This window comes from Mytilus trossulus, chromosome 2 (assembly GCF_036588685.1).
Source record: "Mytilus trossulus isolate FHL-02 chromosome 2, PNRI_Mtr1.1.1.hap1, whole genome shotgun sequence".
In the NCBI taxonomy this organism is placed as follows: domain Eukaryota; kingdom Metazoa; phylum Mollusca; class Bivalvia; order Mytilida; family Mytilidae; genus Mytilus; species Mytilus trossulus.
This window is the reverse complement of record NC_086374.1, coordinates 41,040,300-41,184,478: the sequence shown is the minus strand read 5'-3', so window position 1 is coordinate 41,184,478 and position 144,179 is coordinate 41,040,300. Positions and strand designations below refer to the sequence as shown.

The window sequence follows — 144,179 nt, the reverse complement described above, 5'->3', positions numbered from 1 at the left end:
GCGCATTTGTGGTAAAAGCATTCAGTATCTAACAACTTTCAATCGATTTATGCACAAATTAATATAGGTAGAGTGCCTCTCTTGTCGGCAATAAGAACATACCTCCACTTATTTTTAGTCAACTAATGAAGAAACATTCAAAACTATAAAATTTTATTTAAGACTTATCAGTGTATATTTGCCATCGCCACTGAATCAATGATATATATGCACATCTATACATGTGTACTGGCCGGACCAGTGAGTGTAACCAAGATGACTGGGTTAATTTAAGGATAAAACAATCAGGAGCTGACTTTTATTTTACTACCAATCCAAAAGATGAAAAACTGAAAATAAAATATAAATACAATTTTACAATGTGTTCAATGATAATTTAAGTCCATAAAATATACGGATAAACAGTTCGTAGATATATAAAGCCGTTAAAGTTCTTTATAATAATAAATAGATAAATATTCTTGCACACGTCGGGTTCTGTCTGGAATTAAGTTGTAACATCTCAGATACGAACAGTTTGAACGGTAAAATGTTCATAATTTCTTTATAACATAAGAAAAGATATTAAAACAGTTCATGGCTGATGTAAATACAAAATTTGTAATGTTTTAAATGTAACTCACGCTGTGGTTAGCCATGAATTGTTCCTTTGGACAACCAGTTGACGGTGGCCGCTTACCGGAAGAAGAAGAAGAACGTGTCCGCTGAATGTTCCTTGTAGTTGTGCACATGACCCGCTGAGCAGTTTTCGTTATTCAGAGAAAGGGGAAAGTAACATGGATTCCTACACTGTCCTGTATAAAACTCCTAAAACTGGCGCACATTAAGCGATGTACGCAATGAAACGTTAACAATATAAAATGATGATCACTTGACGAATAAATGAGGAATGAGTTCCAGAACAACATGTAAGACTAACATTAAAGTATATCCGACTAAAACTGACGTTCGGTCTTAACTACATCTTCATCCCAAAAAAGCTCGCTATATTTTTCCTTTTTTGTCTTTTGTTCGAGCCTGTATATTGACCTCTAGATATCTTTCAATTACATCCAGTTTGGTGTGTGTTGATGTTTGATAGTTGTAAATATAAGGAAATAGTAACCGAATAAGGAAATGATAATTTAAAAAGGAAAAAGAAATCAAATAAGGAAACAGAAACCGAATAAGGAAAAAGAAACCGAATAAGGAAATAGAAACCGAATAAGGAAATAGAAACCGAATAAGGAAACAGAAATCAAATAAGGAAATGGAAATCCAATAAGGAAATGAAAATCCAATAAGGAAATAGAAACCGAATAAGGAAATAGAAACCGAAAAAGGAAATGAATATTGAAAAAGGAAAAAGAAACCGAATAAGGAAATGGAAATTGAATAAGGAAATGGAAATCGAATAAGGAAATGAAAATCCAATAAGGAAATAGAAATCGAATAAGGAAATAGAAACCGAAAAAGGAAATAAACATTGAAAAAGGAAAAAGAAACCGAATAAGGAAATGAAAATCGAATAAGGAAATGGAAATCGAATAAGGAAATAGGAACTGTATAAGGAAATGAAAATCGAATAAGGAAAAAGAAACCGAATAAGGAAACGGAAAAAAAAAATTGAAAAACTTTTTGAGGAAAAAAAATTTGAGGAAAAAAATTTTGAAGGAAAATTAAAAAATCAGTTTGGACTTGTAATATTTTTCAAAATTTGAATATAGAAAAAGGAAATGGAAACGTAATATTTTTCAATATTTGAATATCGAAAAAGGAAATGGAAACCGAATAAGGAAATGAAAATCCAATAAGGAAATGAAAATCCAATAAGGAAATGGAAACTGAATAAGGAAATAGAAACCGAATAAGGAAAAAGAAACCGAATAAGGAAATGAAAATCCAATAAGGAAATGAAAATCCAATAAGGAAATGGAAACTGAATAAGGAAATAGAAACCGAATAAGGAAATCGAAACCGAAAAAGGAAATGAAGATTGAAAAAGGAAAAAGAAACCGAATTAGGAAATGGAAATCGAATAAGGAAATGGAAATCGAATAAGGAAACGAAAATCCAATAAGGAAATAGAAACCCAATAAGGAAAAAGAAACCCAATAAGGAAATAGAAACCGAATAAGGAAATGGAAATCGAATAAGGAAATGGAAATCGAATAAGGAAATAGAAATCGAATAAGGAAATGAAAATCCAATTAGGAAATAGAAACCGAATAAGGAAATGAAAATCGAATAAGGAAATGGAAATCGAATAAGGAAATAGAAACTGTATAAGGAAATGAAAACCGAATAAGGAAACGAAAAAAAAATTTGAAAAACTTTTTGAGGAAAAAAAAATTTGAGGAAAAAAAAATTTGAGGAAAAAAAATTTGAGAAAAAAACAATTTTGAGGAAAAAAAAAATTTGAGGAAAAAAAAAAATTTGAGGAAAAAAAAATTTGAGGAAAAAAAAATTCTGAGGAAAAAAAATTTTGAAGGAAAATTTTTTTTTAGTTTGGACTTGTAATATTTTTCAAAATTTGAATATCAAAAAAGGAAAAAGGAAAAAGGAACCAACTTGTGTCTGGTCAATGATACTACCATCAAAGGTTTAGAAACAAACAATACAAAGCCATTCTGGAGGTACATCAAATTCAAGAAAACAGACAACATTGGTGTATCACCTTTTAAAAACAAGGGGAAAATAGTCAGCGTCAGCAAAGGAAAGGCAGAAATTTCAATCCAACAATTTAGATCTGTATTCACAATTGACAAATCAACATCAATTCCTAAAACAACAAAATACATACTGGAAACAATACCCGAACTATTTATAACCACAAAGGGCCTGGAAAAACTACTCAAAGATGTTAACCCGTAGAAAGCATCTGGACCAGTAGGTATCTCAAACAAAATGCTAAAAGAATGTGCATAAATAGTGCCAGGACTAATAGCCATCTTCCAAACATCGATAGACACTGGCATTCTACAAGAAGACTGGCTTAACGCAAATATCCCGTGTGTATTCAAAAAGGGATAAAAACACGCTGCAGAAAACTATAGATCATTCTCATTAACATCAGTACCTTACAAACTACTAGAACTTATCATATGCACGTCCTAAAAAATCTTGAAAAACACATTCTTAACATCGCTCAACCATGGATTTAGATCCGGCTACTCATATGCAACACAGTTACTAGTCTCCTTACAAGAAAGCATATGACGCCGGGCTACAAACAGACATCGCCATCCTGGACTTTTCAAAAGCCTTTGATACAGTACCATACAACAAATTATTATCAACAATGGGAGAATACGGAACTCGAGGACACCTAAACAACTGGCTGAATATGTTTCTGACACAGAGAAAGATGAAAGTAGTAGTAGTAGAGGGAGAACAGTCGGGAAAAGTTAAAGTGGACTCAGGAGTTCCATAGGGAACAGTTCTATGACCATTACTTTTCTTATATCATATAAATGACATCCCAGACAAATCATCAGAACGGCTTTTCGCCGATGACTGCTTATTAAACAGAACCATCAAAACAGAGAACGATCACAAACTGCTGCAAAAAGACCTAGTTAGCCTAGAAGATCGGGCAAACAAATGGGGTATATATAAACTCATCATAGATATCAGGACTAAATTTTATATATACGCCAGACGCGCGTTTCGTCTACAAAAGACTCATCAGTGACGCCCGAATCCAAAACAGTTTAAAATGCCAAATAAAGTACGAAGTTGAAGAGCATTTAGAATCAAAATTCCTAGTTTTGCCAAATACAGCTAAGTTAATCTATGCCTGAGGCAGAAACGCCTTAGTATTTCAAAAAATTCAAAAAATTTGTAAACAGTAAATTTATAAATATAACCATATATTCATTTTAGTAAAAAAAGTGCTGACAATTGGGCTATGCAATTTAACGCAAAAAGATGCTACATACTAAGACACATATAAACAAACGTTGCTAAAAAGGCAAATTCAACCCTAGGCTTCCTCCTAAACAAAATACGATACTGTCCACAGGAATGTAAAAAAAACTGTTTACATTTCTCTAGTTAGATCAACAATGGAATACGCAGCAACAGCATGGAAACCATATAGTATAGCAGACTCAAACAAGCTGAAACGAATACAAAGACAAGCAGCACGCTTTATAACAGGCGACTACAGAACTAGAGAAGATGACTGCATAACAAACATGCTTACAAAATTAGAGCTACAGGAATTACAATTGAGACGCATGAGCCAAAAACATTTATTTTTGTACAAGGTGGTTGAGGTGCTGGTACCTGCTATTGGTCCAGACCAGGTGTTTTGACATTCATACCAGTAAAACACCGCAACATTCAAATCTATTCTTTGTTTCCACAATAGTAAATTGGAACCATCTAGAAGACACTATTTTTCGCGCAACAAGTGTAGAGAGCTTTAAATCTGCTCTCGCGAAACGTCAGTAAAGCGATGGTGCCTTCACTCCCGTACCACTAGTGGAGCTTTCGCGATAAATCTTATGAAGAAACATTGCCCCCAGCGGAGGTATCACAACAAATCTGTTTTACACGCAATGACCTTAGTGGAGGTTTCAGAGTAAATCTGATGTGCACGCATTACCCCTAGTGGAGGTTTCAGAGTAAATCTGATGTATACGCCGCTGCGTTTCAACAGACACGGGCTTGTCTCAGAAACCAAATTTTCTCTATACATGGTAAAACTGAGTCACAATAAACCTGAAGTACACTACCAAGTTTGGATTACTGATTAAATTCATTGTATGCTAGTATGTGCGTTTTTGTCTTTATGCTGTCTGTGTGTTTTTTTTAAGTTTTTATTTTTCAAAGATTTCAAGTTTTATCATTTTTTTTTTTAATATTCTAACTTACTTATTCTCGTCTTTATACATGTAATAATTGGCCTTCATCTTTATATCAATCAAAGGTTACATAATGATATGCCCTTCTACTCTTGTTGGAAAAACAAATAAAAATCAGGAAAAATAAATTGAAATGTATAAATATATTCAAAAGTAAATAATCCTACAGTAATTCTAAAACATATATTCTAAGATCTTTTAAATTACCTAAACCAAATTCTATTTTTACCAAATAAGATATAAATAAGAAGGGATCTGAGGAAAGTATATATACAGACTAATTTGTTCCAAGTACTAGTGGTAGCACTTCAGGCGAATTTGTCCCCTCACATATATCTTTCTTTTGAAAAAAATGTAAATTATGCAATATATGTTCGCGTCCTGAATATGCATGAGATATTTGCCACCTGACGTTAAACAAGCATCATCCAATCACTCGCCAGTTGTCCAATGTCATGTGACAATACAATGTTGTTGTCATGTGATATCGGCGTTATAAATAGTTTACAGTTTAAAGAAGTAAGATCACGTATAAAAGGTAAACAAAAGATTGATTTTATGTTTTATTATCACACATCTGAACATGCAAATATAACCTATTTTTATATAAATGTCGCATATTGGTTTAATAGAGGATTCTATTATTCGATCATTCGTTTACATGTTACTTTTTATTGTGCAGTTATAATAAACTTGATCTCTTTTATACAATACATGTCATTACATTTATTTAAAATAAATATAGAAATGAACGTTGATGTCCTTGTCCGCACCATTGATTGTCAGTTTATCATTAAATAAACAGTCCGTGAAATCGAAGTTAGATTAATTGTTACATAATCTTGAGAGTTAAATATGTGTACGTTAAAAATGGAATTGAAATAAAATATCGGACACTGAATTATTAATCTATTGATTTGTTCTGTAGCGCCTTTTGAATTTTGTTTAATCAATCTTTTGTGTTTTTACCAGCGCAATTACCTGAAATTGGTTAATATACATAAACACAGTTTACAATCAAATTTCCATAGTATCTTCTTCGACCGACTGATATTTTACTGAATTTGATATGCCAGTATAGTATTTGGAAAGTATTTCTTTTTCATAGTACTTAATAAGTGTGCATAAATTCCATCAATTGAGATTTGTATTCACAATTGACAAATCAACATCAATTCCTAAAACAACAAAATACATACTGGAAACAATACCCGAACTATTTATAACCACAAAAGGCCTGGAAAAACTACTCAAAGATGTAAACCCATAGAAAGCATCTGGACCAGATGGTATCCCAAACAAAATACTAAACGAATGTGCTACATATATAGCGCCAGGACTAAATGTCATCTTCCAAACATCAATAGACACTGGCATATTACAAGAAGACTGGCTAATCGCAAATATCTCGTCTGTATTCAAAAAGGGAGAAAAAACACGCTGCAGAAAACTATAGACCAGTCTCATTAACATCAGTACCTTGCAAACTACTAGAACTTATCATATAAACATCCTCAAAAATCTTGAAAAACACAGAGTCTTAACATTGCTCAACCATGGATTTATATCTGGCTACTCATGTGAAACACAACTACTAGTCACCTTATATATATGACTTCATGAAAGCATTTGACGCCGGGCTACAAACTGACATCGCAATCCTGGACTTTTCAAAAGTCTTTGATACAGGACCACACAACAAATTATTATCAACAATGAGAGAATACGGAATTCGAGGACACCTACACAACTGGCTACATATGTTTTAACACAGAGAAAGATGAAAGTAGTAGTAGAGGGAGAAAAGTCGGAAGAAGTTAAAGTGGACGCAGGAGTTCCATAGGGAACAGTTCTGGGACCCTTACTTTTCTTTTATCATATAAATGACCTTCCAGACACTGTCAAATCATCAGAACGGCTGTTCGCCGATGACTGCTTACTATACAGAACCATCAAACCAGAGATAGATCACAATCTGCTGCAAAACGACTTAGCTAGCCTAGAAGATTGGGCAAACAAATGGGGTGTGCGATTTAACGCAAAAAGGTGCTACATACTAAGCATAAAGAACAAAAGCCAGAGATTATATACAATCAACGGCCACATACTCCAATAAGTTCAGAGCAACCCATACCTAGGACTGCAGATATCAGAAAAACTGAAGTGAAGCACGCACATAACAAACGTTGCTAAAAAGGCAAATTCAATCCTAGGCTTTCTCAGAAGAAATTTACGATACTGTCCACAGAAATGTTAGAAAACTGCTTACATTTCTCTTGTTAGATCAACAATGCAATACGCAGCAACAGTATGGAAACCCTATAGTATAGCAGACTCAAACAAGCTAGAACGAATACAAAGACAAGCAGCACGCTTTATAACAGGCAACTACAGAGCTAGAGAAGATGACGGCATAACAAACATGCTTACAAATTAGAGCTACAGGAATTACAATTGAGACGCATGAGTCAAAAAGTTTTCTTTTTGTACAAGGTGGTTGAGGTGCTGGTACATGCTATTGATCCAGACCAGGTGTTTTGACATTCCTACCAGCAAAATTCAAATTCATTCTTTGTGTCCACAATAGTAAATTGGAACCATCTAGAAGACACTTTTGTTCACACAACAAGTGTAGCGAGCTTTAAATCTGCTCTCGCGAAACGTCAGTAAATCGATGGCGTCTTCACTCCCGTACCACTTGTGGAAGTTTCGCAATAAATCTGATGAAGAAGCATTGCCCCCAGCGGAGGTATCACAACAAATCTGATTCCCATGCAATACCCTAGGTGGAGGTTTCAGAGTAAATCAGATGTGCACACATTAACCCTAGTGGAGGTTTCAGAGTAAATCTGATGTATACGCATTATCCCTACTGGAGGATTGACAGTAAATCTGATGTTCACGTATTACCCCTAGTGGAGGTTTTGCGGTAATTCTAATGTTCAGTATACCGGAACTAGTCAGTGGTGGTTTCAAACAGGCACTGGCTTGTCTCAGAAACTAAATTTCCTGGTATACTTGAATCACAATAAACCTGAAGTACACTACCAAATTTGGATTACTGATTAAATTCATTGTATATGTAGAATTTGTGTTTTTGATTTTGTGTTTTTGTTTGTTTGTGAAACCTCCACTAGTGATATTATAATGTAACCTTCGATTGATATAAAGTTGAAGGCCACTTTTAAGGGCGTTTTTCAATAAAAGCGTACTTTTCAGAACTAAAAAAAGTGGAAAATCAACTTGTCTAAAATTTAATTTCAAGAGTTAATTTGAATACCTCTATTATAGACCTGTTTGTAAACCAAAATTGCAATCTTGAATATTCTTTAAAATGATATAATTTTCATAATTTGTGTACTGTTTCGTAAGGGACTTGTGTCCCCTACGAAACTTCTTCTTAACACACATATTTTTTGCAATTTTAAATGTTTCCTATAGACATTCCAGTTTGTTTACTTTAAAAACATTTTTTTTTTAATTGGAAAACCGTTTTTATCGATAAAGAGTAAACAGTACTTCACATATGAAGGTACAATTCATGTTACGTAGTGGACATTTTGATGCGTTTCGTAGTGGACAAAACCGTTTCGTACTGGACAAAAAGTTTCCGACGGTAGTTGACATCAACCTTATGATATGTTAATAAAAACATAATAAAAATTACATGAAACTAACCCTTGTTATTTGTTTTGCACTAATATAATTGAAAAAAGATTAAAAAAAGACTGCATGGTAGTGGTAGTGTCCACTACGAAACGTTTTTCTCCCATACTTGTTTCGTAGGGGACGTATTCGTATGTTTTATTTTTTCACCACAATCCCTTTATTGCAATAGTATAAAGATTGACTGTATTCATCAAAGCATGTATTAAGCTGTACACTGATATTTTTTTCATAATTTTAAAACCAGATACTGAAGGAGATTTGACCCGTTTCGTAGTGGACATTTACAAAAATACGGTATCACTCTGGTGCATTTAATGTGCTCAATTTTTCTTACCAACAATTCAATTGCCGTTATAAAAGCATCACTTCTTTTGTAAGACCCTAATGTTTATATCTCTTGCAAACAAAAATTACACTGATTTTATAAAACTGTCTATTAGCAAATTTTAAGACTTCGTTTCGTAGTGGACATTTGGTTAGGGACAAACCTTCTGAAATTAAAAATCCAATGTTAAAAGCTGTTTATTAAAATATGTTGGCTCTAAACATACTTTTGAATTATTAAAGAACTTATATTAAGTAAAAATAATATTTATTTCTACACTTGTTTACGATATTTTTGAGTATGAATGTTGAACAGGCGGTCTAGGGACATGCCATTTTGGTTGTTTTGGACCATTCAGGATCAATATCTATCAATCCCTCTAGAAATAAACTGTCTTTTTGCTTTAAAATTTTCAAACTAATTCTATGAACTGACTGCACAAAAAATTACTTGCAAAGATCAAACACATGTTTTTTAAAGTGGCAAGAAAGAACGTTTTTATTGAAAAACGCCCATAACATGTATAAAGACAAGAATAAGTAGGTTAGAATATTAATGAAAATTTGATAAAACTTGAAATCTTTGAAAAATTGAAAAAAAGTTTAATATTCTAACTTAGTACTTATTCTTGTCTTTATACATGTAATAATTGGCCTTCAACTTTTTATTGTGCAGTTATAATAAACTTGATCTCTTTTATACAATACATGTCATTACATTTATTTAAAATAAATATAGAAATGAACGTTGATGTCCTTGTCCGCACCATTGATTGTCAGTTTATCATTGAATAAACAGTCCGTGAAATCGAAGTTAGTTTAATTGTTACATAATCTTGAGAGTTAAATATGTGTACGTTAAAAATGGAATTGAAATAAAATATCGGACACTGAATTATTAATTTATTGATTTGTTCTTTAGCGCCTTTTGAATTTTGTTTAATCAATCTTTTGTGTTTTTACCAGCGCAATTACCTGAAATTGGTTAATAGACATAAACACAGTTTACAGTCAAATTTCCATAGTATCTTCTTCGACCGACTGATATTTTACTGAATTTGATATGCCAGTATAGTATTTGAAAAGTATTTCTTTTTCATAGTACTTAATAAGTGTGCATAAATTTATTAGGGTATACTGAGTAATGCGCAATTTTTGTATTTTTTTTCAGGTCAAAATGAGCTACATTGCAGGTTAGTTATAATGCATTATAAAAAGACGTTGTTTCGCAATCCAAGATTCTATCTTCAGTTTAAAGATGTATACAGAAACTAGATCTCAGACGCTCCGGAAGGGTAACCAAATCCTGCTTCATTAGTAATGACAAAATCGTGTAACTCGATTCTTTAATTTTATGTTAAGGTATAACTAGGGAATTGGTAGTTGCCAGGGTCGTTTTCAATATCATAGCAGCTTCGTAGCTGCTATCAATATATATGTAGAAACTAGGCTAGCTACACGTTCAATAGTCATAAATCTACGAAGCACTATGTAGCCGCTACAATTTTACGATATTGAACGCAACCCTGTTATCTAACCCGTGAGTTCAACATCGTAGCAGCTAGTTTGGCCGCTATGTCTTAGATATGTATCTATTTTGAACGGTATGCTACGTATCTAGCCTAATCATTAGCAATAAATTTTCAGGCGCCGTTTTGAAAACTCTAAATAGCATGAACTTTTTGGGTTATCAAGATATATTTAGTGGCTATGCCAGCTATACGGTCAATAGCCAAAAATCTAGGAAGCGCTACGTAGCAGCTACGATATTGAAAGCAACCCCATACAATTCTCTAAATTCTTAAACTGAATCTGACGGAACATGAACATTCCATTTTTACGCTTAAGGATAGACAAAACCGGTAGAAGCTACATCGCAATTTTGAAACTGAAAAGCACAAAGTACAGCACTGAAAACGTAGGCAACAGCTACATGTACATCCTTTAAAGATTCTATGGGTGATGCCTGAATATAAAGTTGTTTTTAGACTAGCAAAATTGATTCAGTGACAACGACATGACGCAATGAAAGTTGACGGGGGAAAATACTTAATTCTTGTAAAATTATATAAAACCTATTTCCTTTATGACACCTGCAATTTCTTCTCACGTGAAACTCATCTCAAACGAGCTTATAAGTGAAAGATGTTGAAATTTCACATGAATGAGATTCACATGAATATCACATGACATTATGCACATGAGTTAAATATTGCATCTAATTATTCCTTAAAACTATTCTTTTCCATCAACGTAACACTGGATTATTTATAGTAAATAATTGATAGCAGATATAGCAGATGTCACTTAAAATATAAGATACTAAGGAGACAACATACAATCATAGTTTGAGAATGGAAGGCAACATTTTCATAAATACAAAAACAAGAGAAGAGAAATACAAAGTCCACTCAACACTTCACAGTAAACCTGAAAATTGAGAAACCGCAAGTATTCTGTTGTGAACTCTGGAAGTTACTGCCTCACTAGTGACACCCATTAAGATTCAACGAGACAGCAAGTGCACAAAACAGTCAGTGTTCAATTAATCGGATTCAGAAAGAAGATACAATATCAATTTAGACTTAACCATGCCGCATTTATATGCTCCATGTTCAAAGCCAGAAACCTTGGGCATTTTATGCTCTCTGACTGGGAAGTTGTCTCTTTGCCATATTCCCAGTTGCTATTCTCATTTCTATTAATGAGACAACACAATCAACGTTGACAAATACTGACGACGGAAGCTGACAAAACTGTTTATTATGCACCACGACTTTTTAATGACACTGAAAGTTCCACCATAATAAGATAACATACTATACGCGTAACATAATTAGTTTGTTTTTACAGAATATCAGTTTACAGATGAATTCGAAACAACTCCAAAAATGGTACAAGACTTTAAGGATTACGGCTATATATTAGTCAGGTATATTTGTTTATAATAGACCGAAATATTTCAAACATGAATTGTTCTTATAATAACTCTTTTAAACAGTTATAAAATAATTGTGATAAACATATTTGTATATCAAAGTTTGAGTAAGAAACCCATTAGATTTGCTGAAAGGAATTATTTCTCAAAACCTTAATAGGCAATAACATATATAGCCCAAATAAGGGATTGACAGACCATTTGGAAAATCAGAGAAAATGGACATATTTCTGATTGTATTTAATTTATGTCAAATAAAAATGCACGTTGATATACTGTAAAACTCTTTTCAAATATATCAAAATAAACTCATGATAGATACCATCATACTGTGCTAAAAATTGTGTAGACCAGACGAGTGTTTCGTCTACAAAGTGTCAGTGGTCGTGTGAACTTTGTGTCACAATGATGACAGTACAAAAAACAAAGTCATAAGGATGATATAGATATCAAATATATACTGACTACTCAAATAAATATTGATTTTTTTTTCAATTTGTTTGATTTTCAGAAACTTATATGACAAAGAAGAAGTAGAAATGCTTATAAAAGCAGTTAGTGAAACTGATGCCTTCCTTAAGAATTCTTATCAGGTAAATATAGCAAATGTAACCTTAAATTTTGTCCCCCTGTTTGTATATAATACAGTATTCCTTTCAATAGACAATTAATTTTCGATTACACATAATTATATAATATATATAACATATTATATAATCTGTGAAATGTATGCTTTATTTGAGTTTTGGTATGAATATGTCGTCATTTATCAAAATAAGCTTAGCTGTCGTTATTGTTGTTTCCGTTTGAATGCCGTTTCTATGATAATTGGTTTCTCCTCAAAGAACATTCAGGAATTTTTAAAAACAGCCTCATTGTTCTTGAAACTCATTGTATATATAGTTACTAGAACACACCCGCGAAATCGCGGGGAAATATAGCGTATGTAAACTTTAAAAATAAAAAAATTGCCTTTCCCCTTTTTTTCCCAAATACCGATTTTTATTCCTTCTGTTCTTCTGTACTCTATGAACATACATATATACTTTAATTACTATACACGGCACTGAAATCATATATATCAGTGAACGCCATGAATAGTAAAGAGCCCCCCCCCCCCCCCCCCCCAGTAAACCATTGGAATTAATAATAAATTATAACAAATACAATGTATTCATAGTAAATATATGTAAGTATACAGAAATATATACGCAGCGCCGTGGATAGTAAACTATTTGAATTGATAGTAAATAGCATATATAAAGCAAATATTATTTATTTTCGTTTTCCTCCCAAAATAACCCAAGCTGAAACGATTTAGGCAAGTATGATAAAAGCTAGAACTCAAATTGATAGCAGAGAGCAAATTTATACACTTTATTCGTTGTCCTTGTATGTTCAAAGTACACAAAAAAAACACAAACCGGAAGTCTAATCTGACTTAAAGTTTTGTCCAATATCGGGGAAATATCCGGACCCATTTTTTTAAAAAAAATTCCCAAAATAACCCAAACTGAATGATCATAAGAATGGATGACAAATGCGACTATACACGTTACCTATAGCATATAGAGGCATGATGATTTATTTATTGTGGAAGGAGGAGAAGCGACACAAAAAATGAGGTCTTCTCGTTTAATAGTATGGAAGATATAATTGAACTAGAAAATTCCATAGACGAAGGCCCGTTTGTTTGCATAGTAAAACTAAATTTGTAAATATTTTGCACTGTATAAATTAGATTTATATAAAATAAGATTCAAGGTCACGGAAATCGTTTGAGTTTCAACTGAACTGCTGAGAAACTACAAATTTTGCAACTTGAACTTCGTGAAAGATCAGACACCAACATAAGTCTGATCGATCAATTTTAAATATTTCTTTTACAACCAATATTGAACGTGTGTTTTCATCAAAAGAAAAGACAAAGTCAACGAGACAGTAATTCGGCTACATAAATGAACAAATCACATCAATACGCTTTATTGAGACGACAAAGTAAGATATTAGTTTGTGTACAGTTTTGAGTTGTAATGAGATACCGATTTCAGATTTGCTAGTTGTCAATTCTTGATGATTTTGCCTCGAATTATTATCATACCCACTGAACAATTTTTCGTTCATGAATACTATCAAGTCGGTAAATTTAACAGCGTGTGTGACAACTTGTTTTAAGTACCTAAATGAGTGTCTGTATTTGTTAGCAAGATCTACTAGTAGTAAAGTTTCCAGTAACATTGTAGATTATCGTTGTTTCTTCTTCTATCAAGGCATAATGATTATTTGTTTTCATTTCAAGGTTTTCTGGATAATTGTTATACATACCATTTTCATACATTTCTGTATTCTTTATCAGTCGCATTTATCTTTTCTTACTTTGTAGGTTGAGAAGGGGGCAAAAAAGGCACCAAGGATAATATGGAGTCACCCAGGAACTGACGTCACAGGTATGGCAGCTAGATGTGAAAAAGTTGTTAACACTTGTGAAAAGGTAGGAACAACATAATTTTAGTTTTATCATGTGTAAAAATGCTGAAAATTATTTCATTTTATTGTTATTATTTACCAACTGAAAAACAGAACGACATTATTTACCCATAACACTCTGTCTAAAATGCCAGTTGAAGCCAAATATTTTGAAAGATAACCTAAACATAATTGAAGTCTTTGCTTGACTTTATGTATATACATCAATCATATATATTGTCGATCTTTAATTTGATTTTGTACTTTGGAATGGAATTCTAAATGTTTTGTAATAATAGTTCTGTCGCATGTAAAATTAAGATAAGCAACAGAAATACTAGTTTTAGCGAGAAAATAAGGAGTTCGGAAATATAGTTAGTCTTGAATAGGACATTTCTGTGTCATTTGATAGTGACTAAAAGATGTAGTAATATTTTCATTTGTGGTATTCAAACCAGTCACATTTAAATTTCCGTATCACAACAATTATAAAAGAAAGCTTCCATTAAATCTATAATGTCTATAACATTTCATTGTCATCTGAGACATAATTGATGTAATAGGTCATACCTTTGTTTTGCACATGGAAAACATTTATGCTTAGACCAACCGATCACATGTTAAACAGATGAACTTTTGAAGATTTTAATTGTTACTGCTTCAAGTTAACTGAGGTCATCACACAGTTTAATAGACGTGGCTATTTGAAACACTGACTGGTCGCTTACTAACACCTGACCTAGCTCAAAATATTTGCGCGGCGCCCTGATATAACTTTCTACATAGTTGACATTGTCTGTAATATGAAGATAAATTGTGTTTATTCTATGTCTATAGATAGTTTGTTAAACATGTTCTAGATACAATTGGTTCTTTCATCATGTATAATTATTCCAAATTGAATTACAATTTTTCTTCAGTTACTTGGAGGTGAAGTCTATCATTATCATTCTAAGTATATGCTCAAAGATCCTAATATGGCGGCTCCTCATTACTGGCACCAAGATTATGGGTATGTTCTATTTTAAGAACACTTAGAAGGACAAGCTCTTTTCAATATCAGCTTAGCATCAATATTAACTGCAATTTCAAACAGGTCATCCAAGTGTTGGTTTGTAGCTGGTATTTGATTCGCCTGTTATACAATACTAGTGCACTCAATCATATGGTCATTGAACCTCAAAAGTTAGTTAGACAGCTGTAAAGATATATTTGATCCATAGACTTCTCCCAAACGGATTGTACCTCACACGCTTCATATAGATAAGCTGACGTAAGATTCAAACATTCAAAACTTACTTGGTGTTTTAGTTGAATTAATTATTTGCAATCTTATCGAGAGAAACACATATGGTCCGACTATGAGCTAGACTATGTACTACTATTGTGAAATAAATGACTCTTACTAATCATTGTGATGTTATGTAGATATAGGAAGATGTGGTGTGAGTGCCAATGAGACAACTCTCCATCCAAATAACAATTAAAAAAGTAAACCATTATAGGTTAAAGTACGGCCTTCAACACGGACCCTTGGCTCACACAGAACAACGAGCTATACAGGGCCCCAAAATTACTAGTGTAAAACCATTATGTACCCACTTACGTATGTCATTATTAATTTCTTCAGTTACTGGTACAAATGTGGCAATCTGTTTCCAGACATGATGACAGTATGGGTAGCACTGGATAAAGCAGTCAAACAGAATGGTTGCATGGAGGTACTAGCATGTTTGGATTTATTCATAGCGTGTTGTAGTCATCGTATTGATTAACGATTGATGAATGAATAAATAACAATTCCTTAAGATATGTGCATAACAAGTTTTCGTGTGATACACGCTTTCATGAAAATTCGACATAGAAAAATGAATTTGAAAGAATACCCGCTTTAAATAAACGGCTGATAAATATCCAGGTAGGGAAAATGTACCTCAAAATTGATAATACAAAGTAGAAAATTCCAATTCCAAATAAAAATCATAAGTCGAAAAAAGAAAAACAACATCATGAACTAAAAACAACATATCACTATAACTGAAACTAAACAACGAGCTACACGATTTACTACTGTTTCCACCAATTTGTGTCATTTTAAACCTATAACTGATATAATGGAACTTATCTGACACTACAAACAGATATTTTCAATTAAGTACATCGAGGTTTTTTTTCATGAAATGGACTTTGAAAACATCAAGCATACTATGAGAATCCACAAATCAAAAATAACATAAAATTCAATTCTCACCTATAAATGTTATAAAATTGAGAATGGAAATGGGGAATGTGTCAAAGAAAAAACAACCCGACCATACAACAGACAACAGCAGAAGGTCACCAACAGGTCTTCAATGTCAATAATAGCATGTCCAGCAACTGTACAACCGAACATTATAAGTCCCAAGTCGTAAGACCCTATCGAGACCTCATAGAACATATACTATCATTATAGATTCTAAGTGGATCTCATAAATGTGGAAGAATTGAACACCATCCATTTGATGGACAATACGTCGGTCTGAAATCACGTGTGGACCTGATAAGAGAGAGATGCCCACACCATTACATGGAAATGAATCCAGGTTAGTGAAATGTGTTTGTGTGGGGGGGGGGGGAGCGATCATCGAAACAGATACTAGCTAGTGCATGAATTCTATAATTCTTTTTTTTTTATAAATTAAAAAAAAGAAACAATCTTAAACATCTAGAATTAAATAGATTGTGTGGGTAGTTTACTATCAAATACTTTTTAATGTAATGCTGAACAAATAGAATTAAGAAAATGCATTTAAAGAAGTATTGTAACTGATAATTTTAACATGAGCAACGAAAACCTACATAAACGCTGGTTATCAGGCTCATAAGTAGAGTAAAAAAAAAACTGAGATTATGTGCACAAATCAAAGGTAAGACGACACGTTTAATTTGAAATGAAGTAACCCGTTTTGAAGTTAATTCTTCTTTCTGTAACGTTTTTGAAGGAGATGCTCTGTTCTTCCACTGCAATACAATTCACCACAGTAGTGCCAACAAAAGTGATTTGAGACGATGGGCCTACATAATGACCTACAACCGAGCTTCCAACAACCCAACAATGGTACATCATCATCCACAGTATACTCCTTTAGAAAAGGTATTTTACATTATTGAAATTGTTTTGGTAGTAATATTTTAGAATTAATAACAGACTGAAGCATGTCATATATGAACAATTTCCCATCAGTTTGTTGAGAACGAATTACTTTTCATTTTAGTGTGTCCGAAATATAAGGAGCTTAGAGTAAAATTTATTAAGACATATTACTGGTCTAGACTAGGTGTGTTTAAATATATTGAACTTTTAAGTTTAAAGAACATCAAACAGTTAACCAATTTAGGAAAATACATTTTTACTGCATTTAAAGTCATGGACAATATCATAACATTAACATTTTTTGTCTGTTTACTTGTTTACTTTGAAATTTTGTATTGACACAGATGAACTGTTAAGTTCAAGGTAATTAAGAATTTGAATTTGACTTTCGATTAGGCCGAAATGTTCTCGAAAACGTCATCATAAAATTGACTTATTGTTCATCTGCAGTTTGATTGTCCCTCTAGTATCTTTCGTCCCTCTTTTTTCACTAATTATCATATATGTTTCAAATTTAGGTTGCTAATTCTGCTATCAAAGAATGTACCAATTATACAGATTTGTCAGGAAAAGATTTTATTCACCCTCTAAAGAACACGACGTTAACAGAGTTATACCAGAGATAACCTACTCCCACAGACTGAAATCTAAACAAAATATCAGTTATAACAGAGATAATAATCTAATAATCAGTAATATTTAGTGTGAGATATGAGAAACAACTATATATAATTATTTAATGAGTTTATTTCCTTGTATATATAGAGGCATAGGTTCAAGATCCCGCCATGCGAAGAACACACATTTTATACTGCTAACTAGAAGTTCTAATATTTATATAACACAGTTGGGCTTGATTTGTATATTTATATGGTAGATAATTTATTAAATTTAAATATAAAATGTAAATGTGTTTGAAACGCATTAAACTCTATACTTATACTTTTTATGGTATGCGAATCAGGTATTTCATAACGCAATAGCATCAACAAAATGCATACTGATGTGATATTAAAATTGTGAACACTATCGTCCTGACTATCCTTCTTTATAATTTACAGTTGAGTGGAATGATGCACTTCACAATGAAGGTATTACCAATTCTAATAATTTTGAGTCCCAAATGTTTGATCTGGATTGAACTTTATAAACCTTTCGTAGTTACTGCTGCTGGTCAATATCCCATGCGGCGCTTTTGTATATTTGATGTTTTAATAACCAGTTCATAAATGATAAGTCAATCCTGTGTGCCACAACTTATTTGCGCATATGATAATTTAAATTCTGGAAATTGTGTTTTCTTTTTGATCCTAAGTATATATTATGTTCCAATAGAGAAACAATGATTTTTCATTCATATGGTTTCAAAATAATTTTATGACACTGTTGAGAGCGTTTAACTCTTTTAGAAAAATAAAATTGTGTACCTTTTTCGTTCTAGACGTTTTTTCGGCAGACACGCTTAATGTTTTTGTTTGGTTTTTTTCACACAAAGATTTCCATTATACCGATTCACGAACTGTGGCCGAACGCTTTTAAAAATTTTGAAATATTAGAAGTTGCGCCTCATTCGCATCATGTTTTAACAAATTGCCGCTTAAGTTTTGTCATATGACCTCATGACGATTAAGTTGCTTTAACATATGAACGAATGTTAAAAGCTAGAAATATTACCAGGTTTTCAATGACAAAAGAAAGACAAGACTGTTAGCGGTAAAATCTACACAAACATTGTAAAATTATAAAGCCTGAAAAATACCATTCTCAAAACTAAAACTAGAAAAAAAGTCAAGTCAGGTATGCCGGAATAAAGCAGTTCCTGATCGACTGATGGAACATGTCATTTTGCTCATGTCAAGCAAAAATGGATGGTAAGTATTTTTCGATGATGTCTGAATCGGAAAAAAAATTGACGGGATTGTGGGAAAGACACATGTAACATGTCCATGGTATGCGATTCATGTATTTCATAACGCAAAACAAAATAATGAAGGCCTCCTAAAAACTCTACCATACCTTGTTTCAATAGCTCCTTAGTAAGCAGCAACTCTCTGTGAACGAAACCGATGATAGGAAATATAATCCTTAGGATATTATATCAAATTATGTATATATACTGCATACGCGAAAAAAAGTAAAATCACAAAAATACTGAACTCAGAGTAAAATCTAATCGGAAAGTTCATAATCACATGGCAAATTCAAATGACAAAAAAAAAACATCAATAACGAAGTGCTACTGGAATACAATTAAAGATACTAGTAAATGGAAAGTGTACAATGTACAATATTTACTCCTCTCCCGTTAAGTTAGTCTTCTCCATCAAGTTCCCTCATTGTAAATTTCTAAACGTAATATGAAACTTACTTACCGTATCCGCTTGATAAAGTTTTGGTTGGGTTTGATGCTATGCCCATAACCTACAATCGTTTTAACTTTTCAATGAGAAGATATCATCTATTTACGTGAGGTTGACAGATAGTTGTATCTTCCTAATCAGAGGTTTTCCTTTGCAAAGTAGGATTTGTCCTTTAAAACAAGATATCTAATATCTACGTTATCCATACTTCTTAATGAAACAAAACCAAATTAATTTGTCAACATGCTCAATCAGTAAAAGTTGAGAAAGCCAAATGTCAACGCGTTTTCAAGAGGGGAGGACCCAGATTTTGTGATGAATTCACGAGGTTAACGTTTTTGGTACACGTAGGTTAAAGTTTTGGTTTTACGGAAGTTTTAAATTTTGGTTTAAGACAGTTCGAAATGTAAGTGGATTACCTGATATTCTTAAAGCTGTTTATGAAAACTTGTTCAAAACGGAAGCTACAACACAAATAATGCATTATAGAGGAGTTATAATAAGGAAAAGGTGAAATAACCGAACTCTAAGAAAAATTCAAAACAGAAAGTCATGTAGGCCAAACCAAACGCTCAAACACAGCGCCAGATTTGGTACAGGCATTTCTTAATGTAGGAAATGGTGGATTAAACCAGATTTTAATGCTTACTTAGCCTGTCACTTGTGTGATAACCGCATATAATTCTATTATATGGAAACTATTTTCGAGCAAACCAACCATACATAATAGGTAAACTTTTCAAAAGTTAGGGTGCATCAGACAACACTATAATACTGTCTTAATCACTACGAAACAAACAACTATGTAATCAATGAAAAACAAAATGATATAAGACATGCTATAGACAAAGGACATAATCAAAATGATAGACAAGTTTACCAAAAGCTGCCATTTCACAATAACACAATGGCGGGATGTTTAAAAGATATTTTCAAACACGGACTCGACAGTAAATGTTAAAAAGACGGACAAAAGGAACATTTTATCTATTGTGTTCTCCTATTTATTTATATAATATTGTAATCCTGTAATGTCATTTTAATGTTATATTTCACATGGCCATAAAATAGGGAGGTTTGGCATGCCACAAAACCAGTTTCAACCCACCATTTTTTCCTTTGAAAATGTCCTGTACCAAGTCAGGAATATGGCCATTGTTACTAGTATATTATAGTTCGTTTCTGTGTGTGTTACATTTTAACGTTGTGTTTCCGTTTGTGTTTCTTATTTTTTTAGTGAATTCACATTATTATAAGACGTGTCACGGTACTTATCTATTCCAAATTAATGTATTTGGTTTTGATGTTATATTTGTTATTCTCATAGGATTTTGTCTAATACTTAGTCCGTTTCTGTGTGTGTTACATTTTAATGTTGTGTCGTTCTCCTCTTATATTTAATGCGTTTCCCACAGTTTTAGTTTGTTACCCCGATTTTGGTTTTTGTCCACGGATTTATGAGTTTTGAACAGCGGTATACTACTGTTGCCTTTACTTAACACGTATTGAGTTAATAAACAACATCAGTATATAGATTCTATACTCACGACAAATTGTATTATATGCGAAAATAATACGGAATATCGATAAGAAGTCAAATAAGAATAAGACTCCGGGGAAAATTCAAAACGGAAAGACTCTGACAAACAACGTCTTGGTTTCTTCCAAAAGACACATTTTTTTTAGAAAAAGCACAAGACGATGCTTGATCTACCCCTAAAAGTATGTGGAACATTTCATTTTCTGCTAAGACACTGGTGACGTTTTCCTGAGTCTGAGTAGCAGCTGCAAACCAAATAAGTCGGGGAAACGTATATCCCATTTCCAGGTGAATAATGTGGATTGCTGCTAATGTGGGGAAAATTTATAATTTCAAAATTGAAATCGTTTCGTATGGCCTATATGGGGTTACTGAGATTACCACTTATTTCAAATTCTAGGTATATATCTAAAAATGAGGCAGAAGAAGCCGTATCTCTGATTTATTTTAACTCTACAAGAAAAGGCGCACAGTTTGTTCCCATAGGAATGTCGACAATTTAATTGCAGTTTATAATAAGATCTGCTAAACAGAGGATATTTGTATACATAGTTATATTTTCACATCTATTTCTAGGTGAAATTTGATATTTTTTGGTCTGATAATAAAATATTAAAATTTTAGGGTCAATGTTAACACATATTGAACCTTATCCATTGCCCTCATTAAAGCAGACGTAACATACTGAAAATACAACCATGAAAAAAGCAGTTAACTTGTCTCGGAGCTGGGGTATTATCTGTATTCATCTGGCGACCAATTCGTCATCAATTTACTTAATATCTATGTTTAATCACACTTACTGTCGAGTTATAGTTTATAAGTAAACAATTGGAGATAAATTCATGGTAAGTAGTATGAAGTCCAGATTTGAATTTAATGTTTATGTTGAGTTTTTGAATATTTATTATCTGATTTAAAATAAAATATCCGTAATTGCTTTACTTCATTAGTATTTGGGTTAAGATCGGAGCAGTGAAGTAATGAGTTTACCATATCTTGAAGTTCGAGCCTCCAAATAGCTTGATATATACATGTCGATTTTTTTGTTATAAATCACATGTTTTGTAAGGGATGTAAGCTAACTGATTGGTTTGTCTGTTCATTTATCATTCATTTGCACTTTATATCTAAATCAGTGTACACATATTTGCGTATGAAATAAATACAGCGAACTTGAAGACATTTAATTACAAAACAGTATTTGAAAAAAGTTTAAAGATATTTTTAACATCGTTTACAAAGCTAAACATTTATATGTATCAACGTATTCTTTACTACTGACTTGGTCTCTAGTTTATGATAAGCAAGACAGGAATAAAAATGAAAACATTCATATAATATTTTTGCAGACGTAACTAGAAAAGTAATATGAGTCTTTTAGGAGGTATGTAGTACGTTTGAAGTGAAACATTTTTGTTCTATTTAATGATAATAGTGTAAAAGAGGTACAAAATATACCAGAGGGACAGTCAAATCATAAACGATGATAAAAAGTGAGAGCAAAGTATGGGCTGTTCAAAATAAAATAAGTTTCTGGTAGTTATTGTACTTATTTATTATTAGAAAAGTAAAATAACAAAAATACCGAACTCTGAGGAAAACGTAAAGTCCATATAAGCAAATGTCAACATCAAAAGCTCACACACATCAAACGAATGGAAAACAAATGTCATATTCCTGACTTGGTACAGACATTTATCTATGTACAAGTTGTAACAATTGTTTAAAAATGTAACTGAGAAGCGAAAGATATCTTAAAGGTCGAAAACAAACTGACAATGAAATCACCAAAAAGACAAACTGTACACAAAACACAACATAGAAAGCTAAAGATTGAACAACACAAACCCTGCATAAAACTAGGATGTTACTGTTATTTTTCTTATGCGTTTTGGCCTAAGTTAAAAGAATATGTTTTTCAAGTCAATATGAATTTCAGAGTACACATTCGAAGATGATCTCAACGTGACAAACGATATGATTGCGGACTTTCAGCAGCATGGATTAGTTATTATCAGGTATGTTAGTCAAATATTTTTTTCTTCACATATATGTGCATGGTTACTTATTTCAAAAGCAAACGAAGTTAATAAGAAATAAAGAAACAGCAGTAACCTATACAAAAACCTATCCACATTTTGCCCGTTTTACTAGCAATATGTCCAAAGTTATGATTGTTTTTAATTTTTTAAGAGAGCTTAACTTGCGAGTAATTATTATCATGTTTTACCATATAGATATTTGCACTCACACCACATCTTCCTATATCTATATAAATATGTGGTATGCGTGCCAATAAGACAACTCTCCATCCAAGTCACAATTCATAAAAGTAAACCATAAAAGGTCTAAGTACGGTCTTCAACCGAGTCTTCAACACGTCATGTCGGGCTTTTTATAGCTACCTATCCACTTGAATTTTTGTCTATCTGATGAGTTAAGCCTTTTTCAACTGATGTTTATAGTTCGTTCTTATGTTGTACTGTTATACCACTGTCCCAGGTTAGGGGGAGGGTTCGGATCCCGCTAACATGTTTAACCCCGCCACATTATTTATGTATGTGCCTGTCCCAAGTCAGGAGCCTGTAATTCAGTGGTTGTCGTTTGTTTAGGTGTTACATATTTGTTTTTCGTTCATTTTTTTTTAATGAATAAGGCCGTTAGTTTTCTCGTTTGAATTGTTTTACATTGTCTTATCGGGGTCTTTTATAGCTGACTGTGCGGTATGGACTTTTCTCATTGTTGAAGGCTGTACAGTGACCTATAGTTGTAAATGTTTGTGTCATTTTGGTCTTTTGCGGATAGTTGTCTCATTGGCAATCATACCACATCTTTTTATATATACTAATTGATTCTTTTCTCATCGTTGAAAGCCCGAAAAATTTAAAAATTTGAAAATTACCTTATATGCTTTCATTCTCGACATTTAAACTCTGGTGGATATAGTTGATTTATTGATAGTTATATCACATCTTATTTTCCTATAACCGGAGTGAATAGTTTTTAAAATATGAAGAAACAAAAAAATGCTAAATCATCACACATGATAGCGGCAGTCTGAAATATCGACAAACAAAGAAAAAAAGAAATAGTAGGATACAATCTATTTTTGAAAATGCAACTGTATGTTCAAAAGTCTTTTTTAATTGGTATCTATAAGAGTAACTTACTACTCCCTCCAATATCTCAGCTGAAACATGTTTTGAATGTTACTGTGTTGTATTGCTTTATTTGTACAGATCTTTATTGGACCAAGAGGAAGTTAATATGATACTGAAGTGCATTACTGGAAATGACGGTTTTACTAAAGAATTGTTCACGGTAAGTATTAAGTAAATCATTCATATTTTAAACTTATTATTCTGTTTTAAATTTTAAAACAAAATGAGAAAAGTAAAAAAGGAATACATATTATATGCTTGCCTTGATGGCTGAGGATGAGATCTATTCAGGTTAGGGTCAAAATTGAAGAAGTACACGTTACTCTAGCTGCTTCATGAGCTTACGTTATTCTTAAACTCCACGTTCCACTATTTAGTTGATGTCCTTTCACTAAATGATTAAATGTTTGATGACTTAATTGAACGAATATAACCCATAAGACTTTGAATAAAGTCGGATACAGTTGAATCTGCTTATATCTTTACTTCAGTCAAGAAATTGACGATGAGAGTCGATTGGGATCAATACTTTACGACAAAAGGGATGATTTCACCTACAGAATAGTGAACTTTCTATTTCTATGTTAAATAGAGAATGGAAATGGAGAATTTGTCAAAGAGACAACAACCCGGCCAAAGATTGGAAATCACACTTTAAGTCCACCAATGGGTCTTAAGCACAGCGTAGAGCAAACGAATTATATACAATCGGAATCGTAAACAAACGAGATGATTTCTTTTTTGAAATTATAATTTTTCCTCACCTTAGAAGCAATATATCAACTTCTTCTGCATATGGAGAAAACATTTATCAACTCAAATGAAATGAAAGAGCTTTCGTTTCGTACGCATGCAATTTGTACAGTGTGTTTTGTTTGTTACAAGATATTAAACATTTTCATACTTTTTAATCGTGTGTCTGTTGATTTTACACAACGTTTCATTTCATAAATGCTTCTCTCCTTTATGAACTAAAGATTATTTTTATTAATTTACTTATAAGCATCATCAAATTTTTGCGAAACAGTTGAATCATAGTTAACTCTTTTTTTCAATAAATCCTTTCGTCAAATGCTGACATAATGTGTTGGTTGAAAATTTGAGTTTAAAAGATTTTTTTTCTTCGATTGTTAAAAGTACCACACAAAAAACTAATACCATATTACCATACGTAAAGAGATTAATAACATAATTACAGATCAGTATTGACTAAATATTGTGAAGAAGAGACGTGAAGTATACCCGAATAAGACAATGAGACCAGACAAATATCTAAGGAAAATAGACTACAATGAATTATATCAGATTTCAAGCTAAAACATTAAACAGAAACAACAAAAGATATGTCATCAAATCCGAATTCTTTATAAGAAAAAGTTGAAAACAAAGTCAGCCACCACTTTTTGAGGCTTTGAATGGTCAGACACACTGATGACATGCTGCGGATTGTCAAATTCTTTCCTTATTATGTATTTAATAAATATGAATAAATGACATGCGGGATACAAACTAATAACATAGCAACATAACAGAAACAATACGATTAAAAATTAAAAGTCAAAGTACAGTATTCATTTAAGAATTGAATGCTTCTTTTTGTAAATTTTTTGGGGTGTAAAAGCGTTGACCGAAGTACATTTTGTATGAAGCGCGGAAGCGCTTCATACTAAAAATGTGCGCACGGTCAACGCTTTTACAACCCTATAAAGTTACAAAAAGAAGCATTCAATACTTATAATTACATTTTTTAGCTATCGATCATGAAAACACGAATTTTATAAATTTTGTATATTATTCACCTGTGCACTTTATTGTGGGACCACGTGCTATCATGAATGAAAAGTTTTATTGAGTGATGCAATTGCTTACGGAATAACGAGTGATGTGACGTTAGCCAATCAAAATAAAGTATTATAATGAAACATACATCTAATGTAATTATTTAGATATGTAGAGAAATCATCAGATTTCAAAATAGATTTACTCCAAAACACAATCATTCTGTTTCATATATTAGTTAGAGAAAGGAGATATGAAAACCTTCCGCACTATATGGAACCAGCCAGGCACTGATGTCACTGGTATGGTTGCTAGGTCAGATAAGGTTGTTAATACTTGTGAAGCGGTAAGTTCTACTTTAATAACAAACTAACAAAACAAATTGACTATCATTTTAAGCTGTAATGATGTGAAAAACGTTTTAAAATCTTTAGATAACTATGTATAATCCTTGATCATATTTTAGATTTTATAACACATTATCGTCACAATTTTGAACAAGTCGGAATCAAATATCCTACAATATCGAAAAATACAATCTCCCATTTATGTGGAATCTTTCATTAATACAGGAACATTTCATAGTTGTTTCAATGAATAACCATCATATTAAAAGAATATCGAATATTGCCAAAGATGGTGTAGCTTATTTCCTTGCGAGCTTACCTAGGGTTATTTTTAGTTGAGTAATATTTATTCATTGATAGAAATAGAGATTGACGTTCCTGCACCAATAAAGTTAAGTCCCTTTGTAACTTCGAAAATTCGAAATGTTTTCGTTTCCGAATTGTATTCATGTACCTTTGATACCCATTTGAAATATGAATCATTTACCGTTTTACAGGTATATCCCTCCAAACTTGGAAAATTACAAAGTTTCAGCGGGGACAATCGTGTCCTCATATACATTTTTCTTTTATTCATTTTTAATTCAGCTATTAGGTGGTGATGTTTACCATTACCATTCTAAGTTTATGCTGAAAGATGCTAAAATTGCTGCTCCCCACTACTGGCATCAAGACTATGGGTAAGCCTTTTGTTACAAAAAAATGTCATATTTTGATTCAGAAATACGACTTCAGTTTGAGATATACCATGGAAAAACAACAATCGACAATACATTATGTGACACCAATCAATTTGAAATCAATTTAACATTATTTTCGAGCTAACAATAGTTGTACAATTATCTTTCTATGTTCATGAATTGATACACATATATGAATTTTTCGAGAAACTAAGGATTTTCTTATCCTAAGCACAGATAACCTTAGCCGTCTTTGACTCAACTGTTTGGAATTTTGGGTCCTCATTGTTCCTCAATTTTGTAATGCTTTGCCTTTATAGCTATTTTAAACTGAGCTTCACTAATGAATCTTATGTAGACGATACGCGCTTTTTGCGTTATAAATTATAGGCCTAGTACTTTTGTTAACTATTGATAGCATTTTCTTTTTTCTACCCCTAATCTATGAGATTCCTTAGTATTGACTTAACTTAAAAATACAAGTATATTCTAAATGGAATTACGAGATTTGAACATGTTTAAACTACTGTTGCCTCTTATTGAAACTCGAACACTTATTCTCAAACAGATATTGGTATCATAATGGATGTCTTTATCCAGATATGATGACGGTGTTTGTTGCTTTAGACCCATGTACGAAAGAAAACGGCTGTTTAGAGGTATATTTTGTGTTCACCTGTACTGAGTGTTGCTGGAAAGCAATAACGTCTTTTAATAAGTTCATATCATGTTGCATTGGTTTCATTTTTACAAAATATGAACTCATAGAATGAAATTCAATACAGTGTAGCTGTGGCCATTTATTGACACATTGAATTCATCCATTGGCTGGGACAATTTACGTGAACGTTTGTCTGTAACGACCATTGTTCACGACGTAGCTACGGTAGACATTTAAACTGTGGGGTCACCAAAGGTTTTTTAACGCCTTTAATTATAAAATATTTCGAAAAATTAATCAGGAATAACTTTTATGTTTTGATTTATATAATTTAATATAATTAATATAATTCAAAACATCGTGTTATTTCTGATTAATTTTTCGAATTTCTTTATTCAGGTGTTGAGGACCTTCGGTGACCCCATAGTTTAAGTGTCTTTAAAAAAGTACATAGTGAGCAGTAGTCGTTACATACAAACGTTCACCTAAATTGTCCCAGTCAATGGATGTATTTAACGTGTCAATCAATGGCCACAGCTACACTGTTTTGAAGTTCTTTCTATATCAATGTCTGTGATATTTCTTAATTCCTGCATAAAGAGGGTTACAATGAGACCACCATAACTAATAAAAATGAAAAAAAATGAAACTGTTCTGAAAACAAAGGAGTTATTTGACATTAAGAGACCAACTTAATTATTTCAAAGCAACAATAAACAAGGAAAGCATGATGTTAACAACATGATCGTCATGTGATGAACTGCTTTTATGTCTTTTCTTCCGTTAAAAACGTCAAAAGCCAAATATTTGAATGCAAAGGATATTTAAGAACCGAAACAGTTGAAGTGTAATAAAACAAAAAGGACATAAAAAATAGCCAATAAGTTAAATGAAATTTCTTTATATTGATAGTACATAGTTTAAAGTTTAATGATTGTCTGACCTCTCCCCTTTGGCAGTTATTTGAATTGAATACTAGAATACAGTACGTTTTGTAATGTTTCCCTGGAACAATTAGTAAAGATTGCTTTTCTCAATCTTTTATACTATCTTAATTATAAAAACTGTACGTTATATACATTCTATATCATTATGATTGTCAACGTTATTTGGAAATAAATCCTGTATTCATGAAAATAACATGGCTCATGACGCAGTTATTTAGAAACATGTCTTTAAAAGGTTTTTTAATGTAAATATACGATGCATTTAAAGTCATAACTATAATTTATTATGTAAGAAAACATAAATAAGATTGGAAACGTTTTTTTAAGATTCTTCCTGGTTCTCACAAATGCGGAAGAATAGAGCACAATCCAATATAATGGTCAATTTGGTGCAGATAAAACACGTGTTGACGCAATTAAGGAAAAATGTCCATTAATGTATGCTGAGCTCAAACCGGGTTAGTAGTAATGTTTTAATGGTAAACCCTTAGTTTACAATTTTCTATGACTCAATATATATAATAAAAAAAGATAAAAAGGAATTGTATTCGACGATCGCATTCAGCGGGTTATTAACAAGAATTGAAATTATTGGCAAATCTGAATTAGTATTTAGAAATTCATTATGGAAAATGCATAATTTAATGTAAAGAAAGAAACTAATGATAGTTCAGAATACAAATTCGGGATATCCGTCAAATAAAAGTGAGACAACTGGTTTTCATTGTAAACTTTGCAGACGGAAGACAACGATTGTTTTACACTATCAAAACCCGCAGCACTTTTGCTTTATATTAACAAAGATGTTAGGCTTTTCTGTTTTTTCTTATAATATTTTTACAGTTTACTTATCTGAACATTGTGTACCTTCAGTTTGATTTTCTTCTCGTTCAAATTTTATAACAGTTTTCTTCTCTATCGAATCCGTGCTATTAAAATTGTACAATCAGTTTTGTATAAGAGTTATATAAGAGTCATTTAATCAAGTGAGATGATAGTGATATTTCCGGACATAATCATATGCACCGTCCTGTAAATGTGTGTATATTACAGGAGACGCCATATTTTTTCACTCGAATGTTCTACACCACAGTAGTGCTAATCGAAGTAACAAGAGACGATGGGCATATTTAATGGCGTATAACAAAATATCAAATAATCCAGTCATTGAACATCATCATCCAAGATACACTCCTCTACAGAAGGTACTAGTATATATAAACTTTGACAGTTAAATTATAATTTACAAATAAATGCTGCGACAAAGTGATTGCTAGAATTGAATACAAAAGTAAAGAAATGGTTGAACGCACAATCTTTCAAAAAGGTTCAACCTTGATTTTTTTTTATAAAACATGCCGTTAGTTTTCTCGTTTGAATCGTTTCTTAGTTTCATGTCGGGTCTTTTTAAAGCCGGTATGGTTGTTTCTTATTGCTGAAACCCGTACGTTAGCTAACATATCCAATTTTTCAATCTCTGGTGGATAGTTTTAGCATTGGCAATCATAGCACATATCCTTGTTTTATAAGAGTACTGTTGTTTTCCATATTCACTACTTGAGAAATTCATTTGTCATCGAAAAAGGCTTTGGCCGCCAAATTCTTCAACATTGAATTCACTCAAACTATTAAATCAAATTTATAATTTACTAACACATTTTCAAAATTGTAAACGTCATGTTGAAAGAAAAGACATAAGATGAGACTATTATTACGTATGTATTTGTTACAGGTGCCGAATTCAGCCATTAAAGAATGCACTAATTTCACAGATATGTCCGGTAAAGACTTTATCAACCCATGTAAAAATGAGAGTCTCGTGGATGGATACAAGGAAAAATAGAAACCTGAAAAACTGTAACAACTAAGAAACTATGACGATAAATGTTTGTTTTTTTAAAGCCTTTCATATGTTTTGGTATACTGTTGTATCTGACAATTATGTTTCACCACTACTATATTTAACCTCTGTGTAACTTATCAGATATTGGACTACAAAATCAAAATATATCGATGCTAATGTTTGTTTTCAATGGTATTTAATGGATAGTGTTCTCCTTTGATATCGACTGGAAGGTTGTTTCAACGAATGCTTACATAAACGTATAACACTATAATGGCAGATTAATTTTCTTATAAAGAAAAATCCTGTACCAAGTCAGGAATATGACAGTTGTTATCCATTCGTGTTTGAGCATTTGATTTTGTCATTTGTTAAGAAATTTCGGATTTCAGTACTTTTTGCTTCGCATCACGGTGCGGAGCTATTAGTTTCAGTCGAAATACATGCCATCTTGAATAAATAGTTAACAAAGGTATCAGGATCACAATTCAGTACGCCAGACGCGCGTTTCGTCTACATAAGACTCATTAGTGACGCTCATATCAAAATATTCATAAAGCCAAACAAGTACAAAATTGAAGAGCATTGAGAATTCAAAATTCCAAAAAGTTGTGCCAAATACGGCTAAGGTAATCTATGCCTTGGATGAGAAAATCCTTAGTTTTACGAAAAATTCAAAATTTTGTTAACTGGAAATATATATAAATAAAAAAAATTACCACATTATTAATATTGACCTCAAGAGTCGTGTCTATCTATAATTGTTTTATTTTCAGGGAGAAATTTAGATTTGAAAAGTATGGGTGTAAAAGAGGGACAAAAGATACCAGAGGGTCAGTCAAACTCATAAATCGAAAATAAACTGACAATGCCATGGCTAAAAATGAAAAGGACAATCAGACATACAATATAAAATTGAGAATGGAAATGGGGAATGTTTCAAAGAGACAACAACCCGACCAAATAAAAAACAACAGCAGAAGGTCACCAACAGAAATTCCCGCACCCGGAGGCGTCCTTCAGCTGACCCCTAAACAAATATATACTAGTTCAGTGATAATGAACGCCATACTAATTTCCAAATTGTACACAAGAAACTAAAATTAAAATAATACAAGACTAACAATGGCCAGAGGCTCCTGACTTGGGACAGGCGCAAAAATGCGGCGGGTTAAACATGTTTGTGAGATCTCAACCCTCTCCCTATACCTCTAACCAATGTAGAAAAGTAAACGCATAACAATACGCACATTAAAATTCAGTTCAAGAGAAGTCCGAGTCTGATGTCAGAAGATGTAACCAAAGAAAATAAACAAAATGACAATAATACATAAATAACAACAGACTACTAGCAGTTAACTGACATGCCAGCTCCAGACTTCAATTAAACTGACTGAAAGATTATGATTTCATCATATGAACATCAGGCACAATCCTTCCCGTTAGGGGTTTAGTATCATACCATCATAACATATATGAGAAGAACATAACCCGTGTCATGCCAACAACTGTTTTTAGAATAAATGTGTTTAGTTCCGACGCAAAGACCTTATCAGTGACTCAATAGTAACGCCAACATATGCAATCTTTAATTACTTGACAACAGTATCGTAATTATATCCCTTCTTAATAAGTCTATTCAAAGGTTTTGTAAGTTTCTGAGGTGAATACTGACACCTTTGTGCTTTATACAGAATATTTCCATAAAAAATTGGATGTGAAATACCTGAACGTATAAGAAGTCTGCATGTTGAGCTTTATTTACGAATGATGTCTTTATACCGATGATAAAATTTAGTAAATGTTTTGACTAGTTTGTGATATCGAAAACACTGGTGTAATAATTTATCAGTAATACATAAATTTCTCTCGTTAAAATCTAAAACATTATTACATACACGACCGAATCGTACAAGTTGAGATATATAAACACCGTAAGATGGTGACAAGGGAACGTCATAATCTAAAAACGGATAATTAACAATAGGAAATGAAAAATCATCCCTTTTATCATAAATTTTAGTATTCAGCTTTCCGTTAGTGATATAGAAACTTTTGTCAAACATTTGTGGTTCAACGTATATAGAACACATGACACATCATAGTAAACTAAAAAATAAACAACACGAACCCCACCAAAAACTAGGGGGATCTCAGGTGCTCCGGAAAGGTAAGCATATCCTGCTCCACATGTGGCATCCGTCGTGTATAAAGTAAAATCACAAAAATACTGAACTCAGAGGAAAATCAATTTGGAAAGTCCATAATCACATGGCAAAATCAAAAAACAAAACGCATCAAAAACGAATGGACAAGAACTGTCATATTCCTGACTTGGTACAGGCATTTTCAAATGTAGAAAATGGTGGATTAAACCTGGTTCTATAGCGCTAACCCTCTCACTTTAATAACAGTCTCGTCAAATTCCGCTACATTTACATGATGCGTTAAATAAACAGTCACAATTAATAAAATAGTCAAAATATGGGTACATCAGTCATCATCGTATAACAATTTTAAAAGGAACAATTTAACAGGACACAAAAACATCTACTATCTACAAACACATGGATTGATATGAGTGTCTGACGTCAGAAAAATTATATACGTCACATAAATTTGTCGTTCAATATGCATACAAACAATTTTAAAATTTACATAGGCAATGTACGCATACAGGGTTAAAAAATCAAAAGTATTTCAGAATAAATTACAGAAATAGACCGAGATTCAAACTAGTCCAAAAGTTATACATAGAATTTATGAGAATCCAAAAACTTTTAAAAGGGAACAATTTAACAGGACACAAAAACATCTACTATCTACGAACACATGGATTGATTTGAGTGTCTGACGTCAGAAAAATTACATACGTCACATAAATTTGTCGTTCAATGTGCATACAAACAATTTTAAAATTTACATAGGCAATGAACGCATACAGGGTTAAAAAATCAAAAGTATTTCAGAATAAATTACAGAAATAGACCGAGATTCAAACTAGTCCAAAAGTTATACATAGATTTTATGAGAATCCAAAAATTGTTAATTCCACTACGCCATTGATTGATTTTGACGTTTGTGGTTCAACGTATATAGTAATTCATAATAGAAATATATCATAATGACATATTATAGACAAATATCATACTGACGGGATCTTTTAAAGTACATAGTCACGTTATAAGCACAAAAGAAATACAAAGAGTCACATATACAAAACAAATCACCAAAAAATGAAAGCCAATACAAACACAAAGAACGAGATGTATAAGTACCGAGCCACGTCAAACGGATATCACATAAAACCATTCAACAGTAAAAGTAGTCTTAATAATAGAACAAAAACAAATAAAAGAACAATAAAACATGTTGTTAAGATGATACACAACACCAGTACGCAGAATCTATACATCAAGACCATCGTGTATTATTTGAGAAGTTGATACGGAATATTTATCAACAAGGTCTTGGTACCTTCCGATGAACTTTTTTAGAAAAAGGACGAGACGTTCTTTGACATACCCCTGGTTCATCAACTTTCTACTCAGACACTGATGACGTTTTACAAAGTCTAAGTAGGAGCTGCAAGCTCTTGAATATCGAATAAGTTGGGAAATATATATCCCATATGCAGGTGAAGTTGGTAAATTGCTACTAAGGTGGGGGAAATTTATAATTTCGAAATTAAAATCGTCTCGTTTGTCATAGATTCTGGTACTGAGATGACTGTGTAAGTCAAATTCGAGATATAAGTCTAAAAATGAGGCGGAGGAAGCCGTGTCTGTTGTTTCTTTGATCTCGAGTTCTGGGGGATATATTAATGGAACCCAATCAGAAAAGTTCGGATTGTTTAACGAAAGAACATCATCAATATATCTGAAAGTGAAATTAAATAATCTGGCTTCTTTGATCCTCTTGTTTATGACAAGTGTCTGGAGGAACTCCGATTCATATGAAAATAAGAAGAGGTCGGCAAGAAGAGGCGCACAGTTTGTTCCCATAAGAATGCCGACAATTTGTTGGAAAAGTCTACCTCCAAACTCAACAAATATGTTGTCGATAAGAAACTCCAGCATACTGACTACTTGTTCTTCTGTGTAGCATGATTTACCTTTTTGTTTGTCACTATTAACGAAATATGCTTGATGAAATCCCAAAGTAATAAATTTATAGCGTATGCTACCATTTTTATGTTGAAAGGCATTGTGGATAATTTCTTTTAGGCGATTTTTCAATTTTACATGGAGAATGGTGGTATACAGGGTTGAAAAAATATGATTTACATACAAAGACAATATTATTTGAAGCTTTGTCCGCAGGAACAACAACATACTTATCATGAAGAGTTGATAGACATTTCATGACCTCTTTGTCTCTGAAAACGGACTTTGGTCGATCGTTCACACAGTTTTTTAACTTGTGAATGCGACGTTTTATCAGAGACCTGATAGTTTTAACCCATTCTGATAAAGTGTCCAGTTCAACTTCTTCTCGCTTAGCCCATGCTCTGGCGTAGTTCTCAATAGAATCCATAATTATTTTGAAGTTATGGTTCCAATTGATGTGTTGGGGTTCTCTAAACTTAGGACCATGAGAAATAACCTTTCGTAGATTTTCATGTTGAATAATATTTAGATCCCTAGTTATAACATGACCAGATGGGCTGTAACTATAAGGCGAGTGGGAACAGTCACATGTCGGAGGGTTTTTAAGGTATTGTTCTAATCACCAGATAATATTATCACCAGCCCAGTAGTCAGCATTTCGGTGTTGACATGAATATCAATCATATGGTCATTTTTATAAATTTTCTGTTTACAAAACTTTGAATTTTTCGAAAAACTAAGGATTTTCTTACCCCAGGAGTAGATTACCTTAGCCGTATTTGGCACAACTTTTTGGAATTTTGGATCCTCAATGCTCTTCAACTTTGTATTTATTTGGCTTTTTAACTACATTTTTTGTATTTCGATATGAGCGTCACTGATGAGTCTTATGTAGACGAAACGCGCGTCTGGCGTATAAAATTATAATCCTGGTACTTTTGATAACTATTTACACCACTGGGTCGATGCCACTGCTGGTGGACGTTTCGTCCCCGAGGGTATCACCAGCCCAGTAGTCAGCATTTCGGTGTTGACATGAATATCAATCATATGGTCATTTTTATAAATTTTCTGTTTACAAAACTTTGAATTTTTCGAAATACTAAGGATGTTCTTACCCCAGGAGTAGATTACCTTAGCCGTATTTGGCACAACTTTTTGGAATTTTGGATCCTCAATGCTCTTCAACTTTGTATTTATTTGGCTTTTTAACTATTTCGATCTGAGCGTCACTGATGAGTCTTATGTAGACGAAACGCGCGTCTGGCGTATAAAATTATAATCCTGGTACTTTTGATAACTATCTAAGTCAAGGTCCTGCAATGCCTGTTTGTAGTTAGATATTTTAGGTGCAATGGTTTTGGTGTAACTGTAGGATACAATAGGAACAGACTGATTTTGAAAATAAATAGGGATTTTAGATGTTACCTCCTTGTGATGTAGAAAGTTGCAGATATTGATTGCATCGATTACTCTATTGGCAAAATCAACAGGAAGGAATCTCCTCTTTTCTTCATGTAAAGGTTCAGATCTTACTGGTTTGAAAAGACGGAAAAGAGCTACATCACAAATAATACTGACTAGTCTGTTTATTGCAGAAAATGTATTGGTGCCTCCTTTGTCAAGTGCATAATCTCTCAAACGTTTAAGAAAATTAACTGGCAGTGAAAAGAGAATAGTTCTTATGTAATGTAACCCTAGTTGATGATGAAGATGTGAAAGAAGTTCATCAAAGCTTCCAGATGGTGATATAGATTTGGAAGACTTTTTTACATTAGGCCGATGGTAATGTTATTGCCCATGACTACGTTGTTGTCGTAAGGTAGTATTAAATAAACCCATTACATTAACATCACTGCAGGCAGGACTTGACAAATTTCCTACTCCTTTAATATTGTCATTGCAACCATATGGCATTGCAGATCCTTACTCCCTTATCCAGAAATTTTCTCTATCTTTGCGGAAGGGAGTACTTAGTACAGGGCTATTGAGATAACAAATCCGGTAAATAGTCTAATTCGGTAGGTCACATTCATGAAAGGGAAGGGGATTATAGTTACGACGTAAAGAACATATCCGATATCATTTAAGAAACGGTTATTCCATAACGGTCAACCAACTCGTGATGGCGTCCGTAAAGTAAAACCCACACTCTTAAAGTACATCCATTTTTTATCAATCGATATTTAAAAATACCACATTTCCAATACTAATTAACAACCACATGCACACATATTACCTTAAATTAGGGCAGAGCGAAGCTGAAACTTGTGTGATATTACTTTTTCCTATTTGTTCGTGGGTTTGTTTACCGAAATAGATCAGTCAAAGATTTTCATGAAGACATTCGATCCGAGCTGAAAAGTTTCTTTGGTATTTAAATGCAACAACTGGCAGTCACTTAGAATAACACGCTGTAATTTAGTTGTGCATTTGATTTTAGAATTAAATTTTCAAAAGACCATTTAATAAGTATTACGATTATGATAATTTGAAATTTTCAATTAGAAGCACATGTTGCAGGATATTGATTTTGATGACAGCAAGTCTCGACCTGCTAATCGTACATGCATTATTTCCCCATTCTTTTTTTTCCTATTTGCCATGTTGAAGTGATAAGTGTTTATAACGCGAAATGTGTTATACAAGGACCCGAAATACAGTGAGCCTATATTCATTCATCGGAGGAAAAAAAATAACACAAATAGCAAACTCCAAGGAAATTCAAAACAGAAGTCCCTTAACAATGAACAATAAAAAACACAAACACATCAAACGATGTTATATAACATTTTGTTACAGTCAGGATTCTAATTCGTCAAAATTATCTCCCCATTACGCCAGTCACTTTTTACAATCGTAACAATGGAAGCCATTTAACGAATGACGAGTTTCCAATTTAGCTCTTGAAAACCGATAAATTTATCCACATAACATCATTTCGATCCTTATTGGTGGTTGTATTTTAAAAGACGAATGTATATACTAGCTACTATAGGCATCATTTTATGCAATTTCTTTCTATGTAACATCAGAAATAATGTCCTGTTTACTCTGTATGTCATTGGTTATTGGATTAATTAATACGTGAAAATAACTCTTTTAGATGTTCAAAAATTGAAGATAGCGGGACATCTAGATTATTAGTGTGGTTCTTTTTAAAAATTCTATAAACATTTAAGGGTTCCTTTTACGTAAATGCTCAAGCTTGCCGCCTTTTTGACGTGTAAACTGTCATTTTAAATTGTTTTTAAGCATCACAGATTTTTTGTTATGGCTTAGTAACATACTTTTCAAAATTAAGGACTCGTAACACTGCTCATTTAAGTCGTAATTTCGCCGGAAACTGTCAAATATACCAAAAGATACATCAATTTATTTTTCCATGCGCTTTGAGTTGTAGACGTAATGTAAAGCAACACGATCACTGTACGCAGTAAAGCTGTTACACAATGTGAAAAGTATGCCAGGCCAAGGGATGAACGCAAAAAGAAAGGCTTAGATGCTCCGAATCGACTACGACTTCAAGGTTGTTGTTGATACAAATTGGAATACAAATTATGCATATAAATGATACATGAATCTTTAAAGCCCCTTATGTTGCCAAACAACTAACCTATCTCCATGATAAATATGTTGTTGCCCTCGCAGATGAATGCCCAAACAACATAGTTTTTGTATATAAATCACATTGACTGGTAAAGTAAAATAAAACAAATGCCGTTATCTCTGCATAATTTATTTGTTCTCTATAGTCCATTATATTTTTCATACATGTAAATACCTTGTTTTTTTCATTCTAAAGCAATGTTGCCGATTTAAGGATCATTCATTCATTAAATTACACATTTTGTTTTTCGAACGGACATTATTTTGTTCAAAACACAGAGGAGATTATCCAAATTGTTATAACTATCTAATTCGTATAAAGTTTTTTAGTTTTTATCTTAATTTAGTAATGCAAAAACTAGTAAAAGTACAATATTAACTGGACGATTTCCATTATCAAATTTTAACAAAATTGGTATTTTATAATACATTGTAATATTAACAATAGATGTATGTAAATTACAAAAATATTGTATGTGTCTTTACTTTAGTTTTGTAGTTGTTTCCAACCGTCAATTATTAAATGATAAGATTTATAGCCTTGGCTTGATAATTTATCTTTCATATCAAAACCGGAAGTATAAAACTGCATGAATTCACTGTTATGTAAAACATTAATCTTAAGTAATTTGGCAAGTATTCCAATGAAACAGTCTTCCATTCTGATAATTTTTGTAAAAGGTAAAAGGTATGGCATAAGCAAGCTTTTTTACTACTTTCATATTCGTTAGTAAGGTTCCTCCATGTATATATGGCGGCCAAAAATCAAAAGGATATTCTTCTAAGGTCGTAAAATATTTCGAAGATTTTGTTCGATGCGGTTGTTTAAATCTTAATCTGTGGCCAACGATTTTATTTTCTGTAACACTAAGACTATCAACAGCAAATTGATGTAAACGTCTGGTATTAACTAAACGATCATCATCTAAAAAATGTACAAATTTTGTATTTATATTACGTTTCACTAACCAATCAATAGAAATAATCGTTTTATACACTAGATTATTATATATGTCAGCGAAACCAAACTGGAGAATATCGCCATATTCTTTATTTTCAAAATCAACCAGCGGTTGTAACCGATCTACATATCCTAAAACGAACATCGTTTTTATACTCAGATGTGTCTGTGCTCCCCAAGTGTTTCGAATAGCGATCCTCTGGTCAAAATTTCCAACAAATGACTTTACAATAAAAACCATATCAAAACTCTCACATACTCCCTCGCTACAAAACTTGATGGACGGATCTTTCTTTATGACATAATGTTGAGTGAAATTGTTCAAAGGCTTTTCTGTAGTCTGGCCAGTTGTCTCAATTTCGTGAACTACGTCGATAACATTGTTTAATGGGAACGAAAACTGGAAAACGTAAAATTTTTCTCCAGTCCAACATCTTCTCAACATCAAAATTGCAAGAAGTATGGCAAATATGCACAGCCATGTTTTACAACTGAAAAAAAAAACATGGCATTTCATTATATTTTATTCTTGCATGTAAAACAAATTTCGTAGTAGATGGCGCAAAATGCAGCACAAACAACATTTTCTATAAAAGTTGAAAAGAGTGAAAAGGTACATTTCAACAAAACGCTTTTGACTAACAGGTCAGACAACTGTTAAAAAAGGATACCGTTTTAAAGGGATAAAATACAGCACAAACAACATTTTCCAAAAGACCAAAAAAGTATATTTTAACATTTAGCAGGTCGAACAACTGATATTCTTAAGCTCTGTTGACTGTCACCTCAAAATTTTCTATGAGTACAGACATATATGTGCATCTGGAAAAGTTTAAGGCATATCATGCACTAGATAAATAAATTTCATATATATTTTATGTTTTAGAAAAATAAAAACTTAAAAGGATTTTGCAGTGCACTTTTTTCATTCCTTCAGAAGGTGCTAAAAGAAACTAAGTTCTGTAAAAGGTTTGAGAACTGCCCCACAGGTAATGATTGAAGTGATCAGAATTGATTGACATGAATAATAGATGGACATTAGATAACTGACAATAAATGGTGTTTTAAACTGTGTACCTGAGTGGACCATATCTAGCTTAACTCTAAAATTTTACCATCTTCTGCAGAAACGAAAAAACGTGCACTACAAATATACAAAAAGAAGATGTGGTATGATTGTCAATGAGACAACTATCCACAAAAGACCAAAATGACACAGACATTAAAAACTATAGGTCACCGTATAGCCTTTAACAATGAGCAAAGCCCATACCGAATAGTCAGCTATAAAAGGCCCCGATAAGACAATGTAAAACAATTCAAACAAGAAAACTAACGGCCTTATTTATGTAAAAAATATGAAAGAAAAAACAAATATGTAACACATAAACAAACGACAACCACTGAATTACAGGCTCCTGACTTGGGACAGGCACATACATAAATAATATGGCGGGGATAAACATGTTAGCGGGATCCAACTCTCCCCCTAACCTGGGACAGTGGTATAACAGTACAACAAAAGAACGAACTATAAAAAACAGTTGAAAAAGGCTTAACTCATCAGATTGACAAACATACAAGTGGACGTGGCCGGGTACTTATACATCCCGACACAAAACGACACAATGAACAGATCTGAGCAAAATCCATTTAAGCCATTAATTTTCTAAATCATACAATGTAATTGAAATCTATTTATCGAGGGCATATGCCATGAAAAAAAATCTAGATGCACAGTTTTGTCTGTACTCAGAGGTGATTTTGAGGTCAAAACGCAGCCATTTTAGCCAAAGGGTCTACATGACTTGCGGCAAAAAAAGTATACCACTAACATGAGGTGCAAAATGTGTACATCATATCCGGATTTCGACAATAATTAATGTCTCTTCAGTGCTGTTTGGGATTGAAATGGTATTTGAAAGGTCATATAATTAACCTAAATTTAGGAAAGACTCTTGAATTTTAAAGAGAGTCGAGATAGGATGAACGGATTATATAAACCGGAGGGAAAATATAATACAAGCCAAAACGAAAAAATAAATAAGCAAGCCTAAATTGAAAACATCGTTCAAGCCTATGAATGCGTTGGATAAAAGCCGCAGTTTTTATACGTGCGCGTTTAAAACCATTTCGTCATAGAGGGGTCTTTTAAAATACGGCAAAAACAACAATTTCAAAAAGACAAAAAAAAAGTGAAAAGTATATTTTAACAAAACGCATTTGACAAACAGGTCGAACAACTGATGTTCTTAAACCCTACTAACTGCCATTAACGATTGAAAAATAAATTGACCACAAAGATGTAAAATAAATGGATCTTTATATTAATTTATTACCAAACAGAAAACAGTATACTTGCAGCAAAAATATTACATTATACATCATTGTAATACCTTTTTCGTAAAAGTATTATACTCACCGCAGATTGTGTTTCTTTATAAGTGCACATACATTTATTTTACACATTATCCTTCTTCAAAATGTTTATAGTGTTAACTACAGTACTTGTCCTTTCTATGTCAATATTTCATTCATAATATATGATGACACCATCATCAACTTTGATAGCCGATTTAGCACTTACGATAAGGGCCTTTTCCTTCCTCAGAAAATAAAAGATTCAAGTGTGTGTTCATCCACTTTTGTACATGGGGTGAGGTGAAGAATGTTAAGCAGATTCTTAATAAGCTTTGATGTCCAATGAATATTCTGTGGCTTGGTGTCTGTGTCTTGCACATCAAGACTTTATTTGTTTTAAAGGAATTTCTTCAATATCATGAAATATTGATAAATAAAGAAGGCAAATATGAAAAGTTCCATAATCAGGTTGCAGCAAAAATTAAATTAATTTCATGAATTATAATTTATAATATAACATGTTATCTTATTTCTATTCAGTTGAAAATATGTCATTGTTTATATATATATATCCCGGCGAGGGAAGAACCAAAAATTTGCGAAAGCAAATTTACAGATCTAACATTGTTGGTTTGATGTTTAGACGAGTTGTATATACATTATGTACACAGCCATGTATCACCATCATTGATGGCGATCCAATGGATACATCTGTTGTAGAGTTGTCACTGACTCAGACGTACTTATAAATATAATAATTTTCTGTGACTGTATATTACATTAATTTGTAGGATCCTTTACTATAGATAATTTAGCTGATCTGTTACAATAACATCTTCATGCCTTATATATCATGTACTGTAGTACGCCGCTAGATTAAAACTGACGTGGAAAGGTAACATACGGCCAGCGAAAGCTCTTATTTAGAGAGCCCAGCTGGTCGTGTGGTCTAGCGGGACGGCTGCAGTGCAGGCAATTTGGTGTCACGATATCACAGTAGCATGGGTTCGAATCCCGGCGAGGGAAGAACCAAAAATTTGCGAAAGCAAATTTACAGATCTAACATTGTTGGGTTGATGTTTAGACGAGTTGTATATATGTCACGATATCACAGTAGCATGGGTTCGAATCCCGGAGAGGGAAGAACCAAAAATTTGCGAAAGCAAATTTACAGATCTAACATTGTTGGATCTGTAAATTTGCTTTCGCAAATTTTTAGATGTTTAGACGAGTTGTATATATATATATACAACTCGTCTAAACATCAACCCAACAATGTTAGATCTGTAAATTTGCTTTCGCAAATTTTTGGTTCTTCCCTCGCATTAGACGAGTTGTATATATATATATACAACTCGTCTAAACATCAACCCAACAATGTTAGATCTGTAAATTTGCTTTCGCAAATTTTTGGTTCTTCCCTCGCCGGGATTCGAACCCATGCTACTGTGATATCGTGACACCAAATCGCCTGCACTGCAGCCGTCCCGCTAGACCACACGACCACCTGGGCTATATATATATATAATGTCTAAAAATAGCAACAATCAACATTCAATCTAATTAAGCGTGGATCAGTTTGTGAAAATAAACTGATACAGTTACTGAATTAAAATTATATAAATGTCTAAGAATATAACTAAAACACACTAATTGATACATTAAAAAGTTCTATTAGATGTTAAATAGAAATACGCAATATTTCGCTAAACAAATTAGCTTCATTAGGCGTGTGCATCTCTCAAGGTGAAATCGGATGCATGACAGAAAAATATTTTTGTAGCTTAATCTATACAAGATTTGAGGGATGGGTGTAACATATTAATTCGGTCATAAAATATGTTTGTAGCTACAACTACATGAAGTTGGAATAAAAGTTTAACACATTTATAGATGTTCGATTAATTGTATGAATTTTTATAAATTAATTTGTATGATTTCAAGATAACTATGGTTTTGATTTGCTTTGAAAACTTTTTTCGTCTCTCTCATTGAGTCCATCAGGTTCAAGAGTTCGTAACTGGTGCATCCAAAATCTCTCTCTTTTTTGTCTTCCTTGTGTATCCCAATTTTGATTTTTCTCAATGATTTGAAATGTGATGTTTTCAAAATCATGTCCTGCTCTTAAAAGGTGTCTTGTAATTGGGCAGTTCCTTTCTTTTGTATAAAATGACCGATGGTTATTTAGTCGGATGTTAAATGGGGTTTCTGTTTCACCAACATATTGTAATTTGCAAGTTCCACACGTTAGAACATAAATGCAATTTTGCGTTTTGCAATTTGATGTTATAAATATGTTTTAATTTTTCTTTGTGACTGTGCTGATGAACTGGGTTTCTATATTGGCGACTTTGCAGCACTTACAATTGCCCCTTCCGCATTGTTTATAACCTCCGATTGTTGATATCTCCCGTTTAGATACTTTGGATGATACTAGAATATCTTTGAGGTTTTTTGGTCTGCGGTAAGCCATAACGGGAAGTGATGGAAAAATCTCGCTTAAGGAAGGATCATTTTCAATAAGACGCCAGTGTTTGTGGACAATTGATGAAATATTTGTCAGATGAGGATGAAAGCTAACAACAAACGGGATTTTATTTGTCTGGGCCGTCTTTTCTTTGTATTCAAGTAGGTTTGTTCGTTCTTTTTCGTTTGCTTTTCCGAAAGCTTCTGAAATACTTTTGTTCTTATAACCTCTTGATTTGAGTTGCTGTCTCGTTTGTTGCTGTCCCGTTTGTTGTTAGCTTTCATCCTCATCTGACAAATATTTCATCAATTGTCCACAAACACTGGCGTCTTATTGAAAATGATCCTTCCTTAAGCGAGATTTTTCCATCACCTCCCGTTATGGCTTACCGCAGACCAAAAAACCTCAAAGATATTCTAGTATCATCCAAAGTATCTAAACGGGAGATATCAACAATCGGAGGTTATAAACAATGCGGAAGGGGCAATTGTAAGTGCTGCAAAGTCGCCAATATAGAAACCCAGTTCATCAGCACAGTCACAAAGAAAAATTACAACATATTTATAACATCAAATTGCAAAACGCAAAATTGCATTTATGTTCTAACGTGTGGAACTTGCAAATTACAATATGTTGGTGAAACAGAAACCCCATTTAACATCCGACTAAATAACCATCGGTCATTTTATACAAAAGAAAGGAACTGCCCAATTACAAGACACCTTTTAAGAGCAGGACATGATTTTGAAAACATCACATTTCAAATCATTGAGAAAAATCAAAATTGGGATACACAAGGAAGACAAAAAAGAGAGAGATTTTGGATGCACCAGTTACGAACTCTTGAACCTGATGGACTCAATGAGAGAGACGAAAAAAGATTTCAAAGCAAATCAAAACCATAGTTATCTTGAAATCATACAAATTAATTTATAAAAATTCATACAATTAATCGAACATCTATAAATGTGTTAAACTTTTATTCCAACTTCATGTAGTTGTAGCTACAAACATATTTTATGACCGAATTAATATGTTACACCCATCCCTCAAATCTTGTATAGATTAAGCTACAAAAATATTTTCTGTCATGCATCCGATTTCACCTTGAGAGATGCACACGCCTGATGAAGCTAATTTGTTTAGCGAAATATTGCGTATTTCTATTTAACATCTAATAGAACTTTTTAATGTATCAATTAGTGTGTTTTAGTTATATTCTTAGACATTTATATATATATATATATATATATATAAGTGCCTATAAATAGCAGCACATGACATACAAATCTATGGGAGTGTGGATTAATCAGTACAGAGATTAATTCAATTACACAAATAAAATTGAGCTGCAAAATTTTCTTATTTTCAAGGCAGCTAAGTTCAACATATACATTGAGCTGCAAAAGTTTCTTATCATCTACATCCGATTTCACCTGGATAGATGCACGCTTGATAAAGCTAGTTGGTCTAGCGAAATATTGCGTTTATTTTCATCATTTTGTAAATATTTTAAACATTCTTATTCTTATATTTACATACTAAATAGTGTGTTAAAATTACATTGTTAGGCAATCTATATATATATATATACATATATCACTATAGCTAACAATTGTTTTTAAAATAAAGAGATCAACACAGATGAAGAATTTGACATCCAACAACGAACGATGATATCAAAAATCTTGTGTAAAAAGTTTGACATAAAAGCACAAAAAAAACCAGAGAAAGCATCAACAAATTAGTGCTTAAGGAGACAACCCAAAGCATGAAAGACTGGTTGTAATTCTAAAGCAATTCTAAGAGAATCAAGGTGTTCAACAAAAATCTTGATCCAAAGTGATGATGCATTTATACACTGAGAGCGAGATGTGGCCGTGCAATATGTGTTCTTGGTCGAGTTGCCTAAATAATGGCTTGACAACAGATGCAGCAGTGTCGTTTTAATTGAAAAACGCTCTCAGGTAAAATTTGTTTCTAATGTTCTTTGTGAAGTTTTATGTTTGCGTCAGTTTCTCAAAAACACAAGGAAATACTTCAAAGATAGTTTAGATATTTTAGATTTTCTAAAACATAGCTATCTATAGTTAATTGGGAAAAAAGAAATACAACTTATATTAATCCCTATCCACCTTGCTGGTGCGAGTGCTACCTTGTAGCGGCATTAGTCTGGTCTTTTCGAAAACTACATGAATGTCATTTACGTGCTAGAGATATTTCTCTTTCTTTACACGGGTCAGCCATTTATTGTCTCCTTCAGAAGGACTATCATCGTTTCTCAAGAACAAACTCGTAAATGGTGTCAATGGAGAGACGAAAATTTCTAACCACTACACCTCGGCTTTCCATAATATTTTAGATACTTTTCAATATTTGTCTGACGAAACACAATGCTTTGTTCACAATGACCTGCATATCATGGTGTTTGATTTTTTTATTTTCACGTGTGCGTCTATTTCAATTTCGCAGACAAAAATAGAAATAAATCTAAGATTTTACCTGATCACTTCGAAAATTCGTGTGCCTTATTTGCATCAGATCTTGTAAGACAAATGCTTATGAAGTGAAACCATTCTTAATCTTCGCAAGCAATAGTGTCTTGTCTGGCTGTTTTCAAGCAGATGAGACATACATACTCCACGGTAGTTCTGTTTTATCATTTAATTAATTACCCCGTATATGTTGTTTGGCTTAATAAATATTTTGATATGAGCGTCACTGGTGAGTCTAAAGTAGACGAAACGCGCGTCTGGCATACTTAATTATAATCCTGGTACCTTTGATAACTATTTACAACACTGGGTCGATGCTACTGCTGGTTGACGTTTCGTCCCCGATGGCATTACTAGCCCAGTATTCCACACTACGGTGTTGACATGAATATCAATAATGTGGTCATTTTACAAATTTACTGTTAACAAAACTTTGATTTTTTCGAAAAACTAAGGATTTTCTTATCCCAGGCATAGATTACCTTAGCCGTATTTGGCACAACTTTTTGGAATTTTGGATCATCAATGCTCTTCAACTTTTTGCTTGTTTGGCTTAATAAATATTTTGATATGAGCGTCACTGATGAGTCTTATGTAGACGAAACGCGCGTCTGGCGTCCTAAATTATAATCCTGGTACCTTTGAAATATTATACATTGCAGATTATTGAAAATCATATTTGGCTTCATCGGGTGTTTTAAAAGTTTTATGTTTGCATGATCTTGTTGATTGTTTATATATGATGTTTGTTGTTTTTTGTAGTTGAGCTTCAAGACTGTCATGATGGTTTTGTACCTCCTCTGAAATTTTTGAAAGTGAGTAATCATTAAAGGGATTCAGTTTTGTTCCATTCACTAATATTGACAGATGTACGTGAATGTGAAATTAAGGTAACAGTAGCAGACCGCTATTCAGTAGTCATAAATCGATTATGCGAAAAAAACAAATGTAAGAAAAGCTAAGAAAATCATTGTACACGATGGATAAAAACATATATTTAGATTAGTTTACAAACTATACAATAATTTCATTTTTTTACTGGATAAAACATTCCCTTACAACACTGTCTGAACTTTGGATTAAAAATGCTATAAATGATAGCGTTTGATGCGTTATTGATGCAGTAACTCTTAGCTGCCACCTCTATCATTTGATGTAACAGTATACTCTCGCTTTCCTCTTTAAGTTGGTTGGATTTAAGTAAGATTTGTAAGGTTAGGTAAGGTACGTAGCTCAAGATAAACGTAACTGTTACTGTTACACATATAAGAGTTGTTTTCACCATTCGAGTGTTCTTCCGATTTCTTGAAACTATCTTCATATTGACGGTCTGAGTCCGATTTACAGAAGTATTACACTTTTCTAAAAAACTGAAACGTAAGTAAGATCTTGTTGTGTTTTCACATTGTCTATTGTTATCATTATTCAACTGTAAATGTATATGATACTCTACTTTCCGACTGTATAATGCCGACAAAGTGTATGAGCTTAAACTTGAACTAGACGAATTACGATTAAGTCCAATTTCTGGTCTTGCATATTTCATCTTCAAAATATCCCGTTCTTTTTTCCACTTTAGTATTGAATAGAATATTCGCCCATAGAGTATTAATATTAAACTGAAACATACAATAAAAATAAGAAGAAGGTTGCAGAAAAACAAGGTAGGATATAATGTGGTTTTAAGGTTATCGTCTACCATACAGGATTTACCATAAATCTCAGGAAACGTCGTCTCTGTGGAATGTTCACCAAATACAAATACTGCCGGCCAACCAAATATCAGTCCTAGACAGACGATTATACTGAGATGAGAAGTTGATTTTGACATGTAGCTTACTTTTAATGGTCTGCAAACTTTGTAATATCTGTCAAAAGCGATGAATACAAGCATGAATCCTTCTGCAATATAAACAGCCATTCCAACTCCTCGAAAAAATTTGCAGGCTACAGTATTAAAATTTACATAATGGAAGCGTAACGTAAATATCTCGAAAGGAATGCTTAAAACACAACATGTTAGATCTATTACTCCTAACGAACATATGAAAAAGTTAGCTGAAGATTTCTTGAACTTCATTCCGTAGGCATATACAACTAGTGTGTTACCTATGATACCGACCAGCATTAGAAATCCAGACAAAATCATAGCTGGAAGACGTCTTTGAAGATGAGTTTCGTTGTAAATCCAAAGAACGATATCTTTATTTAAAAATGATGTGTTAAAGACGTTCATATCATCATTGTTCGCGTAACTTTTATTATTGCTCATGCTGTTCATGGCTGAAAACAAAATCAGACACTATGGTAATTAGACAAACAAATGTGTTATATTGATAGATTGTTATATTCAAAATCCCTTCAAAATTATTACGACCATCTTCACAAGTTGTTTGACCGTATTTGAATATTTGTATCATAGATGCCCATGAAAATGATTCAAATATCGTTACCCCAATCCCTTTCTCTCTGTACCTCAATTGTGACAGCACGGGTGAAATTTAACGTCCGAATGTGAAGTTACCAGGAGTAACTAGTGAGGTAGGATATGCTTAATTTTCATGAATTGACATGGCATTATCAGCTTCTCTTCGACTCGTAAGTTTTGAAGGTCTCCCTTGGACCCATTGCCTCTTTTCTACATTTATATTTTTGCGATAGTCTAAAACATGCTAGCATCTTATTTTGTCCATCACCAAAAGACTGTGAAGTCTTTTTATGTATCATATGCAAAACGGAGTAAATCAGGTAAACAGGAATGTTTACTTATACACAAATGATAATTAACTTAAATAAGTATATTCGACATTTAACCAATTCTACATATACTACTTTACCTCATGAAGATATTGAATTTAGATACGTATGGGTATATCCGATATTTAATCTATTCGTTCTACACATACTACCTTACCTCACGAAGATCATTAATTCAAATAAGTATAAAATTATCAGAAATTTAAACAATTATACACCATGATTGGAGAGAACTAGATAAGTATGTCCGACATTTAACAAATTCAACACATACTACCGGTCCTCATGATAAACACCACAGTTTTAACTCGAACACATTTTTTGAAAGCATCATTAACAGAACAAGGATATTGGCTGATAAACTAATTCTTAAAAAAAATCATTGTAAATGTCGTCATTGCTTCCTTTTACTCCAGATAAATGCTTAGAAAAATAGAGCAAAGTGGCTCATTGACCATTCATAACAGATAGTATGAATGAACGGAAAGCTATTTTAACACAATTACGCACAGGAAATTTGTTCTCCGGTTAATCTTTTATTCCAATAGTTTTATCTTAAGATGGCTACTTCATTTACATATTGTGCATTTGATAATACGTCTGGTTAAAATCTTGATTTTAGTTCTCACGTCTAATGGCATCATTGGAAACGTTACAATAGAGAGGATTGATAATGATTCAATGATTGGATGCCAATTCAAGCAAATATTCCTTCAAATGGAAGGCACAATCATTAAAACCAACACAACCAAAATTCGTTTTTACATCAACTACCGTTGCAATTAACTCTTCAAAATGAAATAGAATACAGAAACAGAAAAAAAACACAAAATTATTTCGTTCTATTTCCTTTCAAAGAAGAAAGTAATAGATTCGATTGAGTATAACAACTGTGGCATGATCGTATCGATTGAATACGATCGTGCATCTAGTAAATTGAAGCAATAGAATCGAATGAGTTGATCAATTGTGGCACGATCGTATTGATTCAAAATACGATCGCGCCCCTAGTTAATTGCAGTAATAGAATTGATAAAATCGATCCACTGAGACACTACTGTTTCGATTGAATACAATTGTTACCTTATAGAAATAATAGAATACATTGAGTGGAGTAACTGTGACACGATGGCCTCATTAGCATAGTTTCAATGCATTGAAATTGTTTTTCTTCTTAATAACTTGTTGTATAGTATTCTTTTATTTGTCTTTGTATATTATTACTTTTACTGTTTAGCCTGTTTTTGATGATATCCATTTGACTTGGCTCATTTCTTGTACATCCCTTAATTATGCTATGGTAAATTTTGTTTTTTTGTCTTTTGGTTTTGCTACGGTGCTTTGTCTATATATATGCCTTTTCTGTTTATCATTTACTTGTTTTATAATGGTTAAGATTACTGTATCCTTATTTTTATAATAGATGACTATAATATATGTGTTTGTTTTGGTCACACATCATTGTCAATAAATCAGATTTTATGAAACTGTCAAACATGTGATAGGTCTAGATAACTAAAAATAAGATTTAATCAAACATCTTTTACATAAGAAATTGCCTGTAGTAAATTGAAGAAGTGATAGAATTTATTGAGTTTTACACGATTTAACTATCAGCAAAGATTTGATTAGGTAGAAACATAGCGTTTAATGGAAGCAAATACCCAAACAATTGATGAATCCTACAACGTTGTTGTTGTTGTTGTTGTTGTTGTTGTTGTTGAACCTAGTTGTTGTTATTGCTTTTGTTCTTGTTCTTGTTGTTCTTGTTGTTCTTGTTGTTCTTGATTTTGTTCTTTTACTACTTCCAAGAACTGCCCATATTCACTATGATTTATATTCTGGTAAGTTACACATGATTAAAAACAGATTAATACAGGATAAATCAAATTGTTCTGTTGATTTAGTTTGTGATTTTGGTCACTTGAAACTTGAATATCTCAAGAGACTTTGTTGAGGTGGCATCTGGTGGTAGTTTGTTCCAATCCTGTGTTTAAGAAGGACAATGTCTTACATTCTCTGGCGGCTGGCTGTAATAAGCAAGTATATTGTCCTCTGCGGTTTGAACTTCTTGTTGGTTTTTGTAGATATCTGTTTTTGTCTATGGCTGCAAGATCGTTTGTTATTTTGTAACACATGATATGATGAGTCGAGCTAATTTTCGTCTTATTGTAAGCTTGTACATCGTAATGCAGTTATTATGTTGCTGCCTCTTGATTTATTTCTATGTCTGCTGGTTACATATCGTGCAGCTCGTATATGTAACTTTTACATTTTATATGTGTGGTTTTACTGGTATGGGTCCCATACTGTCATGACGTATTCCATTTGCGGTCTAACTTTTCTTATCCCAGGCATAGATTACCTTAGCCGTATTTGGCACAACTTTTTGAAATTTTGGATCCTCAATGATCTTCAACTTTGTACTTTTTTGACATTATAAATATCTTGATATGAGCGTCACTGATGAGTCTTGTGTAGACGAAACGCGTGTCTGGCGTACTAAATTATAATCCTGGTACCTTTGATAACTATTTACACCACTTGGTCGATGCCACTACTGGTTGACGTTTCATCCCCGATTGTATCGCCAGCCGAGTCGTGAACATTTCGGTGTTGACATGAATATCAAGGACGTGGTCATTTTTTATAAATTTCCTGTATACAAAACCTTGAAATTTTCGAAAAACTAAGGATTTTCTTATCCCTGGCATAGATGACATTAGCCGTAGTTGGCACACCTTTTTGAAATTTTGGATCCTCAATGCTCTTCAACTTTGCACTTGTTTGGCATTATAAATATTTTGATATGAGCGTCACTGGTGAGTCTAAAGTAGACGAAACGCGCGTCTGGCATACTTAATTATAATCCTGGTACCTTTGATAACTATTTACAACACTGGGTCGATGCTACTGCTGGTTGACGTTTCGTCCCCGATGGCATTACTAGCCCAGTATTCAACACTACGGTGTTGACATGAATATCAATAATGTGGTCATTTTACAAATTTACTGTTAACAAAACTTTGATTTTTTCGAAAAACTAAGGATTTTCTTATCCCAGGCATAGATTACCTTAGCCGTATTTGGCACAACTTTTTGAAATTTTGGATCCTCAATGATCTTCAACTTTGTACTTTTTTGACATTATAAATATCTTGATATGAGCGTCACTGATGAGTCTTGTGTAGACGAAACGCGTGTCTGGCGTACTAAATTATAGTCCTGGTACCTTTGATAACTATTTACACCACTTGGTCGATGCCACTACTGGTTGACGTTTCATCCCCGATTGTATCGCCAGCCGAGTCGTGAACATTTCGGTGTTGACATGAATATCAAGGACGTGGTCATTTTTTATAAATTTCCTGTATACAAAACCTTGAAATTTTCGAAAAACTAAGAATTTTCTTATCCCAGGCATAGATGACATTAGCCGTAGTTGGCACAACTTTTTGAAATTTTGGATCCTAAATGCTCTTCAACTTTGCACTTGTTTGGCATTATAAATATTTTGATATGAGCGTCACTGATGAGTCTTTTGTAGACGTACTAAATTATAATCCTGGTACCTTTGATAACTACTAATATCTTATAGGCATTCCCTTTAATGGAGTTGGGTTCTGTTCGTGGGAAGTTCCTTTATCCATTTGCTTGTCTTAATTCGGATGCCATTGTGGTGTAGTTTATGGAGGAGTAAGCTGTGTGACACCTCATTCCATCGTTTCTATAACAGTTCCAATTAACGAACATATATGTTACAGCACTATTAACCATCATCATCTTGCAACGCCTTTCCGTAGTCAAAAAGAAGACTACTGGATTAGACAATTGGGAACTGTGACACCATATGGTTGCAATGATAAAACTGATGGTATAGGTATTCTATCTAGTCCTTCGTGTAGCTCGGTGAATTTGATGAATATTTTCAACTCTACTCCTCGACGTAGATGCAGTCATGGTCATCGTCATTATAGATCACCTACTCTGCATAATGTATATATTGATGACTTGCTGCCAATTACTTAGTATACAAAAGCCGTTATGTATTCATCATATTCGCACGAAACTTAATTATTACGCATTCAAAACTTCGTTCTCTTTTCAATTTATGTTTGGAAAACACTGTTACAAACCCTCATGAAAACCAATACAAACTTACAGCTATCATTTCGGATATTGCAAGTCACAGACTTTTCAAACCAGTTCGCATTGGAAAATATAAAAGGAAAATATATTTTCTAAATCTTTCCTTTACCAACAAAGGTCTCGATGACGTCAACTCAGGCAATATCCTTCATCATAAATTAGTTCCGTCGAAAATACCTCCTTATTTCAAAGATTAGACAGCACCAATCATTTCTCATACCTATAACAAACCTATTGCAACTGAAATTTTCAATTACAAACACGTTTTGCAGGATCTCAATATTGACTACTTTAAGTCTAGACCTCCTGATTGCACTTGTGCTAGTTTCCAATTCACATAGAATCCGACTGGCCACGTTATTACCGGTGACCTCAATATTGTCAATAACACTTCCCTGCGAAATGGGTTATCGAATGGTCCGAAATATCGTGAGCCTTAATCCATCAATTGGAAATACAACTTTAAAATTTTGATGGATTCAGTCGAGGATTATGCCAGACAATGGGCTAGGCGCGAGAAGGAAGACGTGGAGACTCTTTCCGAATGGATTAAGACAGTGAGGTCGTTGATACAAATCAGAATTAAGAAACTGAATGGGTCTATCAATACCCATGCTACGTCAATCTTTAAAGACCAAAATGTTGCAAAACACTTATCCTACCTCGATGACAAATATGTTGTTTACTCCGCAGATAAAGCTCCAAACAACAACGTTTTTGTGTGTAAAACTCATTACATTAGCTGCTTGATAAACGAATTATAGGTATTGACAATTTTCTTGGAAGTTCAACATATACCCTCACGACACTTACCAAAGAGGAAATCCTGGATAATCATAGGTCTGTTCTACGTTCCTTATGGAATTTCATCCAAAGATGAAGAACCGGATCTTCCATTACTGTATTGGATACCTAATTAAACTACAAGTGTCCGTTACAAAAGGTATATTGCTGGGTCTTTCAAGTGCTCCACGAAACCTCTTTCTAAATTCTTATTATCTATTTTATCGTCAATCAAAGCCGGGCTTCAAAGTTATTGTGAAACTGCCTATTCTAGAGGTGGTGTGTATCAGATGCGAATACTAAAAAAATCCAAAGATCTTTTAGAGTACATACTATCTAACTCTCTTTCATCTTGCAATAGTATTAAAACATTTGACTTTTCTACACGTTACACAAGTATTCCACATTCCAAACTAATAGAAAATTTGAAATACTAGTAGTTGGTATATTGCTTTGTTTCATAAAAAAGAATGGCCAACGTAGATACAAGTATCTTGTCTTAGAGGGGTGGATAAATCCTACTCTGTAAAAGATCACTCTGATTCAAACAAAACATTCTCTGAATCAGACATTATCAAAATGCTGGATTCCTTGATTGACAACATATTTATTACTTTCGGAGGACGTGTTTTTCAACAGACTTTTCGGTTTTCCAATGGGAACCAATTGTGCTACTCTTCTTGTCGGCTTGTTTCTTTATTATTATGAGGCTGACTTCATACAGTAACTACTTATGAAGAAAGATAAGAAGTTAGCAATATCATTCCACTATAAGATGATGTTCTCTCACTAAATAATTCAAAATGTTGTGACTATGTTGAATGCATCTTCTAGTATTCTATCTAACTAGAGATACAGGATACAACAGGTACAGTTGAGTCGGCCTTATATCTTGACTTACACCTAGAAATTTACAACGAGGGTCGGTTGAAAACAAAACTTTACGACAGAAGAGATGATTTCAGCTTTCTATTTGTGAACTTTCCCTTCATTAGTAGCAACATTCCAGCAGCACCTGCATATGCGGTATATATCTCCCAATGGATACGATATTCTTGTGCTTGTATTTCCTATCATGATTGTATACAATTTATGTTTTCTGGTCTGTACGTCCGTTCGTCCGTCCGTCCGTTCTTCCGTTCGTCCCACTTCAGGTTAAAGTTTTTGGTCAAGGATGTTTTTGATGAAGTTGAAGTCCAATCAACTTGAAACTGAGTACACATGTCCCTAATATGACATGATCTTCAGTTCTAATTTCAATGCCAAATAATAGTTTTCCCCCCAATTTCACGGTCCACTGAACAAAGGGAATGATAGTGCGAGTGGGGCATCCGTGTACTGGGGACGCATTCTCGTTAAAATCTTTATTTGCAATATTACAGTTTCTACAAATCAAATATGCTGTTTTAGGAGCATGTTTATGTACAACGAATCTTGGTGAAATCAAGCAGCCATCACAAATGAATGATGTAGCAATATGCACGTCTGTTTTTCATACTGTATAATTTCGTTCTATACTTTTCCTTTTTTAAGTTAAAGCTGAATTAAATGTCCATCATACTTCAGCTGATTTTTTTTTTTTTTACACTTGCGATCAAGGATTTGTATATATAAAAATCCTTGTTGCGATGTTTATATCTTCGTCCAATTTTTTTGTTGGAAGCATATGTGAGGTTGTAATATGATTTCATTACTGTCCAATACTGCTAGTATATTCACCTCTATGGCAAGCCAAAGTGGACAAAAAGAGCATTTTTTAATATTAAAAAATGATTTTCTAATATCAAGAAATGATTTTTTAATATTAGAAAATAGCTCTTTTTGTCCACTTTGGCTTGCCATACACCTCTGATTTCCATATCCAACTTAGCATAGCTTAAAAAATAAACATAAAAATATTTGGACTAATAATTATATGATGACGTCTTGAAAGTAAGGCGTCAAAGAAAAAAATATAATAGCCTTTCAAGACGTCATAATTATTTTGACTAATGTAACCGTAGCCATTGCCATCAAAATAACCTAATATAATGAAACATAGATACATGCAATGTAATTATTACCAATCAGCTATATCAAAGTAGTGGACGGTTCTCCAAGATAGCGGAGGAATAATACCGTACAACAGAACAGAAAACACTATATTTGACTTCGTTTCTTTCCCCACATCATTTCATCCCAGTTTGAAACGTCAGAGAAAAAGAGTAATTTGTATTTTAATATTATAAGTCCGTGGTAAATCTTAGTTTAATTTTATACTTATAAATTAATTCATACAAGAGTTATAACTTCCAGAGTCACAATGTGTGTAGGTTTTGTATTTTCAAGTAGTTGGCCCCGTCTGAGACTACAGCTAGACCATGACATGAATGATAACATATGTGATATATGTTAAAGGGACGACATTAAATGTTCAATGAAGGATAAAAAACTTTATTCACATAGTTTTTTCACTGACCCCCACACCGTCCATTTGGGAACAATTGATTGACAAATAGGGATATATGTAAAATCGATTTTGGATTAACAAAACTTGTCCCAGTTGACTTCAAATCAGGAATCTTGACGCCAGTCCTAAAAAAGTAAAAAAATCCATCTCTGGTTAACATGGCATCACTGTGACTCCAGTACTCTCAAAACTACACGAATTCTGCATTCTTGGCAAACTCTTTATCAACTCGGGTACTGACTTACAATTTGGATTTACTGCAGGTCTTTGGCCACTCTTCGCAAGTCTAATAATCTCTGAGTGTAAATGTGAAATAAGCAGTGCATTATCCTTATATCTAGCAACTGTCGACGTCCAATCGGCTTTTGATGTCGTTCAACATACCATTCTTCTTGACAAGCTTCTCGACCGTGGAACACACCCTGATATATGGTTACTAATTAAAGACTTCTACAGCGGTCTCACCTCCAAAGTTAAATGGCAGGGAGAATTCAGTGATAGCTTTAACATCCAACAAGGAGTTAGACAAGGGGGTATTCTATCAACCCACTTATATAAAATATTTGTGGAAGATCTTCTTAAAGAACTGGAAGAAAACTCACTAGGCTTTTTATTAGGCACAATATACTGTGGCGCACCAACTTGTGCTGATGATGTAGCGCTACTGAGCTCAAATCCAGAAGAACTTCAGGTGATGCTTAATATTCTACAGAGATATGCGAACCAACACCAGTATACTATTCACCCGACTAAATCCAAAATTATCCACTATAATAAATCATCAAAAAATCCCGAGCCTTACTCCTGGAACATGTCGGGAAAGGAAATTTCTGCTTCTGAAGAAACGGTACATCTGGGTATAAAACGAACAACGAGAAAGGAATGTGATATCAACATAGAGGATCGCATCAAATCTGCAAGAAGAACCAAGTATGCTCTAATGAACTCAGGTCTGCACGGAACCAACGGCTTAAATCCCAAAATCTCCGTTACAATATACAAAAGCTATGTATTACCTAGACTCTTGTATGGCTTGGAAGTCCTCACTCTTACCAAAGCTCAAATGGAACTACTGGAAAAGTTTCACAAAGAAACTCTCAGATCAATCCAATCATTCTCTAAAAGAACGGCTATTCCTGCCATTTATTTACTACTGGGTGTCCTACCGGTAGAAGGAGAAATCCATAGAAAGAAACTGACACTCTTACATGCAATTCTGTCCTGTGACAACTCTAAATTAAAGGAAATTCTTAAAAGACAAATATCCGTCAACTCCGATAATCCTAAAAGCTTCTTTCATCAATCAATTTTACTACTACAACAATACAACCTGCCAAACATTCTTGACTCCAGTATAAAACTGCCTTCAAAAGTTGTATGGAAAAAAATCTTGAGATCCACAATCAACAAATACTGGACCTATGAACTACAAGAAAAGGCGAAGTCAAAATCATCACTGAGTTCACTTAACACAACCATCTTAGAGATAGGTACTGTCCACCCAGTCTGGGAATCTGCATCACAGAGCTTATTAGATGTACGGAAAAGCATGATCAAAGCTCGTATGCTCACTGGTACATACTTGGTACAGGCCGACAAATACAAATTTAGTCAATACAAGATAAATGCAACATGCCTTCTGTGTCCTTCTGGGAGGACGAAGATTTAACGCATGTCTTAACATTCTGTTCAGCTTTAAGGGAAACTCGTATGAAGTATTTCCTTCCTCTCAAAATCCTGGTCACAAATATCATAGGTTGCAAAGGATGGGAACAACTTTTTAACAATAACCAAAACATTGTAGCACTTTTGCTAGATTTCTCAGTTTTCCACAATCTGCAAAACCTCAGTAAAACCCAGAAGATGAATGTCGAGTCACTGACTAGAGACTTCTGTCACAAAATACATATCTGCCGCTTAAAGCTTCTAAAGAACTTAGAAAACCAGTGAAATTCAAATGGAAGTATGTGAATTCTAGGAATGATCAGTATAGACAATGTACTCTAGTAACTTTTGTACCTAATCAATTTTATTTTTTTTACTTATGATGGACAAGTTGAGTTTTAGATTTTATGCCTCCAAACATGTACATTTTTTTCTAATCCTGTGAATATTTTTCCATCCCCATTTTATTGTATTTTTATTTCTTAACTACATTAAACTCTCCACCATATGTACAGAGCACGTCTACTGGCCCTTTTTTACATTATTTATTTTATCGATTATTTTTACCTTTGTCTTTGGTCCTTTTTAACCCTATTGTAATTAACTTTTAAAAATATAAAATAAATCTTGATTTACCCACTACTGTAAATACTCCTCATTACCCATTGCGGGGTGTTCCTTAGATAGGAAGCTTATACAAAAGAAAGAACTTGCAGCAATGTTGAACCCCCACCCCCAGACTATTTGATTTAAGTTTTTTATCCTACATCGATCTTTTGATGTGGTCTCTTATACATTAGTTACAGCTATAGTTGTATCAGTGCATCACTTAAGAAACATGTATTGTCAAATCTGTATTAGGGCGACACTGAATTGACAGTTAAATTAGTAAACAAGAGGGGCCATTTGCCCTTATATCATCATGATCATGACTATATGATATTAGTACTGCCATTGACTGTCAGGCGTCAAACAGTAATTTTCGGCTACTTTTAGGGTAAAATTGGTTAAAATATTACTGTGATTTGCCAAAATATCCTATGGTGATTCAACAGATTTCTCAAATAACTATTGTTGCCGTTATTTTTGGAAAAAATGAACATGATTTTATTTACTTTGATAAAAGTATGCGGTATGATTGCCAATGAGGCAACTCTCCAAAAGAGACCAAATGATTTATATATTAACAATAATATGTCACCTTACAGCCTTCGGCAATGAGCAAAAACTATACCCCATGGTCAGAGCTCTTTAAAAGGCCCCGAAATGACATATGAAAAACAACTCTAATGAGAACACCATTAGCCTGATTTGTGTACAAAACAATGAACGAAAAACACAAATATATATATACACAACAATCACTAAATTACAGGCTCCTGACTTAAGACAGGAAAATACAGAATAGGGCGGGGTTGAACTGTAAACTAAGACAGTCAGTGGTATAACAGCAGGAACAGTACAACAATGAACATAAGTTCATTGAAACTGTAAACATGATAAAAATCAGATAAAGAGCTCAACTCATCAGATCAATATGAAGCACAAATACATCTTACATGTACAAAAACACACACCATAAGTGGCAGGGTACTTATAAATACTTATACATCCTGGTGCAGTATCAAAACATTTAATTCATAGATCCATGTATTTTACATATTTTAGGTTTACTGATTGACTGCTTAAATTAAGGTTATGAAATAGGAAGAAATAAAAGTAATTTTGTCTTTGCCATTACGTTCCTTGGATTTTTGTCATCATGGTCAGGATGTCTGATTATATCTTATTAAGTCAGATTTTATATTAAAAATTTAAATAAACAATCCCTAAAGCACACCTATTTTCCTACAACATTTGGAAAACAATTATGAGAAACCTCAGACACTGTATATCTTTATTAAAACAATTATTTATTCTATCACAGGTATATTAATGAAAGGAGTATGAAGACAATATCAATGGTATCCAGTGAAGTCTGGAAGAAAGTATTTATAGATGTTAACAAGGCTGTTGTATTTATAGACAATGCATGTGCAGAAGTCCTTCATTGGAATGGTGGGTTGTCTGCCCTTACTGAAGCAGGAGCTGTTGATGTTAAAGAATTTTCATCTTTTGAGGTAAACATGATTGAATATTTGATTATAATCATTAATGATTATACATTAATCAGCCATAAAACAAGGGCCAACATAAGTCCAACCTTCTAAAAGGGTCACCTCTATTAAACAAAAATCATGTCTTGTTGCAAGCTATACTTTATTGTACTGTGAAAATACTTTAATTTGTGGGTACCAATTTTTCGTGGTTTGAGCAAAAGTTACATGTTTGTGGGTTTTTAAATTCGTGGATTTAAATTTTTTTTTTTTTAATAGAGTCAAGAATTCAAGCCATTAGAAAACAAAAATTACAAATTTTCTTGAAGGGAGGAAATTGCAAATTGCATTTAAATTGTTGAACCTGTGTAAATCGTTGTGATGACACTATTTAAACCGAGTTTGAGTGATCAACAGATTAATGACCATCAAAGGTGTTAATAAGGCCATAAACATGTCACAGAAAACAGTAACATAAACACATGCTATAAATGTACTTTGTAAAAATAATTCTTATCAAAAGAAAGCCCAGCAATAATTCATTATTTCCTGTACAAGAATTATAAAGATATAAAATGAACACTTCATCATAGCAGATATTCATCAGAAATCTGACTTTTCATCGATCAAAAATATGTTTTTATGAGAATTTAACAATAAAAAATTGTACGGTTTAGGTTGTTATAGATTAAAAGGGTATACTATTGCCTGCAGTTGTAGTTCATAGCACATTTGAAATGAGACTACTATAATAATAGTAATAATAATAATAATACTATAATAGTAGTCTCATATTTGCCAATATTCAATAATTTTTAAAATATCACATCAGTAGTCAAACCTACATTCCATGTCTTGATTTGGACAAAAATTGTTATATTTCGTTGGACACTTAAATTCGTTGATAAAGTCATCCAAGAAAACCACAGAAATTAGTTCCACACGAATAAAGTACTTTCACAGTAGTTTTAACATGGTTAGGCATTATATTCATGATTATTTTTGCCTGAGGGATAGTGAGGGCTAAAATAACACAAAACAATGCCTATCCATGTTAAAACTACAATAAAGTATAGCTTGCATCAATTATTTGTATTTTGATGAGGGAACAATTAAGGTAATTTCTATGTCAGATGTGTATAAGTGTAGAGCATTTGTGTTGGCTCTTCCATGAACCTCCAATTTGTGTTTGTAAACAAGCAAACAACTGTCCATGTGATTTTTCAGAGGGAGGACTTTTGAGCAGCCAGCATGAACTGTTGTCGTATTTAGGTCAAATATGTCAATTTTGAATTGCAACACATTAATACATTCATAATAAATGAATTAGTAACAACATGTGCATCATTTAAGAGTTATGAAGTGTTTTCAGTTTATGAAATATATTTTATGCATGCCAATTTGATCAAATTCATTCTTCTGCAGTAGTCAATGGGCCATTCCAGTTAATTTCTGACAGGTGGGGATGGATGAGGAGATTTTTTTTTAAATACGTATCAGAAAAAAACATCATGAAAAACTACCTATCAGATCTTAAAATTAAGACCTATCAGATGTAGAGTTTCTGTTTATATTGGGTGGATGGGCTTTCATTGGGAAAAATTACCTATCAGAATTTTTTACTGCAAGGATTAGACCCATCTGAATTTTAAAAACCATACCAGATAATGCATGATACCAAACTGTAAACATTTCAAAGCACCAATAAGATCTGATTTGGCATTTTTGTTACCCCTCAGATGTAATTATTTTTAAGTATTTGCTGCTGCAATATCATCAGGAGTTTTTTGCATATAAGTGTATGTATCACCCCTAAGATATATAAACTTTACACCCCTCATAAAGGACCATCCATCCCCCTTTAGCAGATATTAACTGGAATGGCCCAATATACACATTAGCAAACAAATTTATTGGATTTAGAGCACAGGTTTATTCACAAAGCGAAAGGAGCACGTCATATTAGAATAAGTCATCTTATTCTAATGTAGTTATATGTTGTACCTATGCATTTTGAACCTTAATTCACAGGTTTTACTTATTCCATCTTCCATTTGTCTTCATGTGAAGATTATATATACACATGTACATTGTATAATTTTAAAATTCAATAATTTGTATTTTTAAAACAATACATATAAATTTATTCAGCATGTTAAACTAGGCTTCATTTATTATTTCACAGAGTGCCCAGAGTCATCAAAAGAAAGCTGTATTTATTACAAGTAGCTGCTTAGAAGAAGTGATAACAAGGGAAATAATCCAAGATATAATTCAGGCTAGTCATTTTCAGTATGTCATCATAATAACAGCAGTGACTCCTAGAATGCATCTCTTCAAAAAATCAGGAAGCTATGATGGTGATACACATTCCATTTTTGATGCACTGGAAGAAGATCTCTTAGAATGGATGGAAAATATGGTAAACAATTAATATAGATATTATTTCAAAAGCTGATAACTTTGTTTGATAGTTGGGAGAGTTGTAGAGTTAACTTACCCATTGGAAAGGATAAAGCACCAGCTATTGTCTATTGAAGGCCAAAAGTCATTGGGTTTCTTTTATACTGAAAAATAGAAACAGTCATTTGCCAAGTTTTTGTCTCAATATCAATCAAATAAATCTTTTACTCAAGTCATAGAGATAATAATCATATGGCAGTGATAGCAGCATAAAATTTTTATGTATAAAACTTTATATTTCAGAGCATAAAAGACATGGAAGTTTCATTTTTCTGTCTGTCATATTTCCTTTGTCCTAGACCTTATTTACATTAGTTTTTTTTTTTCTCGTGTGAAGTTCTCACTCAGTATCAGTATATGATAACTATATCAATCGACAATGTTTATATTTAGTTTAAAGATTCCTTGCAAGGTTACAATTTCCATTAGACAGGTTTTAATTGATCTCAACCTCATTTCATGGATCAGTAAACAAGGTTAAAGTTACATGATAAGGTCCATTTCTCAGATACTGTACATCAGCTATATTTGGTGAATGGAATGATTATAAGGTGTACATGTCTTTCTGATAGGTTTCATCTGACTGACCTTGACCCTATTTTCATGGCTCATTGATGATGTAAGTTTATGTGATCCTTGTAAAACTTAATATTGTGAGGAGTATCAAGCAGGAGAAATATGTTTTTCATATATTTCAAATATTGAATAACTTACAGGAGTAGTAACTAGTTTAATGGTATTTTGTTATTTTTTAGGACTTGTTGTTATTACATCAAATGTCATAAGTATGTTCCATTGTTAGCAAACGTGCAACTATACTGTTGTTTTTTACATTAAAATGTGCTTATTTTTTCAGAATTACACAGCTGAGATCAAGCATATACCTATTCTTATGTCTTGTATAAGCAATAACGTATTTATAACACCAGCATTTACAGAGTTATTCCCCTTGATAGAAACAGATGTCAAACAGCTCAGAATACAACATTCAAGTAAAAAGGTATTCTCATGATTAGCTATGAACTAAATTTCTGAGAATGTTTAGAAGCATTTTATAACAGTGTTTAGTATTTACATGTATGTATGGATTGAAAGCTTTTATTCCTAATTGTGGTACAACAATGTACTTGTTTGTAATTAATATGCTTGAAATGGGTACAGTTATTTGTTTTACCAGGATTAAGCAAATACATGCATAGTGCAGAAATAAGTTATATGTCTGATAAGTTAAAATATAAAATCAGTGCTTACAATAGAGTATGTGTTCTGCTTACTTGTTGAAGACCAAACAGTAACCTTAAATGAAGGGTACTTCTACAATGAATGTTTTTAGAATTTGATTTATTCAACATTATTCCTTATTTTAAAAAAATGTTTTACATTGTGCGTATTAGGAAATTTTATTGGAATTTTACTTATAAAGACCATAACTTATTACGTAACTCTGATATATTTTCAAGTTCATGTTTTACTTTAATATTCCGAATCTTGTGTTTTTAACTGTTACAATTACATTGGTTAAGCTTATGTATTTTTTTCTCTTGTACGTTCTTAAAGTATTTTTTAAATCTTATCTTATCTTTGAAATGGACATATGTGAAAACCCCTTTGGTGTTTGATAGCTCATCAAAATACCAGTATGTAATGTTTGATATGTATATGATGCTATTTTGGAATATCATTTCACTTTTACAGGTTGAGAAGAAACAATTTGAATGTTTAAATGACCTTGACATGACCTGTCTACCAGCTAATCTACAGATTTGGTTCAAAGTAAGTTAGTTTAAAGCTGTTGATTTCATTTCTATGATTATAAATTTCATGTTTTAGTTTCTTTTAGGTAAACATTGACCGTTATGTGCTTTTTGAATCACATGATTATGTTAACTAATGGATAAAATATATATAAATACAATTTATTTTGCCACTGATGTGAAGCTGTTTTGATTGCCATTGATTTGCATGTTTTGATTTCAGACATTTGTTTCTAGTATTGACAGTTTATTGTCAGAATTAGCTGTCAGTGAAGACTGCTACTCTATAGGACCAACTAGTAGGATCTTGGCTACTGAATTGGCTAACTATCCTCCAGCAAAGACGAGACGAAAGGTTTGTTACTTCACAATTACAATAACTGTTTTAGTTTTGATAATTTAACTCGTCTTACTTTTTTCATGGAAAATTTTAAGGTTAGCCAAATTAAGAATTATCATTATTCCTGGATTATCAAGCTAAAACGGTCTTGTGTGCATTTTTCTTACATTTAGAATAAAGTTATATAGAGAAAATTTAAGAAGGCTAGAATTTTTGGAAGCTGCACAATTGAAAATTTTCCCTGATGATTGGAAAATGCTGTCTAGTGTAACTTGAAATAATTGAATGCAGACAGATGCACCTATTTGTTTTATCTTCTCTTTTCTTTCAACACAACAAATTGTTTTTCAGATTTAAAAATAAAAACACGGACAAAGAATTGCTTAACTATTTACATTCAATCTGCAACATTGCTTTATTGGTTTTATATACATACATGTACTTCTTCTTACATTCTTCATGTTTATTGTTTGGCAGCATGCAAGACATTGGGATTCTAAATTGCAAAGAGTGCATTAATCTCTTCTATAAAGCTCCACCTTTTAGAAGGTTGAAGATGCCTTTTGGGCTTAGGTTTTTGTATGCATATGTCTTGTATCCTTGGCCCTCAACTCATGGTAAAATACCACTTTAACAGTGAAAGTGTTAATCTGAACTTGATCTCTTTTTCATGGTTCATTGTTCAATGTGATGCTTTCTGATTAGGTTAGTTTCTCAATCACTCTAGCTAAACTTCATATATAGAATGATTATAAGGTTTAAATGATAGTCTGAAATTTTTATCTTACCTTAAGTTTATTCTTCAATTAACTGGATCTTATTTACACTGTGTATTTATTTTTTTGCAGTCAACACAGAATAAGGCCTCCATTGTATTTGTTGATAGAACCTTAGACATAGGATCATCATGTACACACCAGACAGAAACTTTGTTTGATAGAATTGCTAGTGTATTTCCTAGATTACCAGGCCATAACAATGATGTGCTAATTGATATGTCATCACTATGTCATGTACACAAGTAAGTAACATGATAAATAAACACAGTCATGTACACAAGTAAGTTACATGATAAATAAACACAGGCATGTACACAAGTAATATGTTATTTTAGCCATGCAAACAAGTTGGTAAAGTGATATATATGTCATGTACATAAATAAGTTAAGTGATGGATAATAACTATGTCATGTACACAAATAAGTTAAGTGATGGATAATAACTATGTCATGTACATAAATAAGTTAAGTGATGGATAATTATGTCATGTACATAAATAAGTTAAGTGATGGATAATAACTATGTCATGTACATAAATAAGTTAAGTGATGGATAATAACTATGTCATGTACATAAATAAGTTAAGTGATATATCATCACTATCTCATGTACATAAATAAGTTAAGTGATGGATAACAAACATGTCATGTACATAAATAAGTTAAATGGTAGATCATCACTATATAATTTTCATACATAAGTTAAGTGATAGGTCATTATTATGTCATGTAAATAAATAAGTTAAGTAGTAGATAGAAGGATATTTGAATATTTCAGAGATGCCTCCTCAACTGTCTTGCCTGGGTGTTTAGCTTCATTTAATGGACACAGCCAACAACATTTACAACCACTTCTAACAAATAAAGTAAAGGTAAGTTTCCTCAGTGTACACTGTACAGACCTGTTTGTAGTCTGTCTGGCTAGATAAACATATTTTAAAAAAATGAGAGAAGTAACAGCTAGCATTCCTATTTTTAGATCTATAAAAACATCAACAACTAATTTTTTTGTTTTCCCCCTAGAAACATGCAGAAGAAACTCCTACAAAGTAAATCAAATTAATAGTATAAAAGACTTCCATGTTAGAAAATGATTAATTTATAATTAATGATAAATCAATTTGAACAGTCGTTGGTAGTTAACAGATCAGTACAATAGTCACAAAACTGCTCCCACAGATGTATTTTCAAAAGTTTATTCAAAAATTTATTTTATATAAAATAGAATTTTACTATTTGCAATTTTATGTATTTTATAAAGATATAGAGAAGGCTTTCTGAAATGACCATATGATTTAACTGTTAGTTACTGTAACCTTGACTAAATAGAAGTTCAAAAGGTTGAAACATGCCAGATAGCTAGCAAGTAGTCTGGATTGGCATGCACGCATTCCAGTCATAAATTGCAGCATGATACAAATCACTGGCATTTATTTTGTTGATGATTGAAAAGTAAACAGTCTTCATTTACCTCAAGTTGTGTATCTTTCAGTAGACTTATGTTCGTCCATAAACAGCATGATCATTTTCCATTTTTTATATACATTTATTTTCTGCTATTTGTGGATGACAGTTATTGGCACAAATAAAAAAACACTTGTAGACTTGGAATGCACTATTATATTCTTCGACAAGTGTATCCAAATAGATTATGAAAATACAAATATATACATTATTTTTTACAAAGGAAGGTTTGATGGAAGTAAACAGACAGTTGGTAGACACAGCTTCAAAAGAAAATTTACCATTAAAGCTTACAGGCAAACCTGGGCGAGTTACTGCAGATCAGTTGGAAAATACTCTTTCACTTTTCAAGTGAGTTTATAGCCATGTTAAATAACGTTGAATAATATAGTGTAATATTAAAATATTATGTTTAATTAACTTTTGTTTTTTTCTTAGTTCAAATCATTTTATCTGCCACTTACTATATCATTACGCGTTTTTTGATTGGCTAACACATGGAGCCAAAAAATGAATAGATGCATCACTTAGCTACCACGTTGATGAACAAATTTGATTTATTTGAGTTTCTCGTCTTATATTTGATTATTGCCTTAGGTAGAACTGTAAAAACCGTTAAATATTACAAATTTCCAAATTTCAGTAGACCTATTTTGACAGATTTAAAAAAAAACCAGCTTCTACGTTTAATACACTTTTTTGTCCCAAATTTTCTAAAATCGCCAGATTCAGACTTAGTGTAGATATGGGTATTTTAACACCCTAGAGTACCCTGTACACCATTTGCTTTTAGTTTACGTCTTGGGAAATAATCAAATCAATGAAAAAATTAATATAAATAAAAATTGATACAGATTTAATTCAGTTTTATACTAAATTTTGCATATTTCAGCAACACTGGTTCTACAGAACACAATTAAAATGGTTTAATTCTAAGAGCTGATTGATTTTATACTTTTAGGGGGAAATATGACATGATTCTTAAACACATCAATACGTTACAAGTTTCTATGGCAGTCTTCCAGCTGTTAAAAAGTCAGAGACAACAACAATTAGATAGTCTATCAGGGATTGAGAAACTGTTAATACAGGGTTACAGTGATGAGTCAGATCCTTTAGAGGAGATATACAGACTTATTATCACAGAGACAGAGAAGTCAACAACTGAAAGGTTATTTATTAACATTTGATTAATTTTGACAAGGACTGCCAGAGAAAACCAAAGCCAAAAGTTTCCCTTTGATATTTATAGATTATTGTTTGTTATCTCAACAAGATTGATATCCTCCCTTGAGACGGTTCAGCAAAAGTGAGAATAGTAACCAAGTTGAAATGAGCAATGATAATCTGTTTATCGCTATTTTACCAATGACAACGTTGTTAGTTCTTTGGCATGTGCACCCCTAGTTTCACGCAATAATTTTGTATATCACTTTACTGTGCTTAGAAAGAATATTATAAGTATGTAAGACCAAAGTAAAATTTCGTAAAATAGCGATAAATCAAATTATCAGATGCTTGTTTACTCAGAATGGTGGAAACAATATTGGTATATGTGTTCTTTTTAGTATACACAAATCCTGTGCCCAAGCTTTAATCTAACAACGGTCTGTTTTACTTCCTGTTCTGATAAGTATGTCAATCAATAAAATTTCTGCCTCCAAATTTTTGAAGGTGTTTAATTATCAAAAGAAGTCTAGGAGATCCTAAGGTCTTAATAGCAGAAAGTTAAACAGATTGGTGTTAGAATCTTATGAGTGAAATGTGGACAACAGATCAGGGGCCCTTTTCACTAAAAAATGTTACCAAAACTTAATGAAAATTTAGACCTTCTGTTGATTTATATGTACACAGGAAAAGTAGAGACTAATCATGTAATGTTCAAGAAAAATCTGAATTTTGTTAATTTACACGACATTAATTTTCAGAGAAAAAATGTGACTAAATATATATAAGTCCATTAAGGGCCTATTAGAACTACAAAATATATTAATATAATTTGAATGGTTTATTTACAGGTCCTGCACATTAGATGATATATTCTGTCTAATTATGTTTGTTTATTCTGTATATGGGACCAGGATTGGGGATGATAAAGAAGAACAAGTTAAGGTGAGAACTAACAGTTGTAGCAAAGGAAACGAACCTAAAGTCTTATGATATGATCAATTTCTATGGTGATAAGTATAGGCTATGAGTGATATAAATAACTACAGTTAAAGGTTTTACATTTTCAACATGTAGATATTATAAAATGTTATCATTGAATCATATTGACCAGGGTTAGTTTTTTTCAGTTACAATAATATGATATTTGTATAAAACAAGAATTACTAATAGTTGTATTCCTGTTTTAGGCTGTTTTGGTGAAGTTTGTTTTGAAAGAGAAGAATACATTGCCACCATTAACCCAGCAGATTGGTTTGTTAATTTAATGCTTTATGTCTTATATTTAATGTTGTGAACAAATTTCTAATAGTAAAATGAATGGATTTGAGAAATTATTGTACTCCCACTTAGCATGCACTCTATTACAGTTCCTTGTCTATTCTTTCATCCAGCACATTTTTAGCTCACCTGGCCCGAAGGGCCAAGTGAGCTTTTCCCATCACTTGGCGTCCGGCGTCCGTCGTCGGCGTCCGGCGTCGTCCGTCGTCGTTAACTTTTACAAAAATCTTCTCCTCTGAAACTACTGGGCCAAATCAAACCAAACTTGGCCACAATCATCATTGGGGTATCTAGTTTAAAAAATGTGTGGCGTGACCCGCCAAACCAAACAAGATGGCCGCCATGGCTAAAAATAGAACATAGGGGTAAAATGCAGTTTTTGGCTTATAACTCAAAAACCAAAGCATTTAGAGCAAATCTGACATGGGATAAAAATGTTTATCAGGTCGAGATCTATCTGCCCTGAAATTTTCAGATGAATCGGTCAATCGGTTGTTGGGTTGCTGCCCCTGAATTGGTAATTTTGAGGAAATTTTGCTGTTTTTGGTTATTATCTTGAATATTATTATAGATAGAGATAAACTGTAAACAGCAATAATGTTCAGCAAAGTAAGATCTACAAATAAGTCAACATGACCGAAATGGTCAGTTGACCCGTTTAGGAGTTATTGCCCTTTATAGTCAATTTTTAACCATTTTTAGTAAATTAAAGAAATCTTTTACAAAAATCTTCTCCTCTGAAACTACTGGGCCAAATTAAACCAAACTTGGCCACAATCATCTTTGGGGTATCTTGTTTAAAAAATGTGTGGCGTGACCTGGTGAACCAACCAAGATGGCTGCCATGGCTAAAAATAGAACATAGGGGTAAAATGCTGTTTTTGGCTTATAACTCAAAAACCAAAGCATTTTGAGGAAATCTGACATGGGATAAAAATGTTTATCAGGTCAAGATCTATCTGCTCTGAAATTTTCAGATGAATCAGTCAACCTGTTGTTGGGTTGCTGCCCCTGAATTGGTAATTTTGAGGAAATTTTGCTGTTTTTGGTTATTATCTTGAATATTATTATAGATAGAGATAAACTGTAAACATCAATAATGTTCAGCAAAGTTAGATTTACAAATAAGTCAACATGACCGAAATGGTCAGTTGACCCCTTTAGGAGTTATTCCCCTTTATAGTCAATTTTTAACCATTTTTTCATAAATCTAAGTAATCTTTTATAAAATCTCCACTGAAACTACTAGGCCACAATCATCTTAGGGGTATCTAGTTTGAAAAATGTGTCTGATGACCTGGCCATTTAACCAAGATGGCCGCCACGGCTAAAAATAGAACATAGGGGTAAAATGCAGTTTTTGGCTTATAACTATGAAACCAAAGCATTTAGAGCAAATCTGACAAGAAGTTAAATTGTTAATATTTTTCAGATGAATTGGACAACTGGTTGTTGGGTTGCTGCCCTCCAATTGGTAATTTTTAAAGAAATTTTGCCGTTTTTAGTTATCTTGAATACTATTATAGATAGCGATAAACTGTAAACAGCAAAAATGTTCAGCAAAGTAAGATCTACAAATAAGTCAAAATGACCTAAATGGTCAATTGACCCCTTAAGGAGTTGTTGCCCTTTATAGTCATTTTTTATCAATTTTCATTAATTTGGTAAATTTATGTAAATTTTTACCAAATATAGTTCTCTGTTACTAATGGGCAAAGTTCCTTATAAATATAATTGTAAGAAGCAGAATCGTTCAGTAAAGTAAGAACTTCAAACACATCACCATCACCAAAATACAATTTTGTCATGAATCCATTTGTGTCCTTTGTTTAATATGCACATAGACCAAGGACGTGAGCGACACAGGCTCTTTAGAGCCTCTAGTTTTTCTTCTCAAACATGTCTTAGAAACAACTCACCTAACACATGTTTTATCACTTGTGTCTTGAAAGAAACTTATTAGAATAACTACATATTTTGTCACTCAGCATTAACATTTATTTGTTTTGACTTTTGATTTTGTGTTTTACAGTTGGTGATACAATAAATGAAGAAGTTGTAACAGCCATTCTGGATGATGCTTGGCAGAAGTTTAAAGCTATATCATCTGCAAGAAACAACCTTAAACAATTCAGGTAAATGATTTGTTTAAGAATTGAATGCTTCTTTTTGTAAATTTATTGGGGTGTAAAAGCGTTGACCGAAGTACATTTTGTATGAAGCGCGGAAGCGCTTCATACTCAAAATGTGCGTACGGTCAACGCTTTTACAACCCTATAAAGTTACAAAAAGAAGCATATAATACTTATAATTACATTTTTAGCTCACCTGGCCCAAAGGGCCATTAAAGTGAGCTTTTCTCATCACTTGGCGTCCGTCGTCGTCGTTAACTTTTACAAAATCTTCTCCTCTGAAACTACTGGGCCAAATTAAACCAAACTTGGCCACAATCATCATTGGGGTATCTAGTTTAAAAATGTGTGGCGTGCGCTCCAAACCAACCAAGATGGCCGTCATGGCTAAAAATAGAACATAGGGGTAAAATGCAGTTTTTGGTTTATAACTCGAAAACCAAAGCATTTAAAGCAAATCTGACATGGGGGTAAAATTGTTTATCAGGTCAAGATCTATTTGCCCTGAAATTTTCAGATGAATTGGTCAACCCGTTGTTAGGTTGCTGCCCCTGAATTGGTAATTTTAGGGAAATTTTGCTGTTTTTGGTTATTATCTTGAATATTATTATAGATAGAGATAAACTGTAAACAGCAATAATGTTCAGCAAAGTAAGATTTACAAATAAGTCAACATGACCGAATGGTCAGTTGACCCCTTTAGGAGTTATTGCCCTTTAAAGTCAATTTTTAACCATTTTTCATGAATTTTATATATCTTTTACAAAAATCTTCTCCTCTAAAACTGCTGGGCCAAATTAATCCAAACTTGGCCACAATCATCTTTGGGGTATTTAGTTTAAAAATTGTGTGGCGTGACCTGCCAAACTAACCAAGATGGCCGCCATGGCTAAAAATAGAACATAGGGGTAAAATGCAGTTTTTGGTTTATAACTCAAAAACCAAAGCATTTAAAGCAAATCTGACATGGGGGTAAAATTGTTTATCAGGTCAAGATCTATCTGCCCTGAAATTTTCAGATGAATCAGAGAACCCGTTGTTGGGTTGCTGCCCCTGAATTGGTAATTTTAAGGAAATTTTGCTGTTTTTGGTTATTATCTTGAATACTATTATAGATAGAGATAAACTGTAAACAGCAATAATGTTCAACAAAGTAAGATTTACAAATAAGTCAACATGATCAAAATGGTCAGATGACCCCCTAAGGAGTTATTGTACTTTATAGTCAATTTTAAACAATTTTCATAAAATTTGTAAATTTTTACCACAGAAACTACTGGGCCAAGTTCATTTATATAATTAGTGATAATTGTAAGCAGCAAGAATGTTCAATAAAGTAAGATGTACAAATATATCACCATCACCAAAACACAATTTTGTCATGAAACCATTTGCTTCCTTTTTTTTAATATTCACATAGACCAAGGTGAGCGACACAGGCTCCTCTAGTTTAGCTATGATCATGAAAACACGAATTTTACAATTTTTGTATTTTATTCACCTGTGCACTTTATTGTGGGACCACATGTTATCATGAATGAAAAGTTTTATTGAGTGATGCAATTGCTTACGGAATAACATGTGATGTGCAGTTAGCCAATCAAAATAAAGTACTATAATGAAGCATACATTTAATGTAATTATTTGATGATAACAATGAAAACTATAAATCACTTTGCTCATTATTATACTATACATCAGCAATATTTTTAAATAAATTTCTTCAAATTAAATGATTAAATCATAGGAATCATTACTACCTTTTTATATAATCAGTGTGGAGTTATTCCATGTATGAACATTCCCAAATAATCAGCAATCCCGCTGCAAATGTTTGCATACACATGTGATACATGTTTCTCGTTTTTATATAGATTAGAATGTTGGTTTCCAATTTGAATGGTTTTACACTAGTCATTTTTGGTGCTCTTTATAGCTTGCTGTTAGGTGTGAGCCAAGACTCTGAGTTGAAGATCGTACCTTGTCTTATAATGGTTTACTTTTATAAATTGTTACTTGGATATAGAGCTGTCTTATTGGTACTCATAGCACATCGTCCTATATCTATAGAATTATATTTTGAACTTGGTTCCATCTTAGCAAGACAGTCCATCAGACTTGCTCATCATGGATTTTAACAAAATATTATTGCATGAGCCCTTAACAGTGCCCACAGGTTACCTCAAAATTTCTTTCAGCTCTAACATTGATGGTGTCACAATATAACTTTATGTCAACCTTTTCAACCACAACTTACCTACATGACTGCACAATAATGTATGGTTTACTTCAACTATTTCTTCATTTTAAGTTTTTAACCATAGCCATATAATGATTCTGCATAAAAATCTAGAAATTGAATGAAGGTTGGTCAGCAAATTGCTTTATAAATCATTGGTGATTTGTTTATGACTAAACACAAAATTTGTTATTTCCTTTCAATACTAAACGAAAGAAACAAGCAATATTGTGTGAGAAATTTACCATTTTAAGTCATTAAAATCATCTCAATTTTATACTTTTGACTTCCATAAACTGTTCCAAAAAATTTTAAGACAAAAGGTAAGGAAATTCATGAGGTAAATGAGATAAAATCACTAGCACAAGTTTGTTGATGCTATAAATCTAGTGTGATTTCGATAATTAGAAAAAAGGCTCTAACTTTGAAGTCATTTCAAAATGACAGAAATGTGTGAAAAATTTAAATCCTAGGTCTGTGGTCAGTTGTACTGTGTGGTATTTGGATGATTCCTGTAATATCTTGTATTAAGTAACTTTCTATAATACTGTAAATTAGCTGTGTATATTTTCATTTTAGTTCTGTATGTGAAGAAAGTGCTTTAGGACCTTCACAGCTGATGCCAATACTTAAACAGCTGATCAATGTAATGTTTGATCCCAGCAAACCAGAACTTCCTGATGTGGAGCTGAAATCATTAGGATTTGGGGATCTTTTGAAGTCTGGCTTTGGGTGAGGATTACTTTACATGCCATTATACCATACTATTTGAAACATGTAAGACTATTTCATTAAAAAGACAAAATGAAGTAAAATTAATCAGTTTCTATTGCAACACAAATATCAAAAGTTATTATGTTTACGGATTCTTTTAGATTTTGTTCTTTTTTCTTGTTTTATTAGAAAATTTGAACCTCCTCATGTGTTGTTCATTGTTGCTTGTCTTTGTTTGTATGTCAGTTTCTTGTCACAGTGTGTAAAGCCATTAATGTGACAGATTTTAATATTGTTTTTATTTCTTATGATAGGTTATTTAGGACAGTGAGTAAACCACGCCCTAGTGACCATCCATTACTGATTATGTTTGTTGTTGGAGGTGTATAGCCATTAATGATAGACTGATTTTAATATTGTTTTTATTTCTTATGATAGGTTATTTAGGACAGTGAGTAAACCACGCCCTAGTGACCATCCATTACTGATTATGTTTGTTGTTGACTGATTTTAATATTGTTTTTTATTTCTTATGATAGGTTATTTAGGACAGTGAGTAAACCACGCCCTAGTGACCATCCATTACTGATTATGTTTGTTGTTGGAGGTGTATAGCCATTAATGATAGACTGATTTTAATATTGTTTTTTATTTCTTATGATAGGTTATTTAGGACAGTGAGTAAACCACGCCCTAGTGACCATCCATTACTGATTATATTTGTTGTTGGAGGTGTAACTTCTACAGAACTCAAACAAATAAAGGACTTATGTGCATCACTTAAACTTTCATCACAGGTAATACTTTTGTGTGCCTCATCACTTGTATAGTAAGAACTGCTTATTATTAAGGAGTATCGATCTGAGTTCAACCTTTTTTTCGTGGGATTCTTGTTTGGTATGAAGCGGTGTGATATTGTTCTTTGTTTATTTGTTGAAATCTTTATGCCCATAGTGGACTTATCCATCTAAAATAGATTGGAAAGAGTGTCGTCAAGTCACCAAAGATGCTCTTTCCTCATTTTGTAAAAAATGGTGTAAACGGGAAAAATCTGATAAAAAATCTCTTGATTCTTATTTAAATAAATGTATGAATGTGGCAGATAAGAGAATATCACATTTGAAAATAATTTAGAAGTAAATAATAGAGTACATAATACACCTATTTCCAGAATAAGAAATAAACTTCAAATACTTTCAAAGCGGTTAGTGTTTGTACTGGCCGACAAAGCAGCCAACAATGTGGTTGTGGTATGCCGTAAATACTACACAGACGTTCTTAAGAATGAAATTTTAAATTCATCTACATTCAAGTCCATCTGCTTCACAGAGAGTTATATAGTAAACAAGCATATCACAACCACATCAAAGCTTAAGGCTTCTTCTGAACATTTGAAGGTTCCTACTATGTATTGGCTACCTAAACTACACAAAAAACATATCGTTTCATCTCGGCCTCTAGTAAGTGTTCTACAACTAAACTGTCAGTGCTCTTAACTAGTTCATTAACTACTATTAAAGAGCTTATCATAAACTATTGTAATAAAATATATGAACATAGTGGTATAAACCATTTTTGGAGTGCAAAATTTCTTTGGATATTTTAGATAAATTACGGGCTTTTGATGGTCCTTTTGATTATGTTAATAGCTTTGATTTTTCTACTCTTTACACTACACTTCCACATTTCTTATTAAACAAAAGTTTTCCTTTTAATTAAATGGTCGTTTGGTAAAGCTGAATGTAGATATATTTGCTGCAACTCATTTAAAGCCTTCTTCTCTAATGAGAAAGGTAAATATGCTAGATATACTTACTGGAGGTGTGATGAGATGATTGAAGCTGTTAATTTTCTCCTTGATAATATTTACGTACGTTTCGGCAACAAAGTTTATCGACAGGTTGTAGGTATCCCCATGGGCACTAATTGTGCCCCTTTAATAGCAGACTTGTTTTGTACTGTTACGAATCAGTTTATGACTAAACTCAGTAAAGACCTGTTGAAATTACATTTAATTGATAAATTCAACAACACTTACCGTTATCTTGATGATATTTTTTCGTTAAATAATCAAGAATTTTCCCAATATACTGCTGAAATTTACCCCAAGGAACTTACTTTAAATAAATCAAATGTATTCTGTAATAACTGTCCTTTCCTGGATTTAGATATATATCGGTTTTAAATGGGAAACTACACACCAAAATTTATGACAAAAGAGACGATTTTTTGTTCCCTATTGTTAATTTTCCCATTTTAGATGGAGATGTTCCTTTGGCACCATCTTATGGTGTTTATATTTCACAACTTGTTCGCTATGCCCGTGTCTGTTGTGACGTTTTTGATTTTAAAGAACGCAACCTATGTATTACTGGTAAATTATTAAACTAGAGATATCGTTACCATAAATTACTTAAAACCTTTACCAAGAGTGCACACAATGAAATGTCTTGCCTTCTTTACTAATCATTGATATTATGTTGAAAGTCTTAAATATAAAGCTTTATGACAACTGTCACATAAACCAAGACAACTAAACATTGACCTTTGAACCATGAAATTGAGGTCAAGGTCAGATGAACCATGCCATGCAGATATGTACAGCTAACAATTCTTCCAAATAACAAATACAGTTGACCTATTGCTTATAGTTTAAGAAAAACCTTTGAACCGTAAAATTGAGGTCAAGGTCAGATGAACCATGCCAGGCAGATATGTACAGCTAACAATTTTTCAAAACAACAAATACAGTTGACCTATTGCTTATAGTTTAAAAAAAAACAGACTAAAACACAAAAATTTAACACAGAGCAATGAACCGTGAAAGTGAGGTCAAAGTCAAATAAAACCTGCGTGACTGACATATAGATTATAAAATATTTCCATACACAAAATAAGGTTGACATATTGCATATAGTATTAGAAAAAAAAAATAACTCAAAAACTTAACTTTGACCATTCAACCATGAAAATGAGGTCAAGGTCAGATGACATCTGCCAGCTAGACATGTACACCTTACAATCATTTCATACACCAAATATAGTAGACCTATTGCATACAAAATAAGAAAAACAGACCAAAACACAAAAAATTAACTATAACCACTGAACCATGAAATGAGGTCAAGGTCAGATGACACCTGCCAGTTGGACATGTACACCTTACAATGCTTCCATACACCGAATATACTAGACCTACTGCTTATAGTATCTGAGATACGGACTTGACCACCAAAACTTATGTAACACTAACACTAGATAATTTGACAAACTTTATTACATTATTTTACAATGTATGTGAGAGACACCGTGCGTATAGTGGCATCGGAGAAGTCGCTCCCTGGTTAGAAAACAACACAGTTTATATATCTAAACATTCGGCTGACATCAGCAACATGTGTTGCGTTCTATTGTTTCTTAACACGATGTATTGGTCATTTGTAAGATCACGAGGTAAGTAGATAAATCATTGTTCCATTGTTCGACTGACATCCTCGATGTAAGTATAAGTCTATATGAATATATATTAATCACGGGACAGATTATAAATTTGCTGACGCATATATTGATGATCCAAGTAACTTTGTTACACTTAACCTTGTTCACTGATCCATGAAATGAGGTTGAGGTCAAGTGAAAACTGTCTGACGGGTATGAGGACCTTGCAAGGTAAGCACATATCAAATATAGTTATCCAGTTACTTAGAATTTAACATTACAAAAAATCTTAACTTTTTTTTTAAGTAGTCACTGAACCATGACAATGAGGTCAAGGACATTGGACATGTGACTGACGGAAACTTCGTAACATACAAAGTATGAAGCATCCAGGTCTTCCACCTTCTAAAATATAAAGCTTTTAAGAAGTGAGCTAACACCGCCGTAGCCGCCACTGCCGGATCACTATCCCTATGTCGAGCTTTCTGTGACAAAAGTCGCAGGGTTGACAAATCTAAATTTTTCCAGAGATATAAAGATTTGGTTTTGAAGTTTGGTTGTACCTGTAGAAAACTTATTTCAAACGGGATAGCACATCCTCATTTTTACGGAAACGTTGTTAACCGTGCCCGGGAATTTAGAAATTATCCATGTAAACTTGTTGTTCCTTTAAATAAACTTATTCTCAAAGGTTACCTATTCAACACTGTAATAAGATCATTGAATATTGTTTTTATTGGTATAAATATTGATTTTGTTCTCAGTAGATTAAAAGTTAACTAAATATTACTAGTATGTTATATACATATACATTTTCATGGATCTACAATCTGTCGATACCTGTAACTTGGCATTGCACAAGGTCATGTCTTTCTCTGGCTGTTTATGACGTCTTTACACTAAATCCATTGTATGTTGGATGTGTACGGATTGATTGTTTAGCCTTAGAGGCATGATTTTTTTATTAGTTCTTAGTGGCTTTCAACTAGCTGTCAGATAACTGTGAGTACTCTCAGATCTGTTAATTGTGTCTTTTTGTCGGGATGTATAAGTACCCAGCCACGTCCACTTGTATTTTTTGTCTATCTGATGAGTTAAGCCTTTTTCAACTGATTTTTATAGTTCATTCTTATGTTGTACTGTTATACCACTGTCCCAGGTAAGGGGAGGGTTGGGATCCAGCTAACATGTTTAACCCCGCCACATTATTTATGTATGTGCCTGTCCCAAGTCAGGAGCCTGTAATTCAGTGGTTGTCGTTTGTTTATGTGTTACGATATTTGTTTTTCCTTCATTTTTTTACATAAATAAGGCTGTTAGTTTTCTCATTTGAATTGCTTTACATTGTCTTATCGGGGCCTTTTATAGCTGACTATGCGGTATGGGCTTTGCTCATTGTTGAAGTCGGTACGGTGACCTATAGTTGTTAATGTTTGTGTCATTTTGGTCTTTTGTGGATAGTTGTCTCATTGGCAATCATACCACATCTTCTTTTTTATATTATGATTTTTAATTCGCCGTTTCAGAATCGAATGCATTCTGGTTAATATTTTCAAAAGCAAACACCAAAACGTTGTGATTGGTTGAAAACGTTCTAAAAGATTGAAATTCAGCCAATGATGTGATGTTATTTTCATTTTGGTTTAGAACAATGAGATCATGCACCCATAGTCGTTTAGATTTTGAAAAAGCAAATTGCCCGCTTTCTTTCCTTTTCTTTTTAAGCTTCTGGCCCTTGTTGATCTGTATGTCCCAAAATCAGTTTCTGTTCTCTAACTTTAGATTGCCTAAACTTTATGTTTTATACTTTATACTTGACACAAAACACAGATTAAGTTCGAATTTGGGTTGCATCACTTTTACTGTTCTTGAATTATGCATTCTACTTTTATTTAGTAGTGTGTCTGGTAGATATTTTCTGTAATTTAAAATTAAGTAAGGATGCTGAAGTATTGTGCTTAATGATATAATACAAATTCCTTTTTTATTTTCAGGTAATTGTTGGGAGTACAAGACTAGTTAAACCAGAAGACATTGTGACCTCAATATTATGTCAAGATAGAATCAACAGGGTCTGATTATTGTGCAATAAATGGTTAATTTAACTCTATAAATGTTTTATTTGAATTACCTCATTCTGATTGATGGATGGATTAGTATTTGACATCTAATACCACAAACATTATATGCACATCAGGACGTGAACATATTGATGTATTGTGAATCCTGCTTTGTACTAGACAGACATGCTTAGCCATTCTTGTTCACAAGGTTATGCTATTTCACCCTTTCCTGACATATTTTGAATTTGAATCAACCAATCTTTGTTCTTATTATATTCTGTGTGATTAGCAGAGAAGCATCAAGTATACTTTTTCAAGTCTTTGATTGGTTACAGCCTTATAAAAAAGAAGATGTGGTATGATTGCCTATGAGACAACTATCCACAAAAGACCAAAATGACACAGACATTAACAATTATAGGTCACCGTACGGCCTTCAACAATGAGCAAAGCCCATACCACATAGTCAGCTATAAAAGGCCCCGATAAGACAATGTAAAACATTTCAAACGAGAAAACTAACACTTAATAAGAGCATTCCGCGGCATTTCTGCCACCAGACCACTAAAGCTTCTTATTTGAGTCAACAGATATAAAGAAGTGTTGTCTATTAGAATTAGAATGAAAAAACACATAAACATCAGAAAGTCAAGTATTGTTTATGAAATATAAATAGAGGCTCCAAGGTACCTGTATTACTCTTTTGGAAAATTTACCCCTTTTATTGGCCAAGAGAAGACAACTTTTGATAAGTTAAATTAAATCCCTGAGATGTATATCCTGAGAGTTTTTGTCTCTTTGAACTGAAACTATGGCCCAGGAGTAAACCCACCTTGTCTGGGCAACTCCTTAAGTCGGATGAGGCTACTGTAAAAGTAGGACATTTGCATTCACCAAACTCTTAAGGTATATTCAATAAATGTCTGTATGTATTGGCTGCTCAAAGGAAAATCTTTTTTTTTAATATTAAAGAGAAATACTGTCATTAGTTTTTATTTGCAGCAGACACACTGCAAATGAAAGTGGTGGGTTGAACCATGTTTAACAGAGCACCAAATCACAATATCGATTTTCTAAGGGTTAAAATTTTAAATTAATACTGCTATTAAATCCTTACAACATACCAAAAGAAAATTCAAAATGTGGATGTTTTTACACACACACAAATCTTGTTAATCTGCTTACAAATGCCTTTGGAGACAACATGACTAAAACATATCTAGCTGTAACTCGTGAATTCAATTGTACAAATTTATTAATATTTTTAAATACAACAATAATTTCAAATTACATCATGTGCTTAGTAAACTATATTGTTCAACAATTATTATTTTTCTGTCTGTACTTCAGACTAATATAGTAAATATTTTATCAATTATACACACCTCAAGTCTTGGTATTTGTCATGTTAACAGACTTTTGATTTAAAATTATATAGAGAATACAAATATCACAATTACACTTTGTCCTTCATAATGAGACTAGACATGATTAACTTCTGACAGCATTGGTAATCCTGATACAGTGAGACTCTATACAAGCAGATCAATTTCAGATTAATATACAGATAAATTAACATGATCCTTTACATTATTACGACTGACACTACAAAAAATAGCTCTCTTTCAATTATCAGTGTACTTTGACAGTCTAAAAGAGTCTCGTAATGAATCTCTTTTTCGTAAATGTTTTGCTGCTCTCGTAGCCACATAGTCTTTCCTTACAGGACTTAGTCTTAATTCCAGAATGTTGTTAATTTTTGACACAATTTCATTACCCACTTCTGAATCGGCCTCAAAATCACTGTGTTTATAATCATGGCTTGTAAGATAAGTTATTCTGAACACAGATTTACCTGAAAGTATATTATAAATAGTGTTAGCAACTAAAGGCAACATTAGTATACTGCTGCAGTCATAAATCTATAAAATGAAAACAAATCTTGGTAACAAAAACTAAAGCAACAGGAAACACCAACTCTAAGAGGAAAAGAACAGAACAACAGAAAAACTGAACTGCAACAAAAAACAATGCCATTATACATAAGAAACTGCCATATTTCTGACTAGGTACAGGACATTTAAAGAAAAGAATATGGGTTGAATTTGTCTACAAAGCTATTTATATTTTATACATTTTCAAAATAGAGACTTTATCAATCTAGTTTTCAAAAAAAAAAAAAAATCTGAACACAATGGTTTTAATGTACAGTTTAATCCAAGCTTTAAGTGCGCAATTACTAAGAAATTGTAATTATTTTCAAATGAGCCATAAAACTAAAATAAAATGAATATTATCTTCTCAAAATGCCATTTAAAAGGAAAATAGTAATTTCAATAATACATTGTATAAGCATTGATTTAATTGTCAATATTTATGTCATATGCATTACGATTTTTTTGAAAAGTCTTTATCAAGTTATGTCCTTTTGTACAATGACTTTTCATAAGATTTTTAAACTGCTTCTTAACACTATTATTCTGTAATGTCAACATTGCATTTTAGACTTATTTTGTCTGATTATTTTCTGTGTAAGATGTAGATTTGATTACTTGAGCTGTTTATAACAGTTTCCCCAATAGACAGCTTACCTGTTGATTTCTCTTCTAAGATTTCACAAGATGCAATATTATCAGCATCATAAGTCATGGCCCTTTGTTTGAAAAATTTAGTCCCTTTTGAACCAACTGGATCTACTTCTACCTTCTCTCCACTAACACCTGAAAAATGTTATGATATACTGTGAATTCAGATATTATTTGGAGGTTTTAATTAATGCAAATAATGCCAATTGGTGAGTAATACAATAATAAGAACTTGCATTTTAATATCTGATACATATATATATTTATACAAATTTTCTAGAAATCCCAATAATTAATCACACATTTTTGTCCATTCATCCAAAATTACAATAATAAATACATGCTATTTGTGAATTTACAGCATATTGTTTCTACTTGACATAAATTAATTAGAATATTTTGATTTAGGATATCAATGAGGATTAACATCTTAGTATAATTTGCTATTCCAAATTGATTCTCTGTGTCAGAAATTGTTGATTGCACATTAAAAAATGCCACCATAATACATACTGCTTGAATTTTAAGAAAACTTTATATTTATCAGGAACACATCATGAATTGATTCCTAATAATTTACCCAGCTGAACATCTGTATTAGCTCTAAGTCGATGAACCATGCTGACAATATAACTTTTGTACTGATGACTTGTAAGAGAATCAGCCATTGTAGATACCTCATCTTCTGATCCCTCATTATTACGCCTTCTAGTACCTATAATAGAAACAAAACAGTTTGTAGTACAGCAGAGTATTTACCTGCACATCTTAAGATAATCTTTTGTGTGTTGAATAACTGGTCAATAAATAACATCTAAGAGCACCAAAAGCACAAAAGTATACAGAGATTGTTGTAAAGGTTAAATTTGCTTGACACCACTGCAAATTCAGTTTAGGCTAAAATAAAATAATTTTAGATTTTTATCAATGCTTGCCACTCTGAAATCATCCTGTGGATGGTAATCACTTCACATATTGGCTAGTAAGGCCTGTGGTGTTCCTAAAGCAATGCTTGATCATATAGGCATTAGCACAGAAAGCAAACAAGAATGTGTCCAAAGTACACGGATGCCCAACTTGCACTATCCTTTTCCATGTTCCATGGACCAGGAAATTGGGTAATAATCTAATTTGGCATTAAAATTAGAAAGATCATACTATAGGGAACATATGTACTAAGTTTCAAGTTGATTGGACTTCAGCTTCATCAAAAACTACCTTGACCAAAAACTTTAACCGGAAACTCCCACTTTCATTTTCTATGTTTAGTGGACCATGAAATTGGAGTCAAAAGTCTAATATGGCTTTAAAATTAGAAAGATCATATCATAAGCAACAAGTGAACTAAGTTTCAAGTTGATTGGACTTCAGCTTCATCAAAAACTACCTTGACCAAAAACTTTAACCTGAACGGACGCACAGACGGATGCACAGATGGACGAACGAACGGAGGCCCAGACCAGAAAACATAATGCCCCTCTACCATTGTAGGTGGGGCATAAAAACAAATAGAGAATGTACCTATGGGACACAGATTTTGCCCCCAGCTTGCATATCATATAAAGGGACATAACTGAAGAGCAGTAAAAGTGACGCTACCCAATTTGTACTTGATCTGTTTTGTTGTAATAAGCATTGTGTATAAGTTTAAATTAGAGATAGGAAAAATTCACCATTTTTTCCATTTGTAAAAGGGCATAGCTTTAGAACAGTTAAAATGACACCATCAAAATTCAATCTTGGGTCTATACATTGTGGTTATAAGCATTGTGTATAAGTTTCATAGCTTTTGGTTGAGGCAAACTGACTTAAGAGAAAGTAAACCAACTATTGGACGTAAGAAGGGACAAGGGTAAAACTTAATGCCCCCTCAGCTAGGGAGTGGGCAAAACATTTGATACAGTTAGTCTTCTAAGAGAAGATTTTCCAAATAATTCACATTTACTGAAATTAAGAACAGTTGATGCCAATCATAAATTTTATTTTCTAATTTGGAAATTATATAAAAGTACCATTGATGCATTATAATAACAAAAATCAACTTACTATTTTCTCTGACTAGACTGAACTCCATTGTATCCATACTGGCTAAGGTAGCATCTAAATCAATGGACACTCCAGGTTCTTCCTGTTTTTCTAAATTGTAATTTAAGCCTGAAATGATAATTAATATTTTCTGTTTATATTATTATATAATTTTACTAATAGTGCAACCTGATATAACATTTTTTTTAAATACATTACTGTCATTATCCCATCACCTTTGAGGTATTTAAATATCTATTGCCTGACCAGAATAAAAAATTGTCAACACAATTTGTCCATTTAAATTGTACAATAGGTATTGTGAGAGCTCATCAACAGGTGGTCATTTAACTACCCAGTAAAAAAATCTTCACTATTTCTAAAAGGTAAAATTTATATGACCGATAGCTAGCTTGCTTTCCTCATGCATCATGACCAATGTCCTGAATAGACTATTCTATTTAGATATGGGACATTTTAAGCCATTTCTTTTTGTGTCTAAATAGTCAAGATGGAAATTTCAATCAGTGGATTTAGTTTATAAAAAAGGAGATATATATAATGTTTACTTCATGGTGTTTTTAATGTGGGATGTATTTTAAGTTTTTGATTCCTGAATGGAATTAAAGTGTTTGTGAAATGGATTTTTTTGGATATAAGCCCATCTATTTGTGAATAATTCTACAAGATGAATTATGTGTGGCGAAGTGTTTTCTAATGGGATATATTTTCATGTTATATTAAGATTCCTGAAATAGAATAGTAGTGATGCTGAGTTTCATTTAATATTCAGGATCTACTTCAATTGGAATTACTGTTAAAAATTTATTTTCAATATATCAAAAAAAGTACAAATGGCTTAGTGAATAGAAATTTCAGTGCTTTATTCTTCATTATGAAAGTGGGATATACCAGCAATGATTTATTTGTGATTGTAAGCAAAATAAATAAATTTACAATAAATATCTTTATTAAAAAGAACAAATATTGTATTAAATGTAAAATGTCCCATACCTAAATAGAATAGTTCATTCAGGATATTAAACATGAGGAAAGCAAGCTAGCTACATGTATCATTCATTGAAATTAGCTCTGTCATAAACAAACCAGTTAAATAAATATACAGGTAGTTAAATGACCACCTGTTGATAATAGCTCTAACAATACCTATTGTACAATTTAAATGGAAAAATTGTATTGACAATTTTTTAAACTGGTCAGGCAATAGGTAATTCACTACCACAAAAGGTAATTCACTACCACAAAGCTTATTGGATAGGCACAGTAATACAAGTTCAAATCAGCCGTTCTTCAAAAGTTCATGAATCACTGTCAATTAATATCTATAATTAGTGCTAATATTGGTTATATTGTCTTACAGATTTATGAATGATGATTTTTTTTTAATATAATTTCTATATTGATATTTTGATGTGTTCACACTCCATACTCTCTGCAAAACTATTGTATAGTTGCCAATTTGTAGCAACAGTGATTGCATTTTGATAGTGCGCTTACCGAAAGTGAGGGAGGAGGTGGATTAGATTCCAATTAGGTGAATGAATGAATGATCTAGGTCAAACTATAGACTGCTGAAATTCAGAATTATGAGCCTGTGTATGGTGACATGGCATCATGAAGTCTGTTACCTTGTGAATTAACAATTAAGTTATTCTGTAAAATTTAAATTGTTTTTTTGAAGTCTTTAATTCAACTGATTATGAGCTTTAAGGATTTCTTCTCTGACACCCATTAGTAATTCTTATAGAGTTTTCTTATTTCAAGAACTTTATTTTACAGTTCTCAATATATATGCTTTTCCATTTTCATCTTTAGTGTTTACAAACATGTTTTTACCTGGCCTTGGCCTTATCTTTCTTCTCTTGAGAATTCTCTGTAGTATATCTCTCATTGGGATATTCATACTTTCCATCTGAAATTTGTTGAATCCTCTGTTTGGTACAAATCTAGAAAAAGAATTGCATACCATGGAATAATTATCACATATCTTTATTATATCATCTAATGATAAAAAACAATAAGATAAAGTAAATCTCAGTACTGTGAATCTTTCAGTGTTGGTAAGAATCCTTGTATCTAATCTTGTTAATTTTACTGAACAAATCGCAATCTATTGAATGGGGGGAAATTTACAATTATATCTGTATTGGTGATTTTTCCATATAACATTTAACCTAGTAAATATCTATGTTAAGTATTAAGTAAATCAACTTTATTTTCTCAACTATGTTGCATTTAAATTAACATATTCATGTTATTATTTGAAATATTCAATTTGTTTATAGTCCACATATACTATGGACATTGAATAAAGATAACACAACATCACAATTTTTTTAACATAAAAAAAATATTCAAGTTTGCTAAACTTACATTGTGACCACAAAGGAAGATTTTGGTGATTTTGCAGTCGGTAAGTCTTTTTCAACAAGAGCTAGTTTAGAGAATCCAAATTTAGAGACTGGTTCTTTAGGATCCAGACTGGGAAAATCCATATCAACTTCTCCATCATCCTCTGCTATATGTAGACAGTATCTTTCTATATTGTCACTAGAAATAAAGTATAAACATATCTCCTAAATACAGTTTTGCTTTCTCAATTACTGCATAGCTTAAAATTCAAATCTTCTTTGAAATATGAAAGCTTGAATTGCTCAAACAACTTTGTTTTTCTTTTAAATCCATCAATGCTTTTTGATCTCTGACAGTACAATAAATTAGTTTACTTTATCTCAGATTTTCCAAAGTATAAAGCTTTGTATTCATAAAGTACAGGCAATATACTTATAGGTTTGATTTCTGTGTATGCTGGTCAGTAATATTTAGTTAGTTGCAGCAATACACTTGATTCAAATTGTTATCTTTCCATCAGAGTATTTGGTTGTAGACAATAATACATTACATCATGGGCATAAAATCTCTGTCAGTATGTTGAGCAAAGGAATACTGCTTAGATAATGTGGTAAATGATATAATAAATATATTTCTGTGGGATACTGCTCAGATAATGTAGTAAATGATATAATAATTATATTTCTGTAGTTAGAGTTGAATAATGTACATAAGAAGACAAACAAATGAAAAATGTAAAGAAGGTGGTAAAGGGGGGTGCTTGCACAAAAAAAACGTGAAATAAGACATAATTTCACGTTGAACATGAAATAATTTCTGTAATGAAAGTTGCAAGAAAAATAAATATTTTTATGTGAACCTTTTGTGACTGAGTCACTGTCTTCTTGTATAAATTTAACTCTTTGTTTTACTTGATATTCCCGATTTAGTATACACATTTATGATATAATTGGTTTACCGTTTTTAAAAAAGTATTTCTTGACGATCCCTGCCAAGTGTTTGAATTTTATTTGAAATATACAGAGCATATATCTTATAAATAAGACTTTGAAAATCACGATGTGCGTAAAATTAAATAAGGGCTATTCCAGAAAAAAATGTAAGGGGGGGTTGGAAGGCAGTTTTTGTCAGCAACCGCCACCCAGACAATTGTAATTGAGAATTATAGTGCATTTTAGTGTGGAAAGTCGTCTGATACCCATCACCCATGTATTATTAATACAATGTGCCTTCCAACCCCCCCATACATTTTTTCTGGAATAGCCCTAAGCAGAACACGTTGAACAAGGCACCTGTCTTGCACTACTGAACATCAAATAAAAAAGTTAAATCATGTTGAACGTGAAATAAAAAACGGTGATCACTTTGCACGAAAAAAACCTTTACCACCCTCTGTAAAGAGGCACAATGACCTTCTCCATTGAAGGATGCAGGGATCCAGTTTGCAAAAAAACATTTAAATGTCATTAGAAATCAGCAAATAGTGAAAGATATATCTGATAATGGACCTACGTGAATCAGATATATTGCCAAAACATTTTGGTAAATGTTTTTTGTGTACTTCAAAGTTCTATGTCATTTCAGCTCTATATTCTCTTTTACATTTTTTGGTTTTGTAGATCAAAGTTTAATTTAATGTCAATGATCTTGTCATCTGCTTAAGACTATTATATACATGTATTTATTCTTTGACCTGGACAGAACTTACTGAAGCATAGGTTCTCTCCCTTCATTAGTATACTGCCAGCACACAAGTCCGATCAACTCCTGAATTTTTGCTGTTGCTATGACAACAACTGATATTGGATAACTTCTGTCTGCAGGTAAAGCCATTGTTAAAAATATATCCATCTTTTTTGTTGCCCCAACACTTGCCTGAAGAAAAAAATGTAAAACAAAATGAACTGAAATAAAGTGTATAAATATACTGAGAAATACATTAAAAAGAAAGCTTATGTCTAAAAAAAATCATAAATGATATTCAAAACCAAAAAACTTAATACTGTATCTACTGTAATTCAGTAATTAATAGTACTTGCTAGATTCAGGCTTTGTCATGTTTACATGCAGTTTTTGTTTGACTACTTGCATTTATTAATTGTGGACAATTATTTGCCAATCAATTAAAAAAAAATAAAAAATTGCTGTTTCTTCTGCTTTTCTTCAGTATTTTGAAGGGGCAGTTAATAAACTTTAAATTCTATTTATAGATTTTCTAAACTAAGTACCTTTCCATCAAATTTAGCATATTCCAGGAAAGGATTTGATCCTGTAATAGCAGCATTTTCTAACAACCATGATAAGGAAGACATTTTTGGTTTCTTTTTCTCTTCATTTTCTGAAGGTAATTGCTTCTTATCAAATAAATGTCCTTTCTCTTCCACTAAAAATAAAATGAACAAATTTATAGTACATTTGATTTTGTACAAGGTTACACATATGCTAGGTAGGGTCTGTTGTGGTAATCCATATTAATATTGAATAAACACTAAAATGTAAATGAATTGATGCCAGTACTCACACATAAGGTAGCACTCCACAGTAAGGTGTGTAGTTTCGCATGTTGGCCCCTGTGGATTTTTCAAATATGAGAGCTAGTGTGCAATAAAATTCATTTTTGGATAGCTGAGTATTAAAAAAGCCTTTGTATTGGGTTTACATGAACATCAAGGTTATGTTATGTATGTAATATAGGCTGTTTTCTGTATGACAGTCTGCATTTGCATGTCCCTACCATACATTGGTCCAGCAATTATTGTAATGTTTTTTTCCAACTTTTTATCGCACGAACTTTGTGATTGGATTTTACGAAAAAATAAGACACCCTTTTTTTATTTGATCATTAGGAAAATTTAGGAAAACAGTTTCTGAAAAGGTATCACTCAAAGGCATTGAAATTCTAGTTTGATACAAATTTTGGGGGTAAATGTGACATGTCCACCCCCCTTTTTGCAATATTTTATTGGAAATAAATGCAGAATGTTGCCATAAAAGGAATAAATTTTCACCCTTTTAACTTTTGAAAATCAAATCTATGGAAGATACTGATTACATACATATGCACATGTACAACACATAGAGTTAGGTTAATGTATTAGAAATCCAGGAATAGGAGATGATAAAACATTTGTGGCTCATTTTTAATTTTATTTTCTAACTGTGGAGTGCTACCTAAAGTATTAAGGTCTTACATCAGGTATCAAATTATATATTAAACATAATGACCCATGAAAATAAGGTCAATGTCCATTGTGAGCTGCAAGATGAACATGTAAATATTAAAATCATTCCATACACCAAATGTAGTTGACCTACTGATAACATTTTCTGAGAAACAGACCTAACCACTGTTACTTATAAACACTGATCCATGTGATCAATGAACAATGAAAATGAAGTCAAATTCAGAATACTTCTGCCAAACGGACATTTTCACTTAACAATCATTTTATACAGTCAATGTAGTGGTATTTTCTACTACTGTAAATTAAGAAATTATTGCATGTATTTATTATTGCGATTTTGTCATTTTAGACTTAAATGCGATTTTATTTTTTTACGATTTTGAGAAAAATCCTGTTAAATTCATATAAAATATTTCAAAATGTGTGTTTAAATTATTGTGTTTACAACTCAGTTGCATTTTTCGCAATAATAAAAACCTCGCATTAATTTCTGAATTTACATTAATAGTGTCTGAAACCTAGACCTAACAAACAAAATTTAACATTCACCAATGAATCATAAAATGTAGTCAATGTGAGATGAACCCTGCCAGACAAAACAATTCACCTGGCTAGCATACAGTACCCAAATGTAGTTTACCTATTTTATTTTTACAGTTTATCTGTCAAACACACTTAATTACAAAAAATAAACATTTATCCCTGATCCATGAAGTGAGGGTTCTTTCAGGTGAACCATGCCTGACTGACATGTAGCGATGCAATGGTTCTATATACCAAACAAAAATCTCCTATTCTTAATCATAATGAATCATGCTGAAAAAGTGGCTGTACTATGAAAATTCTAGACAAGGTCAACAGATACTGCCAGACAGAAACTTTTAAATAACTAATCTCAACTATATACAGCTAAGAAGTAGCAAGGTCTTTTTTTCATTTGAAGTTTGAAGCTTTATTCAGTTTATGCTGCCACCTGATAAGCATCCCTTTGCCTAAAAAATGTTTGTTTGTCAAAGCTAGAACCACTGAAAGTAACTAGTGAATAGAACAAAAAAAAATTGTAAGGGTTCCGCGGAACCCAGTGTCTCGCCTACTTTTGCTGTAAATTGCAGGCTCAACAAAAATGAGGCAAAAAATCAATAAAAATAAAAATATTCCTCTTGATACTATCCTATGATTATAAGAAGGTTCTGTCCAAGTTTGGTAAAAATCTAGGATAGTTAATGAATCTAATAAATGTTTTGAAAACTTTAACTGCAGACTGTATGTAATGTTAACTGGAAGAAAATCTAAGTCCATTTAAAAGTAAAATACAGAAAAATGGAATTTTATTTTTACAAAATTTACTTCTGGATACTATTTTATGATCATAAACAAGCTTCTGTCCAAGTTTGGTAGAAATCCAGTATAGTTTAAGAAAGTTATTAAAATTTCAAAAACTTTAACCACAGAGTGAATATTTGTTGACGACGACGCTGCCACCGCTGCCGACGGAATGTAGGATCGCTTAGTATCGCTTTTTCGACTAAAGTCGAAAGCTTGACAAAAATCATTCTTATAGTTATTACATAAAATTTCTTCATGAAAATGATGAGATTAAAAGTGGCCATTTAGTTGGGCTGCACCCTCTATCTGTTCCTAAAAAATGTGTGTGTTCTATTCTAAATTCTGAATCCTTATTATTTGTGTACCATTGTATTCACTAGATGAATCTCTCCATGGAACATTTTTTATTTTACGTTGACTTCTTCTTTCTTTCTTCATTCTCTCTAACTTTTGTGCTGTATTTGATCTTCTCCTATGACCTGAAAAATGAACAAAATGCATGTTTGCCTTTAAATACAACTACAGTTAAACCTCATTGTGTCTAAACTTGGCGTGTCAAAAACTTGATAGAGTCAAGGTTATTTCTCAGTCAAGGTTAAATTCATGTTTGATCAATGCATATTTACCTTTAATAAGTAGAATTCATCTGATTCTAATAATTGCTTAAGTCGAGTCAATTTTATAGTCCAATCAATGTAAAATTCTTGTTAATTTATCCCTATGTCTTGGGGTTAAAAGATGCAGACCTAATGATAAAAATTCAAATCATATGTATTTTTATGTTAACCTATCATATCCAAAAGAGTTTAGTATGTTTACCCGGGTACCTTCTTTCATCTGACATAAAAACAAAAACGCTTTTACATCACCTAATTTGAGATTTAATGAATAGTTAGAATTCAAATTCAGTCTTTACAATGAATAAAAGGATAAAGACAATTATATGTCAAATTTATAATTGAATGCAATGCAGACAAACTTGATCACATATTTCAGAACTTGATTTGTTTTGCAAGGGATTTCATAATTAAGAGTGACTGACCTTTGGAAATATTTGTGTTTGTGTATTGATTTTATTAGTGAATGGTTTGTATCTTTACTTGTGTTAAAAGATTATGAGGAACCATAAAGTATGGAGATTGAATACACAATCATAATGTGTCGTATTGCAACAACAAAAAAAGGGGCATTTTTGCGCCTGTCCCAAGTCAGGAGCATCTGGCCTTTGTTAGTCTTGTATTATTTAAATTTTAGTTTCTTGTGTACAATTTGGAAATTAGTATGGCGTTCATTATCACTGAACTAGTATATATTTGTTTAGGGGCCAGCTGAAGGACGCCTCCGGGTGCGTGAATTTCTCGCTACATTGAAGACCTGTTGGTGACCTTCTGCTGTTGTTTTTTTATTTGGTCGGGTTGTTGTCTCTTTGACACATTCCCCATTTCCATTCTCAATTTTATTGTTCAATATATCTAGTTTACACTTATCACATACTGTATTTCCTGAATTCAAAATTTATTACACCACACTTGAGTTCGCAAGTCAAACCAAAGATAAGTCAAATACTTTTGTCCTGTCTTTTGGACTTCCACATAACAAGGTTTAGCTGTATAAACTATTTCTACTACAAAACTGCTTAAAAATGCTGTGGCATATTCTAATTCATAAATTATCATACTTTATCTACATTTAGATTTTAAACTTTCATTTTCAAATGGATGCCAAGTTAAGAGAGACTTTGCAGCCTTGAGACTTTTAAAAGTGTGCAGACTCTTATGCTAATTTTGGACTAGAACTTTCCTGGCCAAACATGATAACAATCAGAAAACACCAGGCCATTCAGCTTATTTCCGTTGTCAATGAAAAAGGTGTTAGGTTGACCTAGGGTCATTTCATAAATCAGCTCCCATAATGCATTGCACCTTACTTTTTCTCATGGTCATGTGACAATCTGTCAAAGTGAATTTAAAATGTGTAAATCGATGGGTCACTGTGAAAACTGTCCAGAAAATAAAGGTTGGCAAGTTCATTTGTAGATGAAACTTACATAAATGAAGAGATAAAGGAAAAAAGGAAAAAAATTAAGCCTGATTATTATGGATCCATTGGTTAAGTCGTTGACAGGATAGGACAAAAGTATTTGACTTATCTGTGGTTTGATTCATTTACAGGTTTCTGTCAGAGTCCATTCCACTGACATTAATACTAACCATATCCCATATCAGGGAGGATATCATAGGAACTTGACAGATTGGTGTCAGAGTCCATTCCACTGTCACTAATACTTGAAGAATCATGTCTGGAAAAAAATATATCATTTCATTAATCATTCTCTTCTTCTTAGATTTAAGAAGATGTGGTATGGGTGCCAATGAGACAACTCTCCATCCAAGTCACAATTAATAAAAGTAAACCATTATTGGTCGTAGTTCGGTCTTCAACTCGGAGCCATGGCTTACACTGAATAGCAAGCTAACAATGATTAGTGTAAAACCATACAAAGGTGAACACAAACGCTCTAATCTACACAAATAAATGATTCAAGGAGCTTAGCCTGATACGACCACAGAGCTCAAACCCTGAAAAGTTGGGGCAAGTTTGACCAATATCTAAGCTTGATACTGTCTAAATTTGAATTATGACATGAGTAAATTTTGACATAATATGTTTCTGACACAATATAAATGTGGTCAAAGATCTAAATCAAAGTTCTTGTAAGCACTGAAGGGTAAAGATTGCTTTAGTTTATCACTGGGAAGTAAAATTAAATATTGCACTTCCAATAAAGCATTTGTTGTAGTTAACTCAACTACAATTCTGGACAATGGTAGATAACTCCAATTTTAAAGGTGATTTTAACAATGACATCATTTATATTTTTAGAACAGGTATAAGATTCCTGCACCTTGCAAAAGTTATAACATGGTTTTGTGATTTGAATACCTAAGCATATTTTTTTTGGTCCCTTATTCTTAAACTGTTGGTACCACAACCCAAAAATCAATCCCAACCTTTCTTTTGTGGTATTGAACCTTCTTGCATTTCATATTTTTATTCACTTAAGTTTAAGTCATTGTCTGGAAACAACACTTATGAACCACATCAACAAACAACAACTACTGAACTTCAGATTCCTGACTTAGGACAGGTGCAAACAATTGTAGCCAGTTTAAACGTTTATCTGAAACAATAGTGTTACATCACACCATAGAAAGACACACTATACAATATCAATTGAAATCGCTTAATGAACTCAATCATAAACATAAAAACACAAGTGAACTGACAACATACATGAACAATATTCATATTTTGCCTACCTCTTATTGACTCTTTTGCTTGAAATAAACAAGTTATATGATATAAGTTTTTAGTTGTTGTAAACCCTATGATATATATTGGACTGCTGAAATATTATACGATCAGTGACATGAAGCAATCCTTTTAAATGTTATTACAGGCATGACAGGGTATAGAGTCTGGTCAAAGTTAGATTGATGGTTCAGCAAAGAGTTTTGAAAAAATTTCTATCATGTATTTGTCATCACTCATCATGGTCATACATGGTCTGTATCTATAATCATTCTCTTTACTTTGAATGCTGAAATGAATAATACTAATAGGAAAAGGGATTGTAAACATTGTAAACTAGACCTACATTGTAGGACATGTACATCTTCATTGTAGTCATTGGTTAAACATGAGTCAGGACTAAGGACTCATACGTGATTTTAGCATGTACATGTACAGGATTGTATATATATACTATATAACAAATGGGGAATGTGTCCATGGGACCCAGATGATGCCCCAGCTTGCATATACATTGTAGTATAAAGTTATATAGGAACATAATAAATGCAGTTTATAACATTTTCCAAAAGACAGCTTTATGGCAATTAACACAAATTATGTGTTAAAATATTTCTCTAAAATGATTGCCTATACATATATATAGAGTATTAGACTGTTTACCTGCTTTTAGAATCATATTCATCATAGTCTTCACTCTCAATAATTAATTCACACATCCCTGTGTCATCACTGGTAATGAATGAGTTTCTCAAGTGAGAGATAAGAAATCTGGCATTATCTGTCATAGCCATGGTTGCAGCCTATTTGTTTAAGTAAATCTGAAAAAAACACACATAAAAGTACAAACCTCATACTAATACCAATATTCTAATTCTGTTTCTCTTATCTACAATGTAAGTGTTGTGACAATGTATTATAACTATTTGTTGTTCATTTGCAGGATTGAAATTGTCTTATGGTCAAGCTCTGTGAGACCAAGCTTGATTGAAAGTAATTAATTACCATAATACATGTAACGGTTACCACACCACTTTATGTATGCGCTAATGTCTCAAGTCAGGAGCCTGAAGTTTAGTGGTTGAATTGGTTCATGCCTGTAATATTATTTTTTGGGCAAATAGTTTAGTTATATATATTAGGTCAAAAGTTTTTTCAATAGATCACCTTTGAGATTGTTGCATTTCCATTAAAAACTTTTTGGTGAACATCATTCGTACATTAAGGGACAGTGACACTTTTAACTGATTCTGGTTAAGAGGTGCTTCCTTGAATTAGGGAATTCCTTATACATATATACTGGAAGGCAGAAAAGGCATGCATAATTGACAAACTATTCTAGTAAAGGCCTCAACAGCATGGCCCCTTTGAGCTCACATTATTTTGAAACAATGAAAAACACATCATAACAATACACTAACATGATGAAAAACACATCATAACAATACACTAACATGATGACTAACCAAAATGTGATTAAAATTTATTCAAGACAACACAAATATAATTAAATGTATCTTAAAATTACTTCTCGCAAGTACATGAAAGTTTATAATTAAACTTAATAAATAAATATTACAACATTCAAAAAGTATTTACTATGTCTGAATACCAACATTTAAATTCTACAACTGATTTGCTAAAAACGCTAAAATGGCCAAATGAAATAATCCATGACTAACTATCATTTCTATAGTATAAAATAGTACAAAAACTACAAATTATGGGCTTACCATACACACATCACTTGTGGAGTGAGTTCTCCAGTAAATAAGAAACTTGGCACAAAGTAAATAATCTACATCAGAGTCCTAAAAACCACCAAAAAAAAAATAAGAATGGACTCTTCATAATCTGACATATAAAATACATCATTTCTATACGTTTTAGTTCGTTAATATATGAGAAATCTGTCCTCCATATATCAGTGTTTTCCTTTTTTCACTATTGTAAGGTGGGTCTTTTAAAAGAATCACTTGCAACCGGGTGTTATTTTTTAAATGTCCAATTTAATTATTTTTTATTTACTGTGGGTGCATGTGCACGTGGGGGTCACAAAATTAAAGACAAGTATAATATTCAAATTTAATGAAGTTCAACAAACATAAATAGAAGTAATCATATTATTTTCAAATATTCTTTGATTGGATTTTTTTTTACAGATGGCTCATGCAGGACTCCCTCCTCCTGCCAATGCAAGGCCTTTCGATTCCAGGTTTCTGTCCTGTTTATTGCTTTTGTGTCGTATTTTTGGCACACAGAACAGTAGTATTCTTCCTCTGTCATGTCTGTGACTATAAGCCATTTGAAGTCTTGCTCATATTTGTCTCACTTGCGTTTCTTTTCCGTTGTTTGGTTGATTTTTGTTCAATTTCCACAACTTCAACATTACTATCAATTTTATTTAACTTATTTGGTCTGGTACTTATTTTCTGTATCATCATTTTCATCTGCCTTTCTTTTGCCCGATTGATAAATGAAAACATTGAAATTTGTCAATCGGACACCATCTTTGTCAATGAAAACAAATCAGCAAGGCGCGATAAGTATTCAAATTTTAACGCTACGAAACCGAAAAAAGTCCTGAATTTGAAAAAAAAGCCGACCACCTCCTGAAATGGAAAGGTGGTCGGCTTTCAAAAGAAGGTGGTCGGCACTACCAGCTTAAATACTGAATGGAAAACACTGCATATATGTTACATGTAACTATACATGGGCAGACTTACTGGACAACCGCACTTATGTGAAAAACACAGGTGACCCATTTGTCTGATTGATTTTCTAATCATTTCAGATATATCTTATCCAAATTATCAAATCATGCAGTCAGAAAGCTGACCGTGAATTAAGGTTGTACATGTTGTCAGTGTAACGATAAGTGAACCCAACAGGGGTCAAGTTTAGAACAGACCCAGATTCCAACAGACATACATACTATTACTAGTCCAGGATTACTCTGATGTCCAACGCCTGTTTTGCCAGTCAAGCTGGACGTCAGAGTACTCTCAGACCAATATGCATGTAGATCTGTCAAAGTGTCAACAATAACAACATAGGCATAGCAGGATATCATAGACCAGTTTCAGACATTAATAAATAATATTGATCAATCAAATATCAACCAACACAGCTGTTTTACGTGAAAAATGTCTTACTTGTTTTTTATAATTGATGGAATGAATATCTTGAATACAAATGTTGGTGTAAGCTGTTAAACTTGAATGTAAAACCCAAAACAAAGTGGCCGCAGGCTAAGACAAGGGAGGTAATTACGATAAAAAATAAAACTCGGAACGTAATCGGAGAAGTTACGATAAAACGGAATTTGTTGATTGATGGTAATACTTCAGAAAAATAGTATTGTACTTCAAATCTACTATACTATGAAGCTAAGAATAACATATACATATATTTTTATCCTCTTCAAGTCGTTGGTTCTTCCTAATTTTAATGCTGTCTTGATTTACACTTCTATCCCTGAAGCTACACATGCATGCTACATTATACATGTGCTATATATAATTTAGACTAATTTAGACTGAGGTATATAGACTAGTATATTGGAAAATCAATAGAGACTAGAGCTAGCTATCATACAGTGAACGCCTTCAACTATCCTGATCCTAGCTTGGTACTATAATTTCTCTCAGACTTGTAAGTCTAACTGTAAGTGTTAGGTTGATTTGTATAGGTGCCGGTTAGACTTACATGAAAATAGGAGTGTCACACTGTAAGTGTTAGGTTACTATTATGACGTCTATGAGGGCTATTTTAATTTTTGCTTTGACGTCTTCCTGCGTTGATGTAAAGCATCAAAGGGAAAAAAAGGTGATAGCCTTTCAAGATGTCATCATTATTTTATTATCTTGTAAAATTAAAATGATTAATAAAATTGAGAATGGAAATGGGGAATGTGTCAAAGAGACAACAACCCGACCATAGAGCAGACAACAGCAGAAGGTCACCAACAGGTCTTCAATGCAGCAAGAAATTCCCACATCCAGAGGCGTCCTTCAGCATGTCAGCTGGCCCCTAAACAAATATATATACTAGTTCAGTGATAATGAACACCACACAAAACTCCAAATTGTACACAAGAAACTAAAATTTAAAATAATACAAGACTAACAAAGGCCAGAGGCTCCTGACTTGGGATAGTTGCAAAAATTTTGCGGGATTAAACATGTTTATGAGATCTTGACCCTCCCCCTATACCTCTAGCAAATGCAGAAAAGTAAATGCATAACAATACGCACATTAAATATCTATTTTGTATATTTTATAATTTTGAAAACTAACAATAACTAACAAATTTTCTAAATATACAATCTAATGTTTAAAGAGGCCAAGATATTAGGTACCGGTACTTTCTGTACCAAACTAACAAATGAAAAAGTTTTCAATAAATTATGTATAATTTGCTGAAGAAGGTTTAAGTCATTAAATCAATATAGAGCAGAAATATCACACAAAAAGACTCCCAATATGGTAGCTAGGGTGCATATGTATCAATCCCTCAACTCTAACAACAAAAAGTACAGATCTAAGAGTACTCTAAGTTACTGATACCTAGTTTAAAGCCGATAATAAATGTCAAATAACTTGGTAGGGAGTTACCTAAGATAAAATTGAGAATGGAAATGGGGAATGTGTCAAAGAGACAATAACCCGACCAAAATAAAAAAAAAACAACAAAAACAAAAAAAACACAACAGCAGAAGGTCACCAACAGGTCTTCAATGTTGTGAGAAATTCCCGCACCCGGAGGCGTCCTTCAGCTGGCCCCTAAACAAATATATACTAGTTCAGTGATAATGAACGCCATAATACCAATTTCCAAATTGTACACAAGAAACTAAAATTTAAATAATACAAGACTAACAAAGGCCAGAGGCTCCTGACTTGGGACAGGCGCAAAAATGCGGCAGGGTTAAACATGTTTGTGAGATCTCAACCCTCCCCCTATACCTCTAACCAGTGTAGAAAAGTAAAAGCATAACAATACGCACATTAAAATTCAGTTCAAGAGAAGTCCGAGTCTGATGTCAGAAGATGTATGGCAAACTATTTATTAGGTGTACTGCATACAAATTCAATAAACATACTGGCCAGAAGTGCAATGAAGTATGAGAATCATGAAAACAATGCAGTTCACATACTTTGTAAGAGAAGTCATCTCAAGAATAAATATTTTTTTTAAGCACATGTTGACGAGTACATACTAATTTATATGTAATTAGGTTTCGGTTTCATTGTTTTGTACACATCCCCTTCAGCCATGAATTGTACCATTTGATTATTTCAGTAAATCTTCAATCTTTCATATTCATGCTATCAGTATTGTATTGACAGAAGAAAGGAAGATAAACTTTATCAATCCAATAAGATGAATCTTCTGCCTCAAAGCCACACAGAATTTCATTCTCCAGAGTACTGGGACAACTTCTTCAAAAAAAGAGGAACAAAAGCTTTTGAATGGTAACTTAATTTATTACTGCTTCTTTTTCTTTTTTTAGAGAAGAAATGTACTTAAACTGAAGATATGCATGAACACATGATACACATTTACCATGTTTGCTTATACTCTATGTAAAGTTAATGATTAAGATAAATAATGAGTTTTTGATTTAAATAGTATTACCAATTGCGCATCTTATTTTGCAAGGAAATATTTTGTTCCCACTCACTCACTTATCATCTATTAAAATTTGACTTACAAAGAAGTAGATGCCTGTACTTTTAAGGTCCAAATCTACACAAGTGTAATGAATGCATACTACATATAATAGGTCTTCACTTTAGTCATACCACACGTGCATATATATATATGTTTCACAGACAAAGATTTATTTTGTACAAATAACAGAAGTTTTAGCTTTTTAGCTTTTTGTCAAATTTCTATATGTACTGACACAGCTGAGATGGGAAAGGGGGGAGGTTGTGCTATGAATTTAAATTTTAGAGGAATCTGTGTTATTTAAAATGTATGATTGATATTAACAGGTATGGAGAATATCCTGAATTGTGTGGAGTTTTACACAAATATATAAAGCCCAAAGATAAATTACTGGTTGTTGGCTGTGGAAATTCTGTCATTAGTGAAAATTTGTATGATGTTGGTTACCATAGTATTGTTAACATTGATATAAGTGATATCGTTATTCGTCAGATGATAGACAAAAACCAAAATAAAAGACCTGATATGAAATTTCTTAAAAAAGATGTGAAACAGGTTAGTAATTAAATATGAACAAGGATAAAGATTTGAACAGTAACAAGGAGATACAGTTGAATATGAACAAGTTAATAAAGTGAAGTTAAATATGAACAATTATATAACGCTGAATATTAACAAGTAGATAAAGTTAAATGTGTAATTTAAACAAGAAGATAAAGTTTAATATTATACATTTATTTCCAGTGCCTGAGGGAGATATGAAGATTTTTCACCCTAAAAAAATCATATTTCACGAGGGCATCGCTTGGAACGCACTTTTTCAAAGTCTCACCTTACCATACGGCCAAAGACATGACACCCTTCATTTATGGCTAAAATAACCCATTATACATGATTTACATGTATATGTAAATGTTTTAAAAATTTCCACCTTTTAATAGAACCGCCATGACTAGGTAATGGAATATACAGTCTACACAAGACTGTCTAACGATTTACAGAAAAGGGCCGAAAAGAACATACACATATATATATAATATTTATTTTATAATCAATGAATATATACACGAAATTTTAATTTTGTTAAAATTTCCTCCTAATAAACATGTAAATCAACCATATACTGTTCAATTACAGGGATATGTGGACACCAAAAAAGGAGACAAAATAACTTCAGTGTTTTTTTTCAAAGATTTGTATATCTTACTATACACATCCTTGGTTTATACTAATATTTTTTTTATGTGTTTGATGCAAAATGAAAAATTCATTAACTTACTGGTAAAATATTTTTGCAGATGGATTTTGAAGATGGTGAATTCGGTGCTGTGTTTGATAAGGGTACTCTTGATGCCTTGATGGTTGATGAAACAGAATCTGTTGTTGCAGATATTGATGCCATGTTTAAAGAAATAGGACGAGTCCTTAAACAAGGTGGAAGATACATCATAATTACACTGCTACAAGATCAGATACTGAAAAAAGTGTTTTCTTATTTTCCTGAACTGTAAGTATCTCAGTCAGTTTTATATGTGCAGTAATCTCTTTCATATTTTTATTGATTTTCAAAAGGAAAATGTATTTGTTGTGTGCAAAAATTAACTACATTATCATCTACATAATATTTTTAATTTATCAATGTTCACTCCCCTCATCTGCCCATTAATACAAATATTTTCTTATATAGAAAAGTCAGTAGATGTGTTCAGAATTTCCTGCTTTTTCTTCTATGAGCTTGTTTTGGAAAAATTAAGGCAATGATGAAAGCAACTTTTCATTTAGCCAATCAATATTTAAAATTTTAATTATTCATGTTATTGTAGTCTCAATTTTTATGGCAAATTCTTAGAATTATTACCATGATTTACTTAACCTAAAATAATACAATAATGATCATGTTTTCAGTGGGTGGCCAATTAGAATCCATCTTATTAGTACAGATAGTTCAGAAAACAAAGATTTCCACATGCCAGTGTTTGCAGTAGTGCTGACAAAGTTCAAAAAGTTACCAAACATGAAACAGGTTGGTTAATCTATTGGCTATTGTTAAGGGTATTGCAACTGATTTTACAGTATGTTCTTATGTTGTGCTGTTACACCACTATCCCTGGTTAGGGAAGGATTGAGGACTGGGAAATGTATTTGACATGTGTCTCTGCAGCGTCTGAAGCCTGTTATATAGTTGTTGTCTTTGGTTAATGTCTGTCATATTTCTTTTCTGAACAAATTTTTTATGAAGTAGACCGATAGTTTTCTCGTTTTTGTATTTTACATTTTTAATGTCTAGACCTTTACAGCTAACTATACAGTATGATGTTTTCTCATTGTTGAAGGATGTATGGTGGCATATGATTGCTTATTTCCACTTTTTTTGTTTCAATGTAAACACATTGTAATACCACATCACAATTGTGTACTGTAAATTCAGAAATAATGTGATGTTTTCATTATTGTGAAAAATGGGACAGTGTTATAATGGCAATAATCTAAGCTTGCATTTTGAAATAATTATACCCCCGCTTTACCCCCGCTTTAAAAAAGGGGGGTATACTGTTTTACCTCTGTCTGTCCGTCAATCCGTCAGTCAGTCCGTCCCATGAATATTTTCGTTGCATTTTTCTCAGGAACTACAATAGAAAGATTTCTGAAATTTGGATTCAGGGTTTATCTAAGTCACCTATACCGTGTGATGCGTTTTCAGATTGATCACTTAAAAACTTCCTGTTTACCAAACACTTGTATGATTTTACACATGATAGCCAAGTTGAAAATTTTCGTCACACTTTTCTCAGGAACTACAATACAAGGATTTCTGAAATTTGGTTTCAGGATTTATATAAGTCAGCTATACCGTGTGATGCGTTTTCAGATTCATCACTCGACAACTTCCTGTTTACCGAACACTTGCATATTTTTACACTATTTATTTTTTCGTCGCATTTTTCTCAGGAACTACAATACAAGGATTTCTGAAATTTGGTTTCAGGGTTTATCTTAGTCAGCTATACCGTGTGATGCGTTTTCAGATTCATCACTCGACAACTTCCTGTTTACTGAAAACTTGCATATTTTTACACTATTTATATTATCCACTTGCGGCGGGGGTATCATCAGTGAGCAGTAGCTCGCAGTTGCACTTGTTTTATCTGAATTAAACAGGATTTTTCTCAACTTTGCAAAAAATTAAATTGCTTTTTAGTCTTGAATGACAAAATCGCAATAATAAATGCAAGCAATAATTTCTGCATTTACAGTGTTTGAATATTTGACAGGTTAGTTTATCTATTGACTATTGTTCTGTAGTTTAATAGGTAGACGTGAAACATGAACAAATAAAGTTCCACATTTATAGTTAACAGGTAACCTTCATTATATTCACAAGTTCTTTAGTTGCAATACATGAATGCACGTAGGGGAAGTATGATTGCCAGTGAAGTTATTACGAGTAAAATTGAAATGTGATGTTGTATATATCTTACGTGTTGCAAAATTCTAATACACAACTTAAATTCACAAGGTTGCTGGACCATGGACATATATTCTCCTGTATTTACACATATACAGCAATCAAGTCTAATACAAATTTCTTTTACAGTTAAACACAACCAATTCTTGAATTATTTTTTATTTATAGATCCTTGAAGTATCAACTGTAGAAGATAAAGTGGAGAGATTTGATGATGTTGATAAAGTGAAGGGAGTACTCAAGGAGATGCAGTATTATGCATTAATTAGACAGCAGATTAGTAAAAGGTTAGGACATGGAAAACTACATTGCTTTAAATGTTGTTTAATGCAAGAAATAGAAAAAATACTGTTACCTTATTTTTTATCCATAGAAAATGAGCTGTAAATGTAAATTACCTGATGAGTGAATGTTGATAGCATTTTTGTCATGTGGCTAGTTCAAAGTGGCAAAATATCAGAAAAGTGAAATATATAATAAGGAGGGAAAAAAAATGTAAGGAACAATAGTGTACACAAATATATTTAATTGTATTGCAGCATCATTCTAATAATTTTTATAAGCCTTGAACTATGTTTTATTTTGTGCTAGTAAGAATTGTTGAATTATTAATTGCTGGTATATTTATTTCAGAAATATGAGTAAAGAGCATGTGTCTCTCTGTCTGTACAGTGATATATCCACCTCACCTAGATATACTTTACATATAGTTGACAGTACACAGAATCTCAAACAGAAGTTTGCCATTTTTATTGTGCCACAAGGGAGGTAATAACACTTTACATATAGTTGAGAGTACACAGAATCTCAAACAGAAGTTTGCTATTTTTATTGTGCCACAAGGGAGGTAATAACACTTTACATATTGTTCACAGTACACAGAATCTCAAACAGAAGTTTGCAATTTTCATTGTGCCACAAGGGAGGTAATAACACTTTACATATTGTTCACAGTACACAGAATCTCAAACAGAAGTTTGCTATTTTCATTGTGCCACAAGGGAGATAATTACACTTTACATATAGTTAACAGTACACAGAATCTCAGACAGAAGTTAGCAATTTTTATTGTGCCACAAGGGAGGTAATTACACCTTACATATAGTTGACAGTATACAGAATCTCTAAATTTTATATTTTTCTAACTAAAAGTCATGATGTTGCGAACATCAGTAAGGTTTGTTTGTTAAGAAGGAATAATAGGACTGATAAGAAATGCCATATTATCATTATAAGGAAATATCATCATACAAAAAATACTTTGATATGACATTTTTGGTGTTTTGTAGAGAAACAGATTGGCTGTTTGCAACAGAAGCTGGTAGGATGCAGCTTTCTGATTCTGCAGGATTTGAAAGACTGATAGTTGTATGTTTACATCGGGATCATACATACACAGATTTGGATAGTATAAAAACAGAACTTTCTGCCAAAGTTATGGAGTTGACACCCCCAAATTTCAAGAGAGGAGTACAGGTAAAAGATTGAATAATATATTTTTTCACTATACATACCTGTATCCATTGAAGTGATGCTTTAAATATTAGAGTTATCTTTCTTGTACCAGAACTAAACCTTCATTTGTTGCATGCTATTTGTGACAGTCAGTATTTGTATATTACTCTTTAAAAACAGTTATCTGAATAACATTAATTCTTTATATGTACATGTGTTTGTTGAACGCATAATTTACCTTTTCAAAATCATCAAAGAGGTCAAGTGTTCTATTGTAAGTAATGAAAACCTGACTTATAATTTATTTTAAACTTTAGGTACCTTTCTTGTCCCTGGGACAGGATATTGGTAAGAGACAGATTAAGTGTAAAGGCCACAGTGATATGAGTGGAGAGTATGTTATAGAAGATGTGGAGGTGGATGGGGATGTGTACAGAAGACTGGTGTTCTCCTCTAATCCTAACATTGTACAGTCAGAGGCCAAACTAAAATCAGGTTTCTATTTGATATCCTAACATTGTACAGTCAGAGGCCACACTTAAATCAGGTTTCTATTTGTTATCCTAACATTGTACAGTCAGAGGCCAAACTAAAATCAGGTTTCTATTTGATATCCTAACATTGTACAGTCAGAGGCCACACTTAAATCAGGTTTCTATTTGATATCCTAACATTGTACAGTCAGAGGCCACACTTAAATCAGGTTTCTATTTGTTATCCTAACATTGTACAGTCAGAGGCCAAACTTAAATCAGGTTTCTATTTGATATCCTAACATTGTACAGTCAGAGGCCACACTTAAATCAGGTTTCTATTTGTTATCCTAACATTGTACAGTCAGAGGCCAAACTAAAATCAGGTTTCTATTTGATATCCTAACATTGTACAGTCAGAGGCCAAGCTTAAATCAGGTTTCTATTTGATATCCTAACATTGTACAGTCAGAGGCCAAACTAAAATCAGGTTTCTATTTGATATATCCTAACATTGTACAGTCAGAGGCCAAACTAAAATCAGGTTTTAATTTGATATCCTAACATTGTACAGTCAGAGGCCAAGCTTAAATCAGGTTTCTATTTGATATATCCTACATTGTACAGTCAGAGGCCAAGCTTAAATCCGGTTTCTATTTGATATATCCTACATTGTACAGTCAGAGGCCAAACTAAAATCAGGTTTCTATTTGATATATCCTACATTGTACAGTCAGAGGCCAAACTAAAATCAGGTTTTAATTTGATATCCTAACATTGTACAGTCAGAGGCCAAACTTAAATCAGGTTTCTATTTGATATATCCTACATTGTACAGTCAGAGGCCAAGCTTAAATCAGGTTTCTATTTGTTATCCTAACATTGTACAGTCAGAGGCCACACTTAAATCAGGTTTCTATTTGTTATCCTAACATTGTACAGTCAGAGGCCAAACTAAAATCAGGTTTTAATTTGATATCCTAACATTGTACAGTCAGAGGCCAAGCTTAAATCAGGTTTCTATTTGATATTCTTACATTGTACAGTCACAGGCCAAGCTTAAATCAGGTTTCTATTTGATATCCTAACATTGTACAGTCAGAGGTCAAACTTAAATCAGGTTTCTATTTGATATCCTAACATTGTACAGTCAGAGGCCAAGCTTAAATCAGGTTTCTATTTGTTATCCTAACATTGTACAGTCAGAGGCCAAGCTTAAATCAGGTTTCTATTTGATATATCCCAACATTGTACAGTCAGAGGCCAAACTAAAATCAGGTTTCTATTTGATATCCTAACATTGTACAGTCAGAGGCCAAACTAAAATCAGGTTTCTATTTGATATCCTAACATTGTACAGTCAGAGGCCAAACTAAAATCAGGTTTTAATTTGATATCCTAACATTGTACAGTCAGAGGCCAAACTTAAATCAGGTTTCTAATTGACATACTTTTAGGTTATACCAATTTCAAATCCATATGTTTTTGTTGCCGAAGGAATCAAATCGAATGGTGAATTCCTTATTTTATCATAAGTAAAGAGGGGTAATGTTTTTTCTTTTTCAGATTATGAGTAAATTGAAATTCTATGTTGTCCCCCAATGAGACACTTACTCAACATCTTATCTAATCAAAAACATAAACTTAGTATTCAATTACTCCTTAAGACTTGTTGATTGAACACATTGTGCACAATGTTAGGCTCCAGGAACTCTAGCTTCCTATTGGTTTTTATTCATGCAAAAATATGTTTATAAAATCTACGTGCAATGTCCATTCTCACTGAGTTGTGGACAGTTGAATCATGTCACCATTGTTTATTGCAGCTATATTTATATATTTTATAAACTATAAAAACACCAGTGACGATGTGGGATGAATCATTTTGATAAAAATATTTTCTTTTTGGCAGTAGGAAAGAAAAAAGGGAAGAAATCTGTGAAGCTAATTATAGATCCTGATTATTTGGCTTGTCAACATCATATATCTATGATAGCTGGTCTTGGATTTGTCCCAGATATTCATCAGATGAAAGGTAATTTAACCAGTTAAAAGTTATGATTACTGATGACGTCTTAAATAAACGCCACATGGATATGCTATTCTGACAAAGTTAACATTGTAATTGAAAAGTTAAAAAAAAATACAAAATGAGTAAGTTAGTAAGTAAAAAGATGGTTTATTATAGTGACATGTTGGTAAATTATCAAAAATATATGTATTTGTACAAAATATAATACGACATACAGAATGCACCACCCCAATGTACAAATAAGTCACATTTTACTTTCAATTCCTTATATAATTTATTATTATTATTTAATCCTTATAAATGTATTTGTAACAACAAAATATCCCATCTTCCTGATATTTGAAAGGGAAATAAAGTACAGTTTATCAGGTTTTCTAAATATTGATATTTTTAAGATATCAGTTGTAAGCCACAGTGTTAACCTGTTTTGGCAAGTAAGCATGTCAAATGAGCAAAATAGCGTGACATTGTACTGAGCAGCTGCTATTATACAATTACAGTCTTTTGTTTTGATAAGTATGTGGTTTTATTGACTTTTGACAAACTGCTATTCACTGAGGAAATGACCAAGGTGAATATCAGTTTTTCAAAAGTTAATTAAACAAATATTTACCGTAAACAAATGACAATAATTGTTTTTTATATATTCCAAGACAAATGTATGTAATTTCCATTATTGACCAAAACCAATTGTACATCAAACAGGAAGGACGTTACAATTAGTTATAAATTACTCACAGTACCGATAGATTTTACTGTAAACGTTTTCTGCATGCCTCTTAAAGTAAAAGAAGTATTTAGTATTCACAATTCACAATGTCTCAGTGTTCATTTTTCAATAGTTTCATATAATTGTGGTTTAAGAATATATTTTGCAGAATTTAATCTTTGCAGTTTCTGAACTTGAATTTAAATTTGTTGATTGTTCAACTTATTGCTTGCATTATTCTTATATTCAATTATATCATTACTACAAGGACATTTATGTTTCTATTATCAGATGGAAAACTAAGTGCTTTGTTGATAGGTCTTGGAGGAGGAGGTCTAGCTACATTCTTACATCAACACTTTAAACAGGTTGGTAATATTACGCCTTAATGCATATTATATTTCACTCAATGGAGGAAAATGCATATGTAGTAGAAATTTGAAAGTTAAGATATGTCTGTCCATTTCAGGTCTTTTATGAAACCTCTAACTCACAATGAAGGTGGTACATTGCATTCTAACATGTCTGTCTGTTTGTCTCTTCTTCACTTTTCAAGTTTTGCTACATATTACTCAGCTTTATTACCAAGCAATTGTTTGATATTCAGTATGGTCACATTATATGTTTTTGTACGTCATATGAATTCATACTATGCATGCTTTTTAAATGGAAATTGTGATTTCACAAAGCATTCTTTTAAAATAGCAAGAAAACTCTTAAGACCAGTATAACTTTATTATGATGAGTTTTACTATGTAAACAATCATCAAATCTGTTGGGCAGTCAATTTCTATTTGACAATTCTTTAACTTCTCATTGGGTACACATTTTGATATATTTTTTTGTCAATTGAGTTCTCATTCAGTGTTGTCTAAAAATGGACACCCTTGATTGTTATATTTGATGTCCATAGGATAATTTCATTGAGCATTATGAAATCAGCAGTTACTAGTAATCAAACATATACTCCATGAACAAAATACTGACAGTGTTATTACAACGGCCTTTTAAGTTACAAGCCAAAAGTATTGCAACCTGGCCTTTTGAGTATTTCATCCTTTGTTTTTCTATTTCAGATAAATCTGAGTGTTGTTGATATAGACGAGGCTATGGTCAAAATAGCAACAGATTGGTTTGGTTTTATTCAGGATGAACTCCTCACAGTACATGTTAGTGATGGAATAGAATTGGTAAAGAAGGAAGTTGAAAATGGTAAACATTTGTTTAAATGATATTTCATATAATAACCCAATCTTCATAATCAACAAAATGTAAAATAACAAAAATACTGAACTCCCATGAAAATTCAAAAATTACTGTAACAAACAGTTCAAACAAGTTCAAGTTAAAATATGAAGTACATCTACTCAGCATGTGAATCTGAGAGAGTTTTCAGGGTTGAAATCATATAATATACAAACAACAAACATGTTATATATAAGGTGTTACATGAATTTACTAAAACAATATTATGTCATATGTTATCAACAGCACACGTCTTTATACTTTCATTAACAAATTGGTTAAAAGGATGAATCTTCCAACTATCATTATAAAATGTCAATGATATGATTATAAAGAGATGTTGGGTATATATCCATGAGGCAGAATTCTTATTGCAACAGTAAACAAGAATTTGATAATAGTATTGCATAAAAAAAGTCCTGCAATAGTAGATCAACAAAAAAGAATTTTTTGTCAATTCTGGTGAATTTTAATATAGTCTACAATGTTAGAGAGTGGTCAATGTTGAAGATGGACTTAGATCTAGGTAAGCAGCACAGGCTTTTTAAAGCCTCCATTTTATTTTTTATTTGATATAATTTTTTACTATTGACCAAAGCAAAAAATAGACCTAACTTTATCTGTGAAAATTGGCCATTGAGGTAACTAGGTGTGACCTTTTCTCTCAATTGTTTTGACTCTATTCTTTATAAACTAAAGGTTTGAAACGTCATGTGATAATGTTGGATGTTGACAGTAAAGATACCTCTGTAGGTATGAGCTGTCCACCACAGGCATTTGTAGAAGAGGAATTCCTACTCAACATAAAGAAACTACTTGACAAAAATGGTATGTATAGAGTGGGAAAAGTTACATTGCAGTTAGGCTATAAATTCTTAAGAAGACAGATATACATATTACATAAAGTTTTTTACACCTTTTAAAAAAGTATTTGTATTTGTAACAAAATGGTAAAAAAAATAAGACCTAGCATCATCAACTGGTGCACACACCTTTCCCAGAACTTCCTTGTCTTAAATCATCTGAAAGGGTATACTTTGAAAATGTTAGTCAATTGGCTTTGTTTGTAGTATGGGAATAAATGACTTGATAGTTTAATAATAAAACAGTAATTAAGGGATGATAAGCATAAATGACTTTTTTTTTTTAGAAATTAAATAAATTATTTTGACACTAATGTAAAAGGTTTTAAACCTGATGACAGCTGGCATTAATTAAAAATGAAAATATTTTTTATAAAAATCTTGAAACATAGATAATTTGACTTGTTGATGCCAGTAAGGATATCATGTAGTTAAAAAAATATTTGTTTGCAGTTTTGTCAAATTCAATGTTCATCTGAATTGGGTAGTTTTATTTTTTTCAGGGGTTTTGATTTTAAATCTGGTTTGCCGTGATGACGATATGAAAAAGACTGTGATTAAGCGTCTTACAGGAACTTTTCATCAGGTTGTAGTAAAAGATATAGAGGAGGAAGTCAACCAAATAGTTTATGCACAAAATAGTACGGAACAGACTAACAGTGAAACAGGTTTGACTAATGACACATGTGATAACTGTGCTATGAAGAATCCACAAACTTTACTAAGTCCTGAAACATCAAAATATTTGAATTCTTGTGTAAAAGGAACTGATATAGATCTTTCAGATCAGTTCAAAAATATGGTTATTGTAGACAGATAAAAATAAATATTTTTTAAATGGTGATTTTCTACCTATGTTGCCAGAGATTAAAGATGGTCTAGTAATTGTGGAACACATAGAGGAACACATGGAGGGTACGGTACATACATTTTGATACTCCCAACAGCAGTATTGTTGCTATACAATAATTGCAGATAGAAACTGTCTATTCTCCTATGTTGGTTGGAATTAAATTATTTCTCCAGTTTTCCATGTTTGATATAAAAGAAGAAGATGTGGTATGATTGCCATTGAGACAACTCTCCACAAGAGACCAAAATGACACAGAAATTAACAACTATAGGTCACCATACAGCCTTCAACAATGAGCAAAGTCTATACCGTCTAGTCAGCAATAAAAGGCCCTGAAATGACTATTTAAAACAATGCAAACGAGAAAACCAATGGCCTTATTATGTTAAAAAAATGAACGAAAAAACAAATATGTAACACATGAAGAAACGAAAACAACTGAATTACAGGCTCCTGAATTGGGACAGGCACATACATACATAATGTGGCAGGGATAAACATGTTAGCCGGATCATAACCCTCCCCTTACTTGGGACAGTGGTATAACAGTACAACATAAGAATGAACTATAAAAATCAGTTGAAAAAGGCTTAAACCTGTTTTTTAGCTCACCTTTCCTTAAAGGAAATGTGAGCTTTTTTCATCAGGCGTCTGTCCTCGTCGTCATCTGTCGTTGTTAACAATTTTTCAAACATCTTCTCCTCTGAAACTACTGAATGGATTTGGATGACACTTAGCATGATTGTTCCTTAGATTATCCTGCACAAAGTGTGTGCTTCGATTTTTGATCCGTCAAAAAACATGGCCGCCGTTACTTAAAATAGAACATAGGGGTCAAATGCAGTTTTTGGCTTATATGTCAAAAACAAAAGCATTTAGAGCAAATCTGACATGGGGTAAAAATGTTCATTAGGTCAAGATCTATCAGCCCTGAAATTTTCAGATGAATCAAACAACCGATTGTTGGGTTGCTGCCACTTAATTGGTAATTTTAAGGAAATTTTGCAGTTTTTGGTCATTATCTTGAATATTATTATAGATAAAGATAAACTGTTAACAGCAAAAATGAACAGCAAAGTAAGATCTACAAATAAGTTAATATGATCAAAATTGTCAATTGACCCCTTAAGGGGTTATTGTCCTTTAATGACAATTTTCACAATTTGTTCATCATATTTGCTAACTTTTAAAAATCTTCTCCTCTAAAACTACTCAACCAAATTCAACCAAACTTCAACTGAATGATCAGTAGGGTGTATAAAATAAAGTTTGTGTTTTATTTTCTATTTTGTCAAAAAACATGGCCGTCATGGCTAAAAATAGAACTCAGGGTAAAATGCAGTTTTTGGCTTATATCTCAAAAACTCCAGCTTTTTGAGCAAATAAGACAAGAAGTTAAAGTATTTATTAGGTCAAGGTCTACCTGTCCTGAAATTTTCAGCCGAATTGGGTAACTGGTTTTTCAGGTATAATGCCCCAGAATTGATGATTTTAAAGAAATTTTGCAGTTTTTGGTTATCTTGAGTATTATTATAGATACAGATAAACTGTTAATAGGAAAAATGTTAAGCAAAGTAAGATCTACAAATAAGTCAATTTGACCAAAATTGTCAATTGACCCCTTAAGGAGTTATTGCCCTTCAAAGACTTTTTTCTCAATTTGTTCATCATGTTGACTTACTTTAAAAAATCTTCTCCTTTGAAACTGCTGTATCAATTTCAGCCAAACTTAGGCTAAATGAGTTTCAGAGTATCTAGTATAAATTTTATATTTTATTTCCTTGTAAGTCAAGAAACATAGCTCCTATGGCTAAAATAGAACATAGGAGAAAATGAGATATTTTTTTTTTGCTTTTGAAGAAAATAGGACGATTCAAAGAACATTTAAATAAATTGAAAAGCCAAAAAAATCATTGATGAGAGATTTAAACAAAAAAATTAAGGTGAGCGATTCAGGCTCTTGAGAGCCTCTTGTTTACAAATGGAAAAATTGCTTAATTTATGTTCCAACCTCTGCCTTTGGTTGGCCTCAACCAAAGGTTATGAAACTAATAAACAATACTTATAACCACAAAACACAGATCAAGTTTGAATTTAAGTAGCCCCACTTAAACTGTTCATGCCACTTGACAAATGAGAAAATTGTTGATTTTTTTTCGTTTCTGTTCTTTAATTTTAATTTGCCTCAACCAAAAAAAAAATTAAAAAATTCTGAAACTTATACATAATACTAATTACCTCAAAACTCAGATCAAGTACACATTTGGGTAGCCTCTCTTTTACAGTTCTTCAGTTATGTTTCTTTATAAATTCATATAAAATTGAAATGGGGGCTTCATCTTTGTCCCATGGACAGTCCCTATTTATTTTTTGTCCAGTTTCCTCTGTATCTTGTTATGGTGTTAGTAATGAATGGTGTTGCATAAAGTCACTTTATAGATTACAATCTTGCAACTGTGTAAACAAATTGTATAAAGCTTAAAATTGTATATGATAGAAGACTTGCATGCTTCATACAATGTATACAAATAACTCATATAACAAAATTTCCTTCTGTAATATGCCCATTGTTCTTGACCTCATTTTCATAGTTTAGTTACTTTTTGAAGAAAAGAAAAAAACATGTATTATGCTAAGGTGCATTTTTTTTTATGCCCCATTTATTATCCCCCATTTTCTGGTCTGTGCTTCCGTCTGTCTGTTCGTCCTTCCGTTTGTCCCGTTTCAGGTTAAAGTTTTGGTTTAAGTTTTTGGTTAAGGTAGTTTTTGATGAATTTGAAGTCGGATCAACTTGAAACTTTGTAAAAATGTTCTCTATGATATGATCTTTCTGATTTTAATGCCAAATTAGAGATTTTATCCCATTTTCACAGTCCACTGAACATAGAAAATGATAGTGTGGATGGAGCATCCATGTACTTGGGACACATTCTTGTTTAGTCAGTGCATCCATTGGTTGGTTCCACCTGTCAGTCTGTCCCTCACCAGGTTAAAGTTTCTGGTTAATCTTATTAATTTTTTTATGAAGTTGAATTCCAGTCATTTTGAAACTTAGTACACATGTGACCTATGACAAGTGCCTTCTGATCTTCATGCCAAAGAAGAGTTTTTACCCCACTTTCACTGCACATGGAAAATGATAGTGTGAATGGGGCATCAGTGTACTATGAGGGGGGGGGGGGGGGTCGGAGGGGTCATGATCACGAAATCCAGGGCTAAAAAACACAAAATTCTAAGGTCCTGTATTTAATTAAATGTAAATCCAGACATCCTGAAATTAGAAAAAAGAATTCCTAGATCCCGAAAGAATCAATCCTGAAATCATGTGGTTAAAAACACCTGATCCTGATGTCCCGAAAAAGGTCCTGCCTCCCCTCTACTATAGACACATTCTTGTTGTCAAATGAAATACTCACTTATTATGAGTACAATGTAATAGGATGACTAAATTTGGTTTGTATGTCACTTGCAATGTCTGCATCAGGTAGGTTTCACCTGACCTAGACCTCATTTAGTGGATCAGTGATCAAGGTTATAGTTATGTGGTGAAGTCCGTACCTAAGTTGCTATATTAAAGCTCTAGGCCAACTATATTTGGTGTATGGAATGATGATATGTTGTACATGTCTGACTGGCAGGTTTCATCTGACATTCACCTTGATTGAATGATTCATTAGTAAATGTTTAGTTTTTGTGGTTTGGTCAAAAACCAAAAGGTCAATTGTATTTTGTATATGCAACAACTGTAAGGTGTGCATGTCTGTCTGGCAGGGTTGATATGAAAATGACCTAATTTTCATGGTTCAATGGTTAATGATAAGTTTTTGTAATCAGGTAATCATGTCTGGTAATTACTATATTTGGTGTATGGAATGATTGTAAGATGTCCGACAGGGTTCTTATTACCTTGACCTCATAATCATAATTCATAGGTCAGTGTTTAGATTATGTGGTTTGATCTGCTTCTCAGGTACTATTAGCAGTTGTACCACTTTATTTGCTGTATGGAAAGATTGTAGGGCGTACATATTTTTAGACATAGTTGATCTGAATGTGACCTCATTTTCACAGCACATTGTGAAATGTTAAGTTTATGTTATACTTGTATTAAAACCTTTATATTACTACCTTTCAACATAAGTTCAATGATAATTAAAACAGGAGAAATTTCAGCCTGTGCAATTTAGTTAAGCAATTGGTCCTCAATTTTTTTTCAAATAGTTATTTTGTCAAATTTTAGAGATGACTATGTTGAAGATGGTTCAAGTCAACAACCACTTTCTTCATAAATGATTTTATTTGAACTACTTTACTTAAGAATTCCATATTTTTTTCTCTCATTTTCTAATACTATTGGTCATGTTATTTGATTTGCATGAGCATTTGATTAATTTTTGAAACAAAACAGCCTTGAGATCATTGTGACCAGTATTATTTTAAATTGACAACTGACACAGGGCTTAGTGAGAAAATGTTTTTATAGATTAAAGTCAAAGTTCAACTGTACATTTGATCAAATAAAAAGGAAAAATGTATGACATACATTGTAATAATTGTGTCAAGATGAAACAACAAATGATAACCTGACTGATCTGTCAATAATGGTTAACCATACAAGATTAATATGCCAGGTAAAAAGGTAAAATTATTGATGAAATTCATAAATTATCTTCGAAACTAATATCTTAATCCAAGCTGTTGATATTTAATGATTTGAAATGACACTATGATTAGAATAAAAATTGGCAAACAGAAAATCCAAACAATTAAGAAATGAAGAGAAGTAAAAACATGTTTATGTGAATGTTTGCACAACACTTTTGGCAATGGTATTTTGGTATCTTATTGTTTCTCTTATACAGAAATATACAACTGGTATTGACATAAACAACCTTCTTACATAAATCTTGTTTCTCTTATTCAGTATTTATGTCTAACTCTTAGATTAATACCTTATTGCTATTTGAAAATCTGTCCCACTTGAACTTTTGACGTCATACAACAATCACTTTTCCATTGTGGCTTCAGATATTTTCTATTATGAAGTCAAATTTGAAGAGAACTTTGTGATGTCCAGTAATGGCGGACAAATAGCGATAAGGTGTATTGGGTTTTTTGTGCAGATAACAAGTTCATGTGCCTATTACAAAATGCAAGTCTGTAACTTTGAATGTGAAAAGATTTGTTGATAAACTTGCGAGTTACAAAAGATACCTCAGTTGTACATCTATGACTCAACGTTAATTCAATAATCCTCAATTATAATAAAGCCCATATAAACAGATGGGAGTATAAATTATTCTATCTTTAGAATTTTCAGATAATGAGACTTTAGTATAGGGAATAGCAGCATAAAACTTTACTGATTGATCAAATATTTATGAAATATGCATGTCTTTTAGAAATTAATTTGAGAACATAACTGTTAAAAGGCATCGTACAAATATGTCTGTTAAATAAAAATGACAAGGAAATGAAGACAAATCAATGCCACTTCAAAATTGTGTGAAATGTAGATTTACAAAAAAGTAAGGTTGAAATCTTGGAACTCATAGAGGTTAAAATGAATTTGCTGTGTATACCACTTATTGCATTACCTCATGGTCAATGCCATAAATATGTCAAATTATGCTGGAGGTTGAGTTACTGTTCATTCCTCAAAAGTCACAATAATCCCACCCTTGAGAATAATCTAAATAAGATTTTGAACTAATACTTTTTGTATCAATTTTGAAGTGATGATAATATCCCACACAATAAGTTATAACATCACACTGTGTGACACACAACAAAGTATTATGAGTTTGTTCCATCTTCACATTTTGTTGACATGCTAGCATTTTTATTTTTTATTACCTTATTGTTGACATGCTAGCACTTTCAGTTTTTGTCCTTTTTTTCTTGACATGCTAACACTTTTATTTTTTGTCACTTTGTTGTTGACATGCTAGCAGTTTGTTGTTGACATACTAGCACTTAGTTGTTGACATGTTAGCACTTTGTTGTTGACATGCTAGCACTTTGTTTGTGACATGTTAGCACTTCATTTTTGTCACTTTGTTGTTTACATGCTAGCACTTTGTTGTTGACATGCTAACACTTCATTTTTGTCACTTTGTTGTTGACATGCTAACACTTATATTTTTTGTCACTTTTCTGTTGACATGCTAGTGCTTGCATTTTTTGTCACTTTGTTGTTGACATGCTAACATTTTTATTTTTTATTACCTAATTGTTGACATGCTAGCACTTTCAGTTTTTGTCACTTTTTTCTTGACATGCTAACACTTTTATTTTTTGTCACTTTGTTGTTGACATGCTAGCAGTTTGTTGTTGACATACTAGCACTTAGTTGTTGACATACTAGTACTTTGTTGTTGACATGCTAGCACTTTGTTGTTGACATGCTAGCACTTTGTTGTTGACATGCTAGCACTTCATTTTTGTCACGTTGTTGTTTACATGCTAGCACTTTGTTGCTGACATGCTAGCACTTCATTTTTGTCACTTTGTTGTTGACATGCTAACACTTATATTTTTTGTCACTTTCCTGTTGACATGCTAGCGCTTGCATTTTTTGTCACTATTTGTTGACATGCTAGCATTTTCATTTTTTGTTACTTTGTTGTTGACATGCTAGCACTTTCATTTTTTGTCACTTTGTTGTTGACATGCTAACATTTTTTTATTTTTTGTCACTTTACTGTTGACATGCTAGGGCATTTTTGACACTTTTTGTTGACATGCTAGCATTTTCATTTTTTGTTACTTTGTTGTTGACATGCTATCACTTTGTTGTTGACATACTAGCACTTTGTTGTTGACATACTAGTACTTTGTTGTTGACATACTAGTACTTTGTTGTTGACATGTTAGCACTTTGTCGTTGACATGCTATCCCTTTGTTGTTGACATGTTAGCACTTTGTCGTTGACATGCTATCACTTTGTTGTTGACATGCTATCACTTTGTTGTTGACATACTAGTACTTTGTTGTTGACATACTAGTACTTTGTTGTTGACATACTAGTACTTTGTTGTTGACATACTAGTACTTTGTTGTTGATATACTAGTACTTTGTTGTTGACATGCTATCACTTTGTTGTTGACATGCTAACATTTTGTTGTTTACATGCTAGCACTTTCAATTTTTGTCACTTTGTGTTGATATGCTAGCACTTACATTTTTGTCAGCTCCTTTTCAAATTTTAAATGAAGGTTTCAATTTAAAGCAAACATCATTCAATCAATCAAAGTATCACCACAGATAAGTATTATCAGAAAAATCTGTGTGTGTAAAAAATATTTTGTTTTTGTTTCCTGGATAGCACTTTTATTTTTTTATGAGATTGCCATTTAATTATATTGATGTTTCAACTCATCAAAATTTCAGATTTGTTTAGACAATCAGAAAAATTTGAATAATTCTGAAATATTTTATTGAAGGACTATTTTTAGCTCACCTTGCATAAGGGCCATGTGAGTTATTCCCATTATGTTGTCATCTGTAACTTTTAATAAGACATTGCCTCTCAATCTACTAAGCCAAATTCAACCAAAATTGGCCACAATCATCAATAGGGTATCTTATTTCAAAACAAGAATGTGTCCATAGTACACGGATGCCCCACTCGCACACTCTAATTTTCCATGTTCAGGGGACCGTGAAATTGGATTAAAAACTTTAATTTGGAATTAAAATTAGAAAGAACATATCATAGGGAATATGTGTACAAAGTTTCAAGTAGATGTGACTTTAACTTCATCAAAAACTACCTTGACCAAAAACTTTAACCTGAACTTTGCACTTTCATTTTCTATGTTCAGTGGACCATGAAATTGGGGTCAAAACTATAATTTGGCACTAATAAAATTAGAAAGATCATATCATGGGGAACATGTGTACTAAGTTTCAAGTGGATTGGACCTCAACTTCATCAAAAAGTACCTTGACCAAAAACTTTAACCTGAAGTGGGACGAACGGAGGCACAGACCAGAAAACATAATGCCCCTCTACTAGGTGGGGAATAAAATGTGTATGGTGACCCTGTCTGCTGACAAACCTGGCCAACATTCCAAAAAATAGAACAACTGAGGAAACTGCATGTTTTTGTCTTTTATCTTGGAAACCTCTATAGATAGAGCAAATCTAACATGTGAAAAAGTCAAGAATGATGCGATCTGTCTCACAACTGAAATCAAAACACGGGCGAATGATAGGAGTTATTGCCCTTAAATGACATATTTAAGAATTTTATTTTCATTTTTGTCTATTATCTCAAAAAATATTAAAATAGATGGACAGAAACTTTGAACTGCAAAATGATCAGCAAGGCAAGATCTACAACTTAGTCCAAAAGATTGAAATCGTCAGTCTTTACTTTATTGCAGTTATTTCCCTTTAATGTTATGTTTACCATTTTTTCTGTGTTTTTTTGCATGTTATCTTGAAAACTAATGGATAAATAAATATATTTAAGAAGGAAAATGATCAGTAGGTTATATGATCTATCAATATGTCAACATGACTGAAATTGTCAGCTTACTCTTAATAGAGTAATTCCCCTTTAATGCTGATTTTTTTTTATTAAAAAGTGGCAATTGTTAAAGATGTAGGTTAGTGACACAGGCTCTGAAGACCCTCTTGTCCATTTTGAAATGTTTCATATACCACTAGGATTTGAATGGACTAAAGATGTTGACTAAAAACAATTTATTACAAAACTATGTTTATTTCTCAAACAAATGACATAATAAATAATGATGGATGTAATCATACAACTTTCACAATTTCTACTCATAAAATTAATTTACTGTTTTCTTGAAAAATATATGTATTTAATAAGTACAAATAGTATATATTTTTTGTACAATAACAATCATTTCTTTTTAAATAAACATTCTTCAAGATCAATCACAGTTTTTCTAAATGGATTTTTTAATCATTAAAAATCATAATAAAATCAAATCAAAAGACATCAGAAAACAAAGTAAGTGCAACAGTTTTACTAACTACTTACAGTTCAAATAGAATTAGAAAACTCCTTCTTTGAACAACATGAAAACAAAGTAAATAGAAATGAAATTCATAAGATTCTAACCACAAGTTACTACTTTGGTGCCAATTCAGCATCCAAATATGTTTTTTAGCATAGGCATTTACCAAGAAACAATCAGAAATACATACAACAATGTTCTCAAGATTGATTAAATAATGGAGACTTATATTTAGCACTTGTGTAGCACTTGTGTATCTCTTGGGGTTGCTACTGGTGTTGATACTTTGGGGATAATGGAGGTACCAAGGTGGCCAGAAATTATAGACTAATTTTGGACTGAAAGGAGATATAAATATTCAGCTGAATCTTAATGTCATAACAATGTTATTTTGTTATCAAGGACCTACTAAAATGGCTGCCATTACAGTGGGACACGAACTTTAAACTACATGACCAATACTAACCTAAAACATTAAAGCTTCTATACTCTTTATACTTTCACTCAGACAAACACACTTATTATGCACTTCATTTATTCTTATGTACTACAAAGGTCATTTTGAAATAAACAAAAAAATATTACATCATTTTACTATGCAGTAATTTTTTTATTAAACAGTGTATTGTTATATATGATTTTTGCAAGCATGACATAGCAAAAACTGAAGCATTTCAAAACAATTTGATCCTACATTTCTACAGTCAAGTATTGAACTGATTGTCTTTTAGTGTGAAGGTCTTTATTGGTTTGTTTTAAAACTTCCTAAAGCATAATGCATTAGAGGTTACATAATATTGGTGTAAATTGTAGATCTATGGTTACAAAAACTAAAACTATGTGACTAGTAAATAACTATTTTGAGTTGACATATGATATAGAAAACATAACCATAGTTAATATACAAAACATGGAAGTATTTTGTTACATTTTGATAGACGTTGGCGTAGTAGTTTGTACTTTAAAACGTATTTAGTATAACTGAAAATTTTTGCAGAAGTCTTTTGAGTTTTAATTAATCAGGTACCATGTTCCATTTAACACCATTCATTTAAAAACAGAAAATCATGAGTTTTGGCAGTTCTGCAAAAGACTTTTTAAAACATTTGAAGTGTTTTTCAGCAGTGCAAGCAAACATCTACTAGGCCTACTAGGCCATCTAGACAGAATTTAGATTCTATAGGGTTTTATAACAATTTGGAGTCTATAAATTGCACAAAAAGTTTATTTCAAAGCCGAATTATTATTTATTTATTTATAATATGTGTTAAGGCTGTATTTGTGGATCAAAAAAATGAAAATTTATATCCAGGTTTAGCTAGATAGTTCCTGTCATTTGACACATTGGATATTTATTTCTTACAAACAACTATCATACATTAATTAGATAGTTGACTTGATACTAACAATGATTGTCCTTATTTTGGTGGTTTAACAACAAATGAATTATATAGTAGTCTTTCTATACAAATCCCTTGCTAAGTGTGTTAATGTGTCCATAAATGTATAAACCCATAGTTATGTTTATTTATACATCTATGATGTGCATCTTTTGCTTTGTACATTTTTATCACAAAATACATATACAAAGTTTTGTGTAAGAAAACATGAAAAATATAACTTCCTTGATATATATTTAATCCTTGTGTACAATTTTGTAAAATTATCCTATAGCTTGATCTGTGATTAAAACAATGGCTTCCTTAAAGTTTGATAATGTTTCGGAAATAAATTTGGAAACAAAAACAAAAAATTGTAAATTTAAGAGCTTTTTTTATGGTTTAATAATTGATTGAAGGTAGATAAAAATTGAACTGTAGTAACACTTCCCCAAATTATTAAATATAATTATTAAAATGCACATAAATTGACAACTATACCACAAGAAAATTTATTCAATTTCCTAGTTTATATTGACACAGTTTTAAAACTAGATGTATGATTTTGATATATTCATTAATTGTATTACTTAGTCATTAAAAGTGCTAAGATTGTAACCTTGCATTATCATTTAAATTATTGGTCCAGTTAATTATATATCAGCTAAAAATTAAAAGGCTTTTAATGTCAAAATGTTCTATATTGAATGATTGACATTAACATTTAGACATCTAAAACATATATACCAGAATTATAACTTCATTTGTTACATTAGTGAGTTTTCGTACATGCAATCATGGTTTGATTGCGATTAATTGCCATTTACCCTCTAAACCTTGTAAAAAATGGTTTTACAACTGAATTTTTTTTCAATATGTGGTGCATGGTGTGACTTAACTATTCATTGACAGTTAAATTACTTGAATTGTATATGTACCCAGAGAATTTATAGAACCTGATTCATAGGTTCTCAAAATCAAACAAACTAAATTTCTTGTCAATCTGGAAAATAAGTGCTTCAAATTTCTGAGACATGATTCAAAATTTGTAAAATTTTTATGCATTTTTGATAAAGTTCTACACAACAAGGCTATAAATTGACAACAATTTGATATGCGTTAAATAGAATGGGGCTCATAGAAATACATTCCATTGAGGTAAATCAGATGTTTTCAGCATGTGCATTTCCTTGTTTTAATTTCATTTAAATGGTAAAAAAACAAAGTGGCTACCTAATTTAACGTCAAATAATGTAAATTTTACTTGATATAGGTGGTTTTGTTTCAAATATATGTATACAAGGCAATTTAAGCCTGTAAAAATTCATTACTATGACGGAAACTGTCTACAAAATTTTGCTTTTGATAAAGTGCTGTAATAGTAATCTATAGATGTCTACTTTTAAAAAAAAATGATAACTGTTGTGTAGTTTGTCAGTCATTGCAAACTTAGGTAAAAAATTGAAGTTATAGTGAAAATAAAATAATACTAGTAGTTCTATTTACTGAACATAAGTTTTCTCAAGGATTCTCGCTATACATGTACAAATCATTGGTTTTGACCATTTGCTCATAAATTTCATAGGGATTCAATAGATTGATTTTTTGTTGTTGTGAAACATGACATATATATAATATAGAATTCAGAAAAACTTAATACTGTAAATACAACAGACTCTCAGTTAAAATACAGGTGACATTTGAAATAAATGGCGAAGTTTTAACACTATACTTCCTGGAGGAACACTATACACGGTTTTATTCTTTACACGTCTATTATACAAATTTCCTCACTGATAATAAGGTTTTTGTAATTGATACTCACGCAGGAGTCAATATTTCAGATTTGTCTAGGATGAATTATACTTTTTGATATAAGTCATAATAATCAGTTGAATAATTTTGGACATTAATTAATTTATAAAAATACTTGAATAAACCAGAGACAGAATATTTGTTAAACAAACATCTCTATTTAGACTGGCACTACAATTGTGAAAAATAATATGGAACAGTTTCATCTGACATATATGTATATGTAATTATTGCGTTCCTTTTGTTACATGTATATAATGTGTCTGAGTGATCAAATAAAGTGTTGCCTTACACTTCACATAATATTGATTGCTGTAGCTGGGCCTTGATATCGTTGTTTACTGAATATGTATTTAAATTGTAAATAAAAAGTCATTCATTTACATTATTAAAGATGATTTGTAATATTACACAATTGAGCTTAATAATCTTTAACAGTAACAATTCTATCTAATTTTTTAAAAATTATGTTTGTTTTACATCATTAAACTGAAAATGTAAATAGTAACACAACATTTTGTGACATCTTAATATAAATTTGTTAGTATTTAATTCTTCTAACTATTTTCTACCATTCTAATGTGTCCTTTTGAAACTTTAATCTTGGACTATGTTCTGAGTAGAATTGTGAATACCATCTACGGTGTTTGCTTAGCAGACTATCCTCAGCTGACTTAACAAACAAAGGTTTGTTCAAATATCTTTTATTATTCCATATCATTATATCTCTCTCAACCTGAAAAAGGCAAAAGTTAGTTATTAATGTATACCAAACCTTTTATATAAATTAAGGATATGTGGTATGATTGCCAATGAGACAATTAATATTCTGAGTTCATCTATTGATTCAACTATGCATGCTGTCAACAATTTGTTTTTTAACCATCACATTTTTGATAGCAGTTTCATTATTTTAGTGATCATAATAATTTACTTTTAGCCAATTAAATTTCATATATAATCTGATGATGCTGTAATGTAATTTTTTTCTATCAAATATACAATATTTGTACTTCACATAAAATAGTACAGTAGCCATATTAGGATCATGTGGCCAATAATTAATTAAATGGAAGTAAGATGACACATGGTCAGTAAATCTTAGTGCTATTTTTATTTAGTTTGTGAAATTTCATACTTGAAAAAAAACTAGGTGTGTAATGGGACCAAGAAATAATTATATGAAAATGATGGAAAGACTGTCAGTTTAAGTAATTAAGCACAGTCATACATGAAGGAGGTTCAAGAGGAAGTATTGTCCCCTGGGTACACTTTTAAGGAGTGTCTGTTGAAACTCATTTTGTATACTTTACCGAAGCCAGAACAGTAGGCCAAAATGTTTTTTCTGATATCTACATAGGAAAAGAACCTGATTCTATTGGAACCAGTCATAATATATAGGTCTATTTCATACAATTTTTCTTCAACCCATAGAGGTCCAAGTGGTTCAAAATGGTAATATAGATTTTCCTACAACTTGTGCACTTTTGATAATAGGTTTAACCCATGGTCAGATTTCTCAGAGATTTACAAATGTTTTATATAGTATTGGCATTCTATAATTGACACAGCTTGACATGTTTTAACATTTCTCTTCATTGTCTTTTAATTCTCACTGAGTTTCAACTTAGTTATATATTACATGGGAATTGTTGTCTGAGGTGGAACTTAATAAATAGTTAATCCACTCTTCAAACAGTTAAAAAGGCAAAACCCAATAATCAATATTTCCCTGCAAATAAATTTGAAATTATATATCTATCTGTTTATCAAAGCAATTTAGTTATAAATTGATAGATACTTTTTCACATTTTGTTATCTTAAAGTATTTTTGACTTTTGTACACTTGAAGTTATGTAATAGGGTTCATGCATGCTTAAGTATTTAAGTTTTGTGATTGTATTATTTCACACAAATGTATGGAGGTTTTAAAAAAATAGTTTTAGCTGACTAACACTATTTTTTTTATGTGTTCCAACATAGGTTGATCAGGTCTGAAGTTCTGTACATCACAGCAATGTTTCATTATAAAAAACACTCACCAAAGATAAAGCCATAAATTAGAACTTTGCATAAAAAGTGTTTAATAATACTCACTTAACAGATTTAGATTAGGAAATATGAATACAACAATTTTAACCATTTTTACTGCCGTGATGCCTCTTAAATAAGGATAAAAAATAGGAGACATTTGGTGGCTTTATCACTGTATATAGGCATCAGAACACCAACTACCCACTCCAATTTAGAAAAAATGTAAAAGTGGCCCTTCCCTGGTATAAAATAGATCTTCTGATGTCATTGTTTACCTAAACTAACAAACTAATTTGACAAAATGAAACTTTTGGTAATAGAGAATTATATTTAAATTATTTTGCTAAAATTGACTTGTTCATTGGTTTGCATTAAAGATTGAGGATAAATATGCTTGATGGTATACTTATTTAAGATTTCCTGAAAACCAGGTTTATATTGTATACTTATTTAAGATTTCCTGAAAACCAGGTTTATATTGTATACTTATTTAAGATTTCCTGAAAACCAGGTTTATTTTGTATACTTATTTAAGATTTCCTGAAAACCAGGTTTATTTTTATTGGTAGTTGTAATCTTCAGAAAGTCCCATTTCAAGACTTAAACATTGGAATGTAGAAGGGAGTTACGTGTAAAATTCATAATATACCTGGTTTCTATGAAGTTAAACTATTTAGTTATAAGCTATGCAAATTTACCAAAGTACCAAAATTTAAAACAGAATAAATTCAAATACTATATTAAAAATAGAATAAATAATTGTTCCTGGAATACCAATTTTTGTGGATATTGAAGGTGAAGGAAGGTAAACCAAGATTTTAAATGTTCAACCAAATTTTAAAATTTCTATATGCTTGTATGCAGAATTTGGCAAAAAATTTGAATTCAAATGTTCACAAAAATGCAAGATTTACTCAATCCAAAAAAAAATGGTATCCCCAAAATGTAAAAGCGACGCAACTTGCAATCTTGTAACATCCCACCAACACTCCTAGTTAGGGTCTATAAGTAGGGCAGTTCATAAAATGCTTTCAATTATGATAAAAAAAAATCACCATATACTGTAGGAAAGTTCAAGGTTATATTCAAGTTATCTAATCCACTCATAAGTTAATATTTTACGACTGTACATGCAATTTTCTTTAACTCAGAGATTACAAAGTCCTGCAATTTCAAATTTGTGTTGTAAATGAATATAATCGTGCATCATAGGTATATTTAACCGTGCAACACAAAAGGTGTAAAGATATCGATATTCTGCTCATCTAATTGAATATTGTGCAAACTTTAAATATAAAAGAAGAGGTTTTCTTATTGTAGACTGTTTTTTTGGAAACATTTCAAAGCCATTCACTCACCCACCTAACAAAACAAAACATACACATTCACATACATTTGTTTCATGAGGTAAATTAAGGGGTAGGGTACCCTTACATACTGAAATATTTTTAAACAATTTATAAAAAAACAATAATTTTAAAGTAAACAAGTTTTGAAAAAAATAATTACATAAGTATATGGTTTATTTCATGAAGTTACATGCTGTCACAGAGAGCTGTGTCAAATGACTTCATTTTGAATTTATTTAAAGAATAATGTTTTCAATTAAGTGGGATAAGACTAAGAGATCTTTAAAAGCCTATCAAAATTAAATATTATACAATTCATAGTGTAGCAAGTATGAAATAAGTGTCATTAAAAATACTTCAGCAGTTTTGTGCATTTTGAAACAAGCTTCTGCAGTAGTTCAATTGTAGCCAAGCTCAGTTTATACACCCATATTTAGATTCTTTCCTTGTTTAATAGGGACTATTGATACACACAATATCAATATATATATATACTAATTTGAAAAGAGAAGGCTATTTGCTACATACCTGTATTGCTTCAGATACCATAAAGAATTTAGATAGTATAGTTGGAAGCCTCCTGTCTATATACACATTATGTACAACCTTCTGTACAAGAGGTTCAACAGGAGTAACTGATTGTATATAAACTCCACGCCCAAAAAAGGAAGAAAATTCTAAATATACAATGCCTGGGCCAATCTGTAAAAAAAATGAAGGCAAAAGCTGTTAGGTATAAGTTTAGCAGAAGCTGTTTCTGTTTTGCATAATGGGAAGTTCATACCTGATATATGTGATGCAAAAGCTGTGTGTTTTAGCATATAGGGTAGGTCATTCCTTTTATAGATTTAGCAAAAGCAGTTTGTTTTTAGCATTATGGGTAGTTCATACCTGAATAGCTTCAGCAGCCATAAGGCACTTAGCTATTATAGTTGGAACTTTCCAATCAAGGTACACATTATGCACAACCTTCTGTACCAGAGGTTCAACAGGAGTGATTGAATGTGTGAATATACCTCTACCAAAAATAGAATTTAATTCTAAATATACTATTGCAGGACCAATCTGAAAAAACAAGATTCCTTGTTGCATATCTGAGAATTTTTTTAAATGCAGATAGAACCATGTGCAGTTATTTTGAAATATGAAATACAGAATTTTCTACAGTATCCATTAATGACCAGTTTACAATCTTAATTATTTCTTACCAAGGAATTTTGTACTATACAAATCCTAGTTCTAAGAAGATGGATGCTATGCTTTCAGTAATGAATTTATGTTTTTTGAACGAATTTTCTTGCTACTCATAAAAAATGGTTAAAGCAATAGTATAATATTTTTTATAAAATTAAATTATATGAGTTATCTCCCCTCATAATTTATTTCAATATATGTGTAATACTGAGTTAAATTTGTATGCTTACAATTATTTAATGTCTTCATCTAATTGAAAATCCTCTAAATAAATTGCAAATCTATGTTAAATTTAGTTTCTGCTGCAGACTTCATGTCACCATGCAAGGGGTTGGGGGATCTGGAATTGCAAACCAAATTTTCTTTTTTTTATTTTAAGGACGAACTAGGTGCATTTCTGATAAATTTCAGTTGCAGACTTGGCAATATCTCTTTTGTAAATTGCCAGAATTACAAACACATTTTTACTTCCAAAGAGAACCTTAATGTCTATATAAGTGCAGTTATGAGATTGAAGGTTTTTTTAGCATGACATGACAGGTCCTAATGTTTTTTTGGTACTTAGATTTGGCCTGATTTAAGTTTAAATGTCCCTCTGGTATCTTTTGTCCCTGTTTGTGGTTTTTCCATTTTGAAAGAGGTGAAAGTTCAGGAAAAAGTTAAAATTTGAAGGAAATTCATTAAGGTTAGACATGTTAGAGTAGGGATTTTTTTTTATGTTGGCTATACCAAATCAATTGGCTATTACAGTAGCAAAGAAATAATGTTCAGGAAAATTTGTAAATAATGTTGAAACATTTCAAATATAACTACTGGTATATACAATTTGATAAGGAAAACCATGTTAACACCACAAATCAGATGTAAGAACATGTAAGAACATGATAGTGGTTATCTTTTTTCAGTTACAACAATGGAATTTATATTAAGTGAGTTGAATAATTGATATACAATTTGAATATATTAGCTTACTATTTGATTGATTTCATCATCAAAACCTGGGGGGAATTTAATTTGAAGTTATTTTGATGAAGCCTTTTAAGAACATGGGTAAATGTATTTTTAAAACACACAACATGAAGTACATGGGTAAGCAACTAAACTAGTTTAAACAAAACTTTGACTGTATTTCTCTAACTAACATGCTTATCTATATATGTATTGGGTATTATGCATTATAGACACCATATTAGCAGTACAGTTGTTAAATGTTTGTATGTCAATGGTATTTGACTATTATATTCATACTAAATCGTTAAACATCTTTATTTACTACATTTCTTTCCTAAGTAACTTTGTTCAATTTAGCATTAAGTTTGTAGTTTTTCATATACTTTGATGGATGGTTCTCCATGTCTTGGTGACAAATTATGAAATCTAACAGGTCTATATAGTTCCCTAAGGTAATACTCATATAAATTCTAAAATTCAACTGTATGCAATGCAAGGATTCATTTTCTTGCCAAATGAATTTTTAAAGAGTAAGTCAAAAGAATGCTTATTCATGTTCATGCACACTTTTTAAATTTAACATTGTGAGAATATTTTGCCCTGATTATATAATAGATATTAAAAATAAACACCAAAATTCTTACCTGGTTGGCTTGGACATCAAGATTAATTGGTGTGATAGTTTTGCCAAACATCCGTAGCTTGTGTGTGAGATTCAATACTCCTATATGTTCATTTGGGGCTTTTTGTGCTTCCCACTTTGCACTCCAGACATGGGAAGCAAAAGACCATACTGTGGACCACATATGTCTTAGGTCTATCCCAGCTGTCATGAATGGAGTATGGACATTGTATAAATGTTGAACATCAGCACCATTTTCTGGAACTTCCTATCAACAACAAAACAAGACCAATTTACTCTGGTGAAAATCTAATAATAGAGTTAAAAATTATACAACACTCTGTTGAATTTTACATCTTAAGATTGTTGGGTTCAGACAACTTTCATATTTTTCACTTAAATTTAATCTGTAAATAATCACCTGCTAAAAGCACATAATGAGCCATTATTGTACAAATTTGAGTTGTTAAAAGCACATGATGATGATAAGCCATTGTTGTACAAATTTGAGTTGTTTGCAAGAATGAAATAGGTAATGAATGTAAAGCCTGCTTCATTTTGGAATTTTTAGCCAACTAAAACTTATATTCCATGAAAGTATAGTTATATTATTTACTCTAGTGTTGTTTGAATCACAAGATACACAGTTAGATGCATGACACAGCAAAAACATTTGAAATGACCATGTTAATGAAATAACTGTTAAAATATATTAGAGATAAAGAGACAATGTTGATGAAGCTTTACATCAGTAATTACCCATACCTGTTACTAACTAAACTAACCTCAATGTGAGCATTAACATAATGTTCAGATCTGCCACCATAAGCCCATTTGCCACTTTGGATTTCTTCTATTTCTGGTGGCATCCAGTAGGGTTCTGTTCCTTCTTCGGCATGGTGCCATATATAGATCCAACCATTCATTTCTTTTGTAATATAAGATTTAACTTTTGCCATTTCTGGAACTGAAAATATATATTAAATGATAAAACATTGAAGTCTAAGGAATAATTCAAAAATAATCAAAATAGGTTGGTATTTTGGCAAAACTAGGAAAAAATAGTGTCTAATATTTTTTAATCTTCATTTTTATTAGCTCACCTGGCCCGAAGGGCCAAGTGAGCTTTTCTCATCACTTGGCGTCCGGCGTCCGGCGTCCGGCGTCGTTAACTTTTACAAAAATCTTCTCCTCTGAAACTACTGGGCCAAATTAATCCAAACTTGGCCACAATCATCTCTGGGATATCTAGTTTAAAAAATGTGTGGCGTGACCCGCCAAACCAACCAAGATGGCCGCCATGGCTAAAAATAGAACAATGGGGTGAAATGCAGCTTTTTGCTTATAACTCAAAAACCAAAGCATTTAGAGCAAATCTGACATGAGGTAAAATTGTTTAACAGGTGAAGATCTATCTGCCCTGAAATTTTTAGATGAATCAGAGAACCTGTTGTTGGGTTGCTGTCCCTGAATTGGTAATTTTAAGGAAATTTTGCTGTTTTTGGTTATTATCTTGAATATTATTATAGATAGAGATAAACTGCAAACAGCAATAATGTTCAGCAAAGTAAGATTTACAAATAAGTCAACATGACCAAAATGGTCAATTGGGTCCCTAAGGAGTTATTGTGCTTTATAGTCAATTTTAAACAATTTTCATAAATTTGTAAATTTTTACTACCGGTAACATTTTCCACAGAATATACTGGGCCAAGTTCACTATTGATAGTGATAATTGTAAGCAGCAAGAATGTTCAGTAAAGTAAGATGTACAAACATATCACCATCACCAAAACACAATTTTTTCATGAATCCATCTGATTCCTTTGTTTAATATTCACATAGACCAAGGTGAGCGACACAGGCTCTTTAGAGCCTCTAGTTTGTAATGCTGAAACTTTTCAGATTTGTATGGATTTATTTTTGGAAAGTAATCATGCAATTTGATGTGTTTAATATGACATTCACAGTTCTAGAAATAAAACTGACATACAGTTTCTTGATTAAAAGTATTAATAAGTCTGGTTGGATTTTGATTTGGTAGGCTTATATGGTATAAAATTTTATTTTGATTGTTCAAGGATTTTAACAGTTAACAATATAAATCCTTGATTTTTTTGTAGCGTTATATATACCTTATTCCTATATTTAGACATTATAAAGTTATATTTAAATAACCACAAATTGTTAAGTCACATGTGCATATATTTGGGTTTTAAATTATTGAGGAAATAGGTTACCTATATTGATATATTACTGATAGTCTTATGAACTTTTGTAAATTAAAATAAAGAATAAATTTAAATAGAACTGAGATTGTATTTGTTTGTATAGATACAACATGTTTACTGGATTGCACAATATTTGGAAACAATAGGTTTGTTCAAAAGAACTGGCACTATTATTAGTTTTGTCTGATGATAGGGGTACTAAACTAGGACTATTTTAAAATCCTATCTTACAACATGTTGTTTAATGAAAACATTATAATATATAATAAAACATATGTAAGAAATTTAAGAGGCTGCAATTGTAGTTCTAAGGTATCAAACATGATTTAATACACATTTCAAACATTTCTTTGGTTTTACCACTTGCTCAAATGACTACAGAGGAAATAACATAAAGTAGGTTTAATGTACAGGAATTATTTTTACAAATTTGTAGTGTGTAAATAGGAAACAATCTAACTAGCTGACATCTTGAACTTGAATTGTTTAACAGTTACACCACACAATTGGATATGATACTTAAAATATTAATTGAAAAAAAATTATAACGTAAATTTATATAGTATTTTTTTTATTATAAAAAAATGTAATTTAGGTATCTGTTAATTGTTAAAGTTGAAAAGTCTTTAAGAGTTATATAATTATGGCATATTAGTTTTCATTTATCTAGTTCTAATTTCTTGAAAATGAATCTTTCTGAAAGATGCATGAAATATTTTCCACTTCATGGATGTTAGTGAATTGTTGAAGGATGTCTCATACAGATGATTTAGCTATGGACATCATCAATGACATCTGTTACTATTTGTATCACCTATCCCCCAAACATATATATATATATATATGCAAATTACGTGCACTGTTAGTCGTTGTAGGATTTTAAAAAGGTAAACACATGTACTTAAAGTATAAATTATGATGACAGATATAAAAGGGCCACTGTTTTGAAACCCTGAACTAGAAAATCAATAAATATTATAAATCCACCAAAGAACATACTGCAGGGCCCAGTTAAATTATTAAACCAATGGTTACATAACAAAGAGTTAAACCTTCTGTTGAGTAACTGGTAGTAAAATATTCATTGAATGTTGTAATTTTTATCATATTTTTTTATCCAAAAAAAAATTATCAACGCTTTTTCTCAGTCCTAGGATGAGTGTTTGATCAATAGTCTAGATAAGATAACTTAATGATATGATATGCAGCATCTAGGTTCATACAATAGTACAATATCAATGCAGACGTGAAATAAGGCACATTGTGTTTGAAAAGGAAGTGTTTATTCTTGAACTGCTGAATGAAGAAAAAAGGGAGGGACTGTAAGCTTGATCAGTTTCGGGGTAACTAAATAATGGTTGTTCAAAACAAATAATATGTTTTACCAGACTTTGAGTGACCTTTCCGATCATATAGCAGTTTACCATGATTATTCTGTTTGTTGCCTTATTTTATGCCTTATTTTATTTATTTTTATCTCAAAGGGAAGTTTTCCCAATTGTTTTTTGGGGGGTTTTGTTTGTCATAAACTCCATACGTACTATTTTCTGAGTAAGGAATTTTGGTACATTTGCCATCTGAACCCCGGAATTGCCAGCCATGGAATGGGCATTCTATACAGTCTCCAACAACACGGCCTCCAGCAGCAAAATTGGCTCCTAAATGTGGACAGTAAGTGTCGACTGCATGTGCTTCTCCAAATTCGTCTCGAAATAAGGCTAATTGTAAACCTGTTTAAAAAATTACATAAAAACATTTTTAGAAGTAATAAAGAAGTAGCATTTGTGTTATTAAATATTATCTAATATTGCGCCCTTTTCCTACACTGCAGCTTATTCATCTTCCTGAAAATTCAATCACCCAATAAGCCTATTCCTTCAAGGGACATCAAGTTTGCTTCCTTAGTACAGGGTCTTCCTGGGTACAGGGTCTTTGACGTGGATTGGTTGACAACGCGAGTGAGAACAAACAACTGACTTAAAATATATGTTGGTCTTTTACTAAACAACTGGGACTATATAGAAACATCATAGAGGATAACGTTATATCTGCCGAGATTGCTTTTACGATACAGAGAAGATGGACAACATAAGATTGCCAATCTTGTTGAAATACCACACAACTTTTGATATCACTTATATATATGTTTTAGTATTTAAGCTAATGATATTTTACTGTTAGTTTTACAGCACATTTCAGTCAGTATGTAGCTAATGGTAATATCTTTGGTTAGCTTGCTTGTTAGCTGAACCGTGCAGTCATTGTTAGGTAAGGTAAACTTCCCTCCTTTAATAGTAGACTAGCCCAACAGATAAAAAATCTATCTCTCTGTAGGACTAAGCCACTTTAAAGGAGGGAAGTTTACCTTACCTAACAATGACTGCACGGTTCAGCTAACAAGCAAGCTAACCAAAGATATTACCATTAGCTACATACTGACTGAAATGTGCTGTAATATACAATATTTTTTATAAATGTTATCCAATATTTCATGTTATACGCACTGTTTTATATGTTTATTGGAATGTATATAATGTTATACAAGTGGTGAGACTTTAATAAAATATTGAATCTTAGTATCATATTTCTGATTAATCTAGCATTAAAGTTGTTCCCAAAATAACCCGTATTGGCTTTACATAGACCCTAAAGTAATTTTATAAACTTCGATGTATTCAGACTTTATCATTTTTTAGAAAAATTAATTTTTGAAATATTTTTATTACAGCCTTTTCTTTAAAATTTATATTTCATTGATTGTATTAAGAATTAGATAGTTTATATCATTTGATAATTACGAGCCCTTCCTATGTCGGAATTATTGGGGTCAAGATAATTACGAGCCCTTCCTATGTCGGAATTATTGGGGTCAACATAATTTTGAAGGACTTTCTCAAGATTGCAGATTAATGTTCTATTTGTATGAAGTTCAAGGTTTTGTTTAGTTAGTCGTCTAGTGTATGATATGTATATGTAGCGAGCAATTTAGATCTTTGCATTTAGTAAAATTGAGAACGTGTCAAAGTACGTATCTTGTTGAAACCCATAATATATTATATGACCTTTGTTTTGGTTATTCGTCGATCATGAGACAGCAACACTGAGTGCCCCGAACAGCAGCCCAATGACTTTAAAGAGCCATAAATCCCCCACCCCCCCCCGCCCCCCCCCCCCCCCCCCGAAAATGCAAACAGTATGTGCATGGTAAATAAAGTTGAATCTAAAAAGGGTTTATAGCCTTTGTGTTAGTTATTCAAGATGGGTAAATGTCATATACGTTTATTATCTATTAAGGGTGAACTAATTATCATTAATAGGAATAATTCTTTAGACGTTTTCGCTATAGAATGGTTAAAAATTGAATGTTTAACAAATTCTTTAGCTCAAACGAATGGGTATCCTTAAAACATAGTTAGAATGTATAATACATATGGAGTACATATTTGATTCATATTGGCTTTTCCGTTTTAACGCCGTTTAATTGTCGGGCACTCAACCAAGTACTTTGACAACTAATATGAGGACAAAATATTATGAAATCACCACTAGCTACCTAACATTTAATATTGCTTTATAGGCCAACTTGTAAAGAATCTCCAGGTCAATTTACATAATACGGAAAAAAATTAAATACATTTTGAATATATTTCAATTAATTGTAGGTGGTATCTTAGGTAGAATTTACATTTGGTATTAAGTAAAAAGGTTATAGTATATAAAAAGGGTCATTCAAGTGTCATTCTGGAACTTCGAGTATTAAATACTAGTACATGTATGTAAAAAGGGGGGATGACCATATATCAAGGAGGATATAAAAAGAAAACAGAAGAAGACAACACAAAAGTTAAACGAAAAAAAAAACCAGTTGCAACATAAACTCAATAGAAATGTCACATAATATTACACGGTCGTGAACTTACATTTGCCATGTCGGGGCCTTTCATATCTGACAAATATTAAACGGTATGGGTTCTTCTCATTGATGAAAAAGGCCTTATGGTTAACTATAGTTGCATTCATTCACTTTCTTTTGATTCAGGTGTATAGTTGTCTCATTTCCTGTTACAATATTTACTATATCCCTTACGTAATATTGTATATAAGTTCTAGGTCTGTGATTTTGCTCCATGAAAAAAAATTGTAAAGTAACCATAACACAGGATTTGATTTAAACGATTGCTGTTTGAATAATTTACTTTTAGTATTGATAGATTTTTTATTTAATCTAAAGTCGATGAAGACAAAATGTTAACCTTCTCAATTGCATACTAACTTCTATTATAGTTGTGAGAAATGTAGCACAATCAATGGTGCTCCTTCCCTTACGGAAACAATTTTCATATCTGATAGGAAATCTTTGTCATACCCGGTTCTTAAAGTCAATAACTGATAAATCTCAATCTGCAATATTACTAATACTGGCATAAATGTAAGAAGATGTGGTATGAGTGCCAATGATACAACCCTCTTATCCAAGTCACAATTTGTAAAAGTAAACCATTAAAGGTGAAAGTAAGGTCTTCAACACAGAGCCTTAAAGTGTCTTATACACCGAACAGCAAGCTATAAAGGGCCCAAAAAATGACATGTGTAATACCTTTCAAACGAGAATATCTACAGAAGCAAAAGATGTGCTTAGACAAGATAGTCATCTAACATATTTGGTAGTTTAGAATTTCCTGTCTTTAGCAGTATATGCGATAACGTTCCTGTGATTTTCTAGAGATTCATAGAAGATAGGATACTAACTGGGTATCAGTTGTGCACTAGAACGTGTAATTGATGGAGGCTCTTAACAGCTTCTAGTTATATGAATATCTCATAATGATAGGTTTTCATTCAAATAACTAAGAGACAAAAATGACAGAAGAACAACAATTTACATGGTTTCGCTGTAAGGCCTTCTGTAAAAGCTTGGCCATTTTTGTTCTTGAGTCATTTTGAAAAATGGTTTTTGATGAACCTAAAAACCAGAATTTAGTCGTAGAATTGAGAAACATGTTCTTTTTTAAAAGTTATGCCTAGAAATCGAGCCTATTGCTCTCTTTTAGCTGACACATCTATAGTTTCATTAGTAAATATCTTATTTCGCCGGAAGTCTGAAGAGCAATTCCAAAGATAATTACTTTTTCAAAGATCACAATGGATAGCTTTTGTTCGTTATCTGTATAAATTTCTTTGACTTGCTAGTTGACAAATTAATAGATTTTATTTGATATTGAAGCTTTGCCAGGAAACAAGCAAGTCATGTTTATTTAGTAATTTAACTACGTGTTAATAGAGTCAGTGATCAAATGACAGTTTAATCCTTACACAGAACAACATAAATAAATCATGTACAGATAAATACATGAAGTCATGAATGGAACGGTACAACACACACACACACACACACACACACAAAAAACACCAAATAGTTTACAAATACCATATAGTTTATTCACAAACATATGAACCATACACAGCTTCGGTTTCTTATTGTTTACGCATCATTTTAGTTACTGTAAGATGCTTCCTGTCCCACTTACGCATACCCACATCTTGTTTGACAATGAAAAATGCTTCCTGTCCCACTTCCGCATATCCACATATTGTTTGACAATGAAAAATGCTTCCTGTCCCACTTACGCATACCAACATCTTATTTGGCAATGAAAAATGCTTCCTGTCCCACATACGCATACCAACATCTCGTTTAGCAATGAAAGTTGCTTCCGGTCCCACTTGCGCATACCCACATCTTGTTTGGCAATGACAGATGCTTCCTGTCCCACTTACCCATACCCACATCATAATCGCGATGAAAGGTGATGCCTGTCCCACTTACGCATACCCACATCATAATGGCGATGAAAGATGATGCCTGTCCCACTTACGCATACCCACATCATAATGGCGTTGACAGGTAATGCCTGTCCCACTTACGCATACCCACATCATAATTGCGATGAAAGGTGATGCCTGCCCCACTTACGCATACCTACATCTTGTTTGACAATGAAAGATGCATGTTTCCTGTTCCAATTACGTATACACACATCTTATTTGTAACATACAGAAGCTTCTTATTATACTTACGCATACCCACATCTATTTGGCGCTGCATGTGACTAGTACTTAATCTTGTTTTATCATTCTTGTGTATAAATGGATTATGTGTGATATAAAATAAGAAAGAGATGTTGTATGACTAAAGACCAAATGACACAGAAATAAACAGCTATAGGTCACCGTACGGCCTTCAACAACGAGCAAAGCCCATACCGCATAGTTAGCTATTGTTTCATTTCTGTATAGAGCTGTGCTAAGTGTGATATCGATTGTAACATTTCTGTGTAAAACTGGGCCAAGTGTGATATATAATTATATTTCTGTGTAAAACTGGGCCAAGTGTGATATATTGTTACATTTCTGTGTAAAACTGGGCCAAGTGTAATATATTGTTACATGTCTGTGTAAAAATGAGGCAAGTGTGATATATTGTTACATTTCTGTATAGAGATGTGCTAAGTGTGATATATTGTTACATTTCTGTGTAAAACTGGGCCAAGTGTGATGTACTGCTACATGTCTGCGTATGATTGGGGTGTGTGTGTTATTCTGTAATATTGTTGTATAGAACTGTGTCAAGATATACTGTTACATTTCTGTATAAAACTGTCTTGCGAGATGTACTTGTTTTGCTCTATGATCAATACCCATGAATACCCAGACTGTGTTGTTTTTTGTATAATTCATTGCTCTGGATTTTTTTTTGTACAATGTATTTCTCTGTTTACATGATTTAATGCTGTATTAGTCTATGTTTAATATCTGATATTTATATAATTTATTGCTCTGTTTACATTGGTGTAAGATTAAGTGCTGGTGTACCGTGTCGTTTTCTTATTTCATGTGACGTGAAATATATATATATTATCCTTTTCAAATGAAATTAAAATTAAAGATATAGGATTTTATTTCATCAAAACAATCAAGATTTATGTTGTTGGTAGGTATATAGTTTCATGTATTATATTCTGTCAGTTATAAAATAACACATTAATATATTTTTTACCTCTAAAAATGAGACAATCAGGAAATAACTTTCACCTGACATGCGTCATTATATATTCAATACAAGAATGTATTTATTCGTAATTAAAAGGATTAATCTATCGTAGATGTCCTAATTAAATTAACATGCACCTGTCGTAACTTGTACCATAGATGCTTGTACATTAGACTGAACACCTTAATTGATTGAAAATATTAAGGTCAAATATTAAAGGTGTTTGAAAGTGCTTGTATACTTACTTTAAATACGTGTGAACTATTTATTTTATACTTCAGATTATGTTTGACTACGAACAGGACACCGTGAGGTTAATCTTTCGGGCAGCATGAACAATTTGATTGCCGGTATATAATCATATTAAAGTCTTAACGCCATAACTTTTATAAGTTCCTTTAAGAGGCGGAAAATACAAATTAGAACCCTTTAAATAAAATAAAAGAAACAGTGCAATGTACCAAGATTTTGTTAAGTATTGTGCAAACCATGCAAATACTCTCACACATACACCTTTTCTTCCGACTTTGTGCTCTGTTTTTAACCTGTGGATGAACATTGGACTTGATAGATATACGAAGATGTGGTATGCGTGCCAATGAGACAACTCTCCATCCAAGTCACAACTTATAAAAATAAACCATTATAGGTCAAAGTGCGGTCTTCAACACGGACCCTTGACTCACACCGAAAAGCAAGCTATAAAGGGCCCCCAAAAAATAGCGGAAAAACTAAGGATCTAACCAGGTACTTTCTATACTAATATAGTAAGTCCCTGGTCTAATCTATAAAAAAAAAACCAACAACCAAGAAACGATAAACACTTATGAACCACATCAACAAACTACAACTACTAAACATGAGGATATCAGATTCCTGGTGTACATATAATTTATAGGTAATACATCATATTGTCTGATCAATTATATGTTTATTACCTTGTCCTGGTAATATTACTATAATTGTTAATGTTAATTATTAACGTATAAATCAATAAGTAACTAATACTTTATTGGCCTAGACATCAAATTTATAGCCAGATGTTATACAGACAAAATATAAATGTGTTCCTTTTCTCTAACAACTCTTTCCTATGATCAAAATTCGCAAATTGTTCAACTAAGAATTCATTTTGAATAAAAAGATCAAAACCATTCCTCGAAGAATAATATCGACATAGGTAAAAAGCACTTTCATCATCCTCATATAGTCTTGTCGTTCTTTCTTTACCCTTACCCTTTTTCTGTATAGTTAAGTAATATTTATGTTGATTATATTATAAACGCGTTCTCAAATGCAATTTGTATAGTTATATAAATTGCATTGTGGAGAAGATATTGTAAGTAAGACATAAGACATAAGACATATTTAGCTTTATTTAAAGTTGGTATATGCATACAAATACAAAGCACGTCGGATTCTTTGAGCTTTGAGTAAATAAAATAATTTTATGTTTAAACTAAAATTTTCTAAAACAAGTAACCATCTTTGTGAAGGAAGGCTGAATGTGAGAAGTTTTAAAACTATTTGAGTGTACAATGCACAATGATTGAAACCTTTTCTGTCAATTGAAATGCCATGGTTTGTGAAGCGAATACAAGTTTTACGAATCACTCGATTATGTCGCTTCATGAATTCACATAAATCAATTTAAATTATTTTATTACATTTGCACCCATTTTTATATACATGTATCTCATTACTATTTTTAATACTGAGTGATTTTACCCACGTTTTACAGAAATAACACAAATACTATTTACCACTAACTTTTTAATACTATAAAAACAAAACCGACGAGTATTATACTTGCAAAACAAAAATATTTCAAAAAGCAATGAAACCTTGTGGGAATCCCAGATTTTGAAATGTAGGGGAGGCCGGGTCCCTGGCAAGTCACCGTTTGGAGAGTTTTGTAAAAAGGGTATGTAATTATTATATATATAGCCCGTATAAGGGGAACCTGCACCAATAACCCTCTAATCTGCCTATAGTCTCGTTCCACATGTATAGGAATAGGTATGTTTTCTTTCGTTAGTATGCTGAGTGAACGACTTTGAAATGTTTCAAAAAAGAAGTCAACAAGAAGAAAATATGTTTGAAGTTTGTATAATATTCAATTATATATGCGCAAAATACCCGCATCTTTAAATCTTTTGTGTTGCACAATTGAATGTAATTGCGTTGCACGATTATATTTATTTACAATACAGATTTTAAAATACAGGACTTTGTATTCTGCAAGTTAAAAAAAACTGCACGTAAAGTCGTTAAGTATATACAACTTTAAGACTTGTAAATAACCTTGAACTTTCCTACTCACGGTATATGGTGATATTTTTTTTATCACAACTGAAAGCATTTTATGAACTGCCCTACTTATAGACATAAACTAGGAGTGTCGAGGGGATGTCACAAGATTGCAGTAGTTAAACAAAACTGTCGTGTACCTTTATCATAGTATATAGCCGTCTTAGTAGGAAAAGACTTCCTCCTAGAGCCCTCTTTTTGACAGAATATGCATAGACATATATGCTCAGCATGTATGCAGGGTAGTTCAAAAGGAAGTATTGACAAATATATTAAAGGAAGTTTATAGTAAACTGTATCAGATGAATGAACATAAAATAAAACAATGATCATATAATTTAGATTTAAAGGATTGGCAAAGACACACTGTATAACCTTACGGCTACATGAGGTGTTCATTACTTTAAATTGTTTTATATTAGTTGTAATTGATGCAGTAAATTGCTTTACTCTTCGTGGATACAACACAAATAAATAAACAAACAAAACTGTTAAAATTCTTACCTAAAACCTGAATATTTTTTGTCTCTGACTTTTTGAGTTGAAAACTTTCAGTAAGACCGAACCATCCGTTGGGGTATACCGGTGGCACTTCTCCGACCATTCGAGATTTCTGTACAATATTTGCCATGTCTTTCATTGAAAACTTTCCTTCTGTGACATATCCAATGTCTCCTAATATCCTGATTCTGTTCAATGGCACACAGAATAACTGGTATAGGTAATACATCGCAACACATACTGCCGTTAGACAAATGTAGGTATAAATTGAATAAAAATCTAAAAACGTTGAAAAGAATGAAATAATCGAACTCGTAGAAAATGACTTATACCACAAGTTTCCAACTTCCAGTAATGGCACTTCTAACACCTTTTGCGACACACATTTAGTTACTGCAAAAGTTAATATACACAACAAAAATCCAATAACTGATTTTTTCCAATAGGCATATAAGGCCATAGTAGAAAGACGGCGTGCAAATCACAATTATGATCGATGTACTTGTAAAACAGTCTTTTTATAGCCCCACTCACTTTCTGCGATTATATTTTAAACCTCCAACGGATATACAACCACAAACTTTAATAGTATTGGTTTTCCAAATTTTTAATTATATACTGAATGCATGAGTTGAGTTTAAACATGACTTTATACATGTTTTGTTGTTGTATACCGTTAACAACGGTACAACACACGATAACTTGCTCAAGATCAATAACTAGGTTTATACCCGTATATTTCAAAATCTGGCCAGGTAGAAATGCAAAACTTTGTAAAATGATCCCATTATTTGTTTTGTTTACATGCGTTCCTTTGGTTCGTAGTAAAATTCTTGACCTGATTCTGTTTCATTCAGGTATTAAAAGCTCAAATGCAAGTATTTAAAATAGTTTCCCAGGAGTGACATTCAATATTATACTGTTACAGTCACAAAGAATGCACGTAATAATATTATTTCACAAAGGACTTTTTTTTTATTTTTAATTAAAATCCGTGTTTTCATAAGTGATTTTAACGAGGAAATAAACTATGCTATTGTCATTTGGATGCGCATGTACTGTACAATCACGATCAATCATCATACATGTACATTATGTGAGATTTATACCTATGCGTCTGTGTGAAAGTCCTCAACAATTTTGCCTAAAATGGGGATATACATACAAACTTAAATTCGCGACCATCTTAACTTGAATATAAAAATAAGGAAATTAAGACTATTTGCCCCTTAAAAATGTAATTTGCGATTATCAGAAAATGTAAATTAAAAACGATGAAGTTGACAAATACCTGTGTGTTGAATTTTTGTATGATTATCTTACTGAAGGCTACTTGTTTTTTGTTCATAATGACTTACATCAAGGATTGTTTCATCATGCGTCACATTTTCTGGATCGTCGGGTCTATCTTCATGCGTCTATCATGCAACCGTCCTGCACATCATCACAATTGTCGACAAAATACATGCAGACATTCAGTTTTCACAAATAACAATAAAGCTAAACTTTTATAGAAGCTGTCAACAGTTGGTTTGAAGGTATTTCAGAATAACAGGCACCCATACTGTAATAATAATAAAAAACAGTTTATAAGGAAGAAGGTTACTTTGGCCGAAATATTATTGACTTTTTTAATAGTGCATTTTATATACAATATCTGTTTGACAAAGGTAATATAAGATATTTGGGACTTTTTTTTAGCAAATTGAAAAGTGTCATTTTTCA

The 144,179-nt window shown here is 32.2% G+C and overlaps 7 protein-coding genes and 1 pseudogene across 12 annotated transcripts; 4 read left to right on the top strand and 4 right to left on the bottom strand.

Annotated features, from left to right (window-relative positions):
• Positions 1-5,313: 5,313 nt before the first annotated feature.
• On the top strand, positions 5,314-18,414 carry LOC134707255 (L-proline trans-4-hydroxylase-like). The gene is made up of 10 exons (XM_063566865.1): positions 5,314-5,388; positions 10,015-10,036; positions 11,697-11,775; positions 12,293-12,374; positions 14,165-14,272; positions 15,168-15,259; positions 15,878-15,968; positions 16,703-16,832; positions 17,232-17,383; positions 17,902-18,414. Exons 2-10 carry the CDS (start codon positions 10,021-10,023, stop codon positions 18,007-18,009), a joined length of 858 nt encoding a protein of 285 aa, XP_063422935.1. The 5' UTR covers positions 5,314-5,388; positions 10,015-10,020; the 3' UTR covers positions 18,010-18,414.
• A 3,661-nt stretch (positions 18,415-22,075) lies between these two features.
• Positions 22,076-30,861, top strand: LOC134705131 (L-proline trans-4-hydroxylase-like; annotated as a pseudogene).
• A 7,685-nt stretch (positions 30,862-38,546) lies between these two features.
• Positions 38,547-41,944, bottom strand: LOC134705130 (beta-1,3-galactosyltransferase brn-like). Its single transcript, XM_063563887.1, has 2 exons — positions 41,806-41,944; positions 38,547-39,874 (listed from the first exon to the last, which is right to left on the bottom strand). The coding sequence occupies exons 1-2, from the start codon at positions 41,850-41,852 to the stop codon at positions 39,043-39,045; spliced, it is 879 nt and encodes a 292-aa protein (XP_063419957.1). The 5' UTR covers positions 41,853-41,944; the 3' UTR covers positions 38,547-39,042.
• Positions 41,945-47,733: 5,789 nt separating this feature from the next.
• Positions 47,734-48,978, bottom strand: LOC134705768 (5-hydroxytryptamine receptor 1F-like). The gene has a single exon (XM_063564486.1). It carries the CDS (start codon positions 48,976-48,978, stop codon positions 47,734-47,736), a length of 1,245 nt encoding a protein of 414 aa, XP_063420556.1.
• Positions 48,979-56,515: 7,537 nt separating this feature from the next.
• Positions 56,516-80,490, top strand: LOC134707254 (sec1 family domain-containing protein 2-like). 2 transcript variants are annotated; one of them, XM_063566863.1, is made up of 16 exons: positions 56,516-56,599; positions 60,437-60,629; positions 62,791-63,027; positions 63,925-64,068; positions 64,764-64,841; positions 65,046-65,177; positions 66,011-66,183; positions 66,720-66,813; positions 67,629-67,756; positions 68,367-68,576; positions 69,424-69,517; positions 69,763-69,826; positions 71,886-71,988; positions 74,804-74,956; positions 75,603-75,735; positions 80,371-80,490. In XM_063566863.1, exons 2-16 carry the CDS (start codon positions 60,456-60,458, stop codon positions 80,452-80,454), a joined length of 2,001 nt encoding a protein of 666 aa, XP_063422933.1. In that variant the 5' UTR covers positions 56,516-56,599; positions 60,437-60,455; the 3' UTR covers positions 80,455-80,490. The 2 variants fall into 2 exon arrangements, with proteins under 2 accessions (XP_063422933.1, XP_063422934.1); XM_063566864.1 differs by lacking the exons at positions 75,603-75,735; positions 80,371-80,490 and adding an exon at positions 75,253-75,343.
• A 1,186-nt stretch (positions 80,491-81,676) lies between these two features.
• LOC134707253 (target of rapamycin complex 2 subunit MAPKAP1-like) lies at positions 81,677-98,525 on the bottom strand. Of its 2 annotated transcripts, XM_063566861.1 has the most exons (13): positions 98,401-98,511; positions 96,979-97,056; positions 95,909-96,066; positions 94,144-94,232; positions 92,299-92,412; positions 89,651-89,805; positions 89,131-89,297; positions 87,444-87,620; positions 86,907-87,016; positions 85,071-85,178; positions 83,605-83,739; positions 83,031-83,159; positions 81,677-82,294 (listed from the first exon to the last, which is right to left on the bottom strand). In XM_063566861.1, the coding sequence occupies exons 3-13, from the start codon at positions 96,037-96,039 to the stop codon at positions 82,065-82,067; spliced, it is 1,545 nt and encodes a 514-aa protein (XP_063422931.1). In that variant the 5' UTR covers positions 96,040-96,066; positions 96,979-97,056; positions 98,401-98,511; the 3' UTR covers positions 81,677-82,064. The 2 variants fall into 2 exon arrangements, with proteins under 2 accessions (XP_063422931.1, XP_063422932.1); XM_063566862.1 differs by lacking the exon at positions 96,979-97,056 and having other exon boundaries at positions 98,401-98,525.
• Positions 98,526-98,564: 39 nt separating this feature from the next.
• On the top strand, positions 98,565-112,005 carry LOC134707252 (eEF1A lysine and N-terminal methyltransferase-like). 3 transcript variants are annotated; one of them, XM_063566859.1, is made up of 14 exons: positions 98,565-98,583; positions 100,598-100,723; positions 101,249-101,477; positions 102,221-102,429; positions 102,828-102,945; positions 104,557-104,675; positions 105,022-105,156; positions 105,678-105,864; positions 106,161-106,338; positions 108,229-108,351; positions 109,349-109,425; positions 110,134-110,269; positions 111,002-111,130; positions 111,669-112,005. In XM_063566859.1, exons 2-14 carry the CDS (start codon positions 100,632-100,634, stop codon positions 111,983-111,985), a joined length of 2,049 nt encoding a protein of 682 aa, XP_063422929.1. In that variant the 5' UTR covers positions 98,565-98,583; positions 100,598-100,631; the 3' UTR covers positions 111,986-112,005. The 3 variants fall into 3 exon arrangements, with proteins under 3 accessions (XP_063422929.1, XP_063422930.1, XP_063422928.1); XM_063566860.1 differs by lacking the exon at positions 98,565-98,583 and having other exon boundaries at positions 100,372-100,723; positions 108,232-108,351; XM_063566858.1 differs by lacking the exon at positions 98,565-98,583 and having other exon boundaries at positions 100,373-100,723.
• An 8,799-nt stretch (positions 112,006-120,804) lies between these two features.
• Positions 120,805-143,387, bottom strand: LOC134707251 (cholesterol 7-desaturase nvd-like). 2 transcript variants are annotated; one of them, XM_063566856.1, is made up of 6 exons: positions 142,458-143,387; positions 134,134-134,322; positions 131,147-131,328; positions 130,384-130,629; positions 128,486-128,659; positions 120,805-124,947 (listed from the first exon to the last, which is right to left on the bottom strand). In XM_063566856.1, the coding sequence occupies exons 1-6, from the start codon at positions 142,912-142,914 to the stop codon at positions 124,780-124,782; spliced, it is 1,416 nt and encodes a 471-aa protein (XP_063422926.1). In that variant the 5' UTR covers positions 142,915-143,387; the 3' UTR covers positions 120,805-124,779. The 2 variants fall into 2 exon arrangements, with proteins under 2 accessions (XP_063422926.1, XP_063422925.1); XM_063566855.1 differs by lacking the exon at positions 128,486-128,659 and adding an exon at positions 128,123-128,296 and having other exon boundaries at positions 120,806-124,947; positions 142,458-143,386.
• Positions 143,388-144,179: the final 792 nt, after the last annotated feature.

What these genes read in the sequence shown, in the direction of transcription:
- LOC134707255 (XM_063566865.1), top strand. An exon ending in TCCTTAAGAATTCTTATCAG is followed by an intron (nt 12,375 to 14,164) that starts GTAAATATAGCA and finishes CTTACTTTGTAG; the next exon opens with GTTGAGAAGGGGGCAAAAAA. An exon ending in TACTGGCACCAAGATTATGG is followed by an intron (nt 15,260 to 15,877) that starts GTATGTTCTATT and finishes TAATTTCTTCAG; the next exon opens with TTACTGGTACAAATGTGGCA.
- LOC134705130 (XM_063563887.1), bottom strand. Translation starts at nt 41,852, where the DNA reads ATGTGTAAAATAAATGTATGTGCACTTATAAAGAAACACAATCTGCG. An exon ending in ATAAAGAAACACAATCTGCG is followed by an intron (nt 39,875 to 41,805) that starts GTGAGTATAATA and finishes TTTTTTTTTCAG; the next exon opens with TTGTAAAACATGGCTGTGCA.
- LOC134705768 (XM_063564486.1), bottom strand. Translation starts at nt 48,978, where the DNA reads ATGAGCAATAATAAAAGTTACGCGAACAATGATGATATGAACGTCTTT.
- LOC134707254 (XM_063566863.1), top strand. Translation starts at nt 60,456, where the DNA reads ATGAAGACAATATCAATGGTATCCAGTGAAGTCTGGAAGAAAGTATTT. An exon ending in AAGAATTTTCATCTTTTGAG is followed by an intron (nt 60,630 to 62,790) that starts GTAAACATGATT and finishes ATTATTTCACAG; the next exon opens with AGTGCCCAGAGTCATCAAAA. An exon ending in ATCTACAGATTTGGTTCAAA is followed by an intron (nt 64,842 to 65,045) that starts GTAAGTTAGTTT and finishes TTTTGATTTCAG; the next exon opens with ACATTTGTTTCTAGTATTGA.
- LOC134707253 (XM_063566862.1), bottom strand. Translation starts at nt 96,039, where the DNA reads ATGGCTATGACAGATAATGCCAGATTTCTTATCTCTCACTTGAGAAAC. An exon ending in CAGTCTAGTCAGAGAAAATA is followed by an intron (nt 83,740 to 85,070) that starts GTAAGTTGATTT and finishes TTTCTATTATAG; the next exon opens with GTACTAGAAGGCGTAATAAT. An exon ending in CTTAGAAGAGAAATCAACAG is followed by an intron (nt 82,295 to 83,030) that starts GTAAGCTGTCTA and finishes ATATACTTTCAG; the next exon opens with GTAAATCTGTGTTCAGAATA.
- LOC134707252 (XM_063566859.1), top strand. Translation starts at nt 100,632, where the DNA reads ATGAATCTTCTGCCTCAAAGCCACACAGAATTTCATTCTCCAGAGTAC. An exon ending in TTTTCTTATTTTCCTGAACT is followed by an intron (nt 102,430 to 102,827) that starts GTAAGTATCTCA and finishes TCATGTTTTCAG; the next exon opens with TGGGTGGCCAATTAGAATCC. An exon ending in ATTTCAAGAGAGGAGTACAG is followed by an intron (nt 105,865 to 106,160) that starts GTAAAAGATTGA and finishes TTTAAACTTTAG; the next exon opens with GTACCTTTCTTGTCCCTGGG.
- LOC134707251 (XM_063566856.1), bottom strand. Translation starts at nt 142,914, where the DNA reads ATGGCCTTATATGCCTATTGGAAAAAATCAGTTATTGGATTTTTGTTG. An exon ending in AAAAAATATTCAGGTTTTAG is followed by an intron (nt 134,323 to 142,457) that starts GTAAGAATTTTA and finishes TTTTTTAAACAG; the next exon opens with GTTTACAATTAGCCTTATTT. An exon ending in ATGTTAATGCTCACATTGAG is followed by an intron (nt 130,630 to 131,146) that starts GTTAGTTTAGTT and finishes TGTTGTTGATAG; the next exon opens with GAAGTTCCAGAAAATGGTGC.